At 37.9% G+C, this 143,598-nt stretch overlaps 4 protein-coding genes and 1 pseudogene across 4 annotated transcripts; 1 reads left to right on the top strand and 4 right to left on the bottom strand.

Annotated features, from left to right (window-relative positions):
- Positions 1–16,055: 16,055 nt before the first annotated feature.
- LOC105861319 (olfactory receptor 5G9-like) lies at positions 16,056–16,997 on the bottom strand. The gene has a single exon (XM_012746711.2). The coding sequence runs from the start codon at positions 16,995–16,997 to the stop codon at positions 16,056–16,058; it is 942 nt and encodes a 313-aa protein (XP_012602165.1).
- Positions 16,998–32,966: 15,969 nt separating this feature from the next.
- LOC105861249 (olfactory receptor 5G9) lies at positions 32,967–33,911 on the bottom strand. The gene has a single exon (XM_012746641.2). It carries the CDS (start codon positions 33,909–33,911, stop codon positions 32,967–32,969), a length of 945 nt encoding a protein of 314 aa, XP_012602095.1.
- Positions 33,912–45,433: 11,522 nt separating this feature from the next.
- LOC142870524 (olfactory receptor 5G25-like) lies at positions 45,434–46,227 on the bottom strand (annotated as a pseudogene).
- A 13,164-nt stretch (positions 46,228–59,391) lies between these two features.
- On the top strand, positions 59,392–105,514 carry LOC105861290 (fatty acid desaturase 2-like protein FADS2B). The gene is made up of 12 exons (XM_012746678.2): positions 59,392–59,712; positions 71,887–71,997; positions 81,638–81,835; positions 84,124–84,225; positions 88,149–88,274; positions 91,484–91,544; positions 97,922–97,998; positions 98,182–98,279; positions 99,295–99,391; positions 102,424–102,503; positions 103,716–103,841; positions 105,199–105,514. Exons 1-12 carry the CDS (start codon positions 59,392–59,394, stop codon positions 105,248–105,250), a joined length of 1,449 nt encoding a protein of 482 aa, XP_012602132.2. The 3' UTR covers positions 105,251–105,514.
- A 30,584-nt stretch (positions 105,515–136,098) lies between these two features.
- Positions 136,099–137,043, bottom strand: LOC105861247 (olfactory receptor 5G9-like). Its single transcript, XM_012746639.2, has one exon. It carries the CDS (start codon positions 137,041–137,043, stop codon positions 136,099–136,101), a length of 945 nt encoding a protein of 314 aa, XP_012602093.2.
- Between the last annotated feature and the right edge of the window lie 6,555 nt (positions 137,044–143,598).

Below are 143,598 nucleotides of genomic sequence, written 5' to 3'. Positions count from 1 at the left end.
TACATTTAGTCTATTGAGATAGGTTGTTTGGTTTAAATAAATGAAAACATTTTATCCTTAAACAGATAAGCATTTAGAAATAGAGAGAATATTTATTAATTAATGGCCTTTTCAGATAATTCTGATGCTCTAATAATACACAAAAACTCACCAAGTAGTATTTTCATAAAGGTTAATTACAATGGAAAATGTAAAGCCAATATCAGTAATATCTTGTACTATTATGAAAATAGATTTGAAGAAGTCTTGAAAAGGCCAAATTTCCCTATACTACACTCTGAACTGCTGCTATAAACACATCCCTTGAAAGAGTCCAAAAGACATTCTTTTCACTAAGTGTAAGGCAATACATTTGTGATAAGATCACTGAAAATCTCTGTGTGACTTTCCTTAATAGAATGAAGATGCCGGTGAGAGATGCTGACACAAAATCTGATTTCTTGATTTCAAAGAGAAAAATGGAATATCTTGAATAGCTGTAGCTGAGAGGAGTCATAAAAACCTCAGAGAGATAAGATGCATAACTGCTATAACAAGCCACAGGAATTGTTTGACAGTTGTGATGACTGAGGGATAGAAATGATTATCCACAGATTGTGCTAGGTCACACAGCTAGTGGCTCGCAGAGATAGACAACTGAAACCCAGGGCTTCTTAACTCCAAACCATGTTCTCTGAAGTCCTACATTGAACTTCATATCTACCAAGTATACACAGCTATCGTGTCAGTCACTGGGAACTAATGAGAACTAAGGTATGGGCCCTGCCCCCAAGCAAAGACTAGTTCAGTGGGAAAAACAAGTAGTTGTAATCAAATAAGCACAAGAAAATGTTTAATAGATATATATTTATGTATAAGGTGCAGAGGTTCTCAAACTTTTTAAACAGGGGGCCAGTTCACTGTCCCTCAGACCATTGGAGGGCCAGACTATAGTTTTAAAAAAAACTATGAACAAATTCCTATGCACACTGCACATATCTTATTTTGAAGTGAAAAAACAAACAGGCAAAAACACCCGCACGTGGCCTGCGGGCCATAGTTTGAGGATGAGGTAGAGTGATAGAGAAAAAGAGTGATTGCAAGATAGTATTAACAGTAATTAGGAAATTTTGCATGTGTCCAACAGAATTTGTACAGTGAATTAAGAGACATTAATTTGTCTTTAAAACTTAGTAAACTCTCACCAGTTGATTGGAGGATGTGCCAGTTATTAAGCTATTGCCTCTTAGCTTCAAACACACTCACAGTCTCCTTTAGGATGTGTTGGTAGAGACTCTGCAAGCCACATTCCTCCTTTGCCTACCAGCCTCCTGTTAGGTTCCAAGAGATACAAGAAGGTGGCTAGAAGGTAGAAAAAGGGGTAAAGGACCTTCTCCTTGCTATTTTTCCCTTATGTTCTTATCAACGTCACTCTAGAAGTGATTTTTCACCCAGACTTTAGCAATCTTGTTCAAGTAGTAGCAGTTGATTCCAGTTTGCAGTTGCTCAACATTGATTGAACCAGCCTTATAACACCACCTCAAACATACCAGCCCAAGTGGGCAGGAAGCTTGAGAGGGATATAACAACTGGAAAAACCCCTTCTATCCTTTTTTGCAAGTCTGTATCTTTTGTCTGTTTACCCCATAGTGTACCTGGAACCATGTACCTGTGTCCAAAGGCCAAAAGGCTACATTTCTAGATATCTAGATGCCTGTGCCCTGATGAAGCCTTTTGCAAGCAGGTACTTCCTAAACTCCAGGCTGATGGGAGTTGCAGCAGGACTGTTCATTGATTAGTGGCCAAATAAGAGAAATTATTTTGGGCCAACTTTACTGTTTTTATTTTCATTATGCTTATTTTAGAACAAGTCAGAAATAAAATCATATAGGTCCCATTTAGCCCACAGGTCAAATATTTGTTGAACACCTACTACAGACAATTTATCCAATTATGTACTAATCCCTAGAGGTCAGCAGAGAACAAAGTAGAAACAGTCCTTGTCCTTGTGTGGCTTATGGTTCAAGTTGTCACAATTCGAGAGTAACACAATTGCATTTTGTGACCATGAGAGCTGACATGGCTTGCCCACAAAAACGAGAGTTAATGGTAGAACCAGTATAATCAGAACTCCTCACAGTTCATTATGTACCTCTGAGTTGTCCCAACACTGACCTTCTATCTCCTTTTCTAGCCTGAATGGTTTTCTCTACCTCAACTAAAGCAGGAGTTCTTGATTTGGGTCCGTTGATCACTAGGGAGAACATGGACAGGCTTCAAAGAGTCCAAGATTCTTCTGCGAATGTGCCTGGGAAGTCTTATTTGTGTGCTGATCTGCTCAAGAGAGTACTGGTTGTCCAGTATTTATGAATATATTTAATAAAATCAGTATTATTTTCATTACAAATAATATATAAACATTTGCCTTATTATATACTTATGTATTCTTGTGGGGATGGCCAAGGAGTGCATTCCAACTTTAGCTTAGCAGAGGAAGTCACTTTCTTGGAGAATACCTGTCATCGTGTGGTGAGTGAACACAACATTCTATGATGAGTGAATCCATGCATATTCTGGACAAGGAATAGCACCTTCTATTAGCCAGGATCTGCTGCTCTAAATACTTTTATAGAATTTACTCCCTTTAAAGCATATGTGACCAGGAATTTCTACTTTGAAATTTACAGAAGAGACAGGGATACTTACAATCACAAATACAATTGTGCTGTATTATTTATGTGTATTTGTGATTGTAAGTATCCCTGTCTCTTCTGTAAACCATAAGCCCCAAGAAGGTTAAGTTTGTATCTGTTTTTGTTCATCACTGTATATATCCCTGACCTAGTATAGTCTCTGCATAGCACCTAGTAAAGTAGCATTTAACAAATATTTGTTGAGTTAAGTAATTAATTAATTAATATACAGATACATGATCATCTTTAGGTATTTTTTTTAATTTAAAAAAGTGCAGAATCATGTGTACAAATGTCTTCCCATTTTCCTTAGTATGCATATTAAAAATTAATTCATGTATGTCCTTGTACAGATAAAAACTCTGTGGATGGGAATACAAGGAACTATTAAAGATGATCACTGTTAGAGAGGAAAGACGGTGTTCTGGGTTGTGACAGCTACTCAGTGCTTATTGTGTATTCATTTGAACACTTTATTGGAATATTTACCATGAATAAATATTATTTTTCAATATTAGCTCATTCACCAAACAACACATTGTATAAGCATTTCCAAATAGAGAGAACAAGTTTCTTGTATTTTTCATGAATTGTTAAAAGAAAAAAAAATTCCACATGCCTCACATTTTTATCTTAAACCTTAGCACTATAATATCTAATTAAAATCATCATTTCATCATTTCAGAACCTTCCCCCAAACTATTACAATGTTTGCTTTGTGATGTATTTGCTCTTATATGTGTGTGTATACACTGTACACAGACACAAAGTTTATAACTATAAAACATACACAATTACATATAAATACATAAAACATGTTTGCATAGCTAATAGCCATTCAGTTTATATCCAATGTCTCTCAGAGAGAAGATCTAAGATTTTTTTAATTGGGTAGCAAACAGAACAAAGTGGATAAAAAGGAGAGCAAGCATCACTATTTCCCTGAGTGGTTAATGCTATTTTCTTCCCTTGCTGGCTTCATCAGAAAGTATCAGGAAGCATTGACTTACTTTTTAAAAAAAACGTCTCCGTATGTCTCTGTCATAGACTTCTAAAATTCTACAAGAACATAATTGTATTATTTTTCACCTTTTGAAATGGTAGGTCCTTAGAGAAGAGTCATAAGTTAATAATAAATGTTTAATATTCCCTTTCCAGTGTGATAACTATTTGAGCCTGCCTGTCTGGCTTCCTTCCTTTTGTCCTTCTTTCCATGATTTTTTCCTTCCTTCCTCCTTCCTTCTCTCCCTTCCTTCCTTCCTTCCTTTCTTCCTTCATTTCTTTATTCCTTTCTCCATTTTTTCTTTCCTTCCTTTCTTTATGAGTAGGTATCTTGCTACCTTAGAGGGAGTAATTGCCCAAAATATCAGGAGGACCATGTTTTAGACCTGGTTGTGTTTCTGACTAACTCGGTGACCTTGAACAGATCCATTCCCCTTGCCCATTCCCTCACCTCACAAAGAAAGGGCTCTCAGATTGTCTCTAAAGGTAATTATCAATTCTAACATTTCTGTGACTCAGAAGAAGTACATGTGAGTTTAGAGCCTGAGCAAACAGTAGTTAACACCAGAGAAGCTATTGCAGCAAAATGCTGACAAAGTATTCCTGCCCATGTGGGACTGAGGCTCCAAGGCCAACAGTTGTCATAGCTCCCCTCTATAACAAGATGCCTTGGGCATCATTAAGACTGATTGGGTGCCTGGAGATGGGCAATTACCAAACTTGAAGGAATTCTGTGCCTCATTCCTAAACAAGTTTCAGAGAAACTAATTAATCAAGGCAATTGTAAATAAGAAAATTTCCTGGGTGATAATTTCATCCAGCTTTGAAAGATATCTCCTGGGTCCCAGCAGGCCAGCCAGCAAAGAAGGAGAGGCCTGAGAATGGGCAATGCATTTGTAAATTGACACAGGCAGGAAGGCCACTTTCCAGCAATTCTGGCTCATTAGTTGCTACTGACCTTCCGAGGGCTTCATCCCTTGCCCTAAAAAATCAAAACAGTAAAAGAATGTATTCCAATTCAGCAAAACCCAGTAAACTCAGAAGATTAAATTTACTTATAAAAATTGGAAGCTGTAGGAAAGGGTGTAATTTGAAGCCTCATTGTGTTGGAGAGCATGGGTCTTTCCACCTCTAGGTTGGGGCACTTGATCTAGAAAAAGTTATTTTAAACCTCTTGAGTTTCAGTTCCCTCAAATGTAAAAGAAGATAAAATAAATAATAGTTCCTACAATCAGGGAACTAAATGAGATAATGTATTTAACGTGCCTGGAACATAGTAAAGTTTGGGCATATAAATGCCCATTGTTACTTTGTTTAGCCATCACTGTCATTATAGCCCAGACTATTTCATTAGCTCCTCCCAGGTTCCCTCAACTCTTGTCACTCTTCATTCTTGATCATCCTACACCAAGCCAGCTGTGCAACTGGGCACCCCTACACATTTGGTATATGTATACAATGGAATACTACTCAATTATAAAAAATGATGGCGATCTAGCACCTCTTATATTTTCCTGGATAAGGCTTGAGTCCATCCTCTGAAGAAAGGTATCATAAGAATGGAAGAATAGGCACCACATGTACTCTCCATCAAACTGGAATTAACTGATCAACACTAAGGTGCTCACACAGTAGTAATATTCTTTGGGGTAGGGGGTTTGGGGATGAGTAAACTCACAACTAATGGATGTGATGAGTGTTGTAGCAGGGGAAGGGAATCTCTCAAATCATGGCTGGGATGTGGCAAAGTCATAACATGCAATCACAGTGTTTGCACCCCCATAATTTTCTGAAAAAAAAGTCTATACGTGGCCCCTTTCTCCAGAAAGAATAAAGCTCTAACTTCTAATTAGGCCATAAACTGACTCCATTTACTTTTTCATCCATATCCCCATTCTTTAATTCCCAGTTCCTACATCCCAGCTACATCAGAGTCTTGCCATATGGTCATGCCCTTGCTCGTGCTGTTCTCTCCAACTGGTGTCTTTCTCACTATTGCTAGAGGTGCAGATCCTATTTCCACCACCAGTCTCAAGAACAGCCTCTTCTGTGAAACATGGGCCACCCTAACTCAATGTGAACCAACCCTCCCTCCCTCCCTCCCTCCCTCCCTCCCTCCCTCCCTCCCTCCCCTCCCTCCCTCCCTCCCTCCCTCCCTCCCTCCCTCCCTCCCTCCCTCCCTTCCTTCCTTCCTTCCTTCCTTCCTTCCTTCCTTCCTTCCTTCCTTCCTTCCTTCCTTCTTCCTCCTTCATTTCCTTCCTCCAAGTCTCCATCAAACCTTGTGTTCACTTCCTGTGACCATTACATTATCATGAATTTTAGTCATTTTATACAGCAGCCCTGCTATATCTTTCTGGTTATTTTTATTAATAGCAATAATAGATAGCAAATGTGTATTCTATTTTAACTTTAATAAATATCTGTTATCTCATTGCTCACAAATAGTTGCTTCTGCATTTTATAAATAAGGGAAATTCAGCCCTCCTTGAGAAGAAAGATGGCTGCTGAGGATTACAAAGAACAATAGTGATAAAGCTAAGTCTAAAAGTCTGCTCCTTTGACTTCATATCCAGTGATCTTCCTGGTAGGGTTTGTTGTTTTCTTGAATTTATCTGGACAAGAATCAATGTTATCAATGGTCCTTATGCTCCCCAGACTCCCATATAATTACTTACATATTTGCCAGGAGATGAGTTGGGTCCCAATTTTACAAAAGCAAAGTTATGTAAAAATTATAAATTTAATTTCTCAAGTCCCCTTCCCTGCTGCCCCCCCCCTTTCTGCTCCTTGCCCTCCATCCTGCAGAGTCCTTCCCACCGGAGTACCTCACCAGAGCAAAATCCATGGAAAAGGACCTCCGTCTTAGTAAGTCAAAATGGAGGAAGAAGAGCGGCAATATGCATCTTTTACACCACAATAGTGAAATTAAATATTTGGAGTCTATCCACTGACAGGAAGGATAGTGTTAAATTGGTGGTGTTGCTGGCAGGTGATGAATTTTAAATAGATGAGACAGGCTTATTCTCCAATCCCAGCCTCAGTTGAAAATGAATAAGAGGAGAGTTACTATTCTTGAAAATAATAATAGAGAATCAGGTGGACATTCTGAAGGGAACAACTCATCATTCTGTTCCATGTTGTTACTAGCAAAGTAGAACCAGACTGAACTGGTTCTGTGGTTACAGTTTTAAGTATTACTAATAATAGATACAACTTCCATAATAGTTCAGTGAAACACAGTCATCTCAGGTGGCTGGCTGCATTCCATTAATGTCCATTTGGATTGTGTGACTATGTCCCAAGAAGCCATCCATGAAAACATGAAAAAAGTGACAAAAAAAGAAAAAGAAAAAATAGATATTCAAATGTAAGGTCTAGGAAGGCAATGGGTGAGTTTAGCATGAGGCAATGATGATAGCAATATATAAATCCATCTATTCGATGCTCATTGTATCCCAGAGGACAAGCAAAGTGCTTAACAACCCTGTTCAGTTACTTTTTAAAATTTTACAAAGAATCTTATCCCAATTGTGATTTCATTATAGTACATCTGAAACACTATCCCGTAACAGGAAAAAAGAAAAAAAAAGAAAAAAAATCACTTTCCATAAATAACCATCTAGAATAAATATTACCTTCACTTTATGTACAAGAACAGATTTAAAGGTAAAATCACACAGATAATTCATCAGGAATCCAGTATTTCTATTGTCATATCCTGATCCAAGATACAATTGAGGAAGGAGCTTTCATGTTTCCCAATCCTCACTGGTTTCCTACAAATTGAAAGCATTTATTATAATGAAGAGGATACAAATATTACTTAAATTGCAATGAAGATTTTTTTTAGTAAATTAAGCAGTTATTTATGTTTTCTTGTTTATACAAAAAAATCTTTATTTTTTGACTTATTTACTGTAAGAATATAAACAGAACTCTGTTTATGTATATTTTCTGAGTTATGGGAAATATCACAGAAAATTAAAAAGTTGTAGGGTATTTTAAAGTATGGGTAATGAAAGATCTGGTGATAACACAGAAATCAATTATCTTACATGCAGCAACATTTAGGGATTGTCACATGTCAAAAAACACCTCCATCAATGTTGCAATGATAAAATTAACACCTACACATTGAGCATTTATTATAAGTAAGCCCAAAACTAGGTACCTAACATTTATTACCTGTTTTTAATTTTATAACAGTATGCTAAATGTTGTCTCAGAGTTTCAGCAAAGGCCCTTGAATCAAGGACAAACTGCTAGGTGCATGAACTGGCTGAATTCTAAAGCAAGTATATAGATGTCTGCTTGCTATGGGTGTGGGGATATCCCATACCGATTCACTACCATTAGCAGATTGGATCATTCTCCTCTGAGCTAGAGGAGAGGAATTTGACAAGAGCAGGCGAAGAGCATCTGGAGAGGATTTCCTGGCAAAGAATTGCCAATGTGCTACTCTGTTCCCTTTACCCAAGACAGAGCTTTCAAAAGAACCACAAAAGAACCTGGGAAGGGCCCTCTCTTCGAGGGTATGAAGGGACCAGGAGGCATCTGTGTTTCCAGTGAGCCAGATACAGGCCTCGAGCAAGGCAGAAGGTCTGGGCTATCTTAAAAAGGAATTCTGTCAAGGCAACATCCTGGCCTGGCGGGCGAGGGGTGCAGGTGGCTATGAGATGATCATGGCACAGGAGTCAAAGCCAGAAGCCAAGGAGCCACTGGAAGAACCGTCCACATCCAGCCAGAGCAGGCATTGTCCTCATAAGTAACTAAAGGATTGAATTCAGAGGTCAAGGATGGTGGGGGAGGAGGACTCTGGCTCTGATGGACCCACAAAAGCATCCCCCAAGAGAAATACCTAGCAACTGTGCATCAATGATTAAAATATGCCGACACCAGGTTCCAACTACTCCAGTCTACTTTTTCTGCTCTTTCTCCTCTTCCATCGATCTTGGCATTTGATCTTGGAACAGCCACACAGCAGCATAGAGTCAGAAAGGAGATGCAGCAATAAACTGAGAACCCTATTTGCCTGCTTTCTCCGCTACAGGCTCAGAGCCTGGGATGGGGCGCAAGGATGTTTTAATTGGGATAAGAGTGTGTAATTTGACATTACAGTGGACTGAATTTTTTTTTAATACTTAGAAAAGGAAATCATTTGTTGCTCACTTCTGAGTAAAAGGAAAAACTATTAGAGCAGTCTGCCATGTTAACGAGTGGCAAGGAGATTTCAGATAATGGCATTTTGAAGAGGCAGAGATAAAGTATATAATAAACTTTCTCTGGTGTACTTCAGCTCCTTCAAGAAACAAATTCTCTGTGAATTAGGTGTTATTAATCCAAATTTATAGGTAGAATTAAAAGACAACTCTAAAACTACATAACCCATGTGGTGGAATTAGGATTAAATTATAGACAACTGTCTCCAGAACCTGAGCTTATTCCTGCCCTGTGCTTCCTCCACTTCCCATCTCATTATTGCATTTTAAGATCCTGCAAAGGAACCAACATTGGAAATTTTGGCACACTTAGGATGACACTGTAGTTCCAAAATTTTGCTGTTTTCACTGAATAGTGTTCAGCACAAAGCAGCAAAATATGTTTGTAGTTTATGCAATGGTTCCACATCCATTATCTAGTTTAACCTCCACAGTAGCACTATGATAAAATAGATATTGTCATTATTTCCATTTATCTTGTCATGGACTTGACTGGTTACATCAAAAGTGTGACCATTTAAGTATATCTTGGATCCACTATCCTGTAAATTCTATAAATGCAGGAATAATGTTCATTCTTTTTCACTGTTGTATGAAGCACCAGAATCAGTGCCTACCATACAGAAGGTCAGTACTTATTGGTTAAATAAGTTGATGTATGAGGTCTTCCAGTCCTAAGTCCTAAATTCTATATTTATTTTTGTTATATCTTATTTATTCCCTACTATTTTCAACAAATATTCTAATATCTGGGGGAGAAATCTTATCCCACCCAGAACACTCACTCTCCAACAAGTTTCCTGGAACCCAAGTGGATCTACTATAAATACATTTGATGACAAGCCATATTTTGGGCTTTTATAAACCACGAAGTAATGAAAGACAGTTTTTTCTAAACCTCGGTAACTAGCCAGTAATCTGGTAAGGATAAATTGATTTCTAAGGCCCCTACAGCTAAATCATGTTATGACTATGTTAGTACTCATTGAATAATTGTCTGTTTGCAGAAATTGTGCATAATAGAATAATTAATAAAAATAGCTCACAACACATTGTTTGTAGAAAAGTACTCAAAAGTATAGAAACTCTATTTACCTAAACAGTAGACTGTGACTTTCATAGCAAGCTTCTGAATTATCCTTGCTAAATTCAATCTGGGTAATTAGGTCAAAATAAGAACTCCTTAAAATTCTTAGGGCATTTCTATAACAATTTGGCCAGGACAATATAATATCATCTAGGAAGCTGATCCATCTGCTCAGTGAAGCTCTCTCCTTCTGTTCCCTTCATTCCAAAGCCAAGCGGTAAAGCCAGATTTAGGGGAAAAGATAGAATTGGGTAACCTCCCTAGGTCTCCTAGAGGACAGAGAGATCCTGGCATGGGTGCCCACTCTCCACATGCAGTGGTGGCACATCACCCAGCTAGGGACCCAAAGGATGCCCAGTACTCACCATGCCCAGGACTCACTCAGACTATCATATTGAACTGCATGGATATACTTCTTTGCAATGCTGGAAATCTATTGCCCTTACCAGGAGCCAGCAGATCCACACTATGGGCCTACTTTCAACTACCACGTTTCTTCACACATCCTTGGATGGGCTGTTGCCAGGTTTTAGAGGGCACTGTCATATGCACAACAAAGCTCCAACCTCTTGAGGTTCAAATAATCCTCTAAATATCTATCAGAAAATTGAATCCCGAGAAAACACAGGCTTAACCCATTCTATCAGAAGCTCTTTCAGGTGTAAAACATATTGGAGATGAACACAGTGTCTTTATTGCATCATCGAGCCAGTGAATCAGCTCATCTGCCATGGAATTCAACACAGATCTGTCTTCAGTCCCTATGATACATGTCAAGGCCACCCCTGTAGATCAAACAGAAGAAAGAATATCAGAGCTTGAAGATAACACCCTCCAATTAAATAAATCAGTCACAGAAATAGAGCAGAGAAACAAGAGAAAAGAGCAAAGCCTACAAGAGCTGTGGGATTATGTGAAGAAACCTAATGTGAGGGTCATAGGGTTACCAGAAGGGGAAGAAGACAACACTCAAGGGTTGGGCAAGCTGTTTGAAGATATAATAGAGGAAAATTTCCCAGGCCTTGCTCAAAATTTTGATATACAAGTTCAAGAAGCTCAGAGGACCCCGGGGAGATTCAACGCAAACAGGAAGACGTCACGACATGCAGTCATCAGACTGACCAAAGTATCAACTAAAGAGGCCCTTCTAAGAGCTGTAAGACAAAAGAAGCAAGTAACATAAAAGGGAAAGCCAATTCAAATAACATCAGACTTCTCTAATGAGACTTTACAAGCAAGGAGAGACTGGGGCCCCATTCTCACACTTTTGAAACAAAACAATGCCCAGCCCAGAATATTATTCCTTGAAAAACTAAGCTTCATATATAAAGGAGAAATAAAAACATTCTCAGACAAGCAAAGGCTCAGAGAATTCACCAAGACAAGACCAGAACTACAAGAAGTACTTAAAACAGCGTTACACAAGGAACATCATAATAATAGCCCACGAATATAAAAACAACCAAAACCCAAAGATATTAAAGGCCAGATATTACAATGGCTCAAGACAGAAATCATAGCAACAATATCCAACCCAACAAATGATCAGTAATCTACCTTACCTATCAGTTCTCTCAATAAATGTGAATGGCTTAAACTCTCCACTCAAGAGACATAGGCTGGCTGAATGGATAAGAAAATACAGGCCAAGTATATGCTGTGTTCAGGAAACACATCTAATCTGCAAGGATGCATATAGACTAAAAATAAAATGGTGGAGATCAATATTCCAAGCAAATAGAAGCCAAAAGAAGGCTGGTGTGGCAGTTCTAATTTCAGATGATTTAGTTTTTAAACCAACAAAAGTAGTGAAAGACAAAGAGGGTCATTATATAATGCTGAAGGGCACAGTTCAACAAGAATAGATAACAATTTTAAATATATATGCACCCAACTTAGGTGCACCCAGATTCATAAAGCAAACCTTACTGGAGCTAAGCAAATGGATTAATAGCAACTCCATAATCACCGGAGGTTTCAACACCTCACTGCCAGCATGAGACAGATCCTCCAAACAGAAAATTAATAAAGAAATAATGGACTTAAACAAAACTCTAGAACAATTGGGTCTGACTGACATTTACAGAACATTCTACCCAAAATCCACTGAATATACGTTCTTCTCATCAGCACACGGGACATTCTCTAAGATTGACCATATCCTAGAACACAAAGAAAATCTCAAGAAATTTGAAAAAAATAGAAATCATACCATGTACCTTCTCAGATCACAGTGGAATAAAAGTCGAAATCAACCCTAACAGAAACTCACATTTCTACACAAAAACATGGAAATTAAACAACCTCCTACTAAATGATTACTTCATAAATGAAGAAATCAAGACGGAAATAAAAAAATTCTATGAAGAAAATGACAATGGAGAGACAAGTTATCAACTCCTCTGGGACACAGCTAAAGCAGTTCTGAGAGGAAAGTTTATCTTCATAAATGCCTATAACCAAAAGACAAGAAGATCACAAATAGACAATCTAATGAAACGACTCAAAGAGCTGGAAAAAGAAGAACAGACCAACCCCAAACCCAGCAGAAGAAGTGAAACCAACAGGATCAAATCAGAACTAAACGAAATTGAAAACAGGGAAGCTATTCAGGAGATTAATAAAACAAAAAGTTGGTTCTTTGAAAAAATAAACAAAATTGACACACCATTTGCTAAGCTAACGAAAAGCAGAAAAGAGAAATCTCTAATAAGCTCCATCAGGAACAAAAAAGGAGATATCACAACTGATCCCAAAGAGATACAAGATACAATTTATGAATACTACAAAAATCTTTATGCACACAAACTGGAAAATGTGGAGGAAATGGACAAATTTCTAGAAACACACAGCCTCCCTAGGCTCAACCAGGAAGAAATAGATTCCCTGAACAGACCAATCTCAACAGCTGAAATAGAAACAGCAATTAAAAATCTCCCTAAAAAGAAAAGTCCTGGTCCAGATGGCTTCACACCTGAATTTTACCACACTTACAAAGAAGAACTAGTACCTATCTTGCAGAAACTATTCCACAACATCGAGAAGAACGGAAACCTCCCCGACACCTTTTATGAAGCGAATATTACTCTGATACCAAAACCAGGAAAGGATGCAACAAAAAAAGAAAACTACAGACCAATATCCCTAATGAATATAGATGCAAAAATTTTCAACAAAATCTTAGCTAACCGAATCCAGACGCTTATCAAAAAAATAATCCACCACGACCAAGTGGGCTTCATCCCAGGGATGCAGGGATGGTTCAACATACGTAAATCTATAAATGCAATTCACCACATAAACAGAAGCAAAAACAAAGACCACATGATTCTTTCAATAGATGCAGAAAAAGCTTTTGACAAAATTCAACACCCTTTCATGATACGAACACTTAAGAAAATAGGCATAGAAGGGACATACCTAAAAATGATACAAGCCATATATGACAGACCCATAGCCAACATCATACTGAATGGGGAAAAATTGAAATCATTCCCACTTAGAACTGGAACCAGACAAGGCTGCCCACTATCTCCACTTCTGTTCAACATAGTGCTGGAAGTCTTGGCTACAGCAATCAGACAGGAAAATGGAATCAAAGGTATCCAAATAGGGGCAGAAGAGATCAAACTTTCACTGTTTGCTGATGATATGATATTGTATCTAGAAAACCCCAAAGATTCAACCAAGAAACTCCTGGAACTGATCAATGAATTTAGTAAAGTCTCAGGATACAAAATCAATACACAGAAATCAGAGTCATTCATATACGCCAACAACAATCTAATTGAGAACCAAATCAAAGACTCAATTCCCTTCACAATAGCAACAAAGAAATTAAAGTACCTAGGAATATACTTAACCAAGGATGTAAAAGACCTCTACAGGGAGAACTATGAAACACTGAGAAAGGAAATAGCAGAGGATGTAACAGATGGAAATCCATACCATGCTCGTGGATCGGCAGACTCAATATCATCAAAATGTCTATACTACCCAAACTGATCTACAGATTCAATGCAATACCTATTAAAATCACATCAGCATTCTTCACAGATATAGAAAAAATAATTTTACGCTTCGTATAGAACCAAAGAAGACCCCGAATTTCAAGAGCAATTCTAGGCAACAAAAACAAAATGGGAGGCATTAATATGCCAGATATCAAACTATACTACAAAGCTGTAGTAATTAAATCAATATGGTATTGGCACAAAAATAGGAATATTGACCAGTGGAACAGATGTGAGAATCCTGATATAAAACCATCCTCATATAGCCATCTAATCTTTGACAAAGCAGACAAAAACATACGCTGGGGAAAAGAATCCCTTTTCAATAAATGGTGCTGGGAAAACTAGATAGCCACCTGTAGAAGGCTAAAACAGGACCCACACCTTTCACCTCTCACAAAAACCAACTCACGCTGGATAACAGACTTAAACCTAAGGTATGAAACTATTAGAACTCTAGAGGACAAAGTTGGAAACACTCTCCTAGACATTGGCCTGGGCAAAGAGTTTATGAAGAAGTCCCCAAAGGCAATCACAGCAGCAACAAAAATAAATAAATGGGACATGATCAAACTACAAAGCTTCTGCACAGCCAAAGAAATAGTCATCAAAGTAAACAGACAACCTACAGAATGGGAGAAAATTTTTGCATCCTATGCATCCGATAAGGGACTGATAACTAGAATATACTTAGAACTCATGAAAATCAGGAAGAAAAAAATCAAATAACCCCATTAAAAAGTGGGCAGAGGACATGAACAGAAACTTTTCTAAAGAAGACAGAAGAATGGCCAACAAACATGAAAAAATGCTCAACATCTCTAATCATCAGGGAAATGCAAATCAAAACCACAATGAGATATCACTTAACCCCAGTGAGAATGGCCTTTATCAAAAAATCTCTAAACAATAAATGCTGGCGTGGTTGCGGAGAGAGAGGAACACTCCTACACTGCTGGTGGGACTGCAAACTAGTTCAACCTCTGTGCAATATGGAGATACCTTAAAGCGATACAAGTGAATCTACCATTTGATCCAGCAATCCCATTGCTGGGCATCTACCCAAATGATCCAGTGACACTCTACAAAAAAGACACCTGCACTCGAATGTTTATAGCAGCACAATTCATAATTGCAAGGCTGTGGAAACAGCCCAAGTGCCCATCAATCCAAGAATGGATTAATAAAATGTGGTATATGTATACCATGGAGTACTATTCAGCTCTAAGAAACAATGGTGATATAGCACATCTTATATTTTCCTGGTTAGAGCTAGAACCCATACTACTAAGTGAAGTATCCCAAGAATGGAAAAACAAGCACCAGATATATTCTCCAGCAAACTGGTATTAACTGAGTAGCACCTAAGTGGACACATAGGTACTACAGTAATAGGGTATTGGGCAGGTGGGAGGGGGGAGGGGGGAGGGTATATACATACATAATGAGTGAGATGTGCACCATCTGGGGGATGGTCATGATGGAGACTCAGACACTTGTGGGGGGGGGAATGGGCATTTATTGAAACCTTAAAATCTGTACCCCCATAATATGCCGAAATAAAAAAAAATGTGTGTGTACAGCCAAGAGTTTCATCCCATTCATGAGGTTACCCATAAAATCCCACATTACTTTTTTACAGATTCCTGTTGACAGGAGCTACATGTGAGTGCAAAACATACAACACTGAATTTTAACTTCCCAATGCCAAGGAGTCAGTTCAAAAAGAAAGCATATTAGCAAATTAAAAAAATAATAAATTAAATAATAATACAAAGCTTTTTTTTTAAAAAAATAATTGGACTGTGAGGTGTTACAGGGAAGTGAAATTAAATGGTCCATGGGTTTGAAATGTAATATTGGCATGTTACAGAGAAAACATCATATGCAGAGTTCAATGAATCCACATTGATTAGCTAAATTAAGCAATAATTTGATGGATGAATGGATAAAGTGATGCTAAGTAGCCCCAAATACTTGCAAGTCTCTTACAATCATAGTAAGCTACACAATGAACCTGTCCTTTTAATTTTTTTTCTCTTCAATTTCCTTTCTAGATAATCTAGGCTTGGCAAAACTTCCTTTTAGCAACAGTCCTGTGAATGGCGTCTTTGACTTCTTTGTTTCTCAAGCTGTAGATAAGTGGGTTCAACATAGGAATCACTGCTGTGTAAAACACAGACACTACTTTATTGAGATCCAGAGAGAAACTCGCACTAGGCCGTACATAGATAAAGAACAGGGTACCATACAGGATGGAGACGGCTGTCAGGTGAGAAGAGCAGGTGGAAAAGGCTTTGCGCCTCCCATCAGCAGAGCGGATCCTCAGGATGGCAGTGAGAATATAGATGTAGGAGACCAGGATAGTCAGACCACTGAAGACTCCCACAGCTCCAGCCACAATGAAAACTACCAACTTATTGAGCCTGGTATCGGCACATACGAGAGAGAGCAGGGGAGACATGTCACAGAAGAAATGATTGATGACATTTGGGCCACAAAAAGGGAGACGAAATGCATTTGTTGTATGAGTCATGGTGTTCATGAATCCAATGACATAGGGACCCACCACCAGCTGTACACAGAGTCTCTGGGACATGGCAACTGAGTACAACAGCGGGTTGCAGATGGCCACATAGCGGTCATAGGCCATGGACGCCAAGAGAAAACACTCTGCCGCCACAAAGAACCCAAAGAACCACTGCTGCAAAGCACAGCCCAGGAAAGAGATGGCTTTCCTCTTGACAAAGAAGTCAGTGAGCATCTTGGGGCTCACGACTGAGGAGAAGCAGATGTCCACAAAAGACAGGTGGCTGAGGAAAAAGTACATGGGTGTGTGAAGGCGGGAGTCGATCCGGATGAGAACAATCATGCCCAAGTTTCCAGTTAGATTGATGATGTAGAAACTCAAAAAGAGCAGGAAGAGGAAGACCTGCAACTGGGGACTGTAATTCAAGCCTGTGAAAATGAACTCGGTGACTCTTGTGTAATTATCATTGGCCATTGACTGGTTCTTGTTTCTACTAGAAGAAGAGCAAAGGATTCACGACAGATTCAGTAGACAAGTCTTCAAAAATGAGACACGGCAAAAACATACCAGGAATTGGATGAGCATTAAGCATGATATGAGTTAGATACACCATGCAGCCAAGGAAAAAAGATGTACGTAAGTGCAAAATATCAGACCTGAAGCTATGAGATTTTAAGACATCATGGGAATATATTGATACATAGATAGAAAATGGAAGTCTACAAAACAGGAGCAGACTGTTCAAGGTCCCACAACCAGTTACTGAGAGCATTGGTTTCAGGATAGGTGCCTAGTAACTCCCACATCAGTGAACCTTACCTGAGTCCACCAGCTGATATGGGAGAGTGAGAATAAGGCAAGTTGGCAAAGAAATGAGCAACCAGGCATTTATTGGCCACATGCTGCGTGCTTTATGATTACAACATAAGGCTAAATGCATGCTTTCCAAATGGTCTGAACTGGACCACAACCTTTAACCCTGGGAAAGTTATTTATCTTCATCTGTGAAATGGAAATAATAATAATAATACTTACCAAGTAATGTGAGGATTAAAGGAGATATTGCATGCAAAAGATCTAGTAGAGTCTTACTGAACACCTAGATAAGTGCTCAATAATTATTACTCATATTATCATATTAGCTAATCTCTCTAAAAGGCCTGCACACTAAAAAAATATTATTACTTCATTTAATATAGGAATGGAGGAACATTGGAGCTCAACCCACATTCATAAAGCTAGTGACTGGCAGAGATGGGCTTTGAACATGTCTGTCAAATTTCAAACACAGACTCCACAATTGGAATTCATCCAAAAGGATGGATAGCCTCCTTTTTAACACTGCTGGAATGATTCCTGAGCCTTCACAGTTCCTTTGATCTCAAAGAAATCTAAAAGAAAAGAAAGAAATCTGTAAATGAGCTTGTTGGGTTAGTTTAGAAATGTTAGAGTGACGTAGGGATATTGCTGGCATAAGAACCTCTGTGGATGTGACAGTCTGCGTAGATGTGGCTGTTTTCCAAACGGTAAGGACATTCCAAGGCAGGAGGAACTGAAAACAGTTTCTCTCCTGGGGCAGAAAACTGCTCCAGGACGCTATTAGAAAGAAACACCCAATCTGCTGGAAAACTAGCCTGGCCGGGATCCTAAATTTATGTTCTTGTTTAGCTTTAGGCTAGAAATAGCTTTGCTGAGACAACTGTGCACCTGAATATCTTAATCTTTATAAACAGTCTTTAAAGTTTGCCTGCGGGATAACTTTATAATATGTAATCTTTATGGTAATCTATAGGACATTGTTTGCCGATTGGATGTCTTTAGAACATGTTTGTTTGTATGATTTAAAATGATCTTTTTGTTCTTGGGATGAATAAATACGAGTGAGGAATTATTCTTGGGGCTCTTGATCTGGAAAGCTTGAGTCCCCTGAACCCACTCTTTCTCCTCTATTGTCTCTTTTCTTATTCCTACGTGATGCACTATTTCCCACCCTGTCCGCTGGGGAATTCGTGGCATGAGCTCAAATCCTACATCCTCAATTTATCATTTAGTCACCCACTGTACGGGTGACCTTGGTCAAGTCAGCTGATCTCTTTGATTCTTAGCAGCATAATTCATGACATATGGGTAAAACTCATGCTTTTTGATCTTTGACAATTGTCACCAACTTAAAATGAGAGGATCAATGTGTAAGTATTCAGAAAACTGCTCATACTTTACTTTCAAAAATTCTTATTAGCCCAGGAATATTGGAGTCCAACATCATACTTAGGTTAGGCAACTTTTCTTCATATTTCTAACTTGAGATTTATTATTTCACTTTTACAAGGCCTCCTCTGAGGACAATAATATACATTTTACATTATATCTTTTATTTCAGGGAAATTAAAAAGACAAGTTGAGGTGATTAGCCTAAGTGTTTACCCATCACACTCACCTCCTGCTCAAACCTCTTCAAGAGTCTCATAACGATTCCAGGGTCACACCGTTCAGTCTTTCATTTGACAATTGTCCAAAGCTCCTCAATCCTTCCTTATCAGTCTTGTTTCCACAGCTACCCAATCCTCCTATCCCTCTAGACACATTTTGATTTCTCAATGTCTCTTTTCCATTCAGTCAGTGCTAGAATAGAATACAATGCTCCACACAGATCAGACCATACAGAATAGGAGACACAGTCAGCTCTCGGGCTCAGAGCACGAGGGCATCAGCAGCTAACCTATGATAGCCTTCCCTTAGTGAGGAAATGATTTAGGTGGTTTAGCTATGGATATGAGCTGCATTCAGGGCTATCTTTTCCCTCCATCATGTTGCTAAAGCATCTCTGTTCAATTTTATAATTATATGAATATAGTTTGATACAGTTGCAGAACCTTGACTTATCTCTACATAAATCATCTCTTTTTAGATCTTGTTGACTCATCCAACCATGATGAGGATCATGCTGATCTTGGCATGAACAAAATATATAATCTATTTTAATTCCACTTAATGTATGTGCTCTTGAACTTGTTACAATGTAGGTAGAACGAAGATCAGAAAATGAAATCATTTTCATCAATCAATCAATTCAATCATCAATTTCAATCAATTCTCAACTTACATTCTAATAGGCTCCTTCTTCTTTAAAGATTTTAGAAAGAACTAAAGTAAAATGAGCCAAGTTTTGCACATTTCATCCCTGCCCTTCACATGGCTACTCTCACACAGAGAATAGGTCAGAATTGACTATAGTCCTTTGATTTTATTCTTTATCTTCACCAAAAAAAAAAATATGTGGAATACTTCACTGGAAAATATAATTGGTGTCTTTGTCAATTAGATAAAAGTTCTCTATACTAGTTGCATCATTTTCTTGTTGTTATTGAAGACACTGTGTCCCCAAAGTGTATCGTATCTTGGGAATGAGGCTGTTAAGGGAAAGTGCAATTAAAGTTTTGCTTCATAGGCTGAATAAATCTGAGATCTGTTTCCTGATAATTTTATGTTTGTTTCTAGTTGTACATAGTGGCTCCATACTTTAGTTCCAGGCTCAACAAGAAAACTCCATGGTATCCCTTGTAAAATGAAGTAGAACAGGAGAGGTTGAGCCAGTAGAGAATCTTAGCTACCCCTCCCCCTCTCACTTTTGCATTAATATCTTGGTAGAGAATTCAGAAGAAAATTTGAAAGTGTGCATAGGAAAATAAACAAATAAAAACAAGAGTATTATTATTATTATTAAGAGAAAAAAGTTGTATGGGGAAGAAAACTTCATAATATATTGCATGGCTCAAATTTGAGTAGCTTTTGCACAGTGAGAAAAAAATGGCATAACTGAAAAATATCCATTGTGCATTGCATATATATTGCCTCAGTTAAAAATGGCTTTCACATAGTGAAAAGTGATACAGCTGAATATTGATATAACCAGTATTACAATAATATTGTGTTTTGATGGATGCAAGAATAGAGAAGGTGTGTCTGGTACAAATAATGAAATCAGACTACAGGGAAAAACAAATACATCTTTGTCTTTCAGATTGGGAGTCAAGAAGTAAATGATTTGGACTTGGATCCTCAATCCTGTAATCATTCAGGAGCTGGAGACCTCTTATCCAGTTTGTGTTTCCGTTATGATCTCTTTGGCTGGTCTTCTTACAATGTCCCTCCTCTAAGCTCCTCCAGGTTGGACTTTCCATCCTGGAAGCTTGTGAGATGATGAATCTGCCTTCACATTGCTCGCAGCTTAGAAGCTCTGTAGTAGAATACCAAAACCTTCATGGCTCTCTCGGTTCCCGTCACAGGACACCCCTAACCTCTGTTCATGAACACACAAAGCCTCCAAAACTGCCAGGTGCTACAACAAAATAAATACCCTGGAGTAGAGCCCTTTCTCGAATTATGAAGCAGCTACTCAAAAAATCACTTTTTAAAATTTCAGCATATTACGAGGGTACAAATGGTAAGGTCACGTACATTGCCCTTGCCTCCCCTCCCCTCTCTAGTCAGAGTTTCAAGCGTGTCCATCCCCCAGAGGGTGCTCATTGCACTCACCATGTATGCATATACCCATCCCCTCCTTTAAATCCCAAACTTACAGTTATCATTCCAGATAAAAATCAAGTATTAATTTTTTTCATCTATGTATAGCAGTCATTTTGTCATTGTGACTGTCATTTCAGGATTTGTCTCTGCTGTAGCCATGGGAAAAACAAGGAAATTCCAACGTAGCCTGTATTAGTTTCCTATTGCTGCTGTAACAGATTACCATAAACATGTTGACTTAAAACGACAGAAATCTATTCTTTCACAGTTACAGAAACCAGTAGTCTGAAAGCAAGTTATGAGCAGAAACACAGGCCCTTTCAACTGCTGCAGGGGAGAATTCTTCCTTCCTTCTTCCAGCTCCTGGTGGCTTCAGGGACTCCCTGCTGGCTGTGTAACTCCCATCTGTACCTTCTTTCTTCACATCGCCTCCTCCTCTGTGTGTCTGTGTCCTTTCCTCTTCCGTTTGCCTCAAATTTCCCTCTGCTTTTCTCTTAAAAGGATACTCATCATTGAATTTAGGGCTCATACAGATCATTCATGATGGTCTCATTTCAAGATCTTTAAATTAACTACATACTCAAATGTGTAATCTTTGGAAACCCTTTTGCCAAATAAGGTTAAATTTGCAACTGCAGTGATTTGGATGAAGATATATATCTTGGCTTGTTGGGGGGGTATTGTTCAGTCTTCTAAAAAGTCTTCCCAAGTTCTGCCCTGAATGGGTAGGCTTTGTGGTAGTTCAGTCCTGCTTCTTTTTCCTGAGAATAACTTGGGGGGGGGGCAGGGGGCGGGAATTAAAAACCACCAAAAACATAGGTAGGATTTCCTGTTCAAACCAGTATAGATCTGGACACCTTCTTATATTTTCTTACAATGCCAGATTATTTTACCCAGGGCAATCACATGTCTGCCATTATGTGCACATAATTATAAAACAGTGTTCCGATCATGGGCAGATGAATCCCTTACTCCCACTGTGAGAGCATCATTCCTTCTTTATCATGGACTTAGCTACATGGCTATTCATAGCCCTGTAACTATGTAGACATAGAGGAAGATCCTTCACCTTCACACTACGGTAGGCTAGAAACACTGCAAAATGTCACAGGAAATAACCTGTTTGTGGGGCTTGGAGTTTATTTTGAATTTGTTTTGATAGATAGATAGATAGATAGATAGATAGATAGATAGATAGATAGATAGATAGATAGAGTAAATTTGAGAGTGACATAATTTTGATATAAAACTGCATCTCATATTTTCATTTAACTGTAATTGCCAATAAATTCCTTATGAAATGATGCTGTAAGAATTAACTTTCTGGAAGAATATAGGTAAGAAGATGAAGCATAGTGAAAGGGACATATTTCACTGGTTTGCTTCACTTTTGGCTTGTTGGTTAATTTTCACTAAAAATGAAATTTGTTTTTAAAAAAATTAATCAATAATTAATATACTTAGAAGAAAAAAGACAAAGGAAAGAAGGACTCAGTTGAAGAATGAAGTCAAGAAAATACTAAAAATGCCGCTTTATTTTTCATAAAATTAGTTTTTAAATTTTAGTTGAAAAAATAACTGAGGTATATGATTTTCCAAGGGTTTTCAAAACAAGAAGTTTACCAAATGGAAGAAGACATCCCAGTCATGGACTTGATTGTCAGGAAAGAGGAGACATGAGAGGGCTCCATTGAATTTCCACTTAGGGTAGTGACTCCAGAAATTCAAGTTTGTTGTCAGGTCAAGGGGGACAGATGGAGGGAAAAGAGACAGAGTTAAAAAGAGGAATCTAAAACTTTCACTATAAAATAATTCTTTTCAATCATGTCGATCTTTTCACTTTTTCTTCTTCCTACTTCACATTATATTCCCAAATTTTAAAAGTACTTTTCCCATGGATTTTGAATACTTTTTTTAGTTACATATACATACATGCATATATACATATTACTATGGTGAAATAATAACTCAATATATAATCTATATAATAATGAATTAGAAAGCACCAAAATAGGTAGTTTTGGGCTATGCCAAGGCAACACAAGGGAAAGGCCTTTGTAGGGTGAACATGGAAGCAAAGCAAAGAAAATACTTGACTGGTCACAACTATGTAGTTGCCTTATTGGATCTATCCCATTGAAGGTCCCTGATTGTAAAACTGTAAGTCAATCGGTAGCTTCTGATTGATTGAGCTTAAGTTTCATTTTTCTTTCATATAGGAATTTACCAAAATATAGCCCAAGTTAAGTTTCACTTATATTTGCAAATCAAGCAAGGCCAAGTTTGCTTCCTTGGCTTTACTGGCTTTTATCTGCTCCGGGAATTCTCAATTCCAGTCTTCATTTTATTTTGTTTTAACAGAAGGGATTCTCTTTGATGGGGTGTCGAAGAATGTATACCATTTAATCTTTTATTATTTCAACCCTGACAAGTGCTTCTCAAAATCATCTTTATATACACGCCTTTCAAAGGAAATATATGTTGCTGTTCGGACCAGGTGAGAGAACTGGTGCAGATACCCAGAGATTTATGGAACGCAGTTTAATGAATGTAACCCACTAAAGCATTACAAAAATATTCTTCAATTGTGAAGTGCCAACTCTTCCAAAAAGAAAAAAGGCATTTTTTTGTAATGAATAAGAGGATTTGTCTTTATAATCTTTAAATTATTAAAATGATTTTAATAATTAAAAAAATCATCATAAAATTTTGGATCCACAAATAATATAACAAAAGAGGCTTCAGACTCCAATGAAGGGAACTTTGGTCTAGAGCAGTTATTCCCAACCTGCCTGTGTATTAGAACCACCTTGAGAAGTTTTTATTAATATGATAAATAAGATAAGATACTAGGTTCCATTCGATCATAATCAGAATCTCTGGGGTATCCCAGTGTTGAGAACTCCAGACCTAGACCCTGAGCATTCTTGCAGGCTTCCATGCCTCCACTTTCTGCCCCCATGCACCCAGCACAGGTTTCCATGGTGAATGAGATGGAGACATAAAAAGCCTTCTAAGAACAGAATATGTTCAGAGTGATCTGAATTCCGTAATCTGCAAGACTTCACAAATCCTGCCAAATAATTATCTTTCCAACATTGTATCCCACCCCAGTCTTTACTGACTGCGGTTTAATCAAATGGCAGCTACCCACTCCTCCTGCCTCTGAATCTTTGGTTACATTTTATGTCAAAGTGGGACCAGTCAAAATGCAACCCAGTCTTCAGGACAGCTTAAACATGACGTCCTCAACATAAACCCTTCCTTCTGACTTCTGTAGTCCAAAGCAATCTCTCTCTCTAAATTTCAAAACATGGGGTGAGCTTGCATATGGAACTGGTCAATGCAAACTTTTGTTATGGCGGTTTTGCATGAGATTCACCATCTCTTACCAGACTGTGACCATAAATGATGGAGATCCTAACTTACTTAGTTCAACAGATATTTATAGTGTCCAGAGTGGCACTGGTATGGATGAACCAGCAGTTAAATATCAAAATACATCTAAACTCTCTGAAACACAGTTTTCTGTCTTAACACTTCCCATGCCCACCAACCTCTGGATCGCCCCAACCACTCTACTCCAACACCAGATTTCTCTACAATATAGCTACCAAAGAGATGATAAATGGTACAGCAGGAGGATCTAGGACCCTGTTTAAGCCAGCATTTTTTTCTGATGGGTCAACACCTTTTTCCTGCTAGTAATATTTTTTTGTGTGTTTTCATTTTACTTGTTTTAAGACTGGATCTCCCTCTATTGCTCAGGCTAGAGTGTAGTGGCATCATCATAGCTCACAGCAACCTCAAACTCCTGGGCTTAAGCAATCCTCCTGCTTCGGTCTCCTGAGTAACTGGAACTATAGGCACACACCCTGTGACCAGCTAATTATTCTAGTTTTTTAGAGACAGGATCTCACTATGCTGTTCAAGTTCGTCTCGAACTCCTGGCTTTTTTTTTTTTTTTTTTTGAGACAGAGTCTCACTTTGTTGTCCAGGCTAGAGTGAGTGCCGTGGCGTCAGCCTAGCTCACAGCAACCTCAAACTCCTGGGCTCAAGCGATCCTCCTGCCTCAGCCTCCCGAGTAGCTGGGACTACAGGCATGCGCCACCATGCCCGGCTAATTTTTTATATATATCAGTTGGCCAATTAATTTCTTTCTATTTATAGTAGAGACGGGGTCTCGCTCTTGCTCAGGCTGGTTTTGAACTCCTGACCTTGAGCAATCCGCCCGCCTCGGCCTCCCAAGAGCTAGGATTACAGGCGTGAGCCACAGCGCCCGGCCTCGAACTCCTGGCTTTAAGCAAGCCTCCTGCCTCGGCCTCCCAAAGTGCTAGGATTACAGGCATGAGGCACTGTGCCCAGACTACCAGTTATAATTTGAATACCATCTCTGATCAATGTCCATTCTTTGCAAGAGTTTGTGACATGAGGTGAAGAATGCAGAAAACACCAGAAAATGAGAAGAATTTAGCTGGATGTCAAAGTAATTCAGCTAATTTCCTCATGTTCTTATAAACTGAAGTGCATTCATGACCAAAACAATCTATTAATTTTTTTTCAGTAATATTGGGTAAGGAATTGTCAAAAGAAAATAAATTACTAATTCAATTCAGTTACTCCAGTTGATGATTTTCTATAGAAAATTTGTATTGAGAAATTAACAGATTTGTATAAGGATTATATTTTTCAAAATTAAATTTTCATTGAAAAAAGGATTCTAAATTTATATAAAACATTTCACTAGGAAATACATTATGAAAAATACCAAAAAGAGTTAAATGGGGCCGGGCGCGGTGGCTCACGCCTGTAATCCTAGCTCTCTGGGAGGCCGAGGCGGGCGGATTGCTCGAGGTCAGGAATTCAAAACCAGCCTGAGCAAGAGCAAGACCCCGTCTCTACTATAAATAGAAAGAAATTAATTGGCCAACTGATATAGATATGTAAAAAATTAGCCGGGCATGGTGGCACATGCCTATAGTCCCAGCTACTCGGGAGGCTGAGGCAGAAGGATTGCTTGAGCCCAGGAGTTTGAGGTTGCTGTGAGCTAGGCTGACGCCACGGCACTCACTCTAGCCTGGACAACAAAGTGAGACTGTCTCAAAAAAAAAAAAAAAGAGTTAAATGGGGCACAAAAGATCAGACATGCTAAATAATAAGCATTCTATTAATAGATAAATAAGCATTAGAGCAAAGCTCTATAGGCACTAAAACAGATGACTGAGTAAACTGATACCATCTAGCTATATGTTTCCTAATAAAAATCTATATGGTAAGGGAGACAGTTTGATGAAAATAAGGGGAGCTTGAGAACCAAGCAGAATTTATTTTGACATCCGTGTCTGCCATTTCCTACCACGTAACTTTAGGAAAGTCACTTCACTTTTATAAACCTTAGATTTCCTTACATCTTGAATAAAGATAATTCCTACTTTAGAGAGTTGTCTTATAATAAAATGATCTTTAAAGGACTTAACGATATCACCTGTTACTAAAGAGTTTTATAACATTACCTGTTCTTAAAGAGTGTTTCAATAGCTCAATGTCATAGAATTTTACAATTACCACCATTATTAATATGTAAGTATTATCCCATCATAGAACATTACTTTTTATGTATTTTAAAATTTCTGCATGATTTAGAGTAAAACACAAATATGTGAAAACCATAGGAACACAAAAATAAATATTTGCCAAATATGCCTAATCTGTGATCAATTTTTAAAGATGGAAGTCGTAATTTAAAAAAGCAACAAATTTTACTCATTTTTATTGATTTTAAAAGTAGCAAAGGACAAACTAGGAAAATTATTTGCAGCTAATGTTACAGAGAGTTTTTTAAATTTATAATTGTTATGATGATGTAAGGAATGTTTGACACAGTAAAAAGCTCTGAATTGTATGTTTCTAGAAAAGGTATATCATAATTCCATTACATGTCATAGAAATAATTCCATTACATGTCACTTTCTTCCTTTATACTCTCATTTCATAATCAAAAGAAATGAGTGTTAAAGCAGTTTGGTGATATTAAATTTTCATGTGCTGTGAACTTTAGAAAATCTCAAGAAAGCTCCAGTCTTTTCATATGGAATAAATGCTGATAGACACGAACATGCAAAATTTGTATATGATTTAACTGGCTTCCATAACTGATTCTTATACTTTAATGCTTTTTCCAAATCTGTCATTTTAGTAGCACTTTCAATTACTAAAGAAATCTTGAGTGGACAATTTTATTGTATTGACTCAAGTTGATGCTGCCATCTAGTGAAAACATTTATCAACACCTTAAGGAGACACCAATACAAGTCTTTTTTTACTAGGAGTGTTGTCTATTCTTTATTTGAACACATGCTATATTCACTGAGACTGTGTTAATAGGAGGTGACTTTAGTTAAACAAAAGAAGTAAAAAAGAAAGAAAGATGTTTTAAGAATAACATGAACAAAGTTTGACCCTTATGTAAAATAAAACTAATATTTAAAACTAGGTTTTTAAAAATTCAAGATGTAACGCCATTTTGAGGAAAGATTTAATAACAGAGAAACTAGAGAAGGATTAATCAACTTTAGGAGCTAATTCTTCATTGCATTCCTTCTAAAATGGCACTGAAGAAAACAACACCCTGATATACTCAGTGGGATTTAATAAACTTTTATTGAACAACACTCTGTGCTAGACACTGTGCTAGACTCTGATGATAAATAAGAAGTATCTCCTAAAGATATATTCTAAGGAAGAATTCCTCTATTTCTAGGCTAATAAAATTATATAAACTTTGATCAGGAGCAGATGATGTTCTATACCTTTCTAATATCCATAAAGATGACCAAACTAATGGAATTCTTACCAAACTAAAAAAATCAATAATAATAATAGAAACATTAGCCAACATTTTCTGAGCACTTACTTATATAATTTAATTTTGATGATAATATAATGCCCTAAATAATGTTATCCTCATTTCATAGGTGAATTAAATTTTTAAAAAAATTATCTGTAATGTTTATATTTGTTCTAAATTTTAAATTTTGAAATATGTAAGCCTTACTTGTGTAACCTGATTATACCTACTAATTAAGAGTTACCTCATGCATATTTGTTAACCTAATGATTTATTTGACAATGAAAAATAATTCTTGTTATGAAGAATATTTAGTAGCAAATAAATTATTCAAAATATTTAGGATTTACAATTTAGTCTAAAGCAGGCTAAATAATATTTAATACAAAAATTTATTATAAAATATTATTTATACATATATTTTAAAGTACTGGAAGAATATAAACAATAGATTTAACATAGATTATCCATATGAACAATATCATATTACAAGAACATGTGTTTTTCAAAATCCTATCATCTTATAAAATAAACTTCATTTATATATTTCTGAGTTCTATATATACTATACACATATAAAATATTAGAAATAAAAGTATCCCTTTTGATATATTTTGCCACTATTTTTATTTACGAGTAGTAAAATTACTCATGAGTTTTATCTTCTTCCTATTCTACTTTCCAAATATTCTACAATAACTTTGTAGAATTTTTACTCAATGTATACATTAAATTATCCCATAATTTAAGTAAGTTGAAACATTTTCTTAATTCAAAAAAACATTATTTTGCCTCACCATTAAAAAAAGGAAGATGGTAAAAACCATGGTTGGAGAAAGTGATATCTGGACGCTCTAAGAGGGCACAGAACCCCTCATCACACAAAGCAGGATCTCTTGCTACATTATAGACGAGTCTGTTGTCTGTCAGCATCATGAGATTTGCTTTCAACCCATTATATTTTGCATTCAAATTGTTCCTGAGATTCAAAGAGATTGTCGTTACTAATATATCAGTCTCCATTCACATAATGGCCCCCTCCCATCTAAATATGTCTCACAGATCATTCCTTGCATGAGCTACTCATAAAATATCAACATCTTTAGAGAAAGCATTGTGTCTGTACATATAATCACAATGTGTTTTGGAGAAGGTTTTAAACACCTGAGGAAGACCTGACGATGCCTGATTCATTCTGAAGTTTGTGCGCTGCATGAAGAGAGATTTTCGATGCACAGATGCTTAAAATCAGCTTTGCATCCCCGTCACGGACCAGAAATTCTTCCTTCAATTGTTTATAGAACTTTCCTTCTTTGAACAATACAGAAAATGTGGTTTATCCCATCCCAGTGGTGTCTCCAGACATTATGAGATGAACACAATCCAATCCTCTGTCCTACATACATTATTACTCTCATTGCTATAGCTCCCCAGGGATGCCAGGGTCAAGTGTTATAGCAGGAAAATGCTAGAGTGTGATTCAGATCAGTCACTGTTGAGAATCAGAGTGGCCACTAATGACCAGGAAATTCGTTCAAGAAGGTCAGTTACACTGTAGTTAACTAAACCAGATTGCTTCAGAGGTATCCAGTGTTTCTTCACTCATCCCAAGGGTTACATAGAACTCACAGAGAACCCTTTGGGCGCTGGGTGGAATCAAAGCTAACTGGATCCCAATAACCAGATTGGGACTATGACTGGCCCATGGTTAGCCAACTTAGGTGAAGAAGGGTCTTTTCTATAAATGTTGCATATTTATAGAATTACAAAATCATAATAAAAAACATCATATTTATGAGTGAACCCTACAGTATTAAACTTAGAGATTAGAAATTCTACTGTGGGGGGAGAGTCAGCAGATAGCAGAATGCTCAAGAATCTTCCTTGGGTGCAGAGATCTGATAACAGAGCCTCGAGGAAATGTTTGTGGTTTAAATTTATGATGGAGGGAAATCTCCTGGAAGTGGAATTTGACTTGCTGAGCATGAGGTCTGAGCTGTTATTCCTGTTAATGGAAAGGAAGGAAGGGGGTGGTAGCCCAAACAGTAGAATGTAAATGCTGATATTAGGCAGCTACTCCTTCGTCCATTCATTCAGAAACATCACTAAGTGCCCTAGAATCATAGGAATATTGCAAGTCCATTCGCTTTGCTTGGAAGCTCTTTTCTCTTTTTCCCCATTTCCCTGACTGGATATCAATTTAGGTCTTGACAAAAGATCTTCTTTATAGATAATCATACTGATGACAGGACTCACTCTCAGAGACATCACAATGCAGAACACTGATTCTCCACTGGAAAGAGCCACGCCAACTCCCAGCATGAAATGTGGGATCTGATTTCCATCCTGGATAAAGATGTGTAAGTGACTTCCATCCAGGATACAGACCATTTATGACAAAAACAAGAGGAGGAGGCTGTGCTTTCCAGCAGCAGAATGGATTCTCACAATGGCAGTAAAGAAGTAAATAAATAATATCCAGATGGTTAGGCCACTGAAATCAGCTATAGCTCCAGATTATCTCTGCAATTAAAGAGTAACAATCTGGATGATGGAGACATGGGGAATCATTACACTGTTATATTATTTTTTATATTTAAATATTCCATGATAAAATAATTTTAAGTAAAAATATGTTGGATCAGGTGTCAAAATACTCAAGGATGAATAGTAGGCTGATGTCTCAGACATGATGCTGGAGAAGAATTAGAAATCAAGAGCTGTCATGAAACATTATGGCTTTCATGAGCCCAGCAGCATAAAGCCTACCCATGACACTAGCACAGCATCTGTGTAACATGGCAGCCACATAGACCACTGAGTTCCAGAAGATACGTGTAAACCATGATGACAAGAGAAACCACTGACCAGACACAAGAATGTAATGAACCTCCACTGTGAGGCATAACTCAGACTGGTAATTTTCCATTCTGCGAAAAATAAACAAAAAAGATCACCTTATTTTGTTATTAGCAGAAAATATATTCACATCAGATATTGCTCATCCATTCCCCATCTAATTAATTACTTCAAAGATAAGTGATAAATTTAAATTAAACAGAAGAACTGTCTCAACTAAAATATGGACTCTTTTAAGATCATCTTATTGGAACTATTTCTGTCTCTCTGGTTATCCAGTGCATGACTTGTTCCTTCTCTCTGGAACAAATGCGGTACTGAATCCATTATTCCCCCTAGTCTATATATCAACTCCATATGTCCAGGTGTCCAGTTCTCTGTACAGCCTGCTCACCCTTTCTGAACTCAAACCACTCCATCATCAATCCCTATAAAGTGCTATCCTTATAATAATGGCAATACTTAAAGCAGTTTCAAGTATACCTAGAATGGAAGGAAGGATTATGACACTCATTCCATCCACATTGCCTGAGAAAGCATTTGCTTATTCAGCAACCTCATCATGACACCCATTTGGGCAGGACTTGAGATAAATCTACACCAAAGTTACTCCTTGTGTCACTACTTAAATGCCTTTATGCTGCCTTAGTTTTCTTACCCAGATATAGATACTTCTATAATCTAGACATAAATTTTATATTTTTAGATCATGTCCAACTAGCAGGGCTAACATGCCTGCAAGACTCTGGTTTGTATCAAATAGGCACTTTTCTAACATTGTTTAATTTTCCATGAAAATAATTATAATTCCTCTAGAATTCTTCAAAATGTTTTTGAGAGACAGAGAGATGCTAAAAATAATTGTAAATTTTATCTACTATATTTCTTATTTCTTTTATGAATTTGGAAATGATAAAAAAGACTAACATGAAAATATTTATATGAATCTTTGGTATTTTAATTCACCTCTGACTTTTCAAAACCCATTGCCTCTGGCTTTGTAAAAGGTTTTTGCTTTTCTCATTCACATTTTTGCATTTTATTTCTAATTTCTTTAGTAAGCTACCCCTATTTATATTTCTCATCAAAACCTAGGGGAAAATAAAATATAAAGTAATAATATTAAGAGTTTAAACAACTTGAGTGAACTATGTAGAGAAGCATCTGGAAATTATAATAGGATTTGTCTCTGGATGGAAGAATATTACAGGGTTTTTACTCTTATTATTTTTACTTATTTGCTTGTTTATATTTTTAGTTTTTCTGCAATGACTATGACTTACTTTATTTATAGAGAACACGAATAAAGAAGATGAGCATAAAAGAAATTAAAGAGAATATAATCTGGGGAATTCTTTAAGTAAAATAAAATGATTCAGGCCGGGCGCGGTGGCTCACGCCTGTAATCCTAGCTCTCTGGGAGGCCGAGGCGGGCGGATTGCTCGAGGTCAGGAGTTCAAAACCAGCCTGAGCAAGAGCGAGACCCCGTCTCCACTATAAATAGAAAGAAATTAATTGGCCAACTAATATATACAAAAAAAATTAGCCGGGCATGGTGGCGAATGCCTGTAGTCCCAGCTACTTGGGAGGCTGAGGCAGGAGGATCGCTTGAGCCAGGAGATTGAGGTTGCTGTGAGCTAGGCTGACGCCACGGCACTCACTCTAGCCTGGGCAACAAAGCGAGACTCCGTCTCAAAAAAAAAATAAAATAAAATAAAATGATTCATAAGCTAAGTGACCTGTTCTGTTTGACATGTTGAATTGTGTATATAGGAATGTGTAATATGTATGCTGTTCCAATGAATCATACCTAGTCTGGACACTCACATTATTCTAACTAGTGTGATAGTGTTAGTAACTAGGTGATCCTAACATTTATTACATTATATCACATCCCCATCAATGAAGCTATTTAGGAAAATTAGAATTGTTCTGAGTCTCTGGGTAATAGAAATTTTTGTCATTGATAGACACATGATGAAATAGAGATTTTTGTAAAGGAGATAGTAAAATAAAAGTCATATGGAAGGATAAAATTATTCCAACAACAAATTTGGCAAATATTTTAACATCTTGGGATGATCACCAGATAGTCTAATGTATAGACTATCTGAATGTATAGATGTATAGTCTAGGATGTATAGTCTGGATGTATAGTCTAGATGTATAGAAGCTTTTCCATTGATCTACTTCCTGTTCTTGATAGGAACTTAAATTTTCATGAAAAACTTTTTCTTGGCGATCATTCTACCCATGGCAGCTTTCACTTCTTTATTTCTCAAGCTGTAGATGAGCGGATTCAACATGGGGATCACTGATGTGTAGAACACGGACACTACTTTATTGAGGTCCAGGGAAAAAATTGCCCCTGGCCGCACATAGATAAAGAAGAGAGTCCCATACAAGATAGAAACAGCCGTCAGGTGGGAAGAGCAGGTGGAAAAGGCTTTGCGCCTCCCATCAGCAGAGCGAATCCTCAGGATGGCAGAAACGATGTAAAAATAGGAGACTATGATAGTCAGGCTACTGACGACTAGTACAGCTCCAGCCACAATGAAAACTAACAATTTGTTGATCCATATGTCAGCACATATGAGAGAAAGAAGGGGAGACATGTCACAGAAGAAATGATTGATGATATTGGAGTGACAGAAAGGAAGTCGAAAAGCAGCTGTTGTGTGAGTCATGGTGTTTAGGAAACCAGCAGTGTAGGGTCCGACCACCAGCTGTATGCAGAGTCTCTGGGACATGGCAACTGAGTACAGTAACGGGTTGCAGATGGCCACATAGCGGTCATAGGCCATGGATGCCAAGAGAAGGCACTCAATGGCTACAAAGAACCCAAAGAACCACTGCTGCAAGGCACAGCCCAGGAAAGAGATGGCTTTCCTCTCAGCAAAGAAGTCAGTGAGCATCTTTGGACCCACAACTGAGGAAAAGCAGATGTCCACAAAGGACAGGTGGCTAAGAAAAAAGTACATAGGTGTGTGAAGGCGGGAATCCATGTGGATGAGAACAATCATGCCCAAGTTTCCTGTCATAGTAATGAGGTAAAATAATAGAAATAGGAGAAAAAGGAAGACCTGCAGTTGAGGATGGTACTTTAAGCCTATGAAAATGAATTCTGTGATTCTTGTATAGTTTTCATCAGCCATCGTGGATTTCAGTATCTATAGTGAGAAAAATAGGGAATTGATAATGTATTCAACTTTAATTTTCTTTAAACTTTAACATATTACATAGGAAAAGAAATTACAGGTAGAACTCAGGAACATTGTTTTTCCCTTTTTTTGGACAAAGTCTCACTTTGTCGCTCTGTCTCCTGGGGTACAGTGGATTAGCATCATAGCTCTCTGCAAGCTCAAAATCCTAGGCTCAAGCAATCCTCCTGCCTCAGCCTCCCAGGTAGCTGAACTACAGGTGCATACCACCATTCCCAGCTAATTTTTTTCTATTTTGAATACAGATGGGGTCTCACTCTTGCTCAGGCTTGGCTCAATTTCCTGAGCTCAAGCAATTCTCCCACCTCAGGCTCCCCAAGTGCTAGGATTGCAGGCATGAACCACCATGCTTGGCAAGGAACCTTTGTTTTAAACAGAAAAAAGTCCACATAAAAGGCTAGCAGATGAAATATATCACAATTCTAAAGAGTAATATAGCTTAAGTATCTTTAAAGAAAATTGGGTTTTTACTAAGAAATGGTTCAACATTAGAAAGCCTATAAAAATTATTCACTATCTTTACATATTAAAGGGAGAAGCCTTGTTTGAATAGAATTTTAAAAAGAATTTGATCAAATGTAACTCACAAGAAAATCCTTCTGAACTAGAAAGAAAAAGAGCTGTGTAACTTAATATAAGGAATCTTCAGAGAAACGGGGTATATAGTGCTAAAACATTAGAAACATTCATAGTATAATCAGAAACTATATAAAGATGTCCATAATTTATGTATTTAACATTATAGAAAAGGTTTCAAAATTCTAAAATATGAAAAAGTAAATAAAACCTGAGCATTATAAAACAATTAAAAAGAAAAAAGCTCTCACTATTTGCAGGTAAAATAACCATCCTCACAGAACACATAAAGAATCAATTGATAAGATAAATTTTTAGAAAAAACAAAAAAGTCAACAAGATTGTAGAATGGAAAATCAATGTGAAAAATCAAAAATCATGGGTGTTCTCTGAATCACCCATGGTTCCTAGATGTGCAGTCTCCAACATTGTGATAGATCAATACAGCTGATTTGGTCAAACAATTGGCTCACTCCTCATTTCTTTAGGCTATATGGAGAATTTAATGCAATTCCAACGAAAATCTAAATATGATTTTCAATGAAATAATCTGATTTTAAAATTTAAAAGAGAGAAAAATGTTCAAAAATTGCCAAGACAATTTGACAAAGAAATTTCACAAATAGGGGAGGTGTTTCCAGATATCAGCAGAAATTTTAAAGGTATCATAATTATAACAGTAAGGTGATGTTTTCAGAATAGACAAAGAGATGAACAGAAAAGAATAAAAAACCTAGAAAAGCTAAAAGCAGACCTATATATATGTATCAACTTATTATAAATAAACGTTTATTTCAAATCAGTAAAGATAAATTGATCATAAAAAGGATGCACTTGAAAAAATAATATTAAAATTCTATCCCACACCACTTTGATTTAAAAAATCCTAACTATAAATATATGGTAAGAAACAGTAAAATATAGTATTATAATTTTGTTGTGGGGATAGTCATCTTAAAACATAAAATCATAAAAAATGAAAAAAAAATCATTTTTACTATAATTTTACTATAAATTTAAATGAATGTATGTCAGCATATACTTTAAGTAATATTAAGACACAAGATTGAGAAAAATATGGTAACATAAATTACAAAAGGTTAAGGTGAGAACACATAAGGAACTACCACAAACCATCAATAAAAATAGTAAATGTTCATTGGAATGAGAGGTAAAAGATACACAACATCGTGCCACAAGAAAGGAAGCCTCACTGTCTGAATAAACAGGAAAAATATTAAATCTGTCTAATAATCAGATAAGCCAAATTGACGCAACAATTATATATTATTTTCATCCATCAGATTGGCAAAACATTAGCAATATGAAAACAGAAAAAACTGATGAGACAGTGAGAGAAAGTGGTGACCACACAAACTACAGGAGGAGTCACCTCTGGATGGATTGTTTTACTATTATTGAAATTTTTTTGAGAATGTCTATGTGATGACTCAGAAATCCCATTACTTAGTATCTACCCTCAGAAAACACAGAAAGAATACACAATAATGTCAATTTTGCTATTGCTTAAGATAATGAAAAACTGGACTCCATATAAATATTTTCCCAAAAGTAACAGCAAAATAAAACTTAGTATAGGCATTCCGTAAAATATTCCACAGTTGTTTACAAATTAGGTAGTTCTATATATACACACACCGTTATTTTTCCATGATATGTGAAAGAGAATAAACTTACAGAATGATGTGTATGGTATGATATGGGGATCTTTTTTAAAACCTCAATATTTTATACAACTAGAGTTATTTAAATGTATGTATGTAAATAAAATAAAAAATCTGCAGAACTGGAGTTCAGTGAGTCATCACAGGGTACTCTAGCTTTACTTGCAGTTTTAAGATTTTGTTACAAAAAGACAGTATACAGTTGACCCCTGAACAACACGAGGTTAAAGCATGCTGGCCCCTCATGCAGCTGAGGAAACTAGTAATATGAATGAGAGCACAATTTGAAAATGGTTGAAAGTCCTTGTATTTCAGCAAACTTGGTCCCTACACAGGATTTCTTTGCAGCCTTGTATTTTTGCAATCAACAGCCCCTTCACTGCTAAATGTGCATTTTGCATTGATGGATTCTCTATGTGACAAAGATCTTGCAAGATTGGATTAAGACAATAGGTCCAGATTTAAATTCCTACCTGAGAGTGGTATTGTTGAAGACTAGAGGCTCCGAATTCAGAGAAGATAGTGTCTTAATCTGGTAGAGCTCTTAGGAAATACCAGCTCTGGGACTTTAGACCCCACCTCCCACATTAGAGCTTTGATTGCCTGCTCTGCAAAATGGGGATGACCAAGTGTTTTTACCCAGGTTTGGGTGGAAATCAAATGTGCTGACATTTGTAAATATCTCGAGGCAGAGTCAGATGAGTCTTGAGTACCTCACAATTTTGTTCATTGTCTGAAATTCAATGTAGCCTCAAATATATTGTATCATAGAGCCATTCATACCCAGTCTTTTAGCACTACATGGCAGAAGGTGATTATGCATTTATTACCGTTTTTGTGGTCTTCAGTCCAACTTTTTGGATTTTCAGTTTTTTTATTCACAAAGGATGAGATTGGGGCTAGAGACCTCTCACCTCCTATGAATTTTAGATACCAGAGCTTGTATTTCCAAAGAACTCTACCAGATTAAGACACTATCTTCTCAGAATTAAGAGCCTCTAGTCTTCAACAATACCACTCTCAGGAAGGAACCTTAAATCTGGACCTAATGTCCTAATCCAATTTTGCATTCTCTTTGTGAAATAGAGAATCCATCAATGTCAAATGCACACTTAACAGTGAAGGGGCTGTTGACTGCAAAAATACAAGGCTGCAAAGAAATCCTGTGAAGGGTCCAAGTTTGCTGAAATACAAGGACTCTCAACCATTTGCAAATTGTGCTCTCATTTGTATTACTAGTTTCCTCCTTATCCTTAGTTTCCTCCTTATCCTTCACACCTCGTGCCTTCAGTGTTATTCTCATAATCCCGTGCAATATTCCACACAAAGGGCACCACACCTGGAATCAGTGACCTGACATCTCTCCCATCAGGGATAGTAATTCTATAAATGTGGACTAAGAAGAAGGAAGTTCTCTAGACTTGAAGGTGGATTTACCTTGTTCAGAACCTCTTCGTATATCCTTTAAGATTCTACATTACTTTTTGCTAGATTTTAATGCAATATTCTAACCATTTATGATCTGATAAAGGATATCCCTCTGTGTTACATTTCAAAGGTCAGTCATTTTTATTTTTCTATAAATGTATTTAATTCATTTTGAACTCCTTAAAGAGTAAACAGAGAGATAGCAATGGATTTAAAACTTGACATAAACTTGAATTCTGATTAGTTTCTTTGTTCTTAGGATATGACAAAAAGAAATAAAATTGAAATAGAGAATAATCATACTTTCTCTTCAGCATGCCTTCCATCCGTCACCCTCACCTGGGCCTCTGCGCAAAGAAGAGGTTGGATTTTCTAGGAGTTGCTCAGTTTTATTCTTAATCTTCTTCCCAAGAAACTGGAAAGTTTTCACTCTAAAGCTAATTAAGAGTCCTGTTCACTTGTATTAAAATTTCCAGAAGCAGTTGCATCATTTTTTATCCTGGGAGAACTGATATCCCCAAAGGATGCCATACCTTGGGGATTTTATTGTTAAGAAAAAGTAAATTAAAATGTTCTCACTGTCTTTAAACTTTTCAAAAAATCCACTGGGATCAACTTGTTTGTTTTCTGTGCTTGAGGAGTAACTACCTATCCTTTTGACTAGTTTCCTAGAGAACTAAATACTTAAGAGTAGTAGGATTTTGTACACTGATGGTATAACTGCTAAATTTCCCCCACAACAAATACCACAAAATTTCCGCAACTGTTTAGCAGAAGTATTATACATTACAAGAGAGGATCGACTACAAGGATTCCTTAGAAAACAGTTCCCCAAGAGCTCTGCCACTTAGAACTCTGAATCCAAAGGAAATGGTTGTAAACAGAGACACCTGTATAGGTTTCAATGTAGCAATCCTGAGGAAGAAGTCAAATCAAGCATGTGATTCTACTGCCATTTTCAACCTTTACCTTCAAAATCTTTATCAGTCCATTATAGGTTGTTCAGTCACCTTTTTCAGCCCATTCTAGGTTGTTCAGTGTTTTCCAATACCAGTGTCACCGGGAAGACATTCCCTCAACTGAATCATTCTAACAAACACAGGCACACCGTAAAATGCTACTGGATTTTCATCCATGCTCATCTCCTCTTCTCTTGCTTCAGCGGAAAAAACACACAAAGGCAAGTGCACATGCAGACACACACACACAAACACATTATTCCTCATTTTTTAATGACTTGAACATCAATTTTTCTTTCAAATCCAGTATACTTCTTTTTCTCTGATTATTAAAACATTATTTCACTCTTTGTATGATTTGTTTTCTTTTTTTTTTTCATCCTTGAATGATAAAATAAGATTCATCAACCCATAGGGTATTCATCTAATGGAATTCTGTAGCTGTAGTGTGAGATCTTACCCTTCACGCTAAATGTTCACAACCTGAACCTCTGACCCTGTGAATATATATATATAGATAGAGTTGCTTCTCAAGTTTTCACATACCTAAGTATACCTGAGATCTTCTTAAAGTGCAAATTCTAATTCAATGGTATAAAATATTCCTTCATTTCTAATAAACTCCCAGATTATGCTAATGCTGCTTCGCCAAACCCACATTTTCAGTATCAAGAATATACTAAATAGTAAAAACTAGAATTCCCAAAATACAGTGCTCTCTTGCTAACTCTGTTTCTAAGTATGTACTTTACCTATGGAGACTGCCCTACACAGGATAATCTGTGTACAATTATCAACACTCTCATCACTTTAAAATGTATTCTTATTATCTCAAAATGTGGGGCGCGGTGTCAACGCCATTACAAGTTGGCGCCTGTTTCCGGCTTTGCCTAGAGCAGCTAACAAGTTCAGCGCACGCATAATTGTCGGTTGCCCTGTGGCGCGAGAATGCAAACAAAGGGTCCTGATATGGGCTAATGCTTTGGTGGCTCGACAGTTGAGCGGCCTATCGCAGCTTAGGGGTTGTGCTTCTGGGGTTTATAGCAGCCTGCGCGCTGCCGGGCTGGGTCTTCCGCATCATGTAAGTTTAAAGGGAACCCCATTAAAGCACGGTCAGAAGAACTCCTGTTGCCGCGTCTTCCTTGCTGGCGAGGCGGGCGCGACATCAAAAAGCAGTGCCTGAGGAGAGGTAAGAATAAAATGATGGAATAAGGACTCTGTAGCTGTCATCTTCCCCACCCCAGAAACATGATTTTGAACAACCATCCAAGTATGAAAATATCTTCAAAAGAGCCAAGGAGACAAGGCGAGCAATCACAGTACCTATTCATAGCACAGTAATAAGAAAAGATGGATTAAAGAGGGCAGGAAGAACCAATTTACATCACCAGTGTCACCCCTCTCCCATCCCCAGGTAACACAGTGTCAAGAGAGATACCATCCACTTCAAGGAAAGAGAGGGACTTAAGTGCAGGACTTTGTCATAGTTTCTAATGTTGGGCCCGCCACAGTAGAACCCAGCAACCCAGCACCGGGCTGACCCCCACAGCCCCTGACTCCAGACTGCCATCTACAAACTGAGCCTCTGGACCTTCCTCAGAGCCAGACAGGAACATGTCACCCCTGCAGATCACATTACCACCAGATGATGGCAGCAACCTCCAGCTCTAAACAACTCTGACTGGTAAGACTCATTTTCCAATCCCTATGGGCAAACCACAATTCTGCAAGGACCACAGCAGCCCTGGGTTTCCAGCCCAGCACAGCGCCAACCGTAGCAGCCTGAGGGTTAGGTCTCCACACAGGCTTATTGTGGAATATTGCTTTTTTTATTTTTTTTTTCCAATTGATCCACTTCAATTCTTTTGATTTGAAAATTTAATCCGTTTACATTCAACATAATGACTGATAGGTAAAAACTTCATAGTGCTGCTGTGTTACTTGTTTTCTTGTTATTTTCTAGATTCTTGGTTTCTTCTTCTCTTATTGTCATCTTTTATGGTTAAGTGATTTTTTTTTGTAGTATATTTTGATGTCTTGCTTTTTTATTTTTGGTGGCTCTACTACAAGTTTTTGCTTTATGGTTACCATGAGAATTACCAAAAACAAATTATAGTTATGAAAGATTATATTAAGTCAATAAAAACTTCAGAAAAATTCACAAATACATGGAAATTAAATGACATGCTTCTGCATAACCATGAGTCAATAAAAAATGAAAATTAAAATTTAAAATTATCTGAGATGAATGAAAATGGAAATGCCCTTGTGATAGTTAAATTAATTTTCTAAGATTGACGGGGAAAAAGACTGAGTTGGAATGTGTTGTAAATGATAAATACATATCATATCCTCTGTGGTACATATGTGTGTGAATGTGTGAAGCACTTCCATTATATACAAACAGGAAATTTTTTAACAGCCCCCTATCAAGAGATGTTGATTTAAGAGATGAAAAATTCATAGTACATTTTTTAGCTTTTTCTTATATCAGCATATCATGGGGGTACAAATGTTAAGGTTACATATACTGCCCATGCCCCCCCCCCCTTGCTCAGCTTCAAGCATGACCATCCCCCAAACATTGCACATCTCACTCATTATGTTTGTATATACTGATCCCCTCCTCCCCAATCCCGCCCTCCCAACACCCGATAAATGTTATTCCTATATGTCCACTTAGGGGTTGATCTGTTAATAATAATTTGCTGGTGAGTACATGTGGTGCTTGTTTTTCCATTCTTGAGATGCTCCAGCTCTACCCAGGAAAATACAAGAGGTGCTACATCACCATTGTTTCTTAAAGCCGAATAGTACTCCATGGTATACAATATACCACATTTTATTAATCCGCTCATGTATTGATGGGCAGTTGGGTTGTTTCCACAACTTTACAATTGTGAATTGTGCTGCTATGAACATTTGAGTGCAGGTTTCTTTATCATAAAGTGACTTTTGATCTTTTGGATAGATACCCAGTAGTGGAATTGCTGGATCAAATGTTAGATCTACTTGTATCGCTTTAAGGTATCTCCATATTGCTTTCCACAGAGGTTGAACTAGTTTGCAGTCCCACCAGCAGTGTAGAAGTGTTCCTATCTCTCTGCATCCATGCCAACACTTATTGTTTGAGGACTTTTTGATAAAGGCCATTCTTACCAGAGATAAGTGATATCTTGCAGTTTTGATTTGCATTTCCCTGATGATTAGAGATGGTGAGCATTTTTTCATGTTTGTTGGCCATTATTCTGTCTTCTTTTGAAAAGTTTCTGTTCAAGTCCTTTGCCCACTTTTTGATAGGGTTGTTTGATTTTTCCTTGCTGATTTTCCTGAGTTCTAAATAAATTCTAGTTATCAGTCTTTATTAGATGTGTAGCTTGAGAAAATTTTCTCCCATTCTGGGGCTTGTCTGTTTGTTCTCTTGACAGTTTCTTTGGCTGTGCAGAAGCTTTGTAATTTGATCAGGTCCCATTTATTTATTTTTGTTGCCGCTATGATTGCCTTTGGGGTCTTTTTCATAAATTCTTTACCTAGGTCAATGTCTATAAGAGTATTTCCAAAATTTTCCTCTATAATCCTAATAGTTTCACACCTGAGGTTCAAACTGTTACCCAACGTGAGTTGATTTTTATAAGAGGTGAAATGTGTGGGTTCTGTTTCAGTCTTCTACATGTGGCTATCCAGTTTTCCCAGCACCCTTTATTGAATAAGGATTCTTTTCACCAGTGTATGTTTGTGTATGCTTTGTCGAAGATTAGTTGGCTATATGAGGATAGTTTTATATCTGGGTTCTCTCTTCTGTTCCACTGGTCAATGTCCCTTTTCTTCTGCCAATCCCAAGCTATTTTAACTACTATAGCCTTGTAGTATAGTTTGAAGTCTAGAAATTGATACCTCCTATTTTTTTTTTATTGCCTAGGATTGATTTTGCTATATGAGGTCTTCTCTGGTTCCATACGAAGTGTAAAATTATTTTTTCTGTATCTGTGAAAAATGATGATGGTATTTTAATAGGGATTGCATTGACTTTGTATATCACTTTGGGTAGTATAGACATTTTAACAATGTTGATTCTACCAACCCATGAGTATGGTATATTCTTCTACCTGTTTACATTATCTGCTATTTCCTTCTTCAGTATTTTATAGTTCTCCCTGTAGAGGTCTTTTACCTCCTTCATTAATATATTCTTAGGTACTTTATTTTCTTTGCTGCTATTTTGAATGGAATTGAGTCTTTAATTGGGTTCTCGCTTTTACTGTTGTTGGCATATATGAATGCCTTTGATCTCTGTGTATTGATTTTGTATCCTGAGACTTTACCAAATTCATTTATCAGTTTAAGGAGTCTCTTGGTTGAATCCTTGGGGTTTAATAAAGGAGAAATTACAATGAATGCCACAGAGATGCAAGATATAATTCATAAATACTACAAAAACCTCTGTGCACACAAACTGGAAAATGTGGAGGAAATAGACAATTTCTTAGAAACACACAGCCTCCCTAGGCTCAACCAGAATGAAATAAAATTCCTGAACAGATCACTATCAAGTGCTTAAATTGAAACAGCAATAAAAACCTTCCTAAAAAGAAAAGTCCTGGACCAGATGGTTTCACATCTGAATTTTACCACACCTACAAAGAAGAACTGGTGCCTATCCTGCAGAAATTATTCCACAACAATGAGAAGGATGGAATCCTCCCTGACACATTTTATGAAGGGAACATAACCCTGATAGCAAAACCAGGAAAGGATGCAACAAAAAACGAAAACTACAGACCAATAACCTTTATGAATATAGATGCAAAAATTCTCAACAAAATCCTAGCCAATGAATCCAAGTGCTTGACAAGAAAATAATCCATCACAACCAAGTGGGCTTCATCCCAGGGATGCAGGGATGGTTGAACATACGCAAATCTATAAATGTAACTCACCATATAAACAGAAACAAAAACAAAGACCATATGATCCTCTCAATAGATGCAGAAAAAGCTTTGACAAAATTCAACACCCTTTTATAAGAATGGTCAATAAAATAGGCACAGACAGGACTTACCTAAAAATTATACAAGCCATATATGACAAACCCACAGCCAATATCATACTGAATGGGGAAAAATAGAAAGCATTCCCACTTAGAACTGGAACAAGACAAGGTTGCCCACTATCTCCACTTCTATTCAACATAGTGCTGGAAGTCCTCACTACGGTAATCAGACAAGAGAGCGGAATTAAGGACTTCCAAATAGGAGCAGAAGGGATCAAACTCTCACTCTTTGCTGATGACATGATATTATACCTAGAAAACCCCAAGGATTCAACCATTTTTTTAGCTTTTATTGACAAACAACACTTGAGAAGAAAAGTACACAAATCTTAGGTGCACTTCTCAGAGAATTTTGAGAATTCTGACATGGGTAACTACCACCCATGTCAGAAATAGGGCATCAATACATACATATTTGGTGAAATTGATGCTTTGTTGAGTAAACTATTAGTTCATATTTTTGCATTGCTGTTAGTATCCTATTTAATGGATGTTGCTCAATTGATTTATCTATTATTTTATTGTTAGGCATTTGAGATAAGACAATCCCCACATATTTTTTGGTTTTTTTCATGACTCTGGGGGCTTAGAGGGACTTGGAAATAGACCACAATCAATCTGGCAAAAAGTGTGTGCCTTGGAAGATCTTATTAACTTAGGCAGCAAAGAGTCACATGGTAAAAAAGTAACTAGTATTTTAATATATTCTGAAGGATGACAATTTTTTAAAACTCTTACAGCCCATAGCAAATTCCTTCTGACAAGACATTACATCATCTCCTCCTACTTTCAGCCCTCTTCATTCTATAAACACCTGCCTCGTAAAATGAAATGAAGAAAAATTTCATCAGGATCAGAATAAACTATCTTGCAAACTTTGCCCACTGTCCCAAAAAATCCGGGGTCCCTGTTACATTCCATTCTCTCCTTTCTTGAATTAGTTTTTATATTCCAGAAAAGGAACACAGAGAAATGCTTGAAAAAATTTATATTAGCAGAGGGGAAAAAAGATGCAATCAAATTAAGAAGTCATGAGCAACCCATTGATTCTTCATGGCTGTCGTGTTCATCATCTGTAAAATGGGAGTTAATGCTCTGCTTAACACATAAAAAGTAGTAAATAACAATAGTAGTAATCACAACTTTACTAAAGAACTGCAATGCATTCACCACTTTACCTGCAACAAGCATACACTTACAGTGGCAAAATGCCAATAAGTGGTTACTATCACCCACAGTGTATAGTGTAGTGAAAGTGCTTTGTAAAATATCTATTCCAAACATCCAGATAGTTTTAGAAGTTTCCATCGTTATGTTCTAACATGATAATTCCCCTTGTAACAATTTATGCTTTAAAAGTCTCAAGACCAAACTCAAAAAATTGAGGAAACTCAGCGCTCCTTAATACAAAACTGATGTGCAACTGTTAATTTTACTGATTATAATTTTTCCACATATTCCACTTATTCAGAATTTGAAAAAGAACCCATTATTTCCTAGTCACAAAATGTGAGAATATTTCCTAAATTGCAGGCTTGCTATAATCCATCCATCTCTGTTTAATGTTCCAAATCTCATTTCTCCTGGATGAGAAAATCAAATGGCATAATGCTCCTAAAGATGCCATGTGACTTATCAATGACACAGAGTAATAAAAAGTGAATTGTATCTTAAATGTAGGCCTCCCATTAACCAGTCCAGTGTCCTTGCCTCTGTATGTTGCCATTTCTCAATCCATAGTACAATTGGTATCCTAGGTCACCTATCTATAAGAAACTTCTTCCTTTTAATCTTTCTTCTGAATGAATGTTTGACGTCCTTATTTCTCAGGCTGTAGATAAGTGGGTTCAACATGGCAATCACTGATGGATAGAACAAGGAAACTCCTTTATTGATGCCTAGAGAGAAACTAGAGCTAGGACGTGGATAAATAAAGAAGAGTGTCCCATAAAGGATGGAGATAGCTGTCAGGTGGGAAGGGCAGGTAGAAGGGGCTTTGCACCTCCCATCAGCAGAGCGGATCCTCAGGATGGCCATGACAAGTAAGTGTAGGAGACCAAGATGATCACACCACTGAGCACTCCCAGGGCTCCAGGCAGGATGAAAACTACAAGTTTATTGACATGGATGTCTGCACATGCCAGGGAGAGAACAGGAAGCAGGTCACAGAAGAAGTGATTAATGGTATTTGGACCACAGTAGGGTAGGCAAAAGGTGAAACTTTTATGGGCTAAGGTGCTAATAAGACCCATGGCATAAGGCCCCACCACCATCTGCACACAGACCTGCTGAAACATAATGAGTGTGTACAACAAGGGCTTCCAGATGGCCATATACCGGCCATATGCCATGGTAGCCAGAAGGAAACATTCAGTTATTACAAATGTCGGAAAAACACACGACTGGGCGGCACAACCAAAGAAAGAAATTACTTTTTTGTCCGTGAAGATATCAGTCAACATCTTGGGACCTGTGACAGAAGAGGAGCAGACATCCACAAAGGACAAGTGGCTGAGAAAAAAGTACATGAGGGTTTGGAGTCGGGAATCCATCCAAATGAGAGTGAGTAATCATCCCCAAGTTCTCCAGAAGGGTGACAAGATAAACAAAGAGAAATACCAGGAAGAGCACAACCTGGTACTGGAAGTGATTTGTTAATCCCATGAAAAAAAATTCAGTGACCAAAGTTTGATTTCAGCAAGCCATTTCTCTGATTTAATCTGTTATGAGCAAGACAAAAAGTTTTTCTATGCAACCCATTCAGAATTAAAGGCTACTTAGTTTCACATCAAATTGAACTTTATGATTTCTTTAGGTTACATAGCAAAGGTTAAGAGCCAAGCCTTGAGTTCTATTTCTGGTGGTCCTGCTAACTCTTTGGTAACCAACTGGGTTATACTGAGTTTTCTTTAAACCACACTGAGCACTTCAGTTTCCTTCTTCGTCAAAAGAGGATTTTTGTACAGAATCAGAATTTTAGACCTAGAACTTAACTTTGCAGATCATCTAAGGCAAGTCTTCCTAACTGTGCTATGTTACCTTTCTAAAGACACCTGTCTGTGAACCAAGGATGTTTTGAGAAACATTTCATAGAAAAAGAGATTATGTAAATTCAATGAATTCAGGCTAATACCTATCCTCACTCCCAGTTAACAGTAAACATATTTTAACAATATAACTACCGCCCCTTACATAACTTAGTTTCTATTGCAACAGTTAGTCAAATTGCCTACAAAAAGGGAGGGAAGGATGACACAAGAGATTCTTTCATTGGAACAGAGATCAAACAACTCAGCATTGTCTTGTTTGGGACTCTTTCTCTGATTGGCCTTCACTCCCTCACACCATGGGTGTATGTGCCCATTAATCCATTCACCCCCCCCCCATTGAATGTTTAAGTTCATCAATGAAAGGGCTACTTCTTAAATATTGAGCAGGTTCTGTGACCCACTCAGTTTTCCAGATGTTTGAGAAAGAAAGACAAATATTTCAATAAAGAATGGGAGCACTCCTGGCCATTTATCCCAGAGAAGTGAAAACTTATGTTCACACAAAAACCTTTACAAGATTGTTCATTGTAGCTTTATTTGTAATAGTCCAAAATTTGAATCAAAAGTTCCTAAAATAGGTGAATGGTTAAACAAAATGTGATTCCATGGAATACTACTCAGTGACAAAGAGGAACAAACTATGACACAGGCAACAACTTGGATAGATCTCAAGGACATTATAGTGAATTGAATAAACCCAATCCCAAAATGTCCCATACTCTGTAATTTCATGTATCTAACATTTTCAAAGTGACAATATTATAGAAATAGAGAACATATGAATGGTTGTCAGGATTAGAATGGAGGGAGAAAGGGTGGTGGGGTGATTATAAAAGAGTAGCACAATGGAGATCTTTGTGGTGATAGAAGAGTTGTGTATTCTGATTGCAATGGTGGTGAAACAAATCTGCACATGTGATAACAAGATATGGAACTCTAAAACTCTACATGCACATAATATTAATTACAATCTCCTGGTTTACACGTTACGCCATGGTTACATGGGACGTAACCATTGGGGCAAGTGAATGAATGATACATCAGACCTCTGTGTGCTTACCATAATCTATAACTATTTCAAAATAAAAATTTAGAATAACAACACAATAAAAGAACAAATGAGAAAGGAGAAGAAGAGAAAATTAAGACAGAAGAAAAGAAGGAAAATTGAGGAAGGTTGGCATATATTTAGTATCTTGAAATATTCATAATGATTCCAACAGCAAAATCAAATGAAAATATTCATGCCTTGTGTGGCAGAAGAAGTACTAAAAAATGTCTCACAGCATTCCCCTCTGGTCAAAAATCTAAAAAGTGTTTTAGTTACCTGAAAATTCATAAAAGGAAGAGCTGCTGGTCTTTTGTTGTCTCAGACCCAAAGGAGCTTGGAAAAGAAAAGGCCTTGAGGGATGTAATTGAAAATTAATAATAAAATACTGTTACTTTAGTAATAAAATATTTCAAGAATTCTATATTTTGTAAACATAGAAACTCATCTCCATTCACTTACATTTGTATTATTTATTACACAATGAAGATAGAAATAGCATATTAAGCATTAAAACAAATTTAAGTTATGGGAAAAATTTGGAAGCCTGAACCTGGAATATATACATTGATGACCTCAAATAAACACCTCTGTAAACACAGGTAATGAATACTTATATCCTTGATAATTGCTGTGCTTTTGAAATTGGTATTAAACCTGAAATTCTGTATGAAACAATACTTATTGGCTGTGGAAAAGGCTATGAAGCTCTATTTTTCCCAGCCTTACCCAAGTCAAAGATTGTAATCGAGAAAAAACACAATCCTAGGCATGCAAGTGACTTTGAGCATGAACAGAATAAGAGTTCAACTCAGCTGACTCAGCTGTTTGTGTTCTACCCAGTAAAGCAAAGTATTTAAGACTCAGAGAAGCCAAGCCTCTGAAATCTCATATTCTATGAGCCCATAAACCTGCCAGTACATTCCATTATCTCTATGGAAAACACAAAATTCAACCAAAATGTGAATTTAAGTTAGATCATTGAAACAAACAAACAAAAAAACCACTAAATACTCTATTTTTACCAAGTTATTCTTCATTGTGGCCTTAGAGATGAAGTTTTCCCAGGCTACTAAACTCCTTTTTGCACACTTGGCCTCTGGAATACAATGTAGGTCTTCATGTAAATCACCTATCTGAAGAAACAAGTCATAGACTCTTTGCCTGCCTATGCAAAAGTGAATTGCAAAACCAAGTTTCTGGTAAGAAAATAAATTACCCAACAAATTTTCCTTCTTCTCAGCTTCTTCAGGTGTCCAAACAAGAAATAATAGAGTGGCACCCTCTTGACAATGGAGCCTTCCAATAGCATTTTTAAAGAGACTTCATTGACTCAATACTGCACAGCAAACAGGAGAGATTTTTCTAAAGAGCTCTTCAGTAAATTAGTGCCAACTCCCTCAAGGAACCACAAGCTCAGGCAAGCAGGTCCACAGGGAAGATATTAAAGTTATTTTTTTTTTTTTTGGACAGTAATTTGGTGGATTTTGGATTAACTGCAATTGCACATATTAATCTCTCTCACTCTCTCCCTTTAACAGCCCTCCAACAAAAAAGAGAGATATTTTTTCTAGAATTTCTCTAGAAATGCATGTTTGAGAACTATGAGAGTGAGCCCTGCTTCAGAGAGATTATAGTTAGAAGTGGAATCTGGGTACACAGCAGCGCTAGGGACCTAGTCATTGGTGCAGGAGTTCTAAATAGGTGAGTGGTATTTACTTACTGCATGTGGAACAATCTTCTAAGTGCTTTGAGAAAATTAACCTTTTCTTTTTTTATATATATCAGCATATTATGAGGGTAAAAGTTTTAAGGTTGCATATAATGCCCTTGCCCCCCCTTCCCCCCACAAATATGAGCTTCAAGCATGACCATCCCCCAGACGGTGCACATCTCACTCATTATGTATGTATGTACCCGTCCCCTCCTTCTCCATCCCTCCTGCCTAATACCCAATAAATGGGATTCCTACCCTAAGTGCTTTGAGAAAATTAACTTTTTCACATGACAAAAGAATCCAATTAAATGGATTAGCAGGAAAGCCTAGCATCTCCTACTATCCTTCCTCCCTCATTCCACTTTCTTTTCTTGAAACTAGTAAAGCAGGACTCTACCCCAGAATCTTCACTGTCTGTCTTCTTTTTGCTTAAATGATTTCTTTCTAGAGGTCTGCAAAATTCACTCCTTCGCCTTATGCAGGTTTCTGCTACAAGACCTCCTCATCAGAGAGGCCTTCTCTAATCATCCTTTGGAATAGAGTATGGCTAACCCACCTCAACTCTTATTAACTTTCTTCCCTTTGCCCAGTTTTATTTCTCTTCAAAGCAGTCACTAAAAATTAACATTGAATTGCTATTGCATCCACCCACCCTATAAGAATGAGCAGCAGTTTTGTAAGATTTTCCACAGTATATTCCCCAGCTTCCAAAAAGTTTCTTTAAAAGGACATGTTCAGTATATATTTTTATTGTTTTATTTTGGTAGAATTGGAGTGTAAAGTTGAATTTCATTACATGTATATATTATATCGTAGTAAAGTCTGAACTTTGTACCCATCACCTGAATAGCGTACATTGTGCCTCATAGGTAATTTTTAATCCCTCAACCCCTCCCCACTTTTGTATCTCCAATATTCACTGTACCATTCTGTGTGTCCTTGAGTAGCTATAGTTTAGCTCCCACTTGTAAGTAAGAACATGCATAACTTATTTTTCTGTTCCTGAATCACTTCATTTAGGATAATGGCCTCCAGTTCCATCCATATTGCTGCAAAATACATTATTTCATCATTTTTTTATGGCTGGGTTGTATTCCGTGGTGTGTGTGTGTATAAATGCACATACATACATACATACATACTGTATTTTCCTTATCCACTCATGGGTTCCTGGGCACATAGGTTGATTCCATATCTTTGCATTTGTGAATTGTGTTGGGATAAACAAATGAATGCAGGTAATTGATAAAATTATTTATTTACCTTTGGATGTATACCTAGTAGTGGGATTGCAGGATTGAGTAGTAGATCTACTTTTAGTTCTTTGAGAAAGCTGCATACTGATCTTCATAGAGGTTGTACTAATTCACATTCCCATCAATAGTGTGTAAATGTTCCCTTATCACCGCATCCATGCCAAACTTTATTGTTTTTGACTTTTTAATAATGGCCGTTCTAACTGGAGTAAAATTGTATTGCACTGTGGTTTTAATTTGCATTTTTCTGATAATCAGTGATGTTGAACATTTTTTCATGTTTGATGGCCATTTGTCTCTCTGCTTTTTATTTTTTATAATATTTATTTCAAAATAGTAGGGAACATCATTGTTCTTGTTACATGGATGAATTCTGTAACGCTGAAATCCAGGTTTTAGTGCACCCATTACCAAAATAATGTACATTGTCCTAATAGGTAAGTTTTTATCCCTCAACTACCTTCCACACTCCTCTCTTCTTAATTTCCAATGTCTTTTACATCTTGTTATGAACACGTATAACTCATTGTTGAGCTCACTTATTATTAAGAATATGTGGTATTTATTTTTCCACTTCTGAGATTCTTCACTTAGCATAATGTTTTCTCCAATTCCATCCAAGTTGCCGTCAAAGACATTATTTCATTCCTTTTTATGGCTGAGTAGTACTCCATGGTGTATATATACCACATTTTCTTTATCCACTCAATAATTGATAAGCACTTGGGTTGATTCCACATCTTTGCAATTGTGAATTGTACTGCAATAAAGATTGGGATACAGGTGCATTTTTGATATAATGACTTATTTTCCTTTGGGTAGATAGCCAGTAGTGGGATTACTGGATTGAATGGTAGATCTAGTTTTAGTTCTTTGAGGAACCTACACTGATTTTCATAGAGGTTGTATTGATTTATAGTCCCACCAATAGTGTATATGCATTCCTCTTTCAGTTCATCCACACCAACATCTTTTGTTTTCTGATTTTTTAATAATGACCGTTCTGAGAACAGTAAGGTGTTATTCTGCTGTGATTTTAATTTGCATTTCCCTGATGATTCGTGAGGTTAAACATTTTGAGGGGGAGGGGAATACTCATTCTTTTGTCTTATTTTTTTATTTCTGCATATTATGGGGGTACAAATGTTTAGATTATGTATGTTGCCCTTTTTCCACCCCCAAAGTCAGAGTTTCAAGGGTGTCCATCCCCCAGATGGTGTGCATTGCAATCATTGTGTATGTATGTACCTATTCTGTACTCCCCCTCTTATTTCTTTTTCTTTTCTAATTTTCTGATTAATATTTTTTTATGAATTTTCTTTCACAAATCTTATCACAACTTACAAAAACCGCCGATGGCATGCTTGGATTTGGTTTTGTCCTAAATTTCCCCTTTTCTATATAACTGGTCATTCTCTTTCAGGACAAAATTTTACATGGAAGCGTTCTTAATACCAAAATATATTCTTTTCTCTTTAATCTCCCATATCAGGAAAAAAAAACAAAACATCTTCACATCCATAACTTTCTTGATGTTTCTCTTCCACTTCCTGGTCACTTTTCACCTTGTTTTTTTTTTTTTTTTTTTTTCTAAATCCATTTTTAAATAACCCCCAAATGAAACAATTTTCCAATAATAATACATTTTTATGAGTTTTATATAAATTTTAAACCAAAAATTCTTTTCTTTGGTGCATTTTATATATAGAATTGCATATATCTACTGGAGTTATTATTCTTGGTAAAATTCTATGTTAATGAAAACCTAAGAAGCAAGAAACTTTGAACTGCCTGTCAGTCATGTATCAGTGTTTTATAGCTTAGAACTATTTTATTAATTTTTTAAAACACGTTTCGTTAAAACATGATTTTCTGTGAGTTAAATACCCAAGTCATTTAATTAATATGTATCATTTAACCTAAGAAAATGTCAATATTCTAAATTACATGTTCACCTTCAAATATTAATTTCATTTTAAATTTACCAAATTTGTTTATTTTTATAATTTTATCTAGATTACTTACGAGAGCTGACATAAAAGACAAAGCTAGTCACCAATTTAAATATTTTTTTTTGTAAATCATTTTTACAGTCTGTGAATGTAAGATGTTCACCTAAGCAAGAATCTTAAGTGAGGCATTTTTGTCTACAGCTCAGAAGATCCAGCTGTTTACATTGAACTATCAATATTAAATTAGTCTTTCTTACCAAGAGTCCCATAAACAGAGGTTTTGGCTGGGTTTATTGTTTCCTACCCTTTTTATTAAATGCTGACACCTTAAAACATCTAGCAGAGGCAAGCCATAGAAATGACCAGTAAAAACATAGGCAAAAACATATGGTGATAATTTGGGAGACATTTTTATTTTTGATTTACCAAAGATTTCCAAAGTTGAATTTATGTAAACTTGCAAAGTATTTAGACTCACTTACTTACCTTATGAACATGGCTTGATTTCTTAGCCAATTTGGTGCCATGTAGATTCAACATACACATGTACACACACATAAACATATCTATATATATGTACACATGTGCACAGAAATACCTAGTATTTTTTGCCTATGAATTCGAGCCATGAGATAACATTGTAAACTCACCACTCTGCTAAAGAGAGTGGGATCCAATTATGTCTGACAAATTGGTACTTTTCATACTGCTAAAGTTTATTTAACAAAGTAGGTAATCTAATGGAGCCTGTGAACCAAAGCTTTGGGTGACGCAGTTTCCATTGCAGTTTCAGTTTACAAAAAAGCCCATCATATCACTTTTTTTCTCTGGTTTTAAATAAGTTTTTAGTGTTTCCCTTTTCACAAGTACTAGCTACATTAAGAAGTTTTGAATTAATAATATCATACAAGTTGAGTTTTATCTCAACACCTGTCACTTAGCAACTGCAGATTCTAAATAGTCAGAAAGGAAAACGCATAGAGAGAGCCCAACAGACTTCACATTTTAATTATACAGTAGCAGACTCACCACTTCATCTCTGAATTTTCCTTGATGGAGCAACTTCAAAGGTTTTTAAAAAAGCGATTGTAGTAAAGTTTCTGTCAGCAGAGAGGCCAGAGTGTATTCACCATTTCAGGACAAACAAGATGGACTCCAGAAACAAAACCCAGAAGAAAACCAGAAACTCATAGAAAACTGGGGCTGGGGGACATGACCAGGCTGTCCCAGAAAGTAATGTGTCAGGAGTAGGAAAAAAAGAGGTAGTCACCATTTATTAGACAGAATTACAAGGAGATAGGGCAGAGGGCAAAGGTAAGAGAAAACCCCAAAATATGCACAAAACCAGAATTGACCATTACACTCAGATGTACTTGGACCTTTCTTGAAGGCCAACCATGGGCCTTGGACCCTTCTTTTCAGGCAGTCTGTTCTAGGTACCTTAACTGGTTGAATTCAAACCCACTGGGATGTTGTCTGGTAGAAGTCAAATCCACAAACGACTTGCCTACTGGGACTCCAACTCTCAAACTTTAGTCTCACAAGGGACATGTCTTTCCATCTCCCAAAATGAGTTCTCAGTCTCACAATGTGGCAAAGGGAAGGAAAGTACTAAGGGGCTTTAAATGAAGTTACAAGGTCAAGAGTCAGAGTGCCAGAAGAAGTTTCTCTGGCAGAGTCCAGGGGAGAGGTGAAACCTGATCCTCTGACTGCTAGGGTGATCAGTCTTGGGGAGTCAATTCCCTTAGAGACAACTTGCATGGGTAAATACAAGGCAACTCCGGAAGAGACAGAGAAGGAGAATGTTCTTGTGGTTGGTAGACTTCAAGTCACTACGTATTTTGAGGTTTATCCCTTCACCAGTCTCATCAGTCCCTTCTCAGGGACAGTCTGTTTGACCATGATCTGCAGAGAGTGACAAGCCTCGCACACCTCTAGTGATCACCTCTCCATGTGAGCCTTTGGCAGCCATAGGGAACACGTTCTCACAGCCTGAGAGGAGTTAGGATATTTATTATTGTCTTGTAGTCACCTTTAAGTCTAGTTACCAAAAAGTGAGTAGGAGGGGAAAAAGATGCCAAATGGGTCCCATCTGCGTCATGAGAAAATGACCTTATTGACACAGGCCTTTGGGTTCTTTGCGCAATAGAAATTGACCAGAGGCTGAATGAGAGTCACAGGGGAGGCTTTGTTGGGGCTTATGATGGAGCACAAGGGCAGCAGTGCAAAGGACAAAGCTTAGGATGGCTCCCACAGTGGAGTCTGGGGACAATTTTAAGGAGGCTAGGGGAGACAAGGGTGACATGTAAGCATGCAGAGGTAGAGATTATCTCAAGCTTGAGCAGTTTTAGTACATGCTTCTTCATGGGTCTCAGTAGCATGTTAAATCTCCACCCTAGGCATGATTTTCAGTATTATCATGAGGGGATAGGTCAGTGCAAGATCAGTGCTGGGGTCCATCTTGGTGCAGACCAGTCTTGTCTGGTTCCTGCAGAGGGAGTTTCTCCTAATCTTTGGGTAAAGAGGGAGTTTCTCCTAATCTTTGGGTAAACATCTGGTCTCTGCATTCTTGGATGGTACAATATAAGAGATATATGGCCTTGAGTTTTCTTTTATGGACATGTGCTAGATTTTGTGGCTAGAAAACTGGGTCTCAGCTCTCTGTAAATAGCTGATAATGGTGAGGAGCCTGAGTCCAAACCCTTTTCTCTGTCAAAAGGAACCAGTTAAAAAATGCAGCATAACATCCTCTCAGAAAAATAAATGTAACTACAAATGTAAGCATGTGAAAAGATATTCATCCATCTGATAAAATTGAAATTAAGACTATATATAAAAAGTCTTTCTCACCTATTTGATTTGTAAAAGCTCAAATTTTAACAAATTTGCTATATAGAGACATGCACTTTCTTACAGTGTTGGTAAGAAGGCAAACTAATTCAGCCCCTCAGTACAGTTGTGTAATATCTACCAAAATTATAGATGCAAAATGTCCATTGATATATAAATGGGTAAAGATAATATGACTTATATGTAAAATGAAATATTATTGAATCTTAAAAAAGAAAGAGATCTTGCCATTTGCAACAATGTAGATAGACCTGAAGGTCATGTCCTAAGTGACATAAGCCAGAGGCAGAAAGACTAATACAGCATGATCCTACTTATAAGTGGAATCTAAAATAGTCAAGCTCATAGAATCAGAGGATATAATGGGGTTGCCCGAGGCTAGAGTGAGAGGAGAATAGGGAATTGATGGCTAAATGGTACAGAGTATCAGTTATGCAGAATGAATAGGTATTTGAGATCTAATGTACAGCATTATGCCTATAGCTAACAATACTGTATTATACACCTAAAATTTGCAAAGGGGGTAGATCTTATTGTAAGTGTTCCTACCACACTTAATAATAACAACACTACTAGTACTACTAATAATACAGGGGGCAGAATGAAAATTCGAGAGGTGATAGATAGGTAAGATCATTGTGCCAAAGTCACTGATGAAGGTTTCTTTATTGCCGTCCCCTGGAATAGTAAATTTTTACACTCACTAATGTTTCATGAAATAGTTTCCCGAAAGACCATCACAGAAGTGCTTTGTAAACTTTTGTATGTTTCCCATGGGGTAAGTGAAAATGGAATCTCTTCATTGGTCTTATTTTGTGGTAGCTCTTCTTCTATTAAGGAAAAAACTTTCTAAGATGCGACTTGAATTTTTTTCTCAATTTGACATTTTCATTTGATTTCATTTACACTGTTTATGGGGTTTCTTTATTATATTTTGTGTTTTTGCCATGTGTAAGATGTTATTTTGCCTTTTGATAGGTTATTAAGTGAAGTGTCCTATTTTCATAAGTACTAATTTTGACAGTTGCTATCTCTGAAATTTCTTGTGACACTTATTGTTTTAGTTTTATTGTGAGTATACATCCTCATTCTTTCAAACACACAGTTTGGCTTGTGATTATCTTTCATATGTTAGAGCATTCTTTGTGAAGCCATGGAAAAGCCAAAATTCCTGTTATTTTTGACTATGAGTTCTAACATAGAACCAATGCAGTGCAGACAGCTTGAAATATCAAGGAAGTGTTTGGGAAAGGTGTGACTAATGAAGGCATAAAACAAAGACGGTTTGAGAAGGTATGTTTTGTTTATTTTCAATTCAAAATGAGGCATGTGGCTGACCTGAGATCAAGGTGGATAACGATGAGGTCAAAGCTGTAGTGGAAGCAAATTCATCCCAACATATGTGTGAATTAGCATCAAGGTTTGGCATTATTACTCCAACAATACTCAATCATTTGAAACAAATCAGCAAGGTAAAGTCTTCTATTAAACATCCTTTTTCAACTAAATTCTGCTCATAAAGAATAGCATTAAAATATTATCAGAATGAAAAACAAGGGGAAATAATCAACGGATACCATTAGCTTTTTTGATGAGTATTTGGTTTTCCAGTGTGTTTCAGCACTTCATCTTTATACAACCATTGTGCTGAATGCTTATGACTGTCAAAAAGAATCCATTTTTATCACAGGTAACAACATGGTGTGTAAATGGTTCACTTTCATGGCGTGACTGCAAAGAAAGGAAAGCTTCTAGATTATTTCTCTTCTAACATTCATTTAACTCATGTAGTTCCCATTTATATAGCTTCTTTACCTTGACACTAAGAGTCAAGGATTTTGGGAGGGCTCTTGACAGATTGTGTCAGACAACTCCATTCTCTAGCCTGTCCTAAGGGCTAGGAGCCCAGGTGACCAGGGTGTATAAAAGAGGTGGAGGCAGAGAGACTGAGCACCTACTCCAAGCAGCCTCCACTCTGTAAAGCATAAGCATGGGACTGTGTGCTTGAAAGACCCTTCACTTTTCATCAGAAGACCTGGGCTAGAGTGACTTTGGACCTTTCCCAGCTGTGAGATTTGGGCAAGACATTTCATTTCCAGGATCTTTGTTACAGTAACTGTAGGGGATGGAGGTTAGAACCTTCCTGCTTTGATGTTCTTAGTAGTTATTTATGGTCATCAGTGGTCCAGCCAGAACTTCAATCCAGTGGTATGTCTACCACTTTTTCTATTTCTAGGTATAGAATAACAATAGCATAATAAGCATATATTGCATACCAGACGCTGTCCTAAGCAGGTTTTGTGTATGAACATATTTTACTCCCACAACAATACTGGGAGGTACAAACACCTATAATTCTCATTTTGTGGATAAGGAAACTGAGGTACCAAACTTTGAAAATACACCCAACATGAGAGAAGATATGATGGAGTGAATAGTGAGAGAAGAAATATACAGCAGATATAAAGGATTTCAGCAAAATGTCTTACTCTCTGTAATCTCTATCCATCCAATGAGACAATGAAATTAAAATCTGTGAAATTTTCTCAGGGTATTAAATTCTTCATTGGCCTCACTGGAAGCTCAAAAGGGATAAAGTAAACTTTTAATAACTATAATTCTACCAACTGGACCTTCCATTAGAAATACTACTCCTTGGAATCTCAACAAAAGACTTGAGGAATGAGGCCCCTGATTGGATGAAGAGGTGAGGTGGTGTCAGCACCTCTCTTCTCCCTCCCCACCTCCCCCATTATTCTTACATTCTCATTACTTCTTACCGGAAACTCTTGCAGTGACCTGGTTGTTCTCACCACATCCAGGCCTCCCACACTTCCCAGTCTGGCCCAAGTCATCACCTATCAAGTGAAATTCTTACTAAAAACACTTTGTGCATAACGAGTGATAGGCGCACCATCTGAGGGATGGTCATGCTGGAGACTCAGACTTGTGGGGGGAGGGGGGAAGGGCATTTATTGAAACTTTAAAATCTGTACCCCCATAATATGCCGAAATAAAAATAAATAAATAAATAAATAAAAAGAAATTGAGCCTGAAAAAAAAAAAAACACTTTGTGACATAGTCTGAGGCTCTCCTACCAAATAAAATTATAGAAATCTCAAAATCTCTAATTATATTAAGATCCAATTACCCGCACTTAGCTTACACAGCCTTTGACCACCTAATGCAGAGATAGCTCTCATTTTATCAGAATTACTGTCTTCATTTATGCTGTAATTCAAAAATTATGAGCAATCTTCAATCCCACTCCATACTCTATATTTTCCCAATTGTAGTTATTACTTCATCTGGTTACTTCTGCCCTCATGTTCTGCATTGATGTCATCCTAAAGATGTTGATAGCTTTTGCTCATATGTTGAAATAACACATGCAAATATCTCCATTCAGAGGTTGTCAGAGAGCCAGTGAAGCTAGACCACCTCCTCACAGTGCAGGAAAATCACAGTGGCCAGAGCTTAGTCCCTCCTCCCTCAGGGCTGGCCAATTGGGCCAGACTATAACTGGCTGATGCTATTTACCAAAGGACATTGGTGAAGGAGGATGCTGAGGAGGAGGCCAGACAGCAGGGAGAGAAGTGAAGAGAGAAAGGAGGTCTAGCCTCCATAAGGACAGGAAAGATTCAGGACAGACAGAGAAGTTGAACCTGGAAAGCTGCTCACTACCAGGTCTGTGAAGAGACAACTTGGCTAAAAAGTGTTCAGTGCAGGGATCATACTGCAGGGGAGAGAAAAGGGAGAAAAGCCATCATCTTGTAGTTTAATCAGAGGCAAGAGTTGGACATTTCAAGAGTTGACCCAGAAATTCTAGGGATTCAAGGACAATGAAGCTCAAAGAAAAGTGTGGGCAAAACGGGAGCCTTGTGGGGAGGAGTCAGCCACACCTGGGTGAGGAGCATCAGGAACAGGAGAAAGCAGTGGCAAGTGCAGGGGCTAAGGACCATGTGAAGCAGGAGGCAAATGGGAAGCAGGAAGTTCCCAGAAAAAGCCTCAACAGGTACACCTGGCAGGAGATCCAGAGACACAACCAGGAGGCCGACCAGTGGCTGGTCATCAACCGCAAGGTTTACGATGTCACTGGCTGGGCAGACAGGCATCCAGGTGGGCGCCGGGTCCTGAAGCACTATGCCGGGGAAGATGCCACGGTAAGAAACTCTCTCTCTCTTTCTCTCCCCCTGACTCCGAGCTGCTGAGTGGCTGAGATCTTGGCTGTCTTCCCCTAAAGCATGTGGGGAATGTGTGCAGGCTCCATGGTCACTTCCATCCTCAGGAATCAATTTTTCGGATTCCTGTGAATAGCAAGAACTTGGACACAAATGAAGCCTCAATATCTGACTATTATCTGCACCCAGTTTGGGATGGGCTCGGGCATTAACAGTAAATATTCTATTAGTGTATTCTGGGTTTTGTTTTATTCTTACTGTTTCTTTGGCTTTGTTTGGAAGTGGAGTCACTGTCTTGTGAGAAGAAAGATGCAAAGAGGTAAATATAATATGGAGGAACAAAAAATTCTACACCTAAGTAGTTATTTCTAAGACTCTTACAATTGGAGTATCCAAAAGAAAGTAATCCATTCAGTCTGCTTCAAAATGTCCTGATTACTGGAGAAAGCCAAGAGTTACCTAGGCTTTGAGGGCTTAAAGAGCTCTTTTGCATCCTGCAGCACACTCGATAGGATACAGTGATACAACCCACTTTTATGGACACAATAAAATGCATCTCCTTGCTTAGACCTACCCAGGGGGAGGGTAACTATTATTATCATATTACAAATTAGAAAATTAATCTTCAAACAGGTAAATAATGTGTCACACAGGTGGCAGGTGTTAGTGCCACATTTTGATATCAGGTTGGATTGACCATAAAGCCCTATATACCTGGATCATTAAGAAAATAGCATTTTTACTGAATATTTGAAAAGGAGATCTCCCAAAACTGTAAGTGCATGTGGGAATCCATTTAAAATTGTTCCATAGGAAGTTTGTTTTCTTGCTTTCTGAACACACCGAGGTACAGGCCTACCATTTCTCTCAGATTTGATATTTTTAAAGCCAAGTTCAATCTTTTCTCCTGAAATATGCATGAGCTTGTAGTAAGGGATTTCCACATGCTGTGTAGAAAGGAGGCAAGAGTTGGACTATTTTACTCTCTCCTCTGTATCCTCTCTGGATACAGAGGAGAGAGTAAAATAGTAAAGGTGAATAGCATTTGTGCGAGAGTAACAGCAGAAAAATTAACAAAAAGAAAAGGAAAACTACAACAGACCCTAGCTATCCATCCCCTCATTTCCCCAACTCAGAGAAAATATGGAGGAATCTTTTCCAGTACGAGTCACAGAATCACCAAAGAGGCCATGATGGTGAGGACACGGGTCTCCACCCACCTTGGAAATAACTGATAGCCTCACTGGGGTCAAGGTAGCACAGATAATAAATCTGTAATTTGTTGGTTCTTTTTTTATCTCAGAAGTCAGGAAAATATCCTGGTATCATATCCAACTGTAGCAGAAGAGGAGGAATTAATGAATATAATAGAAACCATCAGGATATTAAGAACAAACATTTTGCCACCTTAGGATTCCTATATGATTTATCTGGGGGGAGACTTTTATTTTACATGACCCCACATTTAAAAAAAATATTATACAATAAGCAAATATTACTTTAAAAATTAAAAGCCCTAGTTAGAGTTTTTTATACAACAAAATGAGACCTTTTAAAATACTGTTCTGGTATCTAGATTTTCATGGGTTTTTTTGGTTTTTTCTTTTTTTTTAAAAAATTCAGAATATTATGTGGGTACAGACATTTTGGTGTTACGAAATCCGTTTGCCTCGCCCAAGCCAGGGCTACAGGCGTCTACTTCCCTTATACAGTGTACCCCATTTTCTATAGCTATGGATTTATCTTCCAACACCCTCTACCACCACCACCTTAACACCCCTACCTGACCAGCACCCAGTGAGTATTACTACCATGTGAACAGCTTAGTGTTGATCAATTAGTACCAATTTAATGGTGAGTACATGGGGTGCATGTTTTTCCATCTTTGTGATACCTCACTTCAAAAGATGGGTTCAAGCTCCATCCAGGATAATACAAGAGTTGCTAGATCACCATGTTTTTTGTAGTTGAACAGTATTCTATGGTATTCATATACTACATTTTATTAATCAAATCATGGATTGAACAGTACTTGGCTTTTTTCCAAATCTTTGCAATTGTAAGTTCTGCTGCTATAAACATTCAAGTGCAGATGTCCTTATTGTAGAAAATCTTTTATTCCTTGGATAGATGCCTAGTAGTAACATTGCTGAATCAAATGGTATTCCTATTTTTAGCTCTTTGAGGTATCTCCAAATTACTTTCCATGGGGTTTGTACTAATTGGCAGTCCCACCAGCAGTGTAAGAATGCTCCTATCTCTTCACATCCATGCCAGCATTTGTTATTTGGGGACTTTTTGATAGAGGCCCTTCTCTCTGAAGTTAGATGATACCTCATTGTACTTTTCATTTATTTTTACCTAATGATTAGAGATGTTGAGCATTTTTTATGTTTGTGGGCTATTAGTCTGTCTTCTTTTGAAAATTTTTGTTCATGTCCTTTGCCCATTTATTGATGGTGTTGTTTGACATTTTTCCTTGTTGATTTTTTTAAGTTCTACATAGATTCTTGTTATCAGCCCTTTATCAGATATGTAGAAGGCAAATATTTTCTGCCATTCTGTAGGTTGTCTATTCACTCTAATGATAGCCTCCTTGATTGTGCAGAAACTTAATTTGATGAGGTCCCATTTATTTATTTTTATTGCTGCTGTAATTGCTTTGGGTTGTTTGCATAAATTCTTTACCTAGTCCTATGTCTAAAAGAGTCTTTCCAACATTTTCTTCCAGCATTCTTAAGGTTTCACACCTTAGGTTTAAGTATGTTATGCAATGTGAGTTGATTTTTGTGAGAAGTGAGAGGTGAGGATCCAGTTTCATTCTTCTGCATGTGGATATTCAGTGTTCCCAGCACCACTTATTGAATAGAGTTTCTCATCCCCAATGGATACTTTTGTCTGTTTTGTCTAAGAGTTGATGACAGTATATAAATGGTTTCAAGTCTGGGATCTCCATCCTATTCCAAAGGTCTATATCTCTGTTCTTGTGCCAATTCCATGCTATTTTATTTTATTTTTATTTTAGCGTATTATGGGGATGCAAGTGTTAAGGTTACATATATTGCCCATGCCCCCCTCCTCCTTCGAGTAAGAGCTTCAAGCATGTCCATCCCCCAAATGTTGCACTTCTTACTCATTGTGGTTGTATATACCCATCCCCTGCCCCCCTCCCACCTGCCCGACACCAATGAATGTTATTCCTATATGTCCACTTAGGTTTTGATCCGTTAATACCAATTTGCTGGTGAGTACATATGGTGCTTGTTTTTCCATTATTTTTTTTTTTTCAATTCTCGAGATACTTCACTTAGTAGAATGGGTTCCAGCTCTATCCAGGAAAATACAAGAGGTGATATATCACCATTGTTTCTTAAAGCTGAGTAGTACTCCATGGAATATATATACCACATTTTATTAATCCACTCATGAATTGATGGACACTTAGGTTGTTTCCACAGCTTTGCAATTGTGAATTGTGCTGCTATAAACATTCAAGTGCAGGTGTCTTTTTCATAAAGTGACTTTTGATCTTTTGGGTAGATACCCATGGAATTGCTGGATCAAATGGTAGATCTACTTGTATCGCTTTGAGGTATCTCCATATTGCTTTCCACAGAGGTTGAACTAGTTTGCAGTCCCACCAGTAGTGTAGGAGTGTTCCTCTCTCTTTGCATCCACGCCAGCATTTACTGTTTGGGGACTTTTTGATAAAGGCCATTATCACTGGAGTTAAGTGATATCTCATTGTGGTTTTGATTTGCATTTCCCTGATGATTAGAGATGTTGAACATTTTTTTTATTATTATTACTATAGCCTAGTAGTGAAGATTGAACTCTGGTGGACTGATGACTCTAAATTTATTCTTTTTCTTAAGATTGTTTTGGCTGTAAGAGGTCTTCTCTGGTTCCAGACAAAGTATAGAATTACTTTTTCTAAATCTTTAAAGAATTATGGTGTAATTTTGATAGGGATTTCATTAATTCTGTTGATCTCTTTAGGTAGAATGGATATTTTAACAATATTGCTGCTACCAATCCATGAGCATGGTAGGGATTTTCATCTGTGCACATCTTCTACAATTTGTTTTCTCAGAGTTTGGTAGTTCTCTCTATATATGTCTGTCACCTCCCTAATTAAATGCATTCCTAAATATTTAATTTTCTTTAATTGTATTTTGAAAGGTGTTGCATCCTTCATTTTATTTTCAGCTTGACAGTATTGGCATATATGAATGCCTCTGACTTTTATGCATTAATTTTGTATCTGAGACTTTCCTGAATTCATTTATCAATCCAAGAGTCTCTTGGTTGAATCCTTGATATTTTCTAGGTATAATAGCATAAGACTAAGACTGGTTTGTACCCTTTACTTCAAGCCCTCAAGTGATGTTCCTTAACTGTGGTGGGATGAGGCATGCTGGTCTTATATTGGCAAGTGGGTTACCTCTGACTTATTTTCTTCACCTCTGGCCAGTGGAGATTAGTGAGTTTGGTCCCCAGCTGAAGCTTTTTACAGTGAATCCCATTTGTGTGTATAATTCCACCACCCTCTAAAAGCTTGAGATAGAGGGTATGGTGTTACACTATGGGATTAGCCTCTGTCTCATTGGTTGTAGATTGTGTTGAGGAGCCAGTTGTTGAGGTAATCTGATGCCTCTGTCTTGGTTTCTGGTCCCTGACTGAGGAATACTAATGTCCCAATCTTTAGGAAGAATATCACCACTCCCAAGAGTTCCCCCTTAAAGTGATGGTAGGAAAAGGCAGTTTGCAGCTGCTGCCTACCAGCCTTGATGTGTATTCTTCTACAGTTTTTTTGTTTGCCACCAGGGAGAGTCACTAATATGTTATACATGGTTCTTCCACCACACCTGGGAGTCTGCTTGTGATTTAAGGGGTAACTTTGTGCATCTGCTGGGGCCTCTGGCCAGGATTTTTGTTCCCTTATTATGAACTACACTGTGGGCAGCCCCCAGGATGTGGACATAGGCCCCAGAGTTATGATACTGCTAGATGACCTAAGCTGGTAGGACAAATCACTGGGCTGTCAATTTTTGATCTGTACCAAGGCCCTGCAGATTCACCCCAGTCACACAGGGACAGTGGCTTTTCTTGCTGCTCCCTTCCTCCCGAGTTGGAGTCCATCACCCTTTGTGCAAAGGTTGCTGTTCTAGGGGAAAGGATGATGCCCAAGACCACCCAGCACCACAGTGCCAGAGAATACCACAGGTGGTAGCCATCCCACAGCTGGGTAACTACCGTTGTGGGGAAGCACTCAAAATTCACCCATCAATACAGGCCCAGCTTCCCCTACAATAGGTCTCGGAAGGGTAGATCCTGTCACGTGCTGCCCAACAGTCCCTGGGCTGGGGTAGGGATGCTGCCTGAAACCACAGGGTGCCACAGAGTCTGGGTTGTGAACCCCAAAAATAGCAGCCTCCACCTCCCACAGACTCCCACAGCCTCCACATCCCCACTAGCACTGGGGACGTCTGTTCAGGAGTTGGCAGGTGCTGCATCAGGAAGCTGAGTCAACAGGATGCCCGCTGACTCTTGTGTGTCACTACTCCACAATTTTGTGCCTGTCTAGTACTGGTGAATGTATGGTGATTGCCATACTCTTGGTAAAAGTACACTCATTTGCAGCCATTATTATTCATATCACCAGCATCCAGGTCCTCAGAAATACAATGATTATTCTCTGTTTGTTTGTTCCCCCCCAGCTTAGAACTCTTGGGTAAATTTGGGGTCATTTGCTTGGAAAAGAGGGGTATATGATGGAGAACCATCATGCTTTCTAGTTAAGGAGGCCAGAACATAAAGACAGAGGACCTGAGGCCAAATGCTCACTCTGCAACTTATGGGGCACTGGCAGATTGGGGCTCTCAGTGGCAAGTGTGTCCCAAAGTATGATATCTGTGTACGAGCCCTGGACTAAAAGCTGCACCTGCCCACAGGGAAGCATCTTTTTTCTTATTTTCATCATACATCTTTCCAGGACTCCATCTTTATAATTAAAGGTGGATAATGATACCTAAGTAACACATCAAACGGGATCATTCCTTCATTCATGCAGTCAATTGCTTTACAACTCATGTTAGGGGACCAGCCTAATGGGAATGTAACTGGAATGGTTTGCATGTGGGCTCCACATTTACCAAGAACATCTTGAGGATGTTGCTGAAGCTCTTATAGTCTCAGTTCCCTTTTGTAGAAAATGGAGATAATAACACCTTCATCTTAGTATTACTGTGAAGTTCAGCAGAGATGAAATGAAGTGCTCCCTATGATGCTTGGCACAGATTCATAAACAATGACAGCTTTTGTTTTTTATTATTGTTTCATTCTCCTGAGTAAGATTGTAATTTCTTTCCAGAAACTTTACTAAGAAAAATTAATCTATAGAAAGACAAAATTGGCACATGAACTCCTGTTATTGCACATATGAGTTATCTGGTTGCATGCAAACTACATAATTTAAAACTTACGTCATCACCTTAATAACTAGAGTTTAGGACCAGGACTTTTCACTTTTAAGAGCTCACCCAAGAAAAGCTAGAAAAAGCCTATATGTCCAAAAAGAAGAATTGATTGTATTGATTATAATATGATTGCGATATGACTACCACTCAATTATTAAAATGAGGATCATAAAACTTTTTGATGATAGGTAACACATATGAATAATAATTGTCCACAAGTTTTGTATAAAACAGCATTATGTTCCCAGATCCATAATAAAAGAAGAACAAATGCAATCTTGTGATATATTCACAGAAGCAGCATGCTCAGAACAAAGAAATCAGGCTTATTATCCCACAGAATCACCAGTACATGCCTCATCTCTGGGCATCACACTCTAGCAGAGACATTGAGAAAATCAAGTTCTTTCTCATGAGAGTCCAAGACCATCAGAACAGGGCACAGATGACAAAAGCTTAGAGAAAACATGGCAGACTCTGTTTCAAATACTTGTAGGACTTCTACATGGAAGAAGGTAGAGATGTGTGCAACTCCCGAAGAAAGCATCTCAAGTGGTTTGGGATGAGTAGAGCCAGCAGAAGCAAAGCTGGGGGAAGAAGGGGTGTGTGCAGAGTGTAAAAGAGATGCAGGAGAGGAAAAAGAAGGGAGTTCAAGTACTAACAGGTGAAAAGGGGGCCCTGGGGAGACGCTGCCTTTCTGCAAGATCAGTCTGGCATATAAGTGAAGGATGAAATTGAGAAGAGCCAGTCAAGATGAAGGAAGACCAGGGCAGAGTCCCGGAAACATGCTGAAGACCCAACCAGGTTGTTAGCAACAGGAATGGAAAAGAAGGACTTGGTGGGAAGGATGTTCAGGAGACAGCCTTTATAATATTGATGAGTGATTGCTTAAATAAGAAAGAAAGAGGAGTTTAAACTGAGATATGGATGTCTGGTGTGGGGGACTGGGTGGCAATATCCACTATAGGATAAGGAAGCTAGGAGGATGCCTAGGTTTGGAAGGGAGAAAGGAGAAGGGGAGAGAGAGACAGAAAGAGATAGAGAAAGAGATAGAGAGTTTTCAGCTAGACCTTGGCTGAAAATATCAGGAAAAATTCTCAGTATAGGGAAGTTTTTAAATAATGAAAGTTCTCAAACAATAGGATGAGTTGGAGTGTATAAATAACCCTATGCTTATCCCTGAGGGTGAAGGGAAATCTGGCGACTTTATGATTGATATTTAATCCAAAATATCTGTCTTACAGAGCAAGGGCAAAGATGCATGGTCCCCACAGAATAGCCTAATCAGAACCCACCCTCCTACTCAAATATGTGCAGACTTGTTCTAGCTGCTGCCTTTGAATAGGTGGAATCTGAGCAGAGAGCAGAAGAGGAATTGCTCAAAGGTGTGGGAGTGGGGTCTTCACAGAGTAGGCTCATGTGCTTTTTGAAGTGGGTAAGACAAGGTCTGCATTCTACTTACCTGGTTTGTGACTGTATAAGCACATTCTCCAAGGTTGTTTTCTGAATTTGGGTTTGTTTCTTCATAAACATCTTTTGGGAAATTTCAACCCCCCACAGATGAACTAAGCAATAATTACATACAATCATGGTAATTTATTGATGTCTGATTCCAAACCCTAACCACTTAGCCTCTATGCTATGCCCTTGATAGGTTTTAGAATGACTGAATGAGTTAAGGAAGGAATTACTGAACCCTTGGGGAAGAATATGTTGTTTTATTTCCATATAGGGAAAATACAATCCTTGGAGAGATTAAGCAATTTGCACATATGGATCAGCCTACTCCTCAACCACCCTACACTGTGCCTTAGTGTGAATTAGGAACAGCACACAATTCAGTGGTTGTAGCCCCATAGGCACAAGGTTTTGTAAATGGAGTGTCTGCTGGAAGTGAAGCCACAGTTGCCCTCTTGGCCGAGTGTCTTCCTGTAGGACACTATCTGTATATAGCATTTAAGTTGTAAAAACAAGATTTTGTCTCAGACCTTCTGACTTTACATGCTTGTCTGTTCCATTAGGGATTATACCGCCTTAACACTAATGCATATCACTCCATTCCTGACCAAATATCAGGAAAAAAAACACAAAAAACAGAATTTTCAAGGTAATCGTGAAAGCAAAATAATAATCACATCTTTCTCATGTTTTACTAATCTGGATATAATCAAATTCAAGATGAACTATGGCATAAATTTATGATTAAATCACAATAAACAGTGGGTAAGTTGAATTAGAAGGGATTCAAAAGAATGACAATAAATGGGAGATGCCAAATTAGCAACAAGGCCAGAGAATAGAGGTGCTGAGGATAGAGATGCTGCCTTCTATGATCACCACACTTTGGCAATACAATCTCCTCATTATAGAAATGCAATGTCCATCTACTGGTGCATATTTTCCGCTATTCTTTAGGGATTTATTGATCACATACTATATTTCAGGCACAGAAAAAGGCATTATGTATACAGTGACTAATAATAATACATAGATCCAGTCTTGAAAAAAACTTACCACTAAAAAAGGTACAAGTAAATAAATTTATTACAACATAATTTGAAAAACTCTAGTAACAAAGTATCACATGAGCCCAGGGGCAATCATTAATACCTTTCCTTAGTGGTCTGAGGAGGCATAATTAAGATTAGTCTTGAAGTGCGAGAGGAGTTTTCATGGAGAGAAAACAGAAGAAGGAAGTCAAGGCAAAAGACAGTTTGTGTAAAGCTTCAGAAGCACAGAAGGCCGTGGATGGAGAACAGAATGGGGAGGCATCAGTAGAGAAAGTGATGGGTGAAGGGTGTGCAGAATGTGAGTCTGGGGAGGCAGGTTGGGGCCAGAAACAAACTGTTTTATGTGAATAAAACCTAAGGTGAGGAGACACCATCATCATCTGCCCATAAAGTAGCTACTAATGTTAGCATCATCACAAAACCACCTGGCATTGCTCTTTTCATGGGAGGACTTTCAGGAAAAGAATTATACATATTAAGGCTGGAATGGGCCTTTAGGCCTTCATGACTTTAGACTCAAATAGCCCTGAGTTCAAATCCTGATTGTGCTACTGTCTATGACATTTGGGGGCAAAAATATTTCTCCTCTCTGAGACTCACTTTCTTTATTTGGACACAAATGTGATGGAAGCTCACAGAACTAAAATGATGACTATGAGTCCGTCTGTAGAGCGCATAGTATATAAGACACACTTTACAAACACGGGCGCTAGTCCCTCTCCCCTTCAATTGACTCCTTCCCCTTCATTCAACAGAATTAATTTTCCCAAGAATATTGGTTATTTCAGGCCCTTTAAAATGGAAATTATGCAACTTAGTATCCAAATTCTGCTAAAAAATAATTTTTAAAAGAATATTATAGGAATAACAGGCAAGCTGAAAATCAAATCAAATCAAAGATGCTGCACCTTTCACAGTAGCTTGAAATAAAATTCAGTATCTAGGAATATATTTACTAGAGAAGATGACATATATAGGGAGAACATATATAGGGAGAACATATATAAGGAGAACTATGAAGCACTGAGAAAAGAAATTGTAGAACATGTAAACCGATGGAAAAATCTCCCATGGTCATGCATCGGCAGAATCAATATTGTCAAAATGTCCATACTACCCAAAATGATCTACGGAATTAACTCAACCTCTATGAAAGCATCATCATCATCATTACAGACCTATAAAAATACTTCTAGGCTTTGTATGGAACCAGAGAAGTCTTCATATATCCAAAGTAATCTTAACAACAGAACAAATTGGGAGGTATCAGTGTGCCAGACTTCAATCTTTACACCAAGGCTATAGCAATCAAAACAGCATATGACTGGCACAATAACAGGGATATAGATTTTTGGAACAGGGCGGATAACCCCGATATGAAACTATGTGCATACTGGCATCTAATCTTTGACATGCCTCTCATTCTGGAAAACTATAGCTCTTCAGTATCTATTGTCACAGTACTGACCTGTGGACTTTCCTGGTAATCAGAAGAAACAGTAACTCCAGAAGAATATTATCGTCAGCACATTTTTTTTTTTTAATTTCAGGGTGTTATGAGGGTACAAACATTTTGGTTACATTTTATGTCGTTGCCTCTCTCTAGTGAGGGTTAGATGCATGCTCTTTACCTCCGCAATGCTCATCCTGTCCTTTAGTTGTGAGTTTACCCCCCACCCAACCCCCTAATCCCTGGAGAATATTACTACCATGTTAGCACCATAGTGTTACAAGTGAAGACTATTTTTCCGATCTTGTGTTACCTCACTTTGGATAATGGGCTCAAGCTCAATCCAGGAAAATATAAGAGGTGCTAGATCACTGTCATTTCTTATAATTGAGTAGTATTCCATTGTATACATATACCAAATTTTAATAATCTTCTCATGAATTGATGAGCACATAGGTTATTTCCACATCCTTGCAATAGTGAATTGTTCAGCACATTACTTTAGAGCTTCAGATAGCTGCTCAGAGCATCATGAAATTACAACAGATTACACTCTTCTGCACCTTGATCTTGATCCATCATGATCTTTTCCATCCTAATCTGCTCCAAAGCAACAAGCTGAACATGATTTCTCAGTATGGATTAACCCTTAATCACTGAAACATTCCCTTCCTGCCTTCGTGATTAGAGGAACTAAGCTTTAGTATCATAGAATGCAAAAATTAGGTTATACCTAATACCTAATTTGTTGATCTATTATCATTCTTTTTTTTATTTTATTTCAGGATATTATGAGAGTGCAAACATTTTGGTTATATTTTATGTCTTTGCCTCATCCAAAAAGCATAAGACCAGAAAGTCCAGATCCTCCTTTTGAAGAATCTTTCTTCAATTCAAAAATCGTTTCAATCCATGGAAGTAAAGAATCTCTAACTTCCAAACATCAGCAGGATATAAGAACCACTGCTGCTTCTTATACCACATGGAATTGCTACTTAATGTGCACCTGAGATGAAAAATTTACAGTTGATCATCTCTATTCTGTGCCTAGCTGTTTCATAATCCCAGAACAGGCAGCCAGACAGTTTTTATAGAAAGTGAAGAGAATGACAAACTCAGCCAAGTGTGTACAACTTTAGACAACCCAGGGTTAAAGGCCATGCTCCCATGATCTCTCATGCTGCCTTTGCCTTAAGCCATCATCAACTTTAAACTCCCATTCTCTAGAAATAACTAGAGAACAAATAACTGGATAAATAACATTCTCCTAGGACTTGGCCAAGAACCAAGAGGGACCCTTCAATTGGAGATGACCTCAAGTGCGGCATCCCTCAGATCGTGTGAGCAACTTCCACACCAAGACTGATGATGGATTTAAAGACTCATAGGGCCTATAAACTCAAGCATTTATTTCTTCTGGGTCTCCACAAAATAAACAGTGATCTTGTCCATGCTCCAGGATAACCTGGCTATGTCATTGTGCCTAGAGAAGCATTGTGTACAGTAGGTGGGTATCTAGCAGTAGACTTTCACAGGGGTGCTCTCAAGGGTAATTTGGATCAATCAATTTAAAGCATCAACCTGGATATAGACACAAATCCTCTATAATGGTCTCTGTGGTGGTTCCAATGTGCGCACAGGCTGAGATAAGCAAGGGGGCCGATCTGTAGATAAGCATGTCCCTTGTAAGACTCTAACAGCTCTCTCTGATTTACAGGATGTCTTCAGAGCTGTACACCCGGCGCTTGACGTTGTGCAGTTGTACCTTAACCCACTGCTCATCGGGGAGCTTGCCCCAGGAGAGCCCAGCCAGGAGAGAAACAAAAACGTGAGTGAGGTTTGAGGGTCCAAATGTGTGGAAGGATGGTGAAAAGGCATAGTTTGAGGCCAATTTACTCTTTTCTGTGAGAAACCAGCTGTTGTGCCTGAGTGTGCCCACAACAGAGTAAATGAGTGGACTCTGCATATTTAAAAACAATGTCTTCCTCTATTGTAGTCAGAACACTCTGTGAAACAAAAGAAGGGGACTTCTGGTCTTGGATCAATGAGTAATGTCACTTCTGTTACCACCTACTTCATGCCATGCAACTTGCATATATAACTTTTTTCCACTGGCTGCTTGTCATTATGTATTTTATGTCTGTGTCTATGTTCCCTGCTCAGCTAATTTCCATGAGAACAGAGAATCTGTCTATCTGGCTTGATGCTGTGTCCTCAGGACCTACCTGCACAGGATCAGACATGTCATAAGAATTCCATGAATACCTATTGAGTGAAAGGTGTAAATATTTCCTAAGTGCAGCTCTTTTACATTTGGGGAAATTGTCATTCATGGAGAATAAATTAGTTTCAGAAAGTCCCGTGTCTTGTATGTCAAAGGGCTGAAACTTCAAATAACTTCTTTCTGGACCTATCTCTTAATTATTCCCAAGGATGAATGACATTCTTTCTTTAATATTTTGACTACATGAACTATTGTCTTCACAGGGTCTCTATAAGATTAAAAATTGACCTGAATAGTTATACATAAAGCTTAAAGGGATTTCACTTAGTATATAGTAATTCCATTTTTTTGCAATTTATTTATTTTTTTTTTAATTTTTTTTTATTTTGGCATATTATGGGGGTACAGATTTTAAGGTTTCAATAAATGTCCATTTCCCCCCCTCCCCCCAAAAGTCTGAGTCTCCATCATGACCATCCCCCAGATGGTGCACATCTCACTCATTATGTATGTATATACCCACCCCCCTCCCCCCTCCCACCTGCCCAATACCCTATTACTGTAGTACCTATGTGTCCACTTAGGTGCTACTCAGTTAATACCAGTTTTCTGGAGAATATATCTGGTGCTTGTTTTTCCATTCTTGGGATACTTCACTTAGTAGTATGGGATCCAGCTCCAACCAGGAAAATATAAGATGTGCTATATCACCATTGTTTCTTAGAGCTGAATAGTACTCCATGGTATACATATACCACATTTTATTAATCCATTCTTGGATTGATGGGCACTTGGGCTGTTTCCACAGCCTTGCAATTATGAATTGTGCTGCTATAAACATTCGAGTGCAGGTGTCTTTTTTGTAGAGTGTCACTGGATCATTTGGGTAGATGCCCAGCAATGGGATTGCTGGATCAAATGGTAGATTCACTTGGATCGCTTTAAGGTATCTCCATATTGCTTTCCACAGAGGTTGAACTAATTTGCAGTCCCACCAGCAGTGTAGGAGTGTTCCTCTCTCTCCGCAACCACGCCAGCATTTATTGTTTGGAGATTTTTTGATAAAGGCCATTCTCACTGGGGTTAAGTGATATCTCATTGTGGTTTTGATTTGCATTTCCCTGATGATTAGAGATGTTGAGCATTTCTTCATATGTTTGTTGGCCATTCTTCTGTCTTCTTTAGAAAAATTTCTGTTCAAGTCCTTTGCCCACTTTTTAATGGGGTTATTTGATTTTTTCTTCCTAATTTTCGTGAGTTCTAAGTATATTCTAGTTATCAGTCCCTTATCGGATGCATAGGATGCAAAAATTTTCTCCCATTCTGTAGGTTGTCTGTTTACTTTCATGACTATTTCTTTGGCTGTGCAGAAGCTTTGTAGTTTGATCATGTCCCATTTATTTATTTTTGTTGCTGCTGTGATTGCCTTTGGAGACTTCTTCATAAACTCTTTGCCCAGGCCGATGTCTAGGAGAGTGTTTCCAACTTTGTCCTCTAGAGTTCTAATAGTTTCATATCTTAGGTTTAAGTCTGTTATCCAGCGTGAGTTGGTTTTTGTGAGAGGTGAAAGGTGTGGGTCCTGTTTTAGCCTTCTACAGGTGGCTATCCAGTTTTCCCAGCACCATTTATTGAAGAGGGATTCTTTTCCCCAGCGTATGTTTTTGTCTGCTTTGTCAAAGATGAGATGGCTATATGAGGATGGTTTTATATCAGGATTCTCACATCTGTTCCACTGGTCAATATTCCTGTTTTTGTGCCAATACCATATTGTTTTAATTACTACAGCTTTGTAGTATAGTTTGATATCTGGCATATTAATGCCTCCCATTTTGTTTTTGTTGCCTAGAATTGCTCTTGATATTCGGGGTCTTCTTTGGTTCCATACGAAGCGTAAAATTATTTTTTCTATATCTGTGAAGAATGCTGATGGGATTTTAATAGGTATTGCATTGAATCTGTAGATCAGTTTGGGTAGTATAGACATTTTGATGATATTGAGTCTGCCGATCCACGAGCATGGTATGGATTTCCATCTGTTTACATCCTCTGCTATTTCCTTCCTCAGTGTTTCATAGTTCTCCCTGTAGAGGTCTTTTACCTCTTTGGTTAAATATATTCCTAGGTACTTTAATTTCTTTGTTGCTATTGTGAAGAGAATTGAGTCTTTGATTTGGTTCTCAATTAGATTGTTGTTGGCGTATATGAATGCCTCTGATTTCTGTGTATTGATTTTGTATCCTGAGACTTTACTAAATTCATTGATCAGTTCCAGGAGTTTCTTGGTTGAATCCTTGGGATTTTCTAGATACAATATCATATCATCAGCAAACAGTGAAAGTTTGATCTCTTCTGCCCCTATTTGGATACCTTTGATTCCATTTTCCTGTCTGATTGCTGTAGCCAAGACTTCCAGCACTATGTTGAACAGAAGTGGAGATAGTGGGCAGCCTTGTCTGGTTCCAGTTCTAAGTGGGAATGATTTCAATCTTTCCCCATTCAGTATGATGTTGGCTATGGGTCTGTCATATATGGCTTGTATCATTTTTAGGTATGTCCCTTCTATGCCTATTTTCTTAAGTGTTCGTATCATGAAAGGGTGTTGAATTTTGTCAAAAGCTTTTTCTGCATCTATTGAAAGAATCATGTGGTCTTTGTTTTTGCTTCTGTTGATGTGGTGAATTGCATTTATAGATTTACGTATGTTGAACCATCCCTGCATCCCTGAGATGAAGCCCACTTGGTCGTGGTGGATTATTTTTTTGATAAGTGTCTGGATTCAGTTAGCTAAGATTTCGTTGAAAATTTTTGCATCTATATTCATTAGGGATATTGGTCTGTAGTTTTCTTTTTTTGTTGCATCCTTTCCTGGTTTTGGTATCAGAGTAATATTCGCTTCATAAAAGGTGTCGGGGAGGTTTCCGTTCTTCTCGATGTTGTGGAATAGTTTCTGCAAGATAGGTACTAGTTCTTCTTTGTAAGTATGGTAAAATTCAGGTGTGAAGCCATCTGGACCGGGACTTTTCTTTTTAGGGAGATTTTTAATTGCTGTTTCTATTTCAGCTGTTGAGATTGGTCTGTTCAGGGAATCTATTTCTTCCTGGTTGAGCCTAGGGAGGCTGTGTGTTTCTAGAAATTTGTCCATTTCCTCCACATTTTCCAGTTTGTGTGCATAAAGATTTTTGTAGTATTCATAAATTGTATCTTGTATCTCTTTGGGATCAGTTGTGATATCTCCTTTTTTATTCCTGATGGAGCTTATTAGAGATTTCTCTTTTCTGCTTTTCGTTAGCTTAGCCAATGGTGTGTCAATTTTGTTTATTTTTTCAAAGAACCAACTTTTTGTTTTATTAATCTCCTGAATAGCTTTCCTGTTTTCAATTTCGTTTAGTTCTGATTTGATCTTGTTGATTTCACTTCTTCTGCTGGGTTTGGGGTTGGTCTGTTCTTCTTTTTCCAGCTCTTTGAGTCGTTTCATTAGATTATCTATTTGTGATCTTCTTGTCTTTTGGTTATAGACATTTATGGAGATAAACTTTCCTCTCAGAACCGCTTTAGCTGTGTCCCAGAGGAGTTGATAACTTGTCTCTCCTTTGTCGTTTTCTTCATAGAACTTTTTTATTTCTGTCTTGATTTCTTCATTTACGAAGTAATCATTTAGTAGGAGGTTGTTTAATTTCCACATTTTTGTGTAGAAATGTGAGTTTCTGTTAGGGTTGATTTCTAGTTTTATTCCACTGTGATCTGAGAAGGTACATGGTATGATTTCTATTTTTTTAAATTTCTTGAGATTTTCTTTGTGTCCTAGGATATGGTCAATCTTAGAGAATGTCCCGTGAGCTGATGAGAAGAACGTATATTCAGTGGATTTTGGGTAGAATGTTCTGTAGATGTCTGTCAGACCCAATTGTTCTAGAGTTTTGTTTAAGTCCATTATTTCTTTATTAATTTTCTGTTTGGAGGATCTGTCTCGTGCCGTCAGTGGGGTGTTGAAATCTCCGGCGATTATGGAGTTGCTATTAATCCATTTGCTTAGCTCCAGTAAGGTTTGCTTTATGAATCTGGGTGCACCTAAGTTGGGTGCATATATATTTAAAATTGTTATCTCTTCTTGTTGGACTGTGCCCTTCACCATTATATAATGACCCTCTTTGTCTTTTACTACTTTTGTTGGTTTAAAAACTAAGTTGTCTGAAATTAGAACTGCCACACCAGCCTTCTTTTGGCTTCTATTTGCTTGGAATATTGATCTCCACCCTTTTATTTTTAGTCTATATGCATCCTTGCAGGTTAGATGTGTTTCCTGAAGACAGCATATACTTGGCCTGTATTTTCTTATCCATTCAGCCAGCCTATGTCTCTTGAGTGGAGAGTTTAAGCCATTCACATTTATTGAGAGAACTGATAGGTAAGGTAGATTACTGATCATTCTGTTGGGTTGGATGTTATTGCTATGATTTCTGTCTTGAGCCATTGTAATATCTGGCCTTTAATATCTTTGGGTTTTGGTTGTTTTTATATTTGTGGGTTATTATTATGATGTTCCGTGCATAACGCTGTTTTAAGTACTTCTTATAGGGCTGGTCTTGTCTTGGTGAATTCTCTGAGCCTTTGCTTGTCTGAAAATGTTTTTATTTCTCCTTCATATACGAAGCTTAGTTTTGCAGGGAATAATATTCTAGGCTGGGCATTGTTTTGTTTCAAAAGAGTGAGAATGGGGCCGCAGTCTCTCCTTGCTTGTAAAGTCTCATTAGAGAAGTCTGATGTTATTCGAATTGGCTTTCCCTTGTATGTTACTTGCTTCTTTTTTCTTACAGCTCTTAGAAGGGCCTCTTTAGTTGATACTTTGGTTAGTCTGATGACTGCATGTCGTGATGACTTCCTGTTTGCGTTGAATCTCCCAGGGGTCCTCTGAGCTTCTTGAACTTGTATATCAAGATTTTGAGCAAGGCCTGGGAAATTTTCCTTTATTATATCTTCAAACAGCTTGTCCAACCCTTGAGTGTTGTCTTCTTCCCCTTCCTGTAACCCTATGACCCTCACATTAGGTTTCTTCACATAATCCCACAGCTCTTGTAGGCTTTGCTCTTTTCTCTTGTTTCTCTGCTCTATTTCTGTGACTGATTTATTTAATTGGAGGGTGTTATCTTCAAGCTCTGAGATTCTTTCTTCTGCTTCATCTACCCTGTTCTTGAGACTTTCCACTGTATTTTGTAGTTCCTTGAATTGATTCTTCATTTCCAGGAGTTCGGTTACACTTTTCTTCAATGTGTCTATTTCTTTTCTCATATCCTGGAGACTTTTTGTGGTTTCTTGGTGTTGGTTGTTGAGTTGTTGTTGCAGCTGGGTGAGTGTTCTTATGTTCCACATACGAAATTCCTCTTCTGTCATATTGGTTGCCTGATTTTGGTCGGTGTCCGTTTCTAGAGGGCTGGTGCTCCTCTTTGGGGGTGTGTTTTCCGTTTGGTTCTTCATATTTCCTGAGTTCTTTCGCTGATTTCTTCCCATGTCGATCAGTTGTTGTTTCTTTCCTTAGGTTATTGTTTGGGTATTCACACACCTTGTTTAGTTTCTGAGGCGTTAGGTGGTGCCTGTGGGTGAAATTGGACCACTCCCTGTATATTGAGTCAGTGGGTGCCGTGGCAAGGCTGTGCAAGATGCTGTCCCTGTCAGTAGGTGGCGTTTGCTTGGAGGAACAGGCTATGGTGTTGATTTTGAGTCCTGTTATCAGCTCTGGTTCTGGGCGGAGCTGGGTTGGGTAAGCCTGCCCTCAGGCCGTTAGCAGGGGTCAAAGTTCTGTTCTCTGTTTCCAGGGAAGGCTGTCAGGGCGGGGCTGGAATGGTCCCGCTCAGCCAGAAAGTCTGGGTGTGGGGGTGGGGCTGTCTGAGACCAGCAGTCTGCAGCAGGCCTCGCTTCTTTCCACCCTCCCCAACTCCGCAGCTACTCCTGTGCCTCTGCCAGCAGGCCAGACCACAAGCCACCAGGCCTCCCTGGACTGTGATGCCGGCGGGGAGGTTCCCTGCACAGGAATGCCACCTGGATTGGGCGCACGGCCTCCTCCTGGGAGGAGGGTTGCCCTCTAGGACGCCAATCCGCCCCTGGAGGCACACAGACCTCAGTAGGCTGTTCACGTATATCCCTTCTGTGCCCCGGGCAATGCTAGCCCTTGGTGCAGGGGATCTGGTCTGCAGGTCCGACCTCTGGGTCCCAGAGTTCAAACTGTATTCCCACCAGGGAGAGGATTTCCGGTCCTAATTCACCCACAGGGAGCCCAAGCTGGGTCTATGTCTCTCAGCCTCTGAGTCGGCACCGTTTTCCTGGGAACACGGTGCCAGCAGCACCTGGGAGGGCGGGCGGGGTCCCAAACGGGAAGGTCCCGTTCCCTGGAGGTGCCTCCGGCTGGTGGATGTATTGTCTCTCTGAGCAGCCGCGGGTAGGGTCGCCGGAGGGGAGGAGGAGGCAATATGGTGCCTGCCGCGAGGCTCGTGTCCGTGCACACAGAGGTGCCCGGAGGAAGTTGGGAACCTGGTGCCACGTCTGCTACAGGCTCACCGTTGGCAAGCGGCGGCAGTCTCTGGGCTAGTGTCCGCAGGTCTCTCCACCCGCTGGGGAGCCCACCAGCAGTCCCGAATGCAGGGGAGGGGAAACAGGGAATCCACCTACCCTTGCCGCTGGTCTCCGGGCTGCTCCGGTGGTCTCAGCCTCCAGTTCTCCTCCGCAGCCTCCTCCTGTGGAGTCTCCCGGGGTCTCAGGTACCCCTCCTTCCGGCCCTTGTCCGCTGTATGCTCGTCTTCCTGCTTCTTTCCTCTAGTTTCTGCTAGAATCGGTCTTTTCTGGAGAGACCCTCTGTCTGGCGGTGTTATTCGTCCGCCATCTTGCTCTGCCCCTGCAATTTATTTTTTATGAAAGCTTTCATTTGTTTATTAATTTTTTAAAATAATTTCTACAAAACACTGGTCCATATACAACTACAAGGAGAAGAGAGTGAAGATTTTATTCCCTCTCTAAGAAATGAGGAGACAGACTCACAGACGTAACAAGGCTCATCTGAGGACACACAACTGGTTAGCTGAAAATCTGAGACTAATGCTTAGGGTCACTCCGTGGGCCCATGTGCATCCTGCAGCACAGCTCTGTTTGGAGAGTGGGCTCTGAGGGTGGACAGCCCGAACTCACACCCCAACCCTGCCATTCGCAAGTTGTACAAGTTTAGGCCAGTTCCCAAAACTCTGTGTGGCTGAGTTTCTCTCCCTGTAAATTAGCAACAATAGGACCAACCTGAGAAGAGTTATTGGGAAGATGACTGAAGGAAGTAAAGTCATTTGTAGTGCTTACAACAAGGTCCGGACATAATAAATGCTTGATAAACTTTAAATATCATCCTTATTATGAACCCAATGGTGATACTAGTAATTTATGAACTTCCAGATAGAGCTCCATCATTTGGGTCAGATGATCCTAGGTTGAAAAGGGAAGTTAATGCAAAGCTCTATTGCTTTTTCTAAAAATTCCCTCTAAGAAAAAGAAAATCCCACTAATGTCTGACAGATGTAGGACAATCACCATATAAAAGATTATTGATCTCTGAGGTAAATGATCTATCATTAATTTTCTTTGTACATCTATGGGGATACTAAATTCACTATGCATAGAAAATTAGTGTTTGAGCATGAAACTGGACGTCAGGTGTGGACTTAGGCCCAACATCTGTCACTGACTTCCTTATGACTTCAGATCAGTCACTCTTTTTGGTTTGATGACTGCCTACCCTGCAATAAATGGGCAGGAAAAGATGACTAGGCTGGGAAGCAGCCTAGATATAACCAATTAATATTAGAAAATTACTGAAATGATGTACAGCCACAAGAATTACAAGGTGGATGGGGGCACTTGGGTGATGAATCTATCCAGACTTTTGTCCAGCACTGTGTCTTTTAAAAGTTGCATCAGCCTGGGTGCTGTAGTGCATGCCTATAATCCCAGGATTTTGGGAGGCCAAGGAAGGAGGATCACTGGAGCCCAGATAGTGAGCTACTATCATGCCACTGTACTATATAGCCTGGGAGTCAGAGCAAGACCCTGTCTTTAAAAATAAAATAAAATAATGGTTTCATCAGTGAATTTTGAAATGGTATTTTTGACATCTACAATTGTTTTTGTACCTCTTTTTATTTCTAATTTCTCTCCTTTTTTATATCTGTACAACCTACTGTCTTTCTTATGCCCTGGTCACTTTCTCAACTGTCTTGGTTTGAAACCCATCATACTCAATAAGACAAGGGCTATTTCATCCCAACTTTGCATATTCCCCAGTATGCCATGGTAAGCTTATAAACTAATGCTAATATTGCACATGAACATACACACATGCACATGCACACATTGTACTTACACAGGACCACTCTAACCAGTAGATATGCACTAATGCCACTAGGAATGATGTCTTGTTTGGGGAGATTTACTGAGCAGCTCTCAGAAAATTTGTCCTTATAGCTACTCTAAGTGAACTGCATTGTTCTTTGTTTACCATCTTCTATGAAAGAGCCCTTTTACATGTTAAATACTTGATTTGGACTGCACTTTGTGAACTACACCAGCAACGATGGTAACACAGAACCATATAGATGACCAAGTGCTCCAAAGCAAAACCAGAGCTTAATCAACACCTAAAATAATACTGATGGCTTAAAAGGCAACTGTTAGGCTTATGTATCCTTCTACCAAGCCCTTCTCCCCTTCCTCTTCCTCTGCAAATTCTAATTTCATGTTCCATAGCAGTTTGAGGACAGTTTGCATGTCAGTAATCATCTTTCTCCTCTCCAGTAAAAGAAAATTTTCAGCAACTTATTTTGAATGTTCTGTTTACTGGTTTATTGTTTGTTTTTTTTAATTCTGGAATATTAAATTATTAATATGGAATATTAATTAACATGGAATGTTAATTAATATAGAATATTAATATGGAATATTAATTATTAATATGGAATATTAATATTAAATATTAATAACATTCTACTTAAGATTCACCCTGGGGATGAACACGCTTGAAGCTCTGACTTATGTGGGACAAAGGCGGTATATGTAACCTAAACATTTGTACCCCCTTAATGTTCTGAAAAAAAATTTTTTTAATTCTTCTGACAAAATGAATTTATCACAATTAATAAAATATAATATTAATGATGTTAATTTGTATTCTCTTTTCCCTAAATGAACTAATTATTTTCTATAAATACTTATTTCACAGTCCGAATTGGTGAAAGATTTCCAAGATTTGCGGAAGACAGTAGAGGCTATGAACGTGTTTGATGCCAACCTGGGCTTCTTCTTCCTCCACTTAGCCCAGATCCTGATTTTGGAATTCCTGGCTTGGCTAACAGTGTATCAGTTTGGCAGTGGCTGGAGTGTTACAATATTCATTGCCTTTTTGCTCACGATTTCCCAGGTGAGCAGATATCCTAAGCCAAGGCAGTGTCCTCACAGGATGGCTTGAATCTTTTTCTTGTCTCTTCAGATTGCTGTCAGCTGCTGTCTGAGGCTTCGCGGCCAGAAACTCATCACTGTCAGGCACTAAGCAACCAGCTACAAAATGTCACTGGGCACCAGTAGTCTCACCTGTAAAATGGGGATAAAAATGAATATGAAATTATTCTGAGGAGGACTAAACAAACTAACGTGTAAAATACCTAGCTCATTGTAGGCCTTAGGGTAAATGTTTAATTAATGACAGTTGCTAATGGTTGTTCTATTTTATTCTCACAATTTCAGTAACTGAGGATCTGTCGTTGGCCATATAACTCTCACCTTTATCTTTCATTCATTAATGAACCAACATTTGTCAATGCATCAGACCATTAATTCTCCAAGGGCAGAAACTGTATCTTATAATATGAGAATAAGAACATATAAGTCCCTCTGTAAATGACAAACAGCAGCTGGTACTTGGCTGGGTATTTGATAAATCCTTGTGGAATAAAGTATGGATCTGTGAACACGGCCTTCTATTAATGCTACACTGTGTTGTGCATATGAAAGGAAATTAATATGCTTCCTGCTTCTGAGAAAGGAGTCATCTATTGGAGCAGATAGTCACTCAAACAGCAAAACATATTGCATGACAGAATCGTGTTAATACCAAAGAGAGGAACAATGTGTGCTGTTGGAGTAGAAAGGAGCTTTTCATTCTCATTGGAACAAGTGGAGAAGGTTTTGTAGAGAGCTAAGAGCAATGTGTTACCAAATTATACAATTTTGCATGCTAGTTTTTTTCTTGAAAAGCTGTCTTGCTTTCTATCTTAAAAAGTGAGTTTTTGAAACAAGAATAGAATCCAGTAGTTGTTTGGTGCTTAGCAGGAGCTGGGGACTTTGCATCTATGTTAAGTTACACAGTGGCCCATGAGTCAAGTATTAGTAACCATTATCAGATGAAGAACTGATGGTCAGAGCTACCAAGTAACTTGCCCAGAGTCATGATGCTCAATAGTGGTGCAGAACAGTTTAGAATCCAAATATGTCTGTCTCCAAAGTCCATGGTTTTTTCAGTCCATGCTGGAAGATTTTGACAGTGGGAAGGGGAGCATTCAAGGCTGAGAGAACCACTTGTACTAAAGCAGAGTGGTTAGAAAAAGCAGGCCAGGGATCTGATTAAATTAGAAAGCTTTTGGACAGCCAAGGAAACTGTCATTAGAGTGAAAAGTCAGCCTACAGAATGGGAAAAAATATTTGCTCCCTACACATCCAATAAAGGGGTGATATCAAGAATCTACCTAGAACTTCAAAAAATCAACAACAAAAAATCAAATAACTCCATCATCAAATGGGCAAAGGGAATGAACAGAAACTGTTCAAAATAAAATACAATAATGGCCATCAAACATGTAAAAAATGCTCCATATCTCTAATAATTACAGAAATACAAATCAAAACCACAATGATATATCACCTAACCCCAGTGAGATTGGCCTCTGTCAAAAAATCCCAAAACAACAAATGCTGGCGAGGATGTAGAGAGACAGGAACACACTTACACTGCTGGTGGGACTGCACATTATAGCAAACTCTGTGGAAAAGAATTTAGAAATACCTCAAAGTGCTAAAAATGGAAATACCATTCAATCCAGCAACATCACTATTAGGCACATTCCAAAAAGAACAAAAGACATTCTATTATAAAGACATTTGCACCTGAACGTTTATAGCAGCACAATTCACTATCACAAGGATGTGGAAACAGCCCTAGTGCCAGTCATTTCTAGTGGATTATAAAAATTTGGTATATATATATATATATATATATACATATATATATATATATACAATGGAATACTACTCAATTATAAGAAATGACACTTACCTAGCACCTCTTATATTTTCCTGGACAGAGATTGAGCCCATTATCCAAGGTGAGGTATCAAAAGATTGAAAGAATAGGCTCCACATGTACTCACCATCAAGTTGGCACTGATTAATCAACACTATGGTGCTCACACGGTAATAATATTCTCCAGGGATTAGGGGTTTGGGGGGGGGAGTAAATTCACAACTAATGGATGTGGTGAGCATTATAATAATAATAATTTAAAAAGCAGGCCAGGGTGGAAAATAAAAACCTGCCTTTATGTCACATGAGATCTCCAAGTATTCTCAACTGGGCTCATGAATCTACTCTGGGGTTACTTTATTGATTTCTTCTGGAGTTCCCAACATCTCTGACAACAACTTCCTGTCTCCTAGGCTCAGAGTGCATTTTTGCAGCATGACGCAGCACATCTTTCTATATTTAAGAAGTCCAAGTGGAACCATCTGTTGCACAAATTTGTGATGTGCCATCTCAAGGTACAGTATGTCAGGGTTTATGATGGGAATTCTTGAATGTCATTTCCTCAGGCACTGACTTCCACATTTGTTTGACTGTGCACTCATACCTGTAAAAAAAATTGTATCATATCCCATTAATAAATACAAATGTACTAATAGTGTAGATAATATATACATATTATGTAATGCAGTGTTATAAAATATGTGCTAAAATCAAGAATTTTAAAACTTTATGAGAAAAATCTTCAGTGTTATGGTAGACTACTTGCCCCATTCCCTGGCACCTCATTGCCCTAAGGAACCATCTTGCAGAAAAAAGTGTGTGCCTTTAGAAAGGAAGATGTGCACTGTAAAATCGTGAAAGGGGGTATTCTTAGAAGGAATTTGGGCATTTATTGCTCGGAAGTTAGGGGAATTCATCAGGTTCAATTAGTCCTTGAAGAGTGGATCTGTGAAGAAATAAAGGAAAAGATGCAGGAGAACAGATAAAAATGAAGAGAAATAGAAAGAGTAGCCAGGGAAAGACAGGTGGCTCTGCTCCAGAGTTGGGGGTTGCACAACCCAGACTGCTGGAAAAAGCAGACAGTGAGAGACGACAGCTGGTCTAATCTTCCGGGTATAAGCGCGGAAGCTCCAGGAAGCAAGTACACTGTCCTGTGCACCACTGCCACGCAGCACCTAAGAGAGTGCCTGGCACATAGTAGGCCTTCAATAAGCATTGTTGAATGAAGGAATAAGTGAGTGAGTGAGGAAACAGAACTTCTCAGAGAAGCTTTCAGCCACAGCTCTGACAGTGCTCACCATGTGATCCTGAGTAAATCACATTCTATCTCTGGCCCTCAATGTTTCCATCTGTAATATTAGGAGTAAAACAAGATCTCTGTGTTTCTAGAACTTTCTAGGATGGAGACTCTGTCCTCTGGCCCAGAAGGGAGCCCAGAGCCTTCCACTAACCAAGCCTTGGATTCTAACAAGGGCCTCTTAAGGAAACTGACTGACTCAGAGCCCATTTGTTCCTCCTTAACACAGCAGTTTCACACGTGTATGTCTGTCTGGGTGTCTGGCTTCCCCACCTACAGTGGCTGGAAAGTGTCTCCTACAAAAGAGTGAAGGGCATGCAGGGGTCAGCCCACAGAGAGCCATGAGGAGTAACCACTGCCAGCAAATGGCGAGGAAAGGCAGATGGGACCCATGTCAGATGACAGCCTGCCACACGCCAGGTTCAGAACTGGCCCAATTGTCTCGTGTGATTCTCATGAGATGGGGATTATAACACCCCTGTTTTTTAGCTGACATTAATGTTCAAAGGGATTAACTAGTTAAGCCAATGGCCACAAGCTGATAAGTGGAAGAATTCCTAGCACAGTATTAAATAGTACTGGCTCTGTAGCAGTGCTTCTCATTTTTGGCTATCATTTGAAGTCACCTGAGGAAATTAAAAAAAGAAAAAAGAAAGAAAAAGAAAAATCCTGATGCCTAGGCACCATCTCTAGATATTTTGATCAACATCAGCTGTGGTGGGGCCTGGAATCAGCATAGTTTTGAAATCTCCCCAAGGCCATTCTAACCTGCAGGCAGGATGGAGAACTGCTGCTTTAACAGCAGACCTGCCTTCTGTGGGAGCTCAGCCACTCAGCAGCTGGGTGACCTTGAACAAGTTACTTAATGTCTTTGAATGTCAGTTTCTTCAACTGTAAGATGAGCTCAGGGACCTGATAGGGACATTGTCAGAATTACATACCATACCCGTGTGTCATGCTCACCACAGTGCCTGGCTATGGGAAATGCTTAATAATGTTTAGCTGCTACTAATAGTAGAAATAACCTTCTATAACAAAAATGAGGACTTAGAATCATAAAGACACCTGTTTAATGGTGATGGTGTGAGGAAGATATGTCACAATATCATTGCGTTGCAAGATACTAGCAATTGTTCTCATCTTACACTCTCTCCCATTGAGCAGACTGAAGCTTAAGTAGATTAAATAGTACTGATTTGGAATTCAGTGTGTGTTAGAGACATGTCTGTCAATCAAAATGATTAGAATGAATAATAAATTGTCATTTTATGTGACAAGCTTCACTTTACCAGAGAATTCCTGTAGGCACATTATTCCACCCTTTATCCACCAGTGTTAGGTAGAGGAGGTGTTTCTGGATACACTCAGAAACACCACAGAATAAAAGCAGAGACTTTTATTATGTCATTGTGCATTTCAGCCCCTACTCGTTTTCCCTCCTCTGTTCTGATTAGTCAGAGGAAAGGAAAGACTCAAATGCCCCAGAGTAACTGGCAGTTGATTTGGTGCCAGTGTGTGGAATATTTTAGATCATTCCCGCCCTCGGGGCAATTTTAAGAATCACTACTATCCCATTGCTCCAAATTTGTACATGGTTCTTTGTGTATCAATTGTGTCTCCAGAAACAATTTTGCACTGGTTGAAATGAATATAACCCTGATGACTCGTGAGCAGAATAAGAAAATGGGAAATGGCTTTCAAAAGGAGTTGCTAAGAGAGGAATCATTCTTCAAAGAAGGTGATAGAAAGGCAGTACTAATGCTCACAAAATTTCAAACTTAGGCATCCTTTCTGTCATAAAGGTATAGGGTCTGGACTAGCACGCTCCGAGAAAAGTACAAAGCAAGTTACATAAAAAAATGACACATGCATTTTAAATTTTCTAAGAGCTACATTCATAATTGCAAGGCTGTGGAAACTGCCCAAGTGCCCATCAATCCAAGAATGTACTAATAAAATGTGGTATATGTTTACCATGGAGTACTATTCAGCTCTAAGAAACAATGGTGACATAGCACATCTTATATTTTCCTGGTTAGAGCTGGAACCCATACTATTAAGTGAAGTTTCCCAAGAATGGAAAAACAAGCACCACATATACTCACCAGCAAATTGGTATTAACTGAACAGCACCTAAGTGGTCACATAGGTACTGCAGTAATAGGGTATTGGGCAGGTGGGAGGGGGAGGGGGGCATACATACATAATGAGTGAGATGTGCACCATCTGGGGGATGGTCATGCTGGAGACTCAGACTTGTAGGGGGAGGGGGGGAAAGGGAATTTATTGAAATCTTAAAATCTGTTCCCCCATAATATGCTGAAATAAAAAAAAAGATAATTATTATAGAACATATATTCACAATATCATTTCGGTTTTTTTTTGAAACAGAGTCTCTCTTTGTTGCCCAGGCTAGAGTGAGTGCCGTGGTGTCAGCCTAGCTCACAGCAACCTCAAACTCCTGGGCTCAAGAAATTCTACTGCCTCAGACTCCTGAGTTGCTAGGACTACAGGCATGTGCCAACATACCTGGCTAAGGGCCACTGTTTTTCTCCAGAACTAATTAAAGTTTTTGAGCTGAGACTTCTTTACATGTAAAATAGCAATAATACTGCCTGCCCCAGCTAAATAATACTATTCAGCTATAAGAAACAACGGTGATATAGCACATCTTATATTTTCCTGGTTAGAGCTGGAACCCATACTACTAAGTGAAGTATCCCAAGAATGGAAAAACAAGCACCACATATACTCACCAGCAAACTGGTATTAACTGAGCAGCACCTAAGTGGACACATAAGTACTACAGTAATAGGGTATTACCTTCAGATTTTTTTGGCAGGAGGAAATGATGATCAAATAAGAGAAGAATGGAAAAGTACTTTGTTTCAACAGGCTTTTATCATTTTCATTATCAGGAGTTGTTTTAAGCTAAAATAATGTTTCTGGATCAGGGAATTATTTCTTCAGAAGCTATGACAGCCTCAGTCCAATGAGTCATTCTGTGACCCAGAAGTGGGGGCAAGATCGAGACACCCAAATATCATATTTTGAATTTGGGGACAGATGATGAAAATTCTGAAAGTGAAAGGTATTTCTGGAGAGAGTTATTCCAGCTAACAAACCCTCTCTTCTCCTCAGGGCCTGTCAGGAAACTGGTGGAATTACATGCACTTCCAACATCATGTAAAACCAAACATCTACCCCAAAGACCCGGATGTCAAATTTGGCCCATTTTTTGTGCTTGGAGATTTGCAACCTGTCAAGGTACACTTAGAAATCCTGGGCATCTGAGAAATGTTTCTGGAAGTGGTTCCTGAAGAGGCTTATCTTTGGCCTTGCCTTGGAAAGATGAAGCTGGGAGTTCTGGTTTCACACACGATCTGGGAGCATTGTTCCTTCTTTTAGGCCCGAAATATAGACTTGAAATAATTGAACCTGAGGTTGAAGGTTTGGAATCATGATTTATGGCTTTAAAGGTCATTTGGTCCAACCTCCTCTCCAGGAACTAGGGAACCCACATAAGTCTGTTTGAATTGGCCCAGTGACAATGGGCCCCTGCCCAGTGCCTATCATCACCTCTGAGGCAACACAAGCCAGGGGTAGATAGTGGATCTGGATGAGTGAGTTTGGCAGTGATTCCCCAGAGTTTAATGAGGATGTGGATAAATGTTCACCAAGAGAAGACAGGTCAGTATATTCTATAAGCACTAGATTACAAATATTTAAATATCTCATTATCTCAACCAGTTCTAGCCCAGTTAGAAAAGTCTATGCTGTTATATTTAGTTCATATCCATTTTGGTACATTTATATGTGAACCACAGCCGAAATCCCTCTTAACACAACTAGAGATGCCAGCTCTCATTTAAGCTTCTTAAACTATAGAAAATGGAGGAGAAAAATCATCTTGAAAATTTCTCAGTTATTGACTCTTTTAACTTCAACATAAAACCATCATGTTAAGGACTACTTAAATTGCCAAGTATTTTGGAGAGAGTATTACCTAAACAAACTAGGTATAAGGGTAAACAAGGAAATGCATCTCTTCTAAAAGGGAAATGTTGGCTCCTGAATGTCAGGTACTTAGGCAGAGGTTGCCATATCTCCTTCTGGGACAACTTAGGAGATTTATAAAATAGAAGTGTATAGCTTTGTCAGTTGTCACCTAGGCATATGTGGTACATAAACCAAAAATTCCGTAACCTTTGGAGAATATTTTTTCCCAGTTTGGAGAGACCCACCCTCTGCTCCAGCTGAAATAGGAAACAAGATCCCTTATTTCAACTTTTTAAAAAAATAGTAGGCAGTGATCAGAAACCATTTGCTTTTGACAATGGCTCCCCACACAAGATGGACTTCCTGATGTTTGTGTTAGTGTTTGAGCTAGCGTACCCAGGTCTGAGAAAGATTTATCCATACAAAATTGAGGATAGGAATAAGTTTGTTTACTTTTTCCTATGTGGAAACAGGGACAGGAAAAGGGTGGCAGAGAGGAGGGGAAAGGAAGAATGTGCTGGCCTTGAAAACCAGCTATTCAGACATTTTAAAAGGGGAGGTTGTAACTCATCCTGGTACAGTTCAGAAACTGCTGAGTTTCTGCTTTCGTTCTTCTCTGAGACAAGATGGTAATAGAAGGGGCAGCTGATGTCACAGTCTAAGATTTGGCTCCTTACCTTTTCTTGGAGAAGGGATTATAATTATCACAGGGGATGTGCCCCTGCCCTCCAGATATGGCTGAGGCCTGAAGCTCACACTTGCTGTTCTCTCTGGGACCCTTCAGACTGTATAAAAGCAAATTATCCATCAGGTTTTAAAGAGAGAGATTTATATTTAATATCTCTTTTCCATCTGGTCAGCTCTTTTCAGAGGCTATGCAAAACAGAACTGCTGGGTACCTGTCAGTGAGAGAACTCTTATGACTGGTACTAGAATATTTTAGATTAGATATTTTCCTATTAATTTTACAAGGATATCCCTTTCACTTTGTCAACTTGTAGGCTTATCCCTAGAACTGTGACATGTTGATTTCTCTAGTTGTTCCCCCCACTGCCCAGAGCGAGGGAGGTTGTCCCACTGCAGTTCATGAAGCAGCCTGGCTCTCTCCACATCTGCCTTCCCCAGAGCTGCGTTCAGTGCACCTGCTGCCTCCTCACACATGAGGGAGGCTCCTCTCCAACTCCTGCACGTGCCTAGAGTTCTATATAATATACTTTCAAAGCCACTGTACAGGACACTGTTTATACTCTGTTTAAATGCTAAAATTATTTAGATCCTGAAACTCAACAGTTTCTCATCCAAACCATTTTTGATGAGTCTTGAGTTTTTCCTTCCTTCCCTCTTTACTGTCAGTCTTTCTACTACTGTCTTCAGTCATTAATTTCTTCAACAAGCATTTATTGAAACTTCTATGTCCTGAGCTCCCATCCTGAAAGACTCGGAATCCTCCTTTAAAGTGATATAAAAAGCAGGCCAAGCATTTTCTACCTAGTCCCTTTTCCATATTTCCCACTACTGAAATATTTGGAGGTTTTGCAAGAGCTGCAAATAGCTATTATTACTTCATCACCATTACAGTTCTTTTAATTTGTGACAATAAGAGAAGGAGGAACCAACCCCACTATCCGAATAAGTGAAGAAAATTCATGAATTCCCTCAATAAACTTCTATTTAATGTCTGCCAGGTACTGGAGGTATAACCATTGCTTCTGTCCTACTTTCAAAGCATTTCCTGTCTTTATGCCCTACACACAGACAGATTAGCTAAGGGGACTCCTAGAAAAAGGAATCAAATTCTCAATAGTGTAATATAACAATTATACGATAATATGAAATAAATAATTGTGTATAATATATAATAAATATTATGAATATTAGCCTTAAAATCGTTATTAGCATGCCTTAAAATAGTAAACCATGTGTGAGATTCATGATGAGAATCCAAAAGAAGAAAGACGAGACAGATAAGAAGGGCTCATGTCTATATCTTTATCATATAACCATTTGTCATCTGTTGGATGAATAAATGAAAATGGAGTCTGAGTTATACAGAGGATCCTAAATCACACAGTTGAAGAAGAGCTATAAAAAGTCATTAGAAATATTACTTTTCAGTCTCCATTCCAATTTACATAGGAAATAATTTCAAAATGATTTCCATTGGAATAAAAAAATGATGACAATCCCCATAATCAAATGATCACAAAATCCACAATCAATTTCTGCAAGAATCATTCACATTCATTTAAAGCAAAATGAAGCCACATGATATACTCCCATCCTGGTTTTTATTTTTTTAGTGACTCAGGATTCACAGCTAAGAAAAACTGAATAGAGATGGCTCTTTCTATGGAGATTTTAGACACGAAGATACAGAGAGTGACATGCACACTCAGACACTCACACATCCTTGAGGGTAATGAGCAGAAGTGTTCTCTCCTATTTTACCTTATTTCTCTCTCTCTCTCTCCATTCAGTATGGCAAGAAGAAAATCAAATTCATCGACTATGAAAAGCAGCACCTGTTCTTCTCCATGGGTGAGTCTGCCAGGGGCACATTCCTTATCAACCCATTTCCTTGGAGCAAGCCCTTGTCAGGCCAGAAGGCTGACTGCAATTCTCTCACAGAAACCTGACATTTCCTACTGTTACTGAGAAAAGCAGGATGTCTTGTTTCAGACTCACTAAGGTAGAAATCTGCAAAGGGAAATGGAAAAGCAAATAGGCCTTTTTAACCAGCATCTCCTCACTCTGTGAGGTGAGCAGGGAAGCAGGGAGATGCCCCACGAGGGAGGGAAGGCAGCTGCCAGTCAAGGGGACCTGCACCCGGGACTCTCATCCTGGAAAGACGAGACACCTGTCAAGGGAAATGGAGACAGGTACTTGGGCAGGGAGGGAAAGGAGATGGGAAAATAATCCAGAAGCATTTAGTGTGACACCAGGAGAAAGAGGCCCAGGAATAAAAGGCATGCACCACAACCCTGTGTGGAAGGAAGCTGGCTGCTCCATGGCCTATGTGCAGCCGTAGAAGGCATGAGACCTACACACCTGAGTGTGAACACATAGGCCAGGCCCGAAAGAAAATACGGTAGCTGAGTAATTCTGATGCCAAGAAAAGAACATCTTGAGAGAAAAGCCTTTGTTCTTAACCAAAATCAAACTGATGGCAGCTCACAAAGAGAGTTTTCAAGGAACCTCAAATCTGAGCATCTAAAACATGCAATCTCACAAATAGTAGACCACGTGTGAGATTCAAGATGAGAATGCAAAAGAAGAAAGACGAGACATAAGAAGGGTTCATGCCTATATCTTTTATCATATGACCATTTGGAATCTGTTGGATGAATGAATGGGAAATAAACCAAAATCAGGTTAGGAATCAAACATTTGCTATAGGCCAGTGGTTCTCAACCAGGGACAGTTCCCCACCCCACCCCCACCCCTGGGTACATTTGACAGTGTCCAGAGTGTCATATTTTGTTTATCACAACAGAATTGGGAGATGGTACTGATATCCAGTGGGCAGAAGCCAGGGATGCATTGTAAACATTCTATGATGCGCATGGCAGCTCCTCATGACAAATAATCATCTGGACAAAATGCCAACTGTCCTGAGGTAGAGAATGACTGGTGCAGGTGATCTGATTTGTACAAGCCAGAGAGGATGGTCGGGGGTGATTTTGTTGAAAGGTGCGGCTGACCATCCTTGCTGGCTCTTCCACAGCTGGAATCTAGCCTCCCCCATTCCTCACTGGTCACCTTCCTCCACTGTTGCAAGAATAAGGATATTGGTGGCCTATTTTGACAGGCAGCAGTTCTCCAGCCTAACTAGATGTGTGTTTGCACAAGAAAATGCTGTTCAGCTTTCTTTTATGAACTTCTCTGAGAAATGTGTGGTTACCTCCCCCGTCTGCAGTGGTGCAATATGCCCTGAGCTAATGAGGAATGAGTGAATGGTGTGGATTCACTGCAGAATGCCCACTGCACAAGCCACACTGCCCCCCAAGAGCTGTTTCACTGAGGCCTTTCCCTGCAAATGCCAGTTTAGCATCTTGGGTGTGAATGATTCTGACTCGAATGTCAAAGAGAAGGGGAACTGGACATTTGTTAAAGGCAGCAAGACGAATTTCATTCAGGCTACTGAAGTAGGGGAGAGAGACGTCAGTAGCAGGTGAGCTTAATTATAATGAAACAAAAGGTGGGAGAGAGGTTTTTGAAATGTTGGGGCAAGCTAAAGAAAGAGTACTGAAAGATGTTGGGGTTTTGGTAGGAGTGGAGGAGTTGGTAGACATGATTGATCCAGGCTATTGTTTCTGCTTTCTGGAGCTTATTGAAGATGGGCTCCTGTCCTCCCACACTGACCAGGATACAGGGACCTTGTCCTTCTTGATGACTATGTCTCGGAAGGATGGCTCTCAGGTCCTTCAGAAAGATATTTCTGGGTTGTAAGATTTTTTATTTTTTGCTACTCCAATGGAATTGCTCATTATTGGTCTGTTCAGGTGTGCTAGTTCCTCCTGATTGAGTCTTGGGAGGTTATGTGTTTCCAGAGATATTTCCATTTCCTCTGTTTTTGAGTTTGTGTGCATAGTGTGTGTGCATTTTCTTAGTATTCGTACATGATAATTTGTATTTCTGTGGTATCAGTTGTGATATCCTCTTTGTTTTCTAATTGAACGTATGTGAGTCTTTTCTCTTCTATTTCTGATTATTCTAGCAAGATATCTAACAATTTTGTTTATCTTTTTAAAGCCCCACAGTTTGGTTTTGTTGATCCATACAATTTTTTTATTTCAATTTTGATTAGTTCTGCTCTGATCTTAGTTATTTCTTTTCTTCTGCTGGGTTTGGGCTTGGTTTGTTCTTTCTTTTCTAGTTCCTTGAGATGTATGATTAGATTGTTAATTTTGTAATCTTTCTGTCTTTTTGTTATTGGTATTTATGGCTATTAATTTTCCCCTCAGAACTGATTTTTCTATATCCCATAGATTTGGAAGCTTGTGTCCTCTTTGTCATTAGGTTCAAGGTTCTTTTAATCCCCACCTTAATTTTGTCATTGATAAAATGATCATTTAGAATCAGGTTGCTTAATTACCATGACTGTGTGTAGAATTGTGTGTTTCTCTTAGAGTTGATTGTCAGTTTTATTTCACTGTGGTCTGAAAAGATACATGGTATGATTTTGATTTTTTGATATGTTGAACCATATTGTGTGACCTCAATTATGATCAGTCTTGGAGATTGTTCCATGTGTTCTTGCATTGAATAGTTTTGGGATAAAATGTTCTGTATATATCTGTTAGGCCCCATTGTTTTATAGTCTCATTCATAGCCACCAAGAAGAATTGGTACCTATTCTGCACAAATTATTGCATATAATAAAGAAAAAGAGAATACTCCCCAAGTCATTCTATGAGATCTGTATCAACTTACTACCAACGCCACAAAAGGACACAACAAAAAAGAAAACTACACATCAATATCCCTTATGAAAATGCATGCAAATATCCTCAATGAAATGCCAGCAATCAAAACTGAACAGGATATCAAAAAATAATTCACCATGACCAAGTACACTTCATTCCAGAGGTGAGGATGGTTCAACATACTTAAGTCAAAGAATGTGATTCATCATATAAACAGAAGAAAAACAAAGATCATATGATCATCTCACTTTATGCAGAAAAAGTATTCAAAACACATTCACGATAAAAACTCTCAACAAACTGGCATTGAAGGAATATATTCAAAATTATAAAAGCCAGAGATAACAGACTTATAACCAGCATCACACTGCACAAAGAAATGTTGAAAGCATTCCCATTAAGAGCTGGAACAAGACAACGATACCCACTGTTACCAATTCTATTCAACATAGTGCTGGAAGTCCTAGCCAGAACAATCAGGCAAGAGAAAGAAATTAAGCATTTCCCAATGGGGAAAGACCAATTCAAAGTATCACTTTTTGTGGCCAACATGATATTAAACCTAGAGAGCATCAAAGATGCCACTAAGAGACTCCTTGAATTGATAAATCCATTCATCAAAGACTCAGTTTACAAAACCAATGTACACAAATTATCAGCATAAATATACACCAATAACAGGGGAAACTGAAAATCAAACCAAAGACTCAATTCCATCACAGTAGCTATAAAGGAAATAAAATACCTAGGAAAATCCTTAAACAAGGAGGTGAAAGATCACAACAAAAAGAACAATACCACTGAGGAAAAAAATCACGGATGATATTAATACAAACAATTGGAAAAACATATTATGCTCATTATTTAGTTGTATCTACATTATGAATATGTCCATTCTACCCAAAGTGATTCACAGATTCAATGCAATCCACATCAATATACCAACGTTATATTTCACATACCTAGAAAACATATTTTATGTTTCATGTGGAACCAGAAAATAGCCCTAATAGCCAAAGCAATTTGAAGGACAATGAACAGATCAGGAGCCATTACATTCAAACTCTACTACAAGGCTGCAGTAACTAAGTCAGCATGGAATTGGCACAAAAATAGAGAAATAGGCCAACGGAATAAAACACAGAACCCAAATATAAAATTGCCTACTTACAGTCATCTGATCTTTAACAAAACAGATAATACACTGAGGAAAAGAATTCCTAGTCCATAAATTGTGCTTGGAAAGTTAGTTAGCCCCATTCAGAAGAGTGAAATAAGATCCATATCTCTCGCCACTTAAAAAATTAATTAAAGATGAATAGAAGACTCAAATGTAAAAGCATGAAAATTTTACAATTATAGAAGAAAATGTTGGAAAACTCGTCTACATATTGGCCTAGGCAAAGAATTTATGAACAATACAATGGCAATCACAGGAACAACAATAATAAATAAATAGGACTTAACTAAATTAAAAACCCTCTGCACAGCCAAGGATATAATGAACAGACCAAATAGACAACCCTCAAAATGGGAGAACATGTTTGTATCATTGAATCCAATAAAGGACTAATAACCAGAATATATAGAGAATTGAAGGAAATTACCAAGAAAAAGTCAAACTGCCCCATTAAAAACAGTGCAAAAGACCTCAACAGAAGCTTTTGAAAGAAGATAGACAAATGACCAATAAACATATGAAAAAATGTTCAACATCACCAATAATTAGGTAAAACAAAGTAAAGCCACAATGAGATTTCACCTTACCACAGTCAGAATGTTCTTTATTAAAAAGTCCAGAACAATAGATGTCCCTGGGGTTGCAGAGAAAAAGGAATCCTTATACAATCTTGGTGGCAATGCAAATTAGCAAATCTCCATGGGGAACTCTGTGGAGATTCCGCAAACAACTAAAAGTAGGCCTACCATTTGGTCCAGGGATCCTACTACTGGATATTTACCTAAAGACAAAGAATGAATTTGATCAAAAAGACACCTTCACTCAAATGTTTATCATAGCACATTTCACAATTGCAAAGATGTAGAATCAAGCCAAATGCCTGTCAATTCATGATTGAATTTATAAAATATGGTGTGTGTATGTCATAGAGATATATGTATAAATGTGGTATATGTATACCAGCCTTGAAGAAGGATGACTTAATGCCTTTTATAACAATTTGGATGGAATTGGAGACCATTATCTTAAGCCAAGAATCTAAATAATGAAAAAACAAATAGAGACATATGTATAAATGTGGTATATGTATACTGGCCTTGAAGAAGGATGACTTAATGCCTTTTACAACAATTTGGATGGAATTAGAGACCATTATCTTAAGCCAAGTATCTAAAGAATAAAAAAACAAATACCACAAATTCTCACTATTGAATTGGAACTTACAGATGACCAAAAAGCAGCACAGATGGATGTAACACTAAATTGAAATGAGTCAGAGAAGTCGTGTGATGGATGGGCAGAATCTGACATGAAGGTTACAATAAGCACTATCTGAGAGTTGGGAACAGTTATACCCTGACTCAAACATTATAAAAGCAATCAATAATAGCCAAAACATATATATATCTGTAATATATTGAAATTTAAAAATATAATAAAATAAAATGAAATAAAATAAAATATTATACAAAGAGAGAAAAAAAAAGACATTTCTTAGTTTTAGAAGATATATCTCAATCCAACAGAGCAAGGATTTTCAATTGTAAGTTTTCTAAAGTAAATGCTCTAAAAAAAGGAGAACAAGTGCCTATAGTCAGGTTTGGGCTAGAATAAACTGTAAATTCTTTTGGCAGCATTGAGCTCTCTCAGGCAGAAACTTAAAGGGGGCTGGAATCTTCTGAGAGACAAGACACTTGAGCTTTCAGAAACAATGCTAGCGTTTATTCAAGTTTCTTAGGGTGAGGGTAGATGAAATCATTTGTGCTGAGAGTTTGCAGTCCTCGTAAGACAGTATTGAGACCCTCCAGGATAAGATTATTCAGAGGATCCTGACTAGAGTTTGGCCAAGGAGAGAGTCTTTGTCGAAAGTCAGAGGGTCTCCATCAGACTCCTGTGAGATCTGGGCAGCCTCAATGGTGCTGGGGTAGATGCAGGTAAATATTTTTTTTGACCAGGTAACAAGCACATCTTTTTTATTTCTGCCACACCCAATATTGTGATAGGGCCCAATCCAAAGGATTTTGGGAGACTGAAGGACTCCTACAACCTTGAATATACTTGAAAGCTTAGAGCAGAAGCTCTTTGGAAATGCCTCCATCAAAAATGACTCAAATCTTCTGGAGCTGCTGACCAAATTCCTGGTGCAGCTTCATGAACGTGGAAAGTCTACTAGAGTCCAGGATGTGGACTTGCATCCGTCTCAGGGCCAGCACTGCAGGAGTGGCACAATAAGGAGACAGACTCCTGCTGACTTGCACTGGGGTCACATTCTGATCATTTATTCACCATGTTTTTTTGTTCCTTTACAGGTGCGATCCCCTTCTCCATGCCTACATATGTCAACCTGAAATCCATCCGCTTGATGTACCTTAGAAGAGACTGGGTGGTGAGTAACTTGGCTTTTTCTATGAACCAGACCAGCCAGAAGAGAAAAAATGAAAATGCTTGGACACCTCCAGACATAGCTCAGGGCATAAGATTTACTCAGTAACTAAAGGGACCACAGGCCAATGAAGAGGAAATGAAATTATGTTCAGAGCATCTAACTTTCAAGTGCTTTTCTCTGCAGGACATCGCCTGGGTTAGCAGCTTTTATATCCGACATTTCCTCACATTTGGCCCTTTCTATGGAGTCTTTGGAACCCTGTTGATGATATATTTGGTGAAGTAAGAATATTCTCTTATTACCAGAACCCAGGTGACCCTCTTACCTCCCTTATCAGAGCCATTTGTCTTTATCAGAAGATGATGACACCATGAACAATTTCCCACAACAGAGTTGTTTTCAAGCAAATGTTTAGAAAAAAATAGTTGAAATAGTTCAAAAAAAAAAGCAAGCTCGTTGCAAAAAGCGTTATCCTGATCTCCACTTTTTCCCACTGGCTTAATTCCCAGGAAAGCATTTCAGGGGATGCCCAAGTCCTTTAACAGTGTAATCTATTGACACCCATCATAATCTCTGCCAAAGGTAAAGACAGGACAGGAATATTTTAAAGTTCTTTCATGACTAGAGATTTTTCCAGAAGCAAAGTGACCCCAGACTACTCCTTTTGCCTGAATAGCCCTCTATACCTTTCCAGTGTATTCCTCCCTTATTCTGTGGTAATAATATTCTCAATCCTAAATAATTGTAAAGATGAGGGTAGCTACTATGCTTCAGATACATTACTAAAGACTTCATACGTAATATCTTGTTTGATGTAATCCTCATGTAACCCTGTGAGGGAGTATCACCTTTATTTTTCTGCTGCTGGAGTTGAAATTCAAAGGAATTAAATTACATGCCCAAAGGTATGTAAGAGCAAGTTGGGGCCAAAGCCAGTGCCAAACCAGAACTTCAACCCACTCTATCTGGGACAAAGTCCAGGCTGTCAACCACTTTGCATAAGCCCTGGAGTTCCCCTGGCGTTTGTGATCTTTGCACCAAAGCTACCAAAAACTTAAGAAGCACAGCTCTAGATATCTGGCAGCAGGGCAGGTCATGTGGCTGAATCCTTCGTCACCTCGGGTTATAAAGGACATAAAGGGCTTTGAAAGAAGAAAAAGCATGACCACCATTTTCCTGGAGCTTTTGATTCTCCAGTGCTCAGCCAGGTGCTCCAGGGGTTATGAAGCCCAGTGCTGTGCTTGCTACTGAAAAACCTCAGAGAGTCCTCACCTGCTCCTGTTATTCCACTAAAAGGTTTCTTGAAAGTCCCTGGATTTCGTGTGTTACCCAGATGAGCCATATACCAATGAAAATGAGCATAGAGGAGAACCGGGACTGGCTCAGCACTCAGGTAATGGGGAGGGAGAATCCTTCAAACAACACTGATTTAGAATCTGGGTACCTCAAATGATAATGACCCACCCTTAAACAGTATGGGCTGGGGGACAGGCACCATCGAGGGCTTTGCATTTATCTACAGGAGGTATTATTTTATCATAAAAAGTATGATTATTTTTCATTTTACAGATGATAAACTGAGGCACAAATTTTAATAACTTATATAAGGTCACACAATTAAGTGGTTGAAGCATATTTTAAATCCTAGGCAGTTGGATTATCAGGCCTTTACTCTAAACCAAAGGCGAGACAACTGTACTCTTGAGGCCAAATGCAGGCCACAGCTTGGTTTTGTAAATAAAATTCTATTGGAGCACACCCATGATCATCCATTTACATGTTATTTGAGACTGCCTGCATGTTGCAACAGCAGAATTGGTTTGCTGTCAAAAAACTGAAATATTTTTTTTTTAATTATTTTTTTTATTTTGGTATATTATGGGGGTACAGATGTTAAGGTTTCAATAAATGCCCATTTCCCCCCCTCCCCCCAAAAGTCTGAGTCTCCATCATGACCATCCCCCAGATGGTGCACATCTCACTCACTATGTATGTATATACCCGTCCCCCTCCCCCCTCCCACCTGCCCAATACCCTATTACTGTAGCACCTATGTGTCCACTTAGGTGCTACTCAGTTAATACCAGTTTGCTGGAGAATATATCTGGTGCTTGTTTTTCCATTCTTGGGATGCTTCACTTAGTAGTATGGGTTCCAGCTCTAACCAGGAAAATATAAGGTGTGCTATATCACCATTGTTTCTTAGAGCTGAATAGTACTCCATGGTGTACATATACCACATTTTATTAATCCATTCTTGGATGGATGGGCACTTGGGCTGTTTCCACAGCCTTGCAATTATGAATTGTGCTGCTATAAACATTCGAGTGCAGGTGTCTTTTTTGTAGAGTGTCACTGGATCATTTGGGTAGATGCCCAGCAATGGGATTGCTGGATCAAATGGTAGATTCACTTGTATCGCTTTAAGGTAATTTGCTAATTGGCACTTTATAGAAAATATTTGCTGACCCTTCCGCTGCTATAAAGTCTACCATGACACAGCCCTTCATGTGAATCTGAGACTACAAGAGTTACAGAATGAATTTTATGCCTGTAAGCACCATGGAAATCATATTAATTCACTGTATGGGTAGAGCGTCCCAGAGAAAGGAAATGGCATGCTCTTCAAACATGCCATTAATTCATAGAAAAACTATAATCAGATGAACGCAGAACACTCCTGCCTTCTAAGCCAAAGTCACCACACTGGCCATTCTAGGGTTAACACGGAATCCATTCATTATCCTGCTTCCTTCTCCCAGTTTATACCCAACCTAAGTGGACTCTCCTTGAGTGTTTCTCAAACAGAATCACCTATTTATTCACAGAATCACCTATATTTTTTTATATTATAGACTTCTTGTTTCATTTATTTAATCATTAGTAGGTTCAATATTTTTCATATATTTATTATTTCTTTATAATTCTTTTCCTGTGAGTAACCTGCCGATGTCCTTAATCCGTTATGCTATCTGGGTATTCACACTGTTTGTATTGCACATCGATCCTTCTTTGTATATTATGGATATTAACATACTGTACGCAACTTGTGTTATAAATATTTTCCAAGTTGATTTGTTCGCCCTGTAATTTTATTGTGGAAAATATTTATTAAAATATCAGATTGTCTTGCATTTAGGCTCCTTGAAAATATCTGTTACAGTGAATCAGTCAATCTTCTTTTTTTGACACAGCCTACTTTGTGATGATTATGTCACAAACATATATCAGACATTTAATTAAAATAATACAGTACCATGTCATATCTGTAGCTTATATATGAAGCTAGCAGACCTCTTCACCAGCCTGCCAGATTTCTTGTCCTCAGAAGGCCCTCCATCTCACTCACAATGACCAAAGACTGAAGAATCATTTCACACTATTAAAGGTTGTTGAGAACCTCAAAGCTTCTGTTTATGTAGGTTATGTCCACTGATATCTATTGAATTTGAAGTTAAAATATAAATTATACAGTCTGTATTTATTCATTACTTTTAAATTAAAAAGTGTAAATTCAATACAGTTTGACGTCACAGTGATGATGGTCATCCCATGTTTAGTTGCCTCTGGAAAATTCCAATGTACAAGCATGAGAAAATATGAATTAAGAAGTTAAATGACGTCTTAGATTTATTATGAAAATAGTATCAACTTTGGAGATTTCATTAAGGTATCCTGGAAACCTCAAGATTCTCTGAACTATACTTTGAGAAATACAAACATAGAGCAACAGTAGATGCAACATTCAAAATGGCAACAACCCAGGCAGACTAAAACCTTTAAAAAACATTGAATAAAATGATATTCATAAAGGTTTTAACCTTGGCAGCCTAGAGAAACTACAAATTCTTCTCAGGATAATGTTTTTGAACACTTAAAATACATAAGATAATAGCAGTTTCCTTTATTTAGTTTCCTTCGACCGCAATTAAGTGGTTGAATAAAGGAAACTCTTAAATTGGAATACACTTCCATACAAAAAAAACCTTTGGATAGAACTTTTGAACTAATTACTTCTCATTTAGAAGTCCTTCAAGTCCACAACATAAAACTGGTATTCTACCCCCGGAATCCCTATTGAAATCCTACAACCCTACATCCATCTGCCAATGTGCTAATTTATGACACCTCAGTCTTCCATGTCTCTGTGTCGACAGAGATTTTTCCCATCAAATCCTACATACATTCTCATGAATAAATAGATTGCCTTGTATGTACTTCTTAGAAAAACATCTGATTTCCTTCTTGAATTGTAAGCTTTTGAGACCAGGGACTATGCATCTCTTATATCCTCCATAGTTTCTAACATAATATAGATACTCAACAAGTACTCGATGAATGATTGACTAAATAGAAGAATAAATAAACATTTTCTCTGTTTGACACTTGGGATCATTTATATCTAATATAAGCTCTTCTTTGCAGGTCTTGGGCACCTGTAATGTTGAACAATCCTTTTTCAATGACTGGTTCACTGGGCACCTGAACTTCCAAATCGAGCACCAGTGAGTAAGAGAAATAGTTCATGGCAGGGGCAAGAGTCGTCACTTATAACAACCCCAAATACAGTCTATTGCAGAGCATCAGGCTCAGTGTCTCAGAGGGGAAAAAATAAACTAGGATTCTCTAAAGGTTGCTATCTTTCTATTAGCATCAATGGTAAGGGAAGGAAGAAAGAAAGGAAGGAAGGAAGCATTAACGATTCTGAGTATGGAATGGAATCTTGGAAAAGTACCAGTGACTTAGTTTCCAGATCCCTACAGGCTTAGGAAATAGTGATTGTTTTCTATGTATTTGCTTTTTTGGTGAATCCAAAAACAATAGCACCACTTGGGTAACCAAGTTATATGGAAATTTAATTAAAATTGAAATACCTATCTCTTTAGAGCCAAGTTACAAAGTCATCAACAATGACACTCAGTCTCTGATACAATTTCCAAATAGTATCTGGCAATACTTCACCAATGAGTCATTTGTGTGGACATGTAACAAAGAAAGAGAAGATGATGATACTTGGAGAACCAATCTCTTTAGAATATTCAGGGGAGGGACGTTTTGAGTCCTTTTTATCTAAGGCTTATCTAGAATAGTCAGTGAAGAAATCTCTTAGATATGCATAATATTTTCTCATTCTTTTTGTTGTTGTTGTTAGTCCTTTAAAGCCTCAGCAAAAGGAATGATTATTATTCATATTTTATCAAAAAGGAGTAAAACCCAAGAAGGTCGCCTGGCTAATTAGCAGAAACTTTTAGTTAAGAAGCCATTACCTTATTCCTTTCCTAGGGTTTTGTCCTATATGCCATGTCAAGAACTTATTGAATACTCATCTATTTATGTGATAGGAGTTTGATGGCTAGAGAGAAAGAGAGAGATAGCAAAGACAGAGCTGAGGAAAGGGATATCTCCAGCTTTCCTAGCTAATTCAAAATGATAGACCACACATACCTTCATTTGACCTGGCCAAAAATAAACATATTCTATGAGCTAACATTTATTTGATTGGCATTGTCCAAATGTTTACCAGCCACAGGGCTCATAGAGGTGCTGAAAGATAAGAGGAGGGTATGTTAGTAACAATTTATAAACGTCACAGAAATATTATGCAAGGTCAAGGTTGAGTCTATTGGTGTTATAATTTTATTTGGTGATAGAGGAGTGAAAAGTCCTTTGGGATTCTCTTTAGGTCTAAGATTTATATTTACTGTCTGTTTCCCTAGTCTGTTCCCCACAATGCCTCGCCATAATTATCACAAAGTGGCACCTCTGGTGAGGTCACTGTGTGCCAAGCATGGATTGCAGTATGTGAATAAGCCCCTGCTGAAGGCGATTGGAGATATTATCAGGTGAGAATATAATTTCTCTTGGTTCACAACTCTCACTTCTCTTCACTGCCAGTCCCCGACTACTCACTGGTTTGTGGGTCATTCACCCGACACTCATTTACTGAGGGCGCCTGTGTGCGCAGCATGGACACAGACCCTACAGGGAACCATCTCAACAGCAAAGATATTAATAACAACAATAATATTTACCCCTCACCTGCTGCCTTCTACAAGTACTTCTTAGAGAAAATGCCTTCCTCCCTACTGAATTTCAAGTTTCTTGAAGCCAAAGATGTGTGTTTTTTGCTTTTCTATCCCCCACAGAGCCTTGCACACACGTTTTAAAACTTACCTGGTGGGAGGAACTGTGCAATCATCTGGTCCAGTGTTGCAAGTGTAGATACCACAGGGTCCAGTGGGACATAAACCTGTGAATCAACTGTGGTGACTGATTAAGAATAGTGAAATGTGCCGGAACCAAAAATCCACACTCATCCTTAGCTGTTAACATACAATTACCTAGAGAACATTGATTTTGCTGGTGAAGTTACTAGTTAGAACTCTGGGTTTAATAACTTTCTCTTGCTTTTAGGATTGGAAACAAAACATATCTCAAATCAGGCTGGCAGTGCAGGCCTGGTCTGACTTAATTGCTGACTAATGCTCCAGCTGCATACTCTCGTAACACTGCCCTCCTCCCTTCCTTCCGTCTAGTTATTTGGCCACCTTCAGGTGCTACAATCTCCCTGCCACAAGCCCTCTCATGCCTTTGCTATGTTTTCTTCCAAACCACCACCTCACCTCATATCGCCTTGTCAATTCTCATTCACTCTCCAAGTCTCATCTCAAATACCTTTTCCCAATGTCAGTCTTCTCTGATCCCCAGGACTAAATCCATCACATGTTCTTACAGCACCTAGTTCTCTTCATTTGAGACCTTTATCACTATCATTTTTAAATAACACACTGGGTAACAAATGGTTTGCTCTGTGTCTCTCAAGCTAGACCAGGAGCACTATGTGGACAGAACTCACATCTAGCCCAATCATTGCTGTATCCCTACAGCCCCCCAAGATATCTTCCACCTTATAAAATAGTGCAGCTAGGTGGATATAGGATGGGTTGTTATATAGGTATGTGGGTACACATAAAAATAAGATGGACGAAACTCTCATTCTCCTCCATAAAGAAAAGGTGAAGTCACCTGCTAAAAGGAGCTTGGTGTTTTTGACCCATCCCCACTGGTGCACAGAGAATGACATTTATCAAATGTAGCTGTAAATGATGATGTTGCCCTGATCTAGGCAATTGAGCAAATTGAGAACCCCTTTTGCATATCAGTCTCACTTACTGATAATTTTATTTACTCCGCCCACAGGGCTTTGAAGAAATCTGGAGCTCTCTGGAAGGAAGCTTACTATGAAACATAATGTATGCATGTAATTGCATCTCTGAAGGAGGGCAGGTATATGTGCAAGAGCCCTTCCCTGCTTAACTGGGAATTAATTAGCACCACTGGCATATGTGAGTTTGCCAAGAATGTGAATCCCAAGGATACCTGATGATCCATTCCCTGAAGGTCTTCTGCATATAAGAAGCCAGGAAACACAAGATGACATTGACCAGGGTGATAAAAAGGAAGTGGGAGCCCAGTGTTTCTGTTGTTTTTTATGTTTTCATTAGAATCTTAAACAATGTGGTGCTTCTTTAGGGATTCATAAACATATAGAAATGGTGTAAGAGAATCAAGAGAACAGTAAAACAAATTAAGGATCATGAAGGAAAAAGGGTGCTGGGTAAGAAAGAAAATTTATTGATGGAGTAAATTTTAATTTGCTTGGTGGGTTGGTAGTCAATAAAATCATCATTTTTCTGAATTCACCATCTCAATTGATTGTTTTACTCATCCTGTGCTGACTGGTATTTGCACTGGTGAGGCATTGGCTGTATTTCTATTGCTTGTTCAACATGCTTCCCAGAGGAGAAGAACCAAAGTCTGTTGTTTTAACAACTTCCCAAATTGCTGAGCACTGAGTTAGATTTATATGACCTGTCCTGCAGGTCTTCTTACCTCTGTCCTTCATGCTGTGGGGCTGGCTCCATGGGCATATGAATGAAGGTGGCCTCATCAGCCAGGCTTCTGCCTCTTTACACTAAGTGACTTCCAAGAGTTATATCATAGCCCTATCCAAAATTCTCCAGTGGATTCCCATGGCTCTTGGAATAAAGACCAAACGCTGAGACTGCCCCACCCGGTACCACTCTGGCCTTGTTCCCTCTGCTTCAGCCCACAGGCTGTCTTTAAGTCTTCATGCCCCTTTCTGTCACAGGGCTTTTACTCCTGATCCCAGTGTCTGAACCACTTTCTCACCCTCCCTGCCCTCACTCCCTCTCACCTGGCCATGCTGCCACTCACCTTGAGATCTTAGCACCCTTATCACATCTCAGCATAGCTTTACCCACCACCCCAGGGATGCTGCCCTCCTCAGTCAAGGCCTACTGTGGTGTGATCTGTAGCAAGCACCACAGGGATAGCTTTACATTCATTGGTATTATTTCTTAATACCCTTGTCTTCCCCTGTAGCCTGCAATATCCATGACAGCAGGTACTGCCTGACATGTGGTAGACACTCAGTGAAGATGCACTCAAGGCAGGAAGGGAGAAATGCATGGATGGATGCCCATCCTAAGGGGCTACAACTTAAAGTCCTCCTTGCTCTCTCACCTGGAAAACATCCCCAGGAATTTTCTCCTGATAATTAGAAAACCATTTGAACTTTTCTTATCATGAGAATTTTCTGATTACAAAAATATGGTAATGTAAATTTTTGTAGTTAGGTAGAAAGATAAATATTTCAGAAACACGTCTATATTCTAATTAGGAACGATTACTTTTTCATTTCATTGTGGTAAGAACACATTATTATAGCTACCCTTTTAACATATATTTTAACTGTATGAGACAGTTTTTTCTTCTATAGGCAGTGTTGCAAAGCAAATATCTAGAACTTATTCATCTTGCATAACTGAAATTTTATACCTGTTCACTAGCAACTCCTATTTTTTCATTTCTCCTCTCCCTGGCAACTACCATTCTATTTTTGATTCTATGAATTGGACTATTTTAGGTACTTCATGTAAATAGAATCATACAGTATTTGTTCCTCTGTGAATGGATTCTTCACGTAATATCTTCAATGTTAATCGTTGTTATTGCATATTGCAGAATTTCCCTCATTAATGCTGAATAATATTTCATTTCATGTGTATACCACACATTTTTTATCCATTTGTCCACTGGTAGACAATTAGGTTATTTTCACATCTTGGCTATTGCAAACATGACTTCAGAGAACATTAAAGCCATGTCCTTTAGATTCTCATTTCAATACTTTCTAATACATACCCAGAATTAGGATTGCTAAATAAAATTCCTACCAGTCTATATGAACATGTACTATCAATGAGTTCTGAGCTACACTCTTCATGGGCAATATTCCATTTAATCTTCATAACAGGTCCATGGGGCAGGTCGTATAATTAACTTCATGTGATAGATGAAAAACTTAGGTTTAGGAAGGCTAAGCAATTTTCCTGATGTCACAAGTAGGAACTGGTAGTGTAGAGTTTCAGACCCAGGAATACCTGAGCTCATAGTCAAAGATCTTTCATTATCATGCCGTTATCATGCCAGGATATCCAAACTACAGGAGAATTCAGTGGCAAGAATTCAACCCAGGTGAAATTCCTCTTCTCTATGGCCATCATTGTATGGCTTTGCCAGATTCCCATTTTCTTCTAAAGCTTTAATCTTCTTGGCAAAATTAGGCAATGAGAATTTGCCTACATTTTCTGTTGGGCATTAAATAAGAGTGACTGGTTTAGAAGTCAGGTTCCTAAACTCTAATTTCAGCTCATTAATTTAGTGCCCTAAAATGAGTTTGGCCAGGTCACTTACCCACTTCATACATCAATTCCCACATTTATATAGGGCCGGGGCATAATATGACCTGGTATATGTGCATCATTACATTATGTGACAAACAAATGAAGTAAGGCAAATGGAATCAATTTATAAGCAGGAAACACCCATTCAGAATCTAATTATTGTCATTATTATTGTAATGGGTGATCCTCCCCTCCCTGAGCCACTAAAATCAAAAAAGTCCACAGAATGACACAGACCCATAGAATGGGTACCTTTCCTGAGATGAGAAGTTTATAAGCCACAATGAAAAAACAGTTTCTCCTCTTGCAACAAGTAACACCATGAATCACATTCCACTTCTGACTGTACCTAATCCCCTGGGGCCACTATCCAGCTCTCAGGCTGGGGGAGAAGGATGGAAAGTCAGGGTTCCAGTTATCCAATCTCCTGGCTGATCACGGGAGTGTGCAATTCTTATTGTTGGAAATCTTACATGAACTGTAAGTGTACCATTTGTTCCTAAGTCAATGTACAATAAAGAAATCTATTGACAGTTTCCTTGATAGTCCTCTACACTACAGGTATACTCTTAAAAGTGTAGAAACCACAGGAGATTGGACTTAAACTCACAGAGGGCAGGGATACACTCAGGACTTTTTTCGTTCACAGTATTTTTTACCAAACAGACAATGTTTAAAGAATTTTACACTGAACATCTATATAGCTATCACTTGAGTTCAACATTATCTTTTTAGTAAACTTGCTTCTTTTTCTATCTATTCATCTATCCATCTTTCTATTTATCCACGAATTCATTTTATTATTTATGCAATTCAAAGTAAATTTCCTATTTACTTTCTTTTTATCTAAAAGTGTGATTGTGCAAACAACAAACAATGTTTGTCCTCTTCAATAAAAAATTCATCAAAATAATGTGGTAGCTTCATCTCTAATAAACTAGTAACTAATAAACTAGTTACATTTTCTGTAAAATTAACTATTAACTCAAAACAGAATACACCTTTTTTCCACATACATATATTTTATTTATGTTCATTTATTCATATTTCTTCCAGTTATCTTCATGATTCCCTTTAATCTGCAACACGTACCAAGCAGCATCATGGATCAGTCACTGGCCTCAGTCGTGTGACAAGAGGCACATGCCCTGCCTCTAGTGTACATTTCAATGGAGAAGGCAGCCAATAAACAAGTACATGGATGAAAAACCAAGATGGTTATATATAATTACATTAGAGAGAACGATAAGCATGTGACTAGATTACTTAACAGGATCAAGAAAAGATGAGTCTGAAAGGAATATTGAAGGAACCCACCATGAGAGCCTGATTAGCAGGATCATCAGAGGCAAGTGCAAAGGCCCTGAGACAGGAACAAACTCTGTTCAAAGATGAGAGTAGGAGACCTGTGTGACTATGGAATAGTGTGCAAGGTTGTTTCCCCACTATCACTTGAACTTCATTTCTTCATGATTATACCTTGATTTGTCTTTCTGGCAGCATTCAAAATAATTTTCTATTATTTACACAAGCATAGTTTTCTCTGGGAAGTCTTCCTAGACCTAAATACCAAGTTAATTCTTCCTTTCTAAGCTCCTGTGCCCTGTGCACCTCACTAACACAACTAACTGATCTCTGTCTGTGCCAACCACTGACTGAAGACACCAGGAGAGATCAGCTAAGTGGCTATTGCAACAAGCTGAGTGAGAGTTGATGAAAGCCTGAGCTTGGCTGGTGGTGCAAATATGAAATGTAAAGTGATAAATAGAGACACACCATGGAGGTTGCAGCCATAGAACACGGGAAGAAATTATTACATCCTAGGGAACATAAAGATAGCCCAAAGTTTGGATTGTGGGAGGAGACAAAATAGAGGAGGAGGAAAAGTAATAGGTCATTAAATAGGAAATGTGCGATTTCAAATAAAAGTTTATTTTGTTATATCTCAAATAAGAAGTAGTGCAATTAATCAAAGTATGCACCTAAACCATCCACACAGTTTTGCCATCTCAATGGTAGCTTGCTCTTGCCAGCAATGAAGTAGCCAGGAGAGGGAGCAGGGAAGAAATCGTGAAAGGTGTTTTCTACAGCTCGTTTAGAATTAAATGTTTTTCCTTGCAAGAACTGGTCTAAAGCTTGGAAGAAGTGGTAGTAAGTTTGTGCAAGATCTGGTGAATATGGTAGATGGCAGAGAGTTTCTGAAGTCCAGCATTTTTAGTTAGAGCAGCATTAGTTTTTGTGACAGGTGGTCTTTCAAGAGAATTGGCCTGTCTCTGTTGACCTATCTTGGCTGTGAAATCACAGGAATCCTTAGCATTGCATCTGATTGGCTGCAGTAGACAACCACTCTAATTGACTGACCAGGTGTCATGAAGCTGTAGTACATAATACCAGCAATGGACCACCAAACATACCCCAGTAGCGTTTATTTCTGAATATTCAGTTTTGGACTACATTTTTGGAACTTTGTCGTTATCCAATAATTGTGCTGAATACTTAAAATTGCCAAATAGTCACACAAGTTAATACTCCTAACTCATTTTAAGATCCCGAGCTTGCCCCTTCCTTGCTAGAGATTACTTCCTTTATAGATGATGAATGAAATACAAAGAATTATGTTGAGTTTCAGTAAAACAACATATGCAGCAGTGTCAGCTCCATGCCTGGCTACTTTGTCAGCTTCCAACTGATCCCTCTTCTTCTCTGCCCTTCCCTCCTCAGTACCATAGGACTTGATGTGGAATCTCCCTTGATCATCTGAGATATTTTCATGTGGGGCTTCTTTTTCTTTTTATTATTATTATTTATCATTCAGGTCCCCTCAAATACAAGGCTTTCCTAAGTATTAAATCCAATTTAGGCACAGAATGCCCATTTTTTTGTTTGTTTGTTTTGGCCTTGGAAAATACAAGCCAAGGTCCCACCAGTCCTCACTTGCCTTACCTATCTGGGCTTCAAAAAGACTATAGACTGGCAGAAAGGAAGGGATTTGGAGACCAGCTACTCCGGCTCTCTCAGATTTGCTGGACTCATTGCAGGGCATGTGCTCACATCTGCTGAGGCTAGCAGGAGCTCAGCTCACCTCACCCTGATGGACCCTGCTGGTCTCCCTTCCAGTAGTTTAAGCATCTATGGGTCCAGCTGGAGAGGAGCCCGGGTTGTTGTGGTTTCTGTTTCCTTTGCATCAGGCTGCCTGGGTCACCACCTGCCCTGCACTGCTGAGGGAGTTCACGGGAACCTCTGCTCCATGATTGAGCTGTGGAGAAATTCTCCAAGAGGGACAACGAAATCCAGTCTTCCTCTCTTTGGATCCCTCACACCCCTCTAGCTCTGCTAGCATCTTTTCACTATTCTCAGTTTTGACAAAGTCCCTGATAGAGCCTTTTATAATCTGTTTTATGTTTCAAATATGGGGTTGGGGTTTTGGTGGTGGTGGAAGGTGTTTTTGCAGTTTGGGTTCCTTTGCTTTTGTTTTGTTTTGTATTTTGTAATGAGTTACCTGATTTATCTGCACTTTAACCTACTCCTTCTATCTTCTCCATCACAGTCATACGGCACCACCATTAGTCCAAGCCATTAGAACAAGAATCTAGGAGTCAAACTGCAATTCTCCCTTCCTTTTGCTTCCTAAATTCAATCTAAAAGCAAATCCTGTAAACTCTACCTTCTCAAACTAGTGCAGTTAAATAGCATTCTCTCCATTTCACTCATGCCACCCTAGTTCAAGACTCCACCATCTTTCAGTTGAAGGAACTGCATGAGCCTTGTACATAGTCCCCTGACTTCCTTTCTTTTCCTATAATCTATACTCTAGTCAGCTGCAAGAATGAACTGTTGACTGCAACAATCTGTCTAATGTCACTTCTCCCACTTATCATACAATCACTTCCTATCACACTTACAATTACATGCGAACTCCTCACCAAAACCCCAAAGGCTCGATCTATATCACAAGGCCTTTGCCCAGCTCTCTGATCCAACATGTAAACTGATTCACTGCAGTCCTTCCAGCATTTTTTTTTTTGAAAACACAAGTGAAGCTCATTAGAGTCCCCACTTTAAAGATTTTTTACCATCTTTTCCCTCAATTGCATTTGCTTATCCCACAGGGCGATCTTAATAACAAGGCCTCTTTTGGGGGCTGAGATTGTGTCTCCTCTCATTCACTATCAATCCCCTGTATTTTATTTTCTTTAGAGCAATTTTCCCTGTCAGAAATTATCTTCCTTATTGATGGGATTACTTGTTTTTGCTCTGTTTGAACACACACCCTAGAATGCAAACTCTATGAGAAAGAGCCATATATTCCTGTTGTTTGTGGGTTCCCAAAGCCTAGAGTAGGGCTGAATACATAACAGGTGTTAATAACATCAGTCGTACTTACCTAGAACACTGGTGATTTAACATAGAAAATTTAACAGAGAATCACTGAATTTATGGTTTTTCTCAAGAAGACTGAAGGTTTCTCCATTTGAGTTCTTATCAAACTTCGGGTCTGGCTTAGCCTGACACAAGGGTGTGGAGAAAAGTCAAAGCTTGCACAATGTTGGTGGGAGTGTAGATTGGTATGGCCATTATTGAAAGGATATGGGGGTTTCTCAAAAATTTAAAAATACTCTGGGAGGCCGAGGCGGGCGGATTGCTCAAGGTCAGGAGTTCAAAACCAGCCTGAGCAAGAGCGAGACCCCGTCTCTACTATAAATAGAAAGAAACTAATTGGCCAAGTGATATATATATAAAAAATTAGCCGGGCATGGTGGCGCATGCCTGTAGTCCCAGCTACTCGGGAGGCTGAGACAGAAGGATCGCTCGAGCCCAGGAGTTTGAGGTTGCTGTGAGCTAGGCTGACGCCAAGGCACTCACTCTAGCCTGGGCAACAAATCGAGACTCTGTCTCAAAAAAAAAAAAAAATAAATAAATAAATAAAAAAATTTAAAAATAAAACCTCCCTATGATCCAGGAACCCCACTTCTGGGTATATATTCAAAGGAAAATAAGTCATTACCTTAAAGAGATACTGTAAATTCATGTTTATTGCACCATTATTCAAAATAGCCAAGACATGAAAACAACTTACAAGGCTAGCAATGGGCGAATGAATAAACACAATGTTACTCACACACACACACACACACACACACACACACACACAGAATGGGATATTATTCAGTTACAGAAAGAAGAAAATCATTTAACAATTCTGAAGTTAAACAGCCTGGACAAAAACTTAAATAAAAGGGGAAAAGTTATTAAACATTATGTGGGTCTTTTCAATTGTATTACAACGACATAAATATTTGTGTGTTAAGAGAAGTATGGATATAAAATTATTTGGTCTAAGATGAAAGGACTTTTTCTTTCACTACTTTAAAATGTTGTTCCACTGTCTTTTTGTTTGCATGGTTTCTCACCGAGAGTACACTTTTATCCTTTTTTTGTTAGTTATTTGTAACAAGTCTTTTTTTATTTGGATACATGTGATATTTTCCCTTTATTCCTCATTTTGAGCAATTTTATTATGATGTTTCTTGATGTAGTTTTTGCATGTTTCTTGTGCTTGGGGTTTCTTGTGATTCTTCAATCCGTGGGTTTATGGTTTTTATAAAATTAACAAAATTGTAATCATTATTTTTCAAAAATTTATTTATTTATTCATGATACTATGGGAGTACAAACATTACAGTTACATGTAATGTGCAAAGACAGGAACGGCAACCTCTCCAAACCATTGTTTAATGTCAACCCTGTTTCTCTTTTCCTCCAGCAACTCCAATTACACATATTTAAGTCTGCATGAAGGTGTTCCACAGCACATTGATGCCCTGTTAATAAATTTACCTTTTTGATTCATTTTTCTTTCATTTTGGATAGTTTTTATTGCTATGTCTTCAAGTTCACTAATTATTTATTTTGCATTATGCTTAATTGGTAGTTACTCTTATCCATTTTTTTAACCATCAGACTATAGTCTTCCTCTTGTCTTTCACATCTCTATGCATCTTGTTTGAATATAGGGAGTTCAGTCATAATGATTGTTTTAGTGCTTTACTTTAGCAATTATAACACCTTTGGCAGTTTTTGGTCAGTTTTGATTTCTGATTTTTCTTATTATTATGGTCATGTTTTCCTGCTTTTTTCATGCCTCGTGATCTTTGATTGGATGACAAACATTGTGATTATGCTATGGAGCACAGTTCAATTGCTGGGGAACTGGGTGATCCTTTTGAGTCCTGTTTTGTAGATTTGGTAGTTGGAACTGAAGCAGAGCTCTGTCTAGGGTTAATTATTCACCACTACTTGGACAAGTCCCTTCTGTCTCCTCCACCCAATGCATCATAAATCTTGAGGCTTTTAGTCTGGCTGGTAAGAACACATACTATTCCCAGGCTTACATGAGCATCGAGCATTGCTATCTTTAACCTTTCAGTGTGTCCTTCCTGGGCCCCTGGTTGTTTCTGTAAGTGTGAGTACTGACCAGCATTCAGCTAAATAATCCAGGGGTATCATCTGCAGATCTTCAGGTTCTCTCTCGTTATAGCTCCTTTCCTTCAGGATTCTGTGCTGTAAATGCCACTTGATGTTAACCTCTGTTTCCTTTAGGAAGTTCAAAGAACTCTTCCCTCCTACCCCCTCTCTGCGTTGAGGGTTGGAAACTGTCCTAAAGAATTGAGCGTGGTCCATTTTAGTGCTCATTTGTTTCTTGACTCCCAAGGATCATTATTTCTTATTGCTTGATACACAGTGCCTTGCAAATTATTATTTCATATACTTTTGTCCAGTTTTCTTGTTTTAGGCAAGAGGGTAAATGCAGTCCCTGTTAACCTTCTTACCGTATCTTGGCCAGAAGTACGAGTTCTGGAAAGGATTTTTAATAGGACGAATATAAGTGTTTTGAAGTTGTTCAAGCTATTTTGTATCCAAGCCCCTTTGAAGCTGTATTTTGTATTACCTACAATGGAAAGTAAATAGGCTTTGCAGTTAGAAAGTTAGAAAAGCTAAGTTTCTTCTTGTAAATACCATTTAGTCAGTGTGTAATATTAGGCAAAAGAAGTAACTTCCTTCAAACTCAGTTTAATTTTTTATTTAATGAGAGTGAAAAATTTGGGGGAATCCAGGCAGTGTTGCTATGTATAGCAAAATATTGGAAATAGATAAGGTGATGCTCAAATAAATCAGAATTAGTTTGTCTTTTTCATTTGCATTAAACAACTAAAATAATGAGACAGATCTATATGCATTCTTATGGAAAAAAGTATATGAAATACTGTTAATTCAGTAAAATATTTCTCAGAAAAATATATGGGGTGTGAATCTATTTTAATTTAAAAACTGTGTGTGTGTGTGTGTGTGTGTGTGTGTGTGTGTGTGTGTGTGTGTGTGTGTGGTGTTTATATGAGGAAAACTCCATTTGGAAGGATAGCTGACAATTTTAAATTAAGGAATAATTCTGATGGTCTCTTTTGACCTTTAAAAGCAACTGAATTTTAGAAAGTAATGAACCCATATGAATTAATTTTACAACAAAAAATGAGTGATAAAAATAAGCTAGGTCTGGGGGATGGACATGCCTGAAGCTCTGACTCGAGGAGGGGGCAAGGGCAAGATAAGTAATCTTAACATTTGTATCCCCATAACATGCTGAAAAAAATAAGCTGGGTTCAAGAGACATAGGAGATACGCCCAGTACAATTCACACTATTGAAACCCGACAGCCAGCCAGCACCAGGAGCATGAGTGCAGTCACACAGAGATCGGCTCATTGTGTGGGCTGCAGCAATGTAGAGCAAGCTGCAAAGGGAACAGAGTGTTGGATAAGAGGAAATTGGGAAGGACCATGATAGGATTTAGGTTTGTGCTGGGTGATTCCAAGGATTTAGGAAGTAGAGGTAAGTTCTGAATTGAGTGTTATCAAAAAATTTGGAGATTGGATATCTTGGTAATTTATATCTAAGAGGCAGGAAAATTAAAGTAGGAAAAGAAGGAATATTTACTCATGTTCATTTCAAGAGGGAAATGCTTAGTTATTTTGTGAGTTACAAGAGTTCTTGTCCTTGTTTGATTTCAGATATCATCACAGAGTAGAATTGTCCCTGTCTTGTTCTTTTCTGGTCATGAAGTGGCCTTGCCTAATTATTGCTTGTAGTCTATAATGAGGATTTATGTTTAGCTGGGAACATTGTGGATAATATACTGGCTGCCATATCCCAGGTGATTTTCCAGTTGTTCAATACCCTCGAGAGCCTCCCATGTTCATTTATGCTTTACTTTGCCAGACATAAGATGACTCTACCAAACCTTGGAGTTAATCATGCTGACACACTGGCTCTAATTCTATAGAATTTACTGTGGTCCTCACATGTCAAAATAATGAACAGCTGAATGGAAAATATAAATTTATTTATAGGCGATTTGCCTTTAGGTTTTTTTGTTTGTTTGTTTGTTTATAGTTAAGTATTTTTTTTATTTTTACTTCAGAATTGTATGGGGGTACGTATGTTTGTGCTACTTCATTTGCTTTTGTACAGTTTAGTAGACATTTTAAGTGTGCCCTTCAGCCAGGTAGTGTGCCCATCAGATCTGAATTCATCTTTCCAATTTCTTATTGCATGATCCATATTTACCTCTTTTAACTTTGCTGTCTTGACCACTCCACCTTATCCTCAGTCATCACGTCCAACGTACCCAGGGGCTTCTTCCATTTCTGTTCTTCCACAGCTCTGATCAGGACATCCCATGAGACTCCTCCCCATGCCTCTCCCCATCGTAATGGGAGCCCAGCAGCCCAGGAGCCTGGGACAGCACAGTGATGCCGTCCTTTCTACTCTCCACTGAAATTGTTTCTCTTTCTGTCTAACCATCAGAAAAGCGGGGAGTTAAAGCAGGCTGGAATTTCTCATCTAAGTAAGAAGCATTTAACAAGAGGGAAGTATCAATGTTTCAAATGCTGCAACAATGTCAAGAAGTAATATAAGAGGACAAAACTACCAATGCGATAGTTAATTCAACTTAGATATGATCCTTTTTGTTTTGTTTTATTTTGTTTTCTGTTTTGCTGAGCACAGATTACATACAGGAAAGGCATCATTATCATAAATCTTGTCCCCAAGGAGCTTAAAAATGGAAAAGGGAAGAAAGACTCAAGTAGCTGCAAAGCAAGGGAGGAAGTGACACATGTACATAGCAGAGTACAGTGAAGTGCTCTTTGGGTTCAGAGGAGGGAAAAACTGATTCTTTATTATGGGTCAAGGAAGATTATGTGAGGAAATTACTAGATTATTAGAATTTTATTATTATTAGATTATTATTAGATAATAATTTTAAATTATTAGAATTTTGAAGGATGAGTACTTTTTTTTTTCTTTTACAGAATGGTGCTGGCTGATTGCATTTATATAATGTTTTTTCCACAGATCCTCACAGGGCATTTTTAGCTGAAGTCTGTGGGAACAATACCAGTTACCTTGAATGTCTGTGGCTCTAGGTGCTGAAACAGGATCGAGGAAAATAACCTTTATTAGTTAGTTTTCTGTTGAAGGAGAAAGGAGCTTCCTAGAGAGAAAAGTTTGCATGTTAACAAACTTTAGGTGATTCTTATGGAATCTCCATGTGTGCACATGTGTGTTTGTGTGTGCATGTGATGAGGGTGCTCTCATGTCTGTCTACAACACCCATGTTCAAATCATCTTTGCTAATACTTATTACTATTAACATTTATTGAGGGTTTATGATTTCTATACATTATCTATTCTGTATCTATTCCTAACAGATAAGCAAATAAACACATTAAAACATCTCATGAGATATGTGTTATTATGAGAAACAAGATCATAAAAGCTCAGTAACTTGCAAAGAGACATTGCTGGTGAGTGCAGGGTTGGGACATAAACCAGTCTAAGAGATTCCAAATCCTCTGCACTCTACCACCATCCAGTGGAACATGTGGTTAAAGCAGCATTCTGCATTCAGAGATACTTCTAGATATTGGGCTCCATCCAATAATAGCAAATCAACATCTCCAGGATGGGCTGTTGTTATATAGACTTTAAAAAACTTTTCCTGCTCATTTGAATGCAGCCATCCACAGATTGATATTTAGAGACCACTAATGTAGGCTACACACTCATCTGCCTTCCTGTTAGGAAGCTGTTCATATTATTGTTTCTTTCGCATTATTCATTCATTCATTCATTCACTCATTCATTTATATGTATAGAAGATCTACTTTCTAAGCCTCTAAATCAGATGTTAAGAGGTCATAGAAAGAGAGCATATCACAACTGCCTCATACTTGGTAGGGAAGATCTTCTTCCTCTAAATACATAACTGAGAAAGTGAAATATTTATTTATATAGTTTAAGTACTATGAGCATTCATTTGAAAGAGAAATTACTTTTAGCACTAGTGAGTTGACAGGAAATAAACATTTATATGGAAAACATCAGGGAGAGACAGACTCTTGAAGCGGTTAAGTAGTAAGGTGTGTTTTTACATGGCAGATGTACTGACTGGCTGTATGTGGCTTCCTGGCTGTGAAGAATGAACTGTCATGTTGTGAGAAGAACTAGTGAGAGTGTCAGGTGGCAAAAAATGAGGACAACCTCTAAGATCCCAACATGCCCAGATCATGGCCAGGAAGAAGGCAGGGATCTCAGTTCTACCACTGCAAAGAAATGAAGTTTGCCATTGTGAGGAAGCTTGGAAGCAGATCCATCCCCAGGTGAGCCTCCAGATCACAGCCTCATGTTGGTTGACACGTGGTGATTGCATTTCAGAGGATGCCGTTTTGCAGCAATAGATAAGTAAGACAGGCTTTGGAATTAGAACAACACAGATTTATTTCCCTGTTGAGAGATATTCACTTTCTAGGTCTTGACTTCGTAACAATGCTACCATAAAAATCCTTACACATATGACCTTGTAGACTGGAACTTTTATTCCATCAGTTTTCAGGGCTGAGATTTAGAGTCGAAGTGGGTTTTTTGGGTTTTTTTGTTTGTTTGTTTGTTTGTTTTTCTTTTAGAAGTATATTTCCAGATTCCTTTTAACATAAAGTGAAACTTAAACTGTTTATTAGCAATATGCAAGAGTATCCTTTTCTTACGCCACAGCAAGTAATGGGCATTATCATACTTTTTCAATTTTTGTCAGTCATATTGGCATAAAGTAGTTATGTCATTTCTCCCTTAATTTTCAGTTAGGTATTGTATTAGGAAAATTGAGGGAAGAATGTGTCTCATGTTGTTTGCAGTTTGGTTTTGACTTCTTAAAAATTGGCATTGTCAGTCTGATCGTCTACAAGTGTAGAGAGCCTGAAATTGAGGCTCAACCTAAAATTGCTTCTTTCCTATTCCTTTTAGAGCTTCTCTCACATTTTGGTTTCTCAGACTGTAGATCGGGGGATAGGGGGTGGTTAGCAAGGGAATCCTAATGTCATAAAATACAGGTCCCACTTTTTCTTCTCTTGAGACCCTCTTGAACCCATCCAAAATGGAGACTGCTGTGAGGCAGGAGGCACACGTGGAGAGAAGACTTTATTCTCCTCATAACAGAAGACATTCTCATGATGGCAGCCAGGGCATATTTGCAGGAAAAGATGACCACCTTCACCATGGTGAAATAGGGGTTTTCAGCCTCTCTCGCCACAGAAACACAGACTTACAACTGCCCACAGAGGATATACCTTTGTGGGGGCCCAGGAGGCCAACAGAGCAGTTCAAGCAGCCTGTTAGACAAACACATCTGAGAATAGACACATTGGAAAGGGTCAGAAGAGTAATTTCTTTTCAAGCACATCAGCCCTCTGGCCAGGCAACACCACTCAGTGCCAGAGAGACCTGCTTGGGCAGTGCCCTCTCCCACAGGGGAAGTGAGAGCAGAGTGAGCGACTGGCCTTCCCAGCCTAAGGGGCCCTCTTCTTTCTCCCCCCTTCTAGAACACTGAGGGGATCGGCATGACTCCAGGGGCAACTAGGATCAGGATAAAGGGACTGGGGGCTACAGCAATAGCATGTGGAACTTAAAGGGCCATGGTGTCTACTAATTGCCTTGCAGACTCTCCAAGAGGCCTGTCCATCAACCACCTAGAAGGCATCACCTGTGGACCCCCTCCCCCTACAAGCCCACGATTGTCCCCAGCACAGTGCCCCTCCTCTCACGGAAGGCACCTGTAACCACCTCTGCAGATCATACATGAGCACACACAGACAGCCAACTGGACTTTTCTGGGTTAGGAGAAGAAACCTAACCCTTAAATACTTCAGGCTACTGACCAAGGCTAAATAAACAGGAGACTCGTAGTACCCAGCCTGGCTTTTCAGGATCTAGAAAAGGTGTATAATCCTAACACTTTCTCTAGAGAGGGAAAAGAGGGTGGAGCAGGTGCTTTCTTAGAAAAGGTCTGAGATTCCACACACAGGAGTGAGATTATGCAGTACTTGTGTTTCTGTATCTTGTTTATTTCACTGAGCATGATGCCCTCCCAGGTTCATCCTGACAGGATTTCATTCCATTCGCGGCTGAATAATATTCCATGATGTGTGAATGTGTGTGTGTATGTGTCTGTGTGTGTGTTTCATTTACTTTATCTATTTATCTGTTGACTGACACTTAAGTTGTTTCTATATCTTGACTAGTGTGAATAATGCTGCGATAAATGCAGTGCTGAGAATTTTGGGACATACTGATTTTATTTTCTTTTAATACATACCCAGTAATGGGAATGATGGATGATATGGTAGTTCTATTTTTAACCATTTGAGAAATCTCCAGAACATTTTCCATTAAGGCTTTACATTCTCACCAACAGTGTACAAGGATTCTTTTTTTGTCACACCTTCACCATAGCTTATCTCTATATCTCTTTAATAATAACCGTTTTATCAGGCATGAGGTAGTATCTTATTATGATTTTGATTTGCATTTCTCTGTTAATTAGTGTGATTGAGCACCTTTTTTGTATACCTGTTGGCCATTTTTATGTCTTCTTTTGAGAAATGTATATTCAGGTGCCTCTTTACCATTTTTAAATCAAGCTTTTCTTTGTTGTTGTTGTATTTTTTTGTTTTTTTGTTAGTTTTGTAGTTGCTGTCATTTGTTTTGTTTTTCTTTTATGCTGTCACATTGTGTGCATTCCTTGCATATTTTGGATATAAACCCATCATCAGGTATATGGTTAACAAATATTTTCTCCCATTCTGTACATTGCATTTTCACTTAGCTGATTGGTTTTTTTTTTTTGTTTTGTGTGTGTGTGTGTGTGTGTGTGTGTGTGTGTGTGTGTGCGTGTTTTGGTTGAACAGAAGTTATTTGGATTGATGTAGTCCCACTTGTTTCTTATTTTATTGTATTTTTTTTTTGCCTGTGCTTTTTATGTCATATCCAAAGAAATATTGTCAACTATAGGAGGTTTGCAACTCCCCTGATATACCCAGGTCCCAGGGCATTGTGCCTTGCAGGAGATGGGAGAGACAAAAATAGGAACACAAAAAGTAAGGTGAAAGGGGAAGTGAGGGGATCACCAGCATTCCCATGAGCCAGGTGATACTGACTGAAGTCCAACACCTGTTTTTATTCTCTTATTCACACTATAAATCACAATGATTTCACATGAAAAGCTCATGGGTTACAATGTGTAGAAGTTTCAAGTCTCCCCTAAAAGTGACAAAATGATTTAGCTAATTATTCTTTTATCTATAGGAGCAGGAACACAAAAGTTCATTACTAAGCACAACTATGCCTTATGGTATGCATAGATAGTGTCTCTGAACTCAATAGCTGTGGCCCATTTGATTGAGGAACAAAGAGATTAGTACTTCTTAGTGGGAGGTTACCTTCCCATTAACGGAGGTGTTCTACTGAGAAAGGGGAGGGAAGGAACTGAACCTGGTGTTGTTAAGAATTGGAGCAAATTTCCTTTACAGCCATGGGTGGCTTTCATGTCAAGCTGCCCCACAGATTTTTAGGCATGAGGCTAGTCAGTCTTTAAAGTGGGTGTCTCCTTTGCCGCACTCCCAGATCACTGGAATGTCCCCTAAGTAGGCAGTTAATTTCTGCCCTATCTCCGGCTCCTGCTCAGGCAGCATTTCTTCACCTTATGTCCTCTCCAGGCCTCACAAATGGGGTCTCTAAGCCCCAGTCGTCATATCCCCATTAGCTCCCCCTTTTTTCTTTCATGCAAGTTCATGAAGCTACACCACCATTACTGCCACCCTTGGGTCTTGTTTCCTTGTCTTTGTAGCTGCTTCCAAACCATGAGTCAGCAAATTGTAGCAATTAATATAAGTATTGCAAGTCCTATGGCTGACCCTCAAATGGTACGCATATGTGGTAATGGGTTTAAATTATTTATTCCAGAGGGGATACCATCAATTACATCAATTTCTGACAGTAGATCAAGTTTTTGAGTGAAGGTATTGATATTTTCCTGCTGTAAATTTCCAATTTCATATGACAGGTTTCCTTGGTTCAGCAAATATTTTTTAATGTTTTTCCAAGGAAACTTTGTTTCATTTTATAATTATGGAGTTACACAAAACTGTGAGGTATTCCAATCACAATGCAGTCTCATTTGTTTTCTTATATTAACAACCTGATCCCCAAGTAGGGAAACAGCTTGTTGTAGGTCTGCAACTTCAGTGGCCTATTTATTGTCAGTTTGGTTTTGGGTAGTCCATAACTCATTGGCATCTTGATGCCATTTTTGAACAAATTTTGTAGTTTGCACTGTCTGTTGTAAGGCAATGACAGAAACAGCTACAGTAGCCGTCACTGCCATTATTCCCAAAATTGTAACTATTAAAATCTCTACAAATCTTTTTAAGCATTTTAGAATATGATTAACCAATTTATCTGATAAATACATTGGGGGGGGGTTCTTGCCAAGGCCTACTCTTTTTTATTGGCAACCAAATTCAATTTCTAGCCTTTAGAAAATACAGAAAGTGTTCATAAGCACAGAATAGTATAGATCTATTGACGCAAGTGTAATGATGACAATTATTGCAAGTTACTAAAAATTCAGATTCATATAAACTGCTTCACCATCATAATTAAATATGGAAATTTTACACAAGCTTGTTTATATCTGGTATCATTTAAAGTAAAAGTCCATTTTTTGTGTGTTATTGTTTTCTCGGCCAAAAGAATTTGTACATGTATTTAATGATTGCAATGCAGCCATTAGTTTCCAAATTTGATTATGGATTGGGCCTTTGGGCATATGGGGCCAGAGGTCACCCTGCTACCCACGCAATAGGGCCTCCTGTACCTTTATCGGTTATGATGATAGAAGTCTTTTCCTCATTCTTTTTTCCAAGTCATATAAGAAAATGTTTTAGCATAAATGGTCTGCCATAAGGGCTCCAGTATACGATAGGGCGACAGCATGATCCTGCAATTATGTGGCCCAAAGTGCCTCCACAATCCTTCCAGTGCAGCCAGCCTTTAGAGTCAGACACTTTGGGTTTTTTACAAAAGGGCATATCTTCAGGACCGTTATGATATTTGGTAGTGAAGGCCAAAGTATTTGCCTGTAATAAAAATAATTGCACAAAGATATCATCCTCAGGTTTTACAGACACCAGCCTGGTTTGTAGTTGAGGTTTCATGAAATGTTGACCTTTTCTTACACGAATCTGTGGTCACTTCGTACCTACTTTATATTGATCAATATGGAGTCCTTCTTCTCTAGGGAAAGTTGGTTCCCTATAATCATATGGTTTTGGCGTCCAGTTAGAATCATTGACAAAAATAGGAAAAGGTGAATCCGCCCAAGTAAGATTTTATTCAAAGGCGATTGGACACATATACCCAATAATGAAAAGATTGATTTGCCTTGCCAACTACGGCCATGTTCAAGACAGAGATAAGGGCTAGGAAATAGGTTACTGGCGTTTGGGGAGTATTAGTCTGAGCCAAGGTCTCATCTGCTTTTTCACATGTTCTCTTCAAGTGCCCCAGGTCACAAGTGGGCCTTGCTGGGTCTTGTGAGAGGGTCAGGGTGGCTTTGTCGGAGGGGCTATGACCAGTCTCCTTAGGTGCGCCTTGACCAAATCCATCCTTCACCACAGCCCATCCCTTTGTCCACACATTTGTGCTATCATCTGTCCACAATATAGGTTGATAATCAGCAGATTTCCCTCATAACTTGAGATCAATGTTTTCTACTGCTGTACTCTTCTCATCTTTACTAATGTTCAAAGATTTAAGGTAAATAAAGTTTGGTTTAATCTCTCTATGAAACAGTACCCCTTCCCTCTTTTGTTTTAATGACATGTTCTTAAGAGTTAAATGTGTACACTCAATGATTCCTTGACCTTGAGGGTTATATGGAATACCAGTTATGTTTTATATTGTTTATAAAACATAACTGTTTTATATTCAAATGAGAACAAAAGGTGGAAAAAGAATGTGAAGAATACGCAGGCCATTGTCAGTTTTAACAGTGTTTGGTATGCCCATAATGGCAAAGCAATTATACATATGAGATATAACATGTTTAACTGTTTCTCCGGTAGATGGCGTAGCACAGATATAAGCTGAAAAAGTATCTACTGTAACATGTATTATTCCTAATTTTCCAAATTCTGGAATATAAGTTACATCCATTTGCCATAATTCCTTTGGATAGAGTCCTCGAGGATTGACTCCTGATGGAAAAATTGGCTGATTAATAATTTGACAAGTTGGGCAATAGGATACAATATGTTTTGCTTGATTTTGAACCTTTAAATTATTATTAAGATGATTTTTAAAATTAAAGAAAACCTCATAAAACTTTAGATCCACAAATAACATAACAAAAGAGGCTTCAGACTTCCACGTAGGAAATTTTGATCTAGAACAATTACTCCCAACCTGCCTGTGTATTAGAACCACCTTGAGAAGTTTTTATTAATATGACAAATATGATAAGACATTGGGTTCTATTCCAAGATAATCAATCAGAATCTCCAGTTGGATCCAGGGTATCCCAGTGTTGAGAACTCTAGACCTACAGAGAGCTCAACTGAGCGTTCTAATGGGCTTCCATGCCCCTCCTTTCTGCCCCCATGCACCCACCACCAGGTTTCCATGGTGAAAGAGATGGAGACATAAAAAGCCTTTTGAGTACAAAATATGTTCAGAGTTGATCTGAATTCCTTAATCTGCAAGACTTCACAAATCCTGTCAAAAATTTACCATTCCAACATTGTATCCCACCCCAGTCTTTACCGATTGTGGCTTAATCTGATGGGGCTACCGACTCCTCCTGACTCTGAATCTTCGGTCACATTATTATGTCAGAGTCGGACCCCTCAGAATGCAACCCAGTCTTCAGGACAGCTTGAACACGACCTCTCCAACATAAACCCTTCCTTCTGACCTCTGCAGTCCAGAGCAATCTCTCTCTCTAAATTTCAACATGTGGGGTGAGCTCGCATATGGAACTGATCAATGCAAACTTTTATTATTATATATTATATTATATATTAATAATATATATTATATATAATATATCATATATATTATTATATAACATATTATTATATATTATATATTATGAATGCAAACTGTCATTATTGTGTGAGACTTGCCATCCCTTACAAGACTGTGACCATAAATGATGGAGATCCTGACTTACTTAGCTCAACAGATATTTCTAGTGTCCAGAGTGGCACTGGTATGAATGAATCACCAGTTAAGTATCAAAATATATCTATATTCTTTGGAAAATAGCTGCCTCTCTTAACCCTTCATACGCCCACCAACCTCTAGACCACCCCAGCCCCTCTACTCCAACACCAGATTTCTCTACAATATAGCTACCAAAGAGATGATAACTGGGACAGCAGGAGGCCCAGGACCTCATTTAAGCCAGCATTTTTTCTGATGGGTCAACACCTTTGTCCTGCTAGTAATATTTTTGTGTGTGTTTTCATTTTTGTTGTTGTTTTGAGACAGGATCTCCCTTGCTTGCTCAGGCTAGACTGAAGTGGCATCATCATAGCTCACATCAACTTCAAACTCCTGGGCTCAAATGATCCTCCTGCTTCAGTCTCCTGAGTAACTAGAACTATAGACACACACACACCACTGCCCAGCTAATTATTCTAGTTTTTTAGAGATGATATTTCACTATGTTGTTCAAACTGGTCTCCAACTCCTGGCTTTAAACAAGCCTCCTGCCTCAGCCTCCCAAAGTGCTAGGATTACAGGGATGAGCCCCTGTTCCCCAGCTACCAGTTATATTTTCAATATCATCACTGATCAATGTCCATTCTTTGCAAGACATTGTGACATGAGGTGAAGAATGCAGAAAACACCAGAAAATGGGAAAAATTTGGCTGGTTCTCAAAATAATTCAGCTAATATCCTCATGTTCTTATAAACTGAAGTGCATTAATGACCAAAAAATTGATTAAATTTCCAGTAATATTTGGTAAGGATTGTCAAAAGAATAGAAATTACTAATTGAATTCAGTTACTCCAGTTGATGACTTTCTATAGAAAATTTTGTATTGAGAAATTAACAGATTTGTATGAGGATTATATTTGTCTATACTAAATTTTCATTGAAAAAAATTCTAAATTTATATAAAGCATTTCACTAGGAAATAAATTATGAAAAATACCAAAAACAATAAGTGGGCATAAAAGACAAGACATGCTAAATAATAAACATTCTATTAATATATAAGTAAATATTAGAGCAATACTCTACCGGTACCAAAACAGATGATTGAGTAAAACTGACATCATTTAGCTATATGTTTCCTAATAAAAATATATATGGTCAAGGAGGTGGTTCAATGAAAATTAGGGAAGCTTGAGGGAAATTCAAGCACAATTTAATTTGACAGTTTTGTCTGCCATTTCTTATCATGTACCTTTAGGAAAGTCATTCCACTTTTATAAATCTTAGGTTTCCTTATGTCTTGAATAAGGATAATTTCTACTTTACAGAGTTGTGTTATAATAAAATGATCTTTAAAGGACTTAACAATATCACCTGTTACTAAAGAATTTTATAACATTGCTTGTTCTTCAAGAGTGTTCCAATAGCTCAATGTCATAGAATTTTACAATTACCACTATTATTAATATGTAACTATTATCCTATGATAGGATATTACTTTTTATGTACTTTTAAATTTCTGAATAATTTAGAGTAAAATACAAATATGTGAAAACCATAGGAACACAAAAATAAATATTTGCCAAATATTCTAATCTATGATCAATTTTTAAAGATGGAAGTAGTAATTTTAAAAACAACAAATTTTACTCACTTTTATTTATTTTAAAAGTAGCAAAGGACAGACTAGGAAAAATATTTGCAACTAATGTTATAAAGTTTTTTAGTTTATTATTGTTACGATGATGTAAAGAATATTTGACACAGTCAAATCTCTGAATTATATGTTTCTAGAAAAAACACCATAATTAAATTACATGTCATAGAAAAATCACTTTCTTCCTTTATACACTCACTTCATAATCCAAAGGAAATGAGTGTTAAACAAGATTGGTGATATTAAGTATTCATGTCCCATGAACTTTAGAAAATCTCAAGAAAGATCCAGTCTTTTCCTGTGGTATAAATGCTCATAGATAGGAACATGCAAAATTTGTATATGATTTCACTGGCTTCCGTAACACATTCTTAGACTTTAATGCTTTCTCCAAGCCTATCATTTTAGTAACACTTTCAATTACTAAAGAAAACTTGAGTGGACAATTTTATTGTGTTCACTGATAAGTTGATGCTGCCATCTAGTGAAAACGTTTATCAACACCTTAAGAAGACACCATTACAGGTCTTTTTTTTTTTTACTAGGAGTGTTGCTACTCTTTATTTGAACACATCCTCTATTTACTGAGACCATGTTAACAGGACGTGACTTAATCGTTAAAGAAAAGAAGGATTAAAAAAAGAAAGATGTTTTAAGAAAAATGTCAACAAAGTTTGGCCCTCTTGTTGTAAAATAGAAGTCATATGTAAAATTAGGTTTTTAAAAATTCAGGTATAAGGCCATCTTGAAGGCAGATTTATTAACAGAGAAACTGGAGAAGGACTAATCAACCTTAAGAGGTAATTCTTCATCATGTTTCTTTCAAAATGACACCTGAAGGAAACAACAGCCTGATGTACTCAGTTGGATTTAACAAACTTTTATTCAACAACTACTCTGTGTTAGACACTGTTTTAGACTCTGATGATAAACAAGTAGTATCTCCTAAAGATATATTCTATGGAAGAATTCCTCTATTTCTAGGCTAATAAAATTATATGAACCTTAATCAGGAGCAGATGATGTCCTATACCCTTCTAATATCCATAAAGGTAACCAAACGAATGGAATTTTTACCAAACGAAAAAAAAAAAAAAGTCAATAATAATAATAATAAAAACATTAGGCAACATCTTCTGAGCAGTTACTTATAATATATAACTTAATTTTGATAATAATATAATGCCCTAGACAATGTTATCCTCATTTCCTAGATGGATTAAATTTTTTCTTTAAATTATCTGTAATTTTTTATACCTGTTCTTATTTTGAATTTTGCAATAAGTAGGCCTGACTTGTGTAACCTGATTATAATTGTACCATTCATGTTGAATTTTTTTCTCTCTTATTTTCTGTATTAGGGTTTTCCAGAGAGAGCCAATAGAAGATATCGATATACAGATAGGTATCGATATAAATAGATACAGATATAAACATATATTTAAGAGGAGATTTGATAGGGGAATTGGCTCACATAGAGACTAAGTTTCAGTACAGCCATCTGCAAGCATGGACTTTGGGATTTGGATGCTGTCCAAGTCCAAAAGCCTCAATCTAGGGAAGCTGATGATTTAGTGTCTTTCTGAGGCTGAAGGACTGAGTGAAGGCCCAGGGAGCCAATGGTGCAACTCCCAGGATTAAAGGCTGAAAAGCTTGGAGTTCTGATGTCCAAGGGCAGGAGAAGCAGTCTGTTCCAGCACCTGTCCTCTGCCTTTTTGTTCTATTAGGTTAGTTGCAAAAGTAACTGAGGTTGTGGACTGTGAATTTTAAATCATTATAATTAGGCTCAAACACATCTTTATCAGTCAAAGTAGGAACCATTAAAATCAACACAATTAGAATGAGTTTCTCATTTTTTTCCCAAAAAATTTCTCATTTTGCCAATGAGAAATAAGTTTGTTGTTTATTCCTGTAGCATAAAAATCCTTGCTTTAGGATTCAACAAACTCTTGGAAAGCATTTTCTGCACCCCGCTGTTTGTGGAAGTGTTTTCCCCACAAATATTTGTCAAGATGCTTGAAGAAGTAGCAATCAGTCTGTGAGAGGTGAGGTGAATACGGCAGAGGAAGCAAAACTTTGTAGCTCAATTTGTTCAACATTTGAAGCATTGGTTGTGCAAAGTGCAATCAGGCGTCTTCATGGAGAATTGGGCCCTTTCTGTTGACCAATACAGGCATTGTAGTTTTCAGTGCATCTCATCGATTTGCTGAGCATACTTCTCCGACGTAATAGTTTCACCAGGATTCAGAAAGCTGTAGTGGATTAAACTGTCAGCAGACCACCAAAGTGACCATCACCTTTTCATGATGCAAGTTTGGCTTTGGCAAGTGTTTTGGAGTTTCTCAGTCCAACCACTGACCTGGTCATCCCGGGTTGTCATATAAAATCCAGTTTTCATTGCATGTCCCAATCAAGAATGGTTAATTGTTGTTACATACAATAAGAGAAGATGACACTTCAAAACAATGAATTTTAATTTACGGTCAGCTGAGGAGACACATTTATCAAGCTTTTCCACCTTTCCAATTTGCTTCAAATGCCAATTGACCACAGAATGGTCGACATTTAGTTCTTTGGCAACTTCTCATTAGTTGTGAGAGGATCAGTTTGGATGATTGCTCTCAATTGGTTGCTGTCAACTTGTGATGGTCTGCCAGCCACTGCACTGCTCATCTTTAAGGCTCTCATCTCCTTTGCAAAACTTCTTGAATGACCACTGCACCATACATTCATTAGCAGTTCCTAGGCCAAATGCATTGTTGGTGTTGTGAGATGTCTCTGCTGCTTCATGACCCGCTGTGAATTCAAATAAGAAAATTGCTCAAATGTGCTTTTTGTTTCACATTATTTCTATAGTCTAAAATAAATATTAAATAAACAGAAGAAATAGGTCATTATAGCAAAACATAAAGCCATAAATGTGCATTAAAACGATGTATAAAATAACCACATTTTCTTAAGAATGTATTCCAATATCAAAGACAAATTTCAACAATGCCTAAACTCCAATAACTTTTGCTCCAAACTAAAATCTAGGCCCCCAGCATATTGGAAGGTGGCCTCCCCAAGTGGAGGTTGGATCTTTCTCACTCAGTCCACCATCTCACATGCCAATCTCCTGTGGAAATGACCTCACAGACTTACCCAGAAGTAATGCTTCACCAGCCATCTAGGTGTCCCTTAATTCAATCAAACTGACACCTACAATTAGCCAAAACACCCACACTCCTTTTCCTCCCCTCTCTCTCTTGTTCTCTCTATCACTCCTACACACACTTGTGTCTAAAAGTATTAAAAATGATTTTATAACAGATTGTTTCTCATGCTGGTAAAAAGTAGAAAAGTATGAAAAAATAGACATCATTTCCTTGCTTTCTCTCTCTCCAAAACATCTTCCTTAAATCTTTATCCCTCTTTAGTCAAAACTCCATTTCAAATGTGTTTGTCTGCCCACCAGATGTCCCCTTTCCCTTCTTTAAGCAACAAAACTACTCTTTTAGTGTAGATAACTTATCCCTCCCATGTCAATTATGAGGCCCTGAACCTCCAACCACAGAGATGAGTCCTTGATCCAGGAGAGGAAGTGAGTCAGAGCGTGCAGAAAATCCAGACAGAGCTACCACAATAGTAAACAAAAACTGGACCTGTCACATGGTATCAAATTTTAAGAGGGTCTGATAGTGACAGAGAAGATGCATAGAAACCTCTCCCAACTATATTCTCCCAATTTTATTTTATTTTACAGCACTAAGACTTAAAAGTCAAACCAATAGTCAACCAAGGGTGTCATGTGGATGTCATCCGCCTATCCCACCATCAAAAGAGGGATTTGTGTCAGTTTGAATTAAATTTGCCTGCATGTGATAGGAAATCTAAAGTAACAGTAATGTCAACAAATAGTTTAAATGAGTTTATTTTCTCTTTCTTAAAACAGGTCAGGAGGTAGCCAATGTAGGGCTGATATGGCTGCTATACAGTCTTAGGAACACAAATGTTTCCTTCTTGTACAAGATGACTGCTTAAGGTCCAGTCTAAATCTACTTTCAGGTCAGAGAGAGGAGACAGGTGTTAGGAAGAACACTAACCTGAAAATGTAAGGAAACTTACCAGAAGTACCTTACAAATCTTTCACTTACATGTCTTTTGTCAGTATTTGATCATGTGGCAACAGCCACCTACAAAGGAGACTGTAAAATGTAGTCCTTAATCTTGGTTGCAATGTCCTCAGCTATAAATGGGCTTCTTTTAAACAATAGGTGAAGGAAAGATAGAATTCCTCTCTAGAAGTTTTTTGTCTGCAGTATTTATTGTAATTTCTTTGTCTTCTTTTCTTCTTAGCCGTTATCTTTTTCCTAGGTGATCTTACTACCATGATGAAATGAGTATAATAGATAAAAGCAAAAGTTTTGCCATCTGTAAACCTGAGTTAGAATCACAACCCCACTATACATGCACTGAATAATCCTGCCTCCATCATGAGATATATTTGGCCCTTCTTTTTTTGTAGGATTACTAATCACTAGCTGGTTTGCCGCTATGGCCATACTTCTCTTCCTCCAAAGGACTAAGGGACTTTGCCCATCTCATTCACTGATAAATCTGTAGGACATGGAAAAATGCCACTAATCAGGAGTTACCACATACATATTTGTTAACTTAATGAATTATTTGACAATTAAAAATCTTGTTAAGAGGAATATTTGGTAGCAAATAATTTATTCAAAATATTTAGGATTTAGGCTAAAAGAGGCTAATTATTTAATACAAATACATATAGAATAGTACTGGAAAACTACAAACAATAGATTTAACATAGGTGATCCATATGAACAAAATCATATTACAAGAACATGTGTTTTCAAGATCCTATTGTCTTATAAAATAAACTAATTTATATATTTCGGAGTTCTGTATATACTATATAAATATACAAATATAAAATACTAGAGATAAAAGTGTCTATCTTGTTATACTTTGTCTTTATATTGATTTGTGAGCACCAAAATTATATATGAGTTTTATTTAGTTTATGTTCTACTTTCCACATATGCTACAATAATTTTAGGTCTTCAAAAATGTGTTTTTATTGCTTCTCTTAGGCAACAAAATGTATTTTTAAAAATTTAGGCAGATATGTTTTATAGTCTTATTGGGCTAAAGAATTTTTACTCAATTTATACATTTAATCATACAATAATTTAAGTAAGTTGAAACATTTTCTCAATTCAAAAATAAATTTTGTTTTGCCTCACCATTTAAAAAAGGAAGATGGTAAAAACCATGGTTGGAGAAAGGAGAAAGTGATTTCTGGACTTTCTAAGAGGGCACAGAACCTCTCATTGCACTCCACAAGATCTCTTGCTACATTACAAATAAGTCTGTTGTCTGTCAGCATAATGAGATTTGCTTTCAACCCATTATATTTTGCATTGAAATTGCTCCCGAGATTCCAGGAGATTGTCATTGCTAATCTACCACTCTGCATTCACATAATGGCCCCCTCTCATCTAAATATGTGTCACTGTTCACTCCTTGGGTGAGCAACTCATAAAATATCAACAGCCTTAGGGAAAGCATTCTGTCTCTACATATAATCCCAATGAGTTTGGGAGAAGGTTTTAAACGCTTGAGAAAGACCCAATGGCACCTGATTCATTCTGAAGTTTGGGTCCTGCATCAAGAGAGAGTTTACATGCACCTATGCTTCAAATCACTTCTGCATCCCCGTCACTGACCAGAAACTCTTGCTTAAATTGTTTATAAAAATTTCCTTCTTTAGGTAAGACAGAAAATGTGGTTTAGGTCATCTCAGTGGTGTCTCCAGATGTTATGAGACAAACACAATCTAATCCTCCGTCCTACATTACTACTCTCATCACTGTAGCTCCCCCAAAATTCAAGGGTTAAGTGTTATGGAAGGAAAATGCTAAACTGTGATTCAGATCAGTCACTGTTAAGAATCACAGTGGCCACCAATGAACAGGAAATTCATTCTGGAAGGTCAGTTAACTGACCCCAATTGCCTCAGAGGTATCCAGTGTATCCTCAATCATCCCAGTGGGAACATGGAACTCACAGAGAATTCTTTGAGCTCTGAGTGGAACCAAAGCCACCTGGACCCCAATAATCAGATTGGGACTCTGGCCCATGGTTAGCCAACTTAGGTGAAGAAGGGTCTTTGTTGTAAGTGTTGCATATTTATTGTATTTCAAAATCATAGAGAAAGAAACATCATATTTATGAGAGGACCCTACAGTATTAAATTTAGAGATTAGAAATTCTATTGTCAGGGGAGAACCAGCAGATGGCAGAATGCTCAAGAATCTTCCTTGGGTGCAGAGATCTGATAACAGAGCCTCAAGGAGACGTTTGTGGTTCAAAGTCATGATGGAGGACAATCTCCTAGAAGTGGCATTTGACTTGCTGAGCATGAGGGTTGAACTGTTATTTTTCTTTTTAAATGGAAAGGAATGAAGAGGAATGGTAGCCAAAATAGTAGAAATGTAAACGCTGATTATGTCCATTAATTCAGAAACATCACTAAGTGGCCTACAATCATAGGACTACAGCAAGTTCATTTGCTTTGCTTTGAAACTCTTTTCTCTTTTCCCCTTTTCCTAGACTGGATATCAATTTAGGTCTTGAGGAAAGATCTTCCTTATAGATAATCGTGCTGATGACAGGACTCACTCTCAGAGACATCACAATGCAGAACACTGACTCTCCACTGGAGAGAGCCACCCCAACTCCCAGCATGAAATTAACAGATGTGTAAGTGACTTCCATCCAGATACAGACCATTTCTGACAAAAACAAGAGGAGGACGCTGTGATTTCCAGCAGCAGAATGGATTCTAACACTGGCAGTAAAGAAGTAAACAAAGAATATCCAGATGTTTAGGCCACTGAAGTCAGCTATAGCTCCAGATTAACTCCACAATTAAAGAGTAACAACTTGGATGATGGATACATTGGAAATAATTACACTGTTATCTTATTCTGTACATTTAAATATCCCATGATAAAATAATTTTAAGTAAAAATATGTTGGATGAGGTGTCAAAATACTCTAGGATGAATAGTAGGCTGATGTCTCAGACATGATGCTGGAGAAGAATTGGAAATCAAGATATCATGAAACATTTTGGCTTTCATGAGCCCAGCAGCGTAAAGCCTACCCATGACACTAGCACAGCATCTGTGTATCATGGCAACCACATAGACCACTGAGTTCCAGAAGATACGTGTAAACCATGATGACAAGAGAAACCATTGACCAGACACAAGAATCTAATGAACCTCAGCTATGAGGTATAGCTCAGACTTTGGTAATTTTACATTCTGCGAAAAACAAATAAAAAAGAACAGTCACCTCATTTTGCAATTAGCAGCAAACACATTCACATCAGATATTGCTCATCCCATCCTCCATTTAATTAATTAATTCAAAGAAAAATAAGTAATTCAAATTAAGTGGAAGAACTTTCTGAACAAAAATATGGACTCTTTTAATATCACCCTATTGACACAATTTCTGTCTCTCTGGTTATCCAGTGCATGACTTGTTCCTTCTATCCGGAACAAATGCAGTGTTGAATCCATTATCCCCCCTAGTCTATATATCATCTTGATACGTCCTGGTCTCCAGTTCTCTGCACAGCTTGTTCACCTTCTCTGACCTCAAACCACTCTATCATCAATACCTATAAAGTGCTATCTTTATAATAATCACAATACTCACAACTGTTCCAAGTGTACTTAGAGTGGAAGGAAGGATTACGATAATCCATCAACATTGTGTAAGAAGACATTTGCTTATTCAGCAAACTCATCATGACACCCATTTGGGCAGGGCTTCAGATAAATCTACACCAAAGTTATTTCTTGTGTCACTACTTAAATGTCTTTATGCTGCCTTATTTTCTTACCCAGGTATAGATACTTCTATAATCTAAAGATAAATTTTATATTTTTAGATCATCCACAACTAGCAGGGCTAACATGCCTGAAAGCCTCTAGGTTTTTGTATCCAAAAGACACTTTTCTAACATTGTTTAATCTTCCATGAAAGTAATTACAATTCCTCTTGAATTCTTCAAAATGTTTTTAGAGGGACAGAAAGATGCTAAAAATATTTGTAAATTTTACCTACCATATTTCTTATTTCCTTTTCAAGTTGGAAATTATAAAAAAGACTAACATGAAAATATTCATATAAATTTTCTGTATTTGAATTCACCTCTGCCTTTTCAACACCCATTGCTCTGACTCTTTTAAATATTTGCAGTTTTCTGATTCACATTTTTGCATTTTTCTAATTTCTTTAGTAAGCTACCCCTATTCATATTTACCCTTAAAAAACTAGAGAAAAATAAAATACCAAGTAACAATATTACTAGTTTAAATAGTTTGGGTGAACTATATAGAGAAGCAACTGGAAAGTATAACCAGGATTTGTCTCTGGGTAGTAGAACAATATTACAGAGTTTTTATTCTTATTCTTTTTCCTTATTTTCTTGTTTCCTTTTTTAGTATCTCTGCAATGATCATGACTTATGTTATTTTTAGAGGACAAGAATAAAGAAGATAGGCACAAAAGAAATTAAAGGTAATATAAAATAGGGAATTCCTTAAGCGAAAGAAAATTATTCATAAACTAACTGACCTGCTCAGTTTGACATTTTCAATTCTGTATATAGGAATAGGTAATATATATGTTCTTCCAATGAGTCACACCTACTCTGGACATTCACATTATACTGACTACTATGATAGGGTGGTTCTAACACTTATTACATTTTATCACATCCCCTTTAATTTATTTTAGGGAAATAAGAATTATTCTGACTCTGTGGGAGATAGGAATTTTTGTCATTGGTAAACACATGATGAAATAGAGATTTTTTTTTAAAGGAGATAATAAAATAAAAATCATATGAGTGGAAAAACTTATTCCATTCTACAATATTGTAAATATTTTAACATCTTGGAACGATGACAAGAAAGTCTAAAGATGTATGGAAGCTTTTCCTTGGATCTATTTTCTCTTCTAGATGGGAACTTAAATTTTCATGAAAAACTTTTTCTTGGCGATCATTCTACCCATGGCAGCTTTCACTTCTTTATTTCTCAAGCTGTAGATGAGCGGATTCAACATGGGGATCACTGATGTGTAGAACACGGACACTACTTTATTGAGGTCCAGGGAAAAAATTGCCCCTGGCCGCACATAGATAAAGAAGAGAGTCCCATACAAGATAGACACAGCCGTCAGGTGGGAAGAGCAGGTGGAAAAGGCTTTGCGCCTCCCATCAGCAGAGCGAATCCTCAGGATGGCAGAAACGATGTAAAAATAGGAGACTACGATAGTCAGGCTACTGACGGCTAGTAAAGCCCCAGCCACAATGAAAACTAACAATTTGTTGATCCATATGTCAGCACATATGAGAGAAAGAAGGGGAGACATGTCACAGAAGAAATGATTGATGATATTGGAGTGACAGAAAGGAAGTCGAAAAGCAGCTGTTGTGTGAGTCATGGTGTTTAGGAAACCAGCCGCGTAGGGTCCAACCACCAGCTGTATGCAGAGTCTCTGGGACATGGCAACTGAGTACAGTAACGGGTTGCAGATGGCCACATAGCGGTCATAGGCCATGGATGCCAAGAGAAGGCACTCGGTGGCTACAAAGAACCCAGAGAACCACTGCTGCAAGGCACAGCCCAGGAAAGAGATGGCTTTCCTCTCAGCAAAGAAGTCAGTGAGCATCTTTGGTCCCACAACTGAGGAAAAGCAGATGTCCACAAAGGACAGGTGGCTGAGAAAAAAGTACATAGGTGTGTGAAGGCGGGAATCCATGTGGATGAGAACAATCATGGCCAAGTTTCCTGTCACTGTAATGAGGTAAAAGAGTAGAAATAGGAGAAAAAGGAAGACCTGCAGTTGAGGATGGCACTTTAAGCCTATGAAAATGAATTCTGTGATTCTCGTATAGTTTTCATCAGCCATCGGTGGATTTCGGTATCTATAGTGAGAAAAGTAGGGAATTGATAATGCATTCAACTTTAATTTTCTTTAAACTCTAACATATTTGACAGGAAAAGATGTTACAGGGATAACTCAGGAACAATGAATTTTTTTTAAGACAGAGTCTCACTTTGTCACTCTGTCACCTGGGGTACACAGTTCAGTGACATCATCATAGCTGACTGAAAGCTCAAACTCCTGGGCTCAAGGGATCCTGTTTCTTCAGCTTCCCAGGTATCTGGGACTACAGGTGCACATCACAATGCCCCCCAATTTTTTATTTTGAATAGAGACTGGGTCTCATTCTTGCTCAGGCTGGGCTCAAACTCCTGAGCTCAAGCAATTCTCCTACCTCAGGCTCCCAGAGTACTAGGATTAGAGGCAGGAGCCACCATGCCTGACAAGGAACCTTCATTTTAAACAGAAAAAAGTACACATAAAAGTCTAGCAGATCAAATATATCATGATTATAAACTGTAATATGGCTTAAGTATTTTTAAAACAATATGGAGATTTAACTAAGAAAAGATGCAACATTAGAAATCCTATAAAAATTATTCACTATCTTTACATATTAAAGGAAAAGCTTTATATGAGTAGAATTTTAAAAAGAATTTGATGAATTGCAGCTCACAAGAAAACCCTCTGAACTAGAAAGAAAAAGAACTGTGTAACTTAACATAAGGAATCTTCAGAAAAAGGGGGGGTGTGCAGTGCTAAAACATTGGAAACTTTCACAATATAATAAGAAACTATATAAAGTTGTCCATAACTTCTGTATTTAACATTATAGGAAAGGTTTCAAAATTCTAAAATATGAAAAAATAAATAAAACCTAAAAATTATAGACAAATTAAAGAGGAAAACTGTCACTATTTGCAGGCAAAATAACCATCCTCACAGAACACATAGAAGAATCAACCAATAAGTTTTTAGAAGAAATAAAAGAGGTCAACAAGATAGTAGAATGGAAGACCAATATGAAAAATCAAAAATCATGGGTGTTTGTGAATCTTTCATGGTTCCTAGGATGTGCAGTCTCCGACATTGTGATAGATCAATAAAGCTGATTTGGTCAGAAAATTGGCGCACTCCTCATTTCCTTTGGCTATGTGGAAAATTTAATGCAATTCCAACCAAAATCTAAAATGATTTTTAATGAAACAATCTCACTTTAAATTTAAAAGAGGGAAAAATGTTCAAAAATTGCCAAGACAATTTGACAAAGAAATTTCACAAATAAGGGAGGTGTTTCCAAATATCAGCAGAAATTTTAAAGATATCATAATTATAAGACTAGCAGTGTTTGCAGAGTAGACAAAGAGATGAATAGAAAATAATAGAAAAACTAGAAAAACACAAAACAGTTGTGTATGTGTATCAATTGTGTATATGAATGTGTATTTATGTATGTGCATCAATTTAGTATGAATACATGCTTATTTCAAATCAGGAAAATAAAAAAGAATTGATAATAAAAAGGTGTTATAATATTTGGGTGCACTTTATAAATAAGTAATATTAAAATTATATCCCATACCACTTCTATTTAAAAAATCCTAACTATAAATATATGACAAGAAATAGTAAATTATAGCATTATGATTTTATTTTGGGGGTAGTCATCTTAAAACATAAAATCATAAAAAATGAAAAAAAATTGATAAATTTTACTCTAAATGAATGCATGCCATCATATGCTTTAAGTAATATTAAGACATAATACTGAGAAAAAATATTGCAGCATATATTATGAGAGCTTAAAATGAGAATGCAAAAGGAACTACCAAAAACCATCAATAAAAATAGCTAATACTCATTGGAATGAGAGGTAGAAGATACACAATGTCATGCCACAAAACAAGAAACCTCACTGTCCTAATACAGGAAAAATGTTAAATCTGTCTTACAATCAGGTATACCATATTAAAGCAACAATTATATACTGTTTCCATCCATCAGATTGACAAAATGTTAAGAAATATGAAAACAGAAAATACGGATGAGGCAGTGAGAGAAAGTAGTGACCACACACACTGCAGGAGGAGTCACCTCTGGATGGACTGTTTCACTATTATTGAAATTTTTGGAGAATCTATATGTGATGACTCAGAAATTCCATTACTTAGTATCTATCCTGAGAAAACCCAGAGAGAATGCAAAATAATGTCAATTTCGCTATTCTTTAAAATGATGAAAAACTACACTCCATATATTCCCCCCCCAAAAAAAAAACAGAAAAATAAACCTCAATATAAGCATTCTGTGAAGTATTGTACAGTTATTTGAAAATTAGGTAGTTCTGTATATACACACATTATTTTTTCCGTGATGTGTGAAAGAGAAGAAAATACAGAATGATGTGTATAGTATGATATGAGGAACTTTTTTTGAAACCTCAATATTTTATACAACTAGAGTTATTTAAATGTGTGTATGTAAATAAAAAATCTGCAGAACTGGAGTTCAGTGAGTCATCACAGGGTACTCTAGCTTTACCTGCAGTTTAAGATTTTGTTACAAAAACAAAGTATATAGTTGACCCTGAACAACACGAGGTTAAAGCATGCTGACCCCTCATGCAGCTGAAAATCTGCATATAAATTTTGACTGCCCAGAAACTTAACCATTAGTAGCCTACTGTACACCATAGTCTTACCAATAACATAAGCAGTCAGATAACACACATTTTGTATGTTTTATGTATTGTCAGTATATTCTTACAATAAAGTGAGCTAGAGAAATGAGATGCTATTAAGAAAATCATAAGAGAGAAAATATATTCATTAAGTGGAGGTGGATCATCATAAAGGTCTTCATCCTTGTCATTTTCACATTGAGTAGGGGGAGGAACAAGGAGGAAGATGAGGGGTTGGTCTTGATGTCACCAGGTGGCAGAGGCAGAAGACGTGGAGGAGATGGAAGGAGACAGGAAAGGCAGGCACATTTGGTGTAAATTATATTAATATTTTAACAGTCCACATGTCAGTGGGCCCACAGAGTTCACACCTATGTTGTTGAAGGGTAAACTGTGCATATTGCACATTACCTTTGCAATTTAAAATAATCTAAAACCTAACTAAAAATCGTAAGAATCAAAAACAATTCCTTCTAGTGTTTCAGCAATTAAAAATAAAACAGCTACAATCAGTCTGGGATAGGAAAAAGAAGAAGTAAGAAATAAATAAAACCTAGAAGGTAGAAAATGAGAAACAATTGCAAACTATGCATTTCGAGTTATAGATATCTAAAATTCATAGAAGGTGAGAGGACTCTAGCCCCAAACTCGCCCTTTGTGAAAAAAAACACTGAAAATCCGAGAAGTTGGACTGAAGACCACAAAAATAGTAGTAAATACAAAATCACCTTCTACCATGTAGTGCTAAACACTGGGTATGACTGGGTCCATGATACAATATATTTGAGGCTACATTGAATTTCCAACAATGAACAAAATTGTGAGGTACTCAAGACTCACCTGACTCTGCCTCAAGTTATTTATAAATGTCAGCACATTTGATTTCCACCCGAACCTGGATAAAAAACACTTGGTCATCCCCATTTTACAGAGCAGGCAATCAAGGTTCTAATGTGGGAGGTGGAGTCTAAAGTCCCAGAGCTTGTATTTCCGAAGAGCTCTATCAGATTAAGACACTATCTTCTCTGAATTCAGAGCTTCTAGTCTTCAACAATACCACTCTCAGGTAGGAATTTAAATCTGGACCTAATGTCCTAATCCAATCTTGCATGATCTTTGTCACATAGAGAATGCATCAATGCAAAATGCACATTTAGCAGTAAAGGGGCTGTTGATAGCAAAAATACAAGGCTGCAAAGAAATCCTGTGTAGGGTCCAAGTTTGCTGAAATATAAAGACTCTCAACCATCTGCAAACTATGCTCTCATTTGTATTACTAGTTTCCTCCTTATCCTTCACACCTCGTGCTTTCAGTGGGATGCTCATCATCCTGTGCAATATTCCACACAAATGGCACTGCACCTGGAATCAGTGGCCCAATCTCTCTCCCATCAGGCATAGTAATTCCATAAATGTGGACTGAGAAGAAGAATAAAGTTCTCTTGGCTTGAAGGTGGATTTACCTTGATCAGAATCTCTTTGCATATCCTTTAAGATGCCATAGTACTTTTTACTAAATTTTAATGCAATATGCTAACCAGTTATGATCTGACAAAAGATATCCTTCTATGTCACATTTTAAAGGTCAGTCATTTTTATTTTTCTATAAATCTATTTCATTGTTTGAACCTATTAAGTAATAAAGAGACAGTAATGAATTTTAAACTTGCATTCTAATGAGTTTCTTTCTTCTTAGGAGATGACAAAAAGAATTAAAATAGATTATAAATTATACTTCTCTTCAGCATGCCTTCCATCTGTCACCCTCACCTGGGCCTCTGCAAAAAGAAGAGGTCAGATTTTCCAGGAGTTACTCAGTTTTATCCTTAATCTTCTTCCTAGAAAACTAGAAAGTTTCCACTCTAAAACAAATTAAATGTCCTGTTCACTTGCATTTAAAAGATATTTTATAGAGTCCATGAATTCAGGCTGATATCTATCTTCACTCAAGGTTAATGGTAAACCAGTGTTAAAAATGTAACTTCTTCCCTAATTCACTTAGATACTATGAGAAGGGATTATCTATGAGAAGGGAGAGAAGGCTGAAACAAAAGATCTTGGCTTTGGAATAGAAATCAAAAAAACTCAACAGTATCTTGTTTGTGACGCTTTCTCAGTTCTGCCTGTGTTACCTCACACCATGGGTGTATATACCTGTTAATCCATTCACTCTCCATTGAATTTTTAAGGACATTGAAGAGAGAGCTAATTCTCAAATATTGAGTAGGTTCTGGGACCCACTGACTTTCCAGGTGCTTGGGAAAAAAAGGCAAATATATCAATAAAGAAAGAGGAAACTCCTGGGCATTTATTGTGGAGAAATGAAAACTTTTATTCACACAAAAACCTATACAAGATTGTTCTTAGTAGCTTTATTTATAGTTGTCCAAAATTTGAATCAAAACTTCCTAAAATAGATGAATGGTTAAACAAACTGGGGTACCATGGAATACTACTCAGTGACAAAGAGGAACAAACTATGACACAGGCAACAACTTGAATAGATCTCAAGGACATTATACTGAATTAGAGAAAGCCAATCCCTTAATGTCACATACTCTATCATTTCATGTATACAGCATTCTCAAAGTGACAACATTATAAAAATGGAGAACAGGTTAGGGGTTGCCAGGGACTAGGAATGGAGGCAGAAAGGATGGTGGTGTTATTATAAAAGAGTAGAATAATGGAGATTTTGTGGAGATGGAAGAGTTGTGTATGCTGATTGCAATGGCAGTTAAACAAATCTGAACATGTGATATGATGATATGAAACTCTACACGCACATCATACTAATATCAATCTGCTGGTTGACATGTTGTACCATAGTTACATGGGACATGACTATTGGGGAAAGTAGATGCAGTATACACCATACCTCTTGTGCTTCCTGTGAATCTATAATTATTTCAAAATACAAGCTTAGAACAACAACAAGAACAAAGAACAAATGCAAAGGAAAGAGGGGGAAATGAAGGCAGTGGAAAAGAAGAAAAATTTAGGAAGGGAGGCATATATTTTGTTCCTGAAATATGCATAATAATTCCAACAGCAAAATCAAATGAAAATATTCATGGTACGAGTGGCAGAAGAAGTACTAAAACAACGTCTCAAAGCATTTTCCTCTGGTCAAAAGGTCAAAAAGTGTTTTAGTTACCTGTAAATTTGAAAAGGGAAGAGCTGCTGGCCTTTTGTTGCCTCAGAAACAAAGGAGGTTGGAAGAGAAAAGGCCTTTAGGGATGTAATTAAAGATTAATAAGAAAAAGCTATTACTTTAGTACTAAAATTTTTCAAGAATTCTATACTTTCAAAACAGAGAATCTCATCTCCATTTACTTATATTTGTATTACATGAAGTATATAGAAACAGCATCTTAAGTGTCAAAATAAATTTAAGTAATGGAAAAAATTTAGATGGCTGAACCTAGAATATACACATTGGTGTCCTCAAATAAATGCCTCTGCAAACACAGGTAGTGAAGTACATATATCAATGATAATTGTTGTGTTTCTGAAATTGGTATTAAATCTGAATTCCTATGTGAAACAATACTTGTTGGCTGTGGAAAAGGCTATGAAATTCTATTTTTCCCAGCCTTACACAAGCCAAAGATTGTAATAAGAAAAAAAAAAAATACTAGGCATGCATGTGAATTTGAACATAAGCGGAATAAGAGTTCAACTCAGCTGACTCAGAAGTTTGTGTTTTAACTGGTAAAGCAAAGTAATTCAGACTCAGAGAAGCCAAGGACTCTGAATTCTCACATTCTATGAGCCCAGAAACCTTCCAGGATATTTCATTATCTCTATGGCAAACACAAAATTCAACCATAATGTAAGTTAGGTCATTGAAACCAAAAACAAAACTAAATACTGTTTGTACCAAGTTCTTCTTTATA

Source organism: Microcebus murinus, chromosome 4 (genome assembly GCF_040939455.1).
Source record: "Microcebus murinus isolate Inina chromosome 4, M.murinus_Inina_mat1.0, whole genome shotgun sequence".
Taxonomy (NCBI): domain Eukaryota; kingdom Metazoa; phylum Chordata; class Mammalia; order Primates; family Cheirogaleidae; genus Microcebus; species Microcebus murinus.
Note: the sequence above shows the minus strand (reverse complement) of the source record. Positions and strands in the feature narration are given on the sequence as shown.

Coding starts and splice junctions, on each gene's coding strand:
- LOC105861319 (XM_012746711.2), bottom strand. CDS start 16,997: ATGGCCAATGATAATTACACAAGAGTCACCGAGTTCATTTTCACAGGC.
- LOC105861249 (XM_012746641.2), bottom strand. CDS start 33,911: ATGGCTGATGAAAACTATACAAGAATCACAGAATTCATTTTCATAGGC.
- LOC105861247 (XM_012746639.2), bottom strand. CDS start 137,043: ATGGCTGATGAAAACTATACGAGAATCACAGAATTCATTTTCATAGGC.
- LOC105861290 (XM_012746678.2), top strand. CDS start 59,392: ATGAAGCTCAAAGAAAAGTGTGGGCAAAACGGGAGCCTTGTGGGGAGG. Junction 59,713..71,886: donor ATGCCGGGGAAGATGCCACG/GTAAGAAACTCT, acceptor TCTGATTTACAG/GATGTCTTCAGAGCTGTACA. Junction 102,504..103,715: donor AACTTCCAAATCGAGCACCA/GTGAGTAAGAGA, acceptor CTGTTTCCCTAG/TCTGTTCCCCACAATGCCTC.